Source organism: Nylanderia fulva, unplaced genomic scaffold, assembly GCF_048542155.1.
Source record: "Nylanderia fulva isolate GAGA-0341 unplaced genomic scaffold, ASM4854215v1 Scaffold2, whole genome shotgun sequence".
Taxonomy (NCBI): Eukaryota; Metazoa; Arthropoda; class Insecta; order Hymenoptera; family Formicidae; genus Nylanderia; species Nylanderia fulva.
In genome coordinates this window covers 5539897-5684075 of record NW_028190263.1, presented here as the reverse complement: position 1 = coordinate 5684075, position 144179 = coordinate 5539897, and the positions used below count along the sequence as shown (strand labels likewise).

The 144179-nt window shown below is 35.4% G+C and overlaps 8 protein-coding genes and 1 non-coding gene across 28 annotated transcripts in view; 3 read left to right on the top strand and 6 right to left on the bottom strand.

The window, feature by feature from the left end:
• LOC114942826 (cyclic nucleotide-gated channel alpha-3) overlaps positions 1-24677 on the bottom strand; it is a 171219-nt gene extending 146542 nt beyond the window's left edge. For all 10 annotated transcript variants that reach the window (XM_085482040.1, XM_085482042.1, XM_085482044.1 and 7 more), the window contains exon 1: positions 22337-24677. The gene's annotated coding sequence lies outside the window, so the exon portion shown is untranslated. The remainder of the gene's footprint in view (positions 1-22336) is intronic.
• A 22004-nt stretch (positions 24678-46681) lies between these two features.
• On the bottom strand, positions 46682-62615 carry pbl (epithelial cell transforming 2 pebble). 8 transcript variants are annotated; one of them, XM_085482025.1, is made up of 17 exons: positions 62221-62615; positions 61795-62120; positions 59766-59976; positions 59522-59660; positions 59212-59421; positions 58962-59108; positions 57621-58835; positions 56981-57115; positions 56711-56912; positions 56383-56510; positions 55896-56295; positions 55356-55796; positions 55133-55287; positions 54923-55008; positions 53282-53374; positions 51764-51938; positions 46682-50798 (listed from the first exon to the last, which is right to left on the bottom strand). In XM_085482025.1, the coding sequence occupies exons 2-17, from the start codon at positions 61853-61855 to the stop codon at positions 50685-50687; spliced, it is 3912 nt and encodes a 1303-aa protein (XP_085338151.1). In that variant the 5' UTR covers positions 61856-62120; positions 62221-62615; the 3' UTR covers positions 46682-50684. The 8 variants fall into 8 exon arrangements, with proteins under 8 accessions (XP_085338151.1, XP_085338150.1, XP_085338152.1 ...); XM_085482024.1 differs by having other exon boundaries at positions 56383-56519; positions 62221-62614; XM_085482026.1 differs by having other exon boundaries at positions 53336-53374; positions 56383-56519; positions 62221-62614.
• A 1041-nt stretch (positions 62616-63656) lies between these two features.
• Positions 63657-70199, bottom strand: LOC114943012 (choline-phosphate cytidylyltransferase A). Of its 4 annotated transcripts, XM_029318549.2 has the most exons (10): positions 68115-68634; positions 67869-68036; positions 67417-67570; positions 66439-66547; positions 66239-66355; positions 66002-66153; positions 65675-65896; positions 65256-65423; positions 64962-65083; positions 63657-64885 (listed from the first exon to the last, which is right to left on the bottom strand). In XM_029318549.2, exons 3-10 carry the CDS (start codon positions 67525-67527, stop codon positions 64780-64782), a joined length of 1107 nt encoding a protein of 368 aa, XP_029174382.2. In that variant the 5' UTR covers positions 67528-67570; positions 67869-68036; positions 68115-68634; the 3' UTR covers positions 63657-64779. The 4 variants fall into 4 exon arrangements, with proteins under 4 accessions (XP_029174382.2, XP_085338159.1, XP_085338158.1 ...); XM_085482033.1 differs by lacking the exons at positions 67869-68036; positions 68115-68634 and adding an exon at positions 69853-70199; XM_085482032.1 differs by lacking the exon at positions 67869-68036.
• A 1592-nt stretch (positions 70200-71791) lies between these two features.
• Positions 71792-79985, bottom strand: Karybeta3 (karyopherin beta 3). The gene is made up of 14 exons (XM_029318387.2): positions 79837-79985; positions 78540-78689; positions 78212-78438; positions 78031-78127; positions 77163-77728; positions 76652-76760; positions 75974-76273; positions 75660-75842; positions 75458-75584; positions 74967-75332; positions 74628-74881; positions 74016-74536; positions 73705-73924; positions 71792-73613 (listed from the first exon to the last, which is right to left on the bottom strand). The coding sequence occupies exons 1-14, from the start codon at positions 79915-79917 to the stop codon at positions 73524-73526; spliced, it is 3291 nt and encodes a 1096-aa protein (XP_029174220.1). The 5' UTR covers positions 79918-79985; the 3' UTR covers positions 71792-73523.
• Positions 77866-77996, bottom strand: LOC114943042 (small Cajal body-specific RNA 8). Its single transcript, XR_003821942.1, has one exon.
• A 4485-nt stretch (positions 79986-84470) lies between the features above and the next one.
• LOC114942994 (uncharacterized) lies at positions 84471-88835 on the bottom strand. The gene is given in 2 exon segments (XM_029318530.2): positions 84471-84568; positions 84800-88835. Coding segments are annotated over 2 exon segments (4134 nt in total).
• A 1588-nt stretch (positions 88836-90423) lies between these two features.
• Positions 90424-98489, top strand: LOC114942879 (uncharacterized). Its single transcript, XM_085481957.1, has 9 exons — positions 90424-90688; positions 91150-91372; positions 91675-92221; positions 92402-94273; positions 94347-96177; positions 96499-96585; positions 96941-97197; positions 97315-97398; positions 97598-98489. Exons 1-9 carry the CDS (start codon positions 90424-90426, stop codon positions 97937-97939), a joined length of 5508 nt encoding a protein of 1835 aa, XP_085338083.1. The 3' UTR covers positions 97940-98489.
• Positions 98490-102917: 4428 nt separating this feature from the next.
• Positions 102918-132445, top strand: LOC114942880 (neural cell adhesion molecule 2). Its single transcript, XM_029318354.2, has 9 exons — positions 102918-104437; positions 122709-123056; positions 124405-124719; positions 125065-125216; positions 125312-125456; positions 125739-126032; positions 126297-126686; positions 127404-127721; positions 131285-132445. The coding sequence occupies exons 1-9, from the start codon at positions 104356-104358 to the stop codon at positions 131890-131892; spliced, it is 2652 nt and encodes an 883-aa protein (XP_029174187.1). The 5' UTR covers positions 102918-104355; the 3' UTR covers positions 131893-132445.
• A 6230-nt stretch (positions 132446-138675) lies between these two features.
• Positions 138676-141385, top strand: LOC146723423 (uncharacterized). The gene is made up of 3 exons (XM_085482148.1): positions 138676-138752; positions 138809-138810; positions 141156-141385. Exons 1-3 carry the CDS (start codon positions 138676-138678, stop codon positions 141383-141385), a joined length of 309 nt encoding a protein of 102 aa, XP_085338274.1.
• Positions 141386-144179: the final 2794 nt, after the last annotated feature.

Genomic DNA, 144179 nt, shown 5'->3' with positions numbered 1-144179 from the left:
ATCCGTTGTTGTACGAAAACAAGCAAATGTAGAGTAGATATGTGTAGATCTCGGGAAAATTGAATTTCGAAGTAGGTTACGCGAGACAAGTTTTCCAAGAGAGGCGAATATGCACATACTCGTGCAGGGAATAAACAAAAACAAACAATCGTGTAGAAAATGAAGAATTTTGTCTTCTCAAGTTTTTGAACTCGCAATTGAAAGTTTCACATTTTATAAATAAAATACAAATCAGTCTCGCGTTCTTTACTTTCACATTTTAATACATTTAATTTAAATAGTAAACACGAGTTTTATTTTCAACCCCGTTTAATAGTTTAGTTCTACTTTAATCTAAGTCGAGTTTAAGAATTTAAATTTCTAAAGATTGAGGGTATCTCCATACGAAATTCGGCTGTATCTAATATCGTTCCTCTCTTAACGTTAGCATTAATACATATGTAACTTCTACAATAGTAATGTAATTTTGCCTAACAGAAAGAAAAATCTTGCTCCGGTAAAACATTTGCCTTCAGCAAAAGAGACAATAACCGTGCTTGTGCCAAATATGTAAAATTGTCGAGAGAGCAAGTCACATGTTTCAAAATGCATCGCGTATATAGGTATATACTTCCATAAGCTACCATTTATCTACGTTTGTTAGAAGCGCACTTGGCAGTATTCATTTCTCTACACGATTTACAAGCTAAATGATTTTAGCTTTTGTACAAAACAACAAAAAAATATATTTTTTAATTTAATAATCTCAAACGTATATAAAAAAAATACATACATGTCTTTTGTACACGTATAATATCAATAAACATTTTAATGTTACTGTTTTTTTTGCACCGAGATGCAATTGTATTAAAATTCATTATGAATTATTTTCTCGTAAACCCCAGATTCTTTTAATATGTATATTTTGATATAAATTTTTTTTATAATCTCTCGCTTGTAAATCTCTCGATTTAGTTATATATAATATTTTAAATGTTATTTCCTTGTTACTCGATGCGAGAGAAAAGAAGCAATGAATCAAAATAATATTGCTCAGCGTATTGAAAAGTATTTTCAAATTAATAGCACTTTGTCGGGGAAGAAGCGAATAAAAAAAAACATTTCTGTGTGTCTGCCAGGAATTATTTTTCAAGTTTGATATTATCGCGCGGAGAGATAAATTATTTCTTATTTACGTCCGATGTTCCGAAAGCGCGGAGGCCCAGACCGAAGATAGTATTTCTGTATCGATCGGCGCTACGCAGTGTTATGCAAATGCGAACACTTTCTCGTGAAATACTGTCGCAGGGACGATAAATCACTAAATTTAATCAGGGCGAGGAGCGGAGCCCACGGGCACGAAATCTCGCTGATCATACTGTACGCATTATGTGCGCGCATGAAACGCGCGGATCGATTAGCACGAAAATTTCCCACGCGCGCTCACGAATTTCGCGATTTTAAAATGCAAGCGTAATCGTGCTTTTAACGTTTCATGATTGAAGCCCTCGCCGAAAACGCCCGCGGCCGTGATTGCAAATCCACGTGAAAATGAATTAATTTCTTTCTCCACGTTTTTTTATAAATAGCATTTGTTGTGTGTGCGCGCACGCTCCGAATTTTTTTTCTGTTTTTTTTTTGCCATTTATTTTCAGCAATTCAATGTACGCGCTGAGTGATGTATCATTTCGGTCTGGGGGAGGCTTTTTTTTATCAACGAGAAGAAAATAAAGAATATTTCGTAAATCAGTTAATAAATTGCAAACTCGTGATCTTTCACCAGCTGAAATAATTTACTCGGACCAATGTCTATAAATTTTTGTAATTTCTTTTCAAGAAAGATATAAAGGCAAAATCTATTCGGTTCTTTATTTACTAAGTAGTAAATATTAGGACAATGATTTTTAATTTATTATTTCTACAATTTCATTTATTTCAAAGACTAACAAACTTTCGTAACATTGTTCAATGTTCTCAGTATTAAGGGACATCTGTACATAATTTACCAGCTTAATAATTTTAACAGTATAACAAGAGTTAACAATCCAATCAAAAGCAATCGAAATCTAACAATAACTATGTTCAATAATATAACTGAAACTCGGTGGTACTGAAACTTCCTGACAATATAATTGATGTTTGCCCTTCGCAAATCTTCATATCGATTTTGCCGACTCAATACATAGAGAGTACACTAGAAAATTATATTTGATCCTTCAAGCTACAAAATCATCGATCAAATGTAGAGCTAATCTTTCTTTCCAACGAAAAGCGTCAAAACAGATATTTCGCATCAATACTAACGAAATAAGTCGTAAAAATGCGTTGGTTCTCGTTTTTTTTTCCTCGCTTCTTTTTTTGTCGGCCAATAATCCGCCTTTGATATAGAGTGCGATACACGAATATCACTATATGCGAGTCGATACCTTCACATACGGCTTTGTATGCAGGCGTATGTTGTGCGGTACGCGAACGATTGGTTTATCCGCATGCGGAAGCCGGCGCGATAGGTAAACCCCGAAAGTTCATTTTGCAACGAGGGCGCAAATGAATGAAAACGCGCGTGTATAGATAGACCTATACGTCGCACCGCACGCGAATTAAATGCTCGAGAGAAGTGACACGGGCAGAGGTCGCCGACGCGTTTAACCATATCGGGAACGAATCGAATCGTTATTGGGCTCCGGCGGAGGAGAATCCGCCTTTCTTCTCGTCACTGTCGATATATGCGAGAATTCAATTTCTGATGATGCGCAACGTGGGCCGGTTTTATCGCCGTTTCATGTATGACGATATACGTACGAGCGGATGTATTTCTTGTGTAAATACGTCTTGTGTAGAACGTGTAGAAAAATAACACGAATGATCGCTGTTGTGGGAAATCGGACCATCGTTGCGCGAATGTAATCTTTCTACCTTCGAAATGAATCGAGGAGAAAATATGAGTAAGAAATATTCAATACATAAAGAAAAGAATTTTTCTAGGTAAAATTTCATTTTCAATGAAAATCTAAATAATTACTTTTTGAAATGTACAAAATTCAAAATTAATTTTGTCATTATTTTGGAACAATATACTTTCACATAAGAGTTTTATATATCTGAAGCAATAATGATCAAATATATTACGAGCTGATCTTTGGTTCCGGATATATAGCTTCTATAATCGCAAAGTATGTATTTTTTTTTTTTTTTTTTTTTTTTTTTTCAAAGGCAGTGACCGAGCGTTATAAAATAGCGATACTTTCTCGTAATAATAAAAAAGTTATTGGAAACGTAGAATGGCTAGCTTGATACTATTCGCGCAGAAACGAGTATTGGTCTCGCCATATCTAGAATTCTCATGGATGTCATTACTGCGGTCACCCCGTGCTGGGATACACGAGCTTGAAGATGTTCCCAGGTCTAATATGACACCGACGAGTATTCCTGCGAATGTAATCATGTCTAACAAAAAGATGTTGCTCCGTAGAAGTCTCATCTTTCCTGTACCAGTGCGTGTCGCATCCCCTGGGACGACACAGAACCAATGTGCCCGACATTGTTCCGAGCTGGTTTATAACCCTGGTGTTATGCCCCATTTGCGTCATTGAATTAAGTAGAAACGGAAATCGAATATCAAAATGAAATGATGCTCTATATACTTTCGCGCACAACAAATCTATTATTTAAAGCTAAAATGCCGGATTACGTTGATATACAAATTTAATCAGAATCAGCAGAATATGTAGGATGTTTATTAATTATTATTTATCATACTAATTTCCTCTGGAATAATATATTTGCGATTATTCGGATCTCAATAATTTTTGTCGCAACAATTTCGTTTTGAAAAAGCCTCCGCGTTTTTATGAGATAAGGAGAAAAGTTTTTCCCGTTGATTAAATTCTTAATGCCTTTGATGTTTTTATACCGCTTGTTAATCTCTATAAAATTGAGCCGTTATGGCGCTTAAAAGCTATTGCAACAAATAAGAATAATGGTTGGGCGCGGTAAGCCAGATTTTCTTAATTTTTATTTAACTTTCCTAGAATATTAATATAGGCATAAAAAGAAGAAATAGCTCCGCGTTCTATCAAACTTTATAAGATCGTGACTTTAAATTGTTACTAGTTAGAGCGGCGCGAAAAAAATCGCTATCCTCTCCACTGGAAATATCTCTCCTCAATTTCAGATTCATTTTACCATTAGCAAAATCGATCGGCCGCTTATAACAGACTGTCGCAGCCCGTTTTTACAATCCGCTTTTATCATTAACGATTTTCATATAGGAATATTATAACTTTACTCTCGTCTTGTTCGTATTCTCTCGTTCGAACAAAAAGAGAGGGAGGAAATATCATCGAGAACGGATGAAAAACGAATTATTTATACAAAATCCGAAATGCGATATTCACAGTCTGTCCCAGTTATACGACATGTTCGACGTAATTCCGCTCGTCGCTCGGATATTCTTGATCGGATCTCGAGCTCAGCATCCGATAAGTCGCTGAATCAAAAATACGAGGCGCGTAACATCGCGATGTCGGTCGTCGTGAGACATCGTGGATGGCGAGCAGGAGGTAATACACATATAGTATCCGGTATATGATATATAGTGAGTGAGAAGGGAAAGGCTGTCGCAACGCATTGCGACAAACTCCATCACGCCGATTTGCGATAGCTCGGGCTAGACGCTAGTCGCGACTTGCATTCGCTATTTTGCAGTGAATCCTATTTACCCCGACGTAGCGCACGTATATAACTTTGATTTTGTCCCGGTTCCGTTGTCACAAATGCGCGCCACCGTGCGACAAATCTAATACCGATATATCCGTCGTATTTTACAATCACCCTCTATATGATGTAAGATCGAACGCGTGTAAAACCCACCCTCTCTCGCGCGTAAAGCTCGGCTTTTAAAAAGTTACGAGTGTGATAAATATCGATGCGATATCAATATTTTATACATGATTTCGCAGGTACGTTTTATATACATATCCTCTCCTTTTAAATAAATATATATATGTATATGTATGGAGCAGTAGTGTGGGAAAAAAAATTCGTCGAGTTATGGAGCGCAAACCACGTCTCGCAAACCAATGTTAAAACGGCTGACTACGGCTGCACCCTGTGCGTTTACATTAATTTTCGCTGAAACACTTTTTTCGGTGTACAGTAGTGTAACGGATGCACAAATCACTTTGAAATTTACATACAGAGTACCTCTTCGCGAGAGTACATCTTCCAGAAAAATGTGTAATTCAAGAAAATATGAAAATATACATCATCAACGTTTTTTTAGTTATTGAATGAAATATTTATATATACATATCTCGCGCGGTAAAAGACAAAAATGTAAAGGTAGGTACGTCTCGTTTTATAAAGAACGTGAGACAATTTTTATTTATTCGCGCACATACATAAAGGACGGTAAAAAAGCGCGGCGTCGATGCATTTATTATTCTTTATTCCCGCGGGGAAAATGACATTTCTTCCAGCCCGAAAGTTGTCTTTCACGAGGAACGATTCGTATTCATGTATGCGTCGAATATGCTCTCGAGCGGGCGCTTCGTCTTGCGAGGATCTCTCCTGCGCGTCCGCATCTAATCGAAAGACAATCCATCATGTCGATCCAAGTGGATTATTCGCGAAACTTGAACGAGAGAGAAACCCTCTTGCTATTGTGCGTAAGCACGTTCACCTCCGATCATGTCATACGCACACGCGAAATCGGCACAATGGGAGAAGAGTCTTATTGAGCAGAAATGTCTGAAAGTCAGGCAAAAGTGTCGGATCAGCGAGATACATTATCGGATTTGCAGTGTATATCAATTAGAAGTGGCGCGTGTCCATAGAGCGGAGAAAGAATTGCAAGAATCACGACGTCTCTTTTCTCTTCTACACGTTCTCTGACGAGACCGACGATAAAACGCTGCTGGGACGTTTCTTACTTGCAAGTGGACGTTGCAATAGGATCTCGTTTCTCAGAAAACCAATTAAAGTTAGCGGTAGCTCTCGTGAGAAACTCTACCGTGTATGCTACAAGTTCTCGTTATTCCCATCCTCGCTCGAGCACTCAGGCCGGCCTAACTCTGCTTTAATACGTAACCGCTGCGCGGTCGAAATTCTGTATCCACGTCATCGTGAAATAACATTTTACGTGACGAATGCATTTAGAGTACAATTTCGAGTGTTCACATTTTTTGCAATTATTCGCGGAACAAATTATTAGCTATGGTAACTAATTTTGTCAATTTCAGGTGTAAGGAACAGCTAAAATTTAGCTATGAGGGTTAATATGTTGATAATAATAATAATTAATCGCAATTCTCTTCTCGTCCAACGTACAATAGTAAAGTATGAATGTACGAATCTTGGGTACATTGAAAAACATTATTAAATTAATAAATATTTATCTGTTTTAACAAGGATTTTCTTATATCAAATAAATAGTTTTCACATCAAATCAATATCATTAATTTCAAATACAAGAAATGATCTATTAGGCAGTATTGAAATAAATATACTTATTTGAATTCAGTACATTTTTTTCAGCGTATAAATACGAAAAATCGCATGATTAGATCTTCGTTTTACAAGCGTCGTAACACGAGGTAGGAATTTAGCTAGATAAAGTTTCATTCGCATGAAACTGTCGTTATACGTACGATTTTCTCGTATCACTCCGTCCTTCGTCGCATATAAGTGGACATTCACCGACACTGACAGACTTCGATCTTCTCGAAATTCGATGGACAGACGCTGCGGGCGGCAGAAAGTGAATTTTTCTCTTCCGGTCTCGGTAAATATTCATGTATCTCGAGGGAAGCTCTCAGTGAGCGCGTTTCGCGGAGACGCATTTCCTTTTTGCTTTCTTCCTGGCTACAACCACCTACCGTGTACCACTCGCCATTCTCGTTCAAATTCTTATTTCGATGTATTTTGACATCGTTTCGATATATATTGGAGCGACACACACGCGCACACATTATTATTATGTAACATGTTGAATTTACATTTTGTTATATTGCAATATATATTACATTACGAACGCGGATAAAATGCGGATACTATAGGAACGACGGATCGAATCAATTCAATTTATTCAATTAATATAAAAAAAGAACCAAATTAAACGCGAGCATGTAAAATGTTATGTCGGTAATTTAAATTTTTCGACGGAACTTTAGTATTTTTTATTGAAAAAATTGTGATATTATATAATATTACGATCTTTATTTCTTCCGCTAATCTACACATATTTCCAAAGTTCGAAAATCTTGGATTATATTAGATAAGTGACATAAATAATTTACGTAATATTTTTCAAACTTTTATTTCCCTCATCGAATAATAAATATATAATTTTAAAATTGTTAATAATGGTATTTTAATACTTATATAATAAATTATTTTAAAAAATTTTAAGTCACACTAAACTATCCTGAGATATCCAGAATTTTATTAGCTATATTTATTTAGCATCGGAGAAAATTGTTGAAAGTTGTACGAGAAAACCTCGCCATTATTTTTCTGAAAAAAAGTCTTCATGGGATTTAATACTTATATAATAAATTATTTAAAAAAATTTTAAGTCACACTAAACTATCCTAGAGATATCTAGAATTTTATTAGCTATATTTATTTAGCATCAGAGAAAATTGTTGAAAGTTGTACGAGAAAACCTCGCCATTATTTTTCTGAAAAAAAGTCTTCATGGGATGTAGGATCATTGTGTGTTGCACCGAGCGTTCTATATAATCACGCGATGAAGAGGATAAGCTAAAGCCTCGGCAAGGGAAAGAGCGGCGAGGAAATGAAAAATGTCCGGAATTATCGCGGAATTTGCATAACAGCGGGATTGTAGACCCGCGGTTAAAGTGGTTCTTGCGGGAGTGAGCAAACTCGAGTCGATTTCTCGCGTTCTCGTCAATCGCGCATTGCACTTTGCGAGTGTCCCTTCGCACTTAAATGATAAAGACATTTGGCGCTATCGATGACGAAAGGGGAAACGATAGTTTGAAGAGCTGCTCCTCTTTAATCAGCTCTGATGAATATATAGTATATATTCCAGATAGCACCATGTTCAAAATGCACCCATAAGACATCTTTAAGATGTTTTTCAGATGTCTTTTGGGATATCACATCATGAGATTTTTTAATGATGTCTTATGCGTGCATTTGAAATATAGTACTCATACCATTTATACAAATTGATTTATATTTCTTTTCGAATATAAACAAGGAAATAATGTTCGTTCATAGCTTAATACAAATTGTCTTGGAAACTTGACAATTTGCTCTAACTTAACACAAGCAAACTTTTACGCATTCGCAGATTAACATTCATGCATTGTATATAAACTCTCTGCAGAACGCGATATAACTTTCTTCATGAATTAATCGACAAAAAACTGAATTATTAAAAGGATAGCTATTTAAATTCCATCATGTGGGCAGATATCAGATTTTTCATAGGTCGCGCATGAAAGGTTAAACTGTATAAGTTTTCCGTCGATAATCGGTTCTTAAAATTCCAACCAATCAGAAATACTGGTTCTTGATAATCTAAAAATCTATAGAGCCAAGATTCGAGACATTTGAAGTGTGATTAACGTAAAAATTAATTTCTAACGCAATCGTGTGAAGAATGAGCGAACAATTGAAAAATTAAGATACATACACGTAATATATCGCAAATTAATTATATAATTATTTGATAATGTATGCATATACAACAATATTTTTATCAAATTCGTGTGCTATATTTTATCAACAAAATTATTTTCAAGATTAATCAACATATATAAATTATAATCGGACATTTTTTTCAATTTTTAGGAGATATGTTACTTTGGAAACTTTGATATTCATTGATATTCATGAAATATTAGATTATTTGAGAATTTGATATTTTTTAAAAGATAATTTTTTTACGTTATCTGTGTGTATTTTTAATGGGCGGAATAGTTCGTATGATTTCTAGTCTAATTCAACTGTTATAATTTATATTCACCCATTTCACATATGCGTTAAATTAAAACGATTTTATACCTCGATTAATAATTTGGAAATAATTATCTCCATTTATATAATACATTTGAACAACTTTGCAAGCTATATAGATGAAAGCAGTTTTTAGTAAAAAAAGGAGCATGTGTTTGCCAAGTTTTATTAAACCGTAATAACTTATCTGTTTTGCAATATAGGTCGTTTAATGATCTAATTTATTTATATATTGAATAATACAAATACTTTATAGCGAAAATAATAAAAAAGATATTAAAATATTTCAATCAAAATGTCGATATATTCATATGATTGTATGTTGTCTTCCAAATATAATTAACATGAAAGCCTTTTAATATCTCGTCACAAACGAAATTGCGTTATAAAGTTTTCATTATCTTGTCTAAAATGCGAACCGGCAGTATATTACATATATATTATTTTGCTCGAGACAAGCTTGCTTTTTCCCGAAAATAAATAAATAAATGAAACTAAAAGAAAGAATCGGCTAAAAAAATTGACTTTAAGTATTACACTTGTGTACATCTTGTTTTTTCTTTTTTATACAATATTACATTTTATATTACAAAATCTAAAGAATGTAGCATGGAATTAAAGATAAAGAGAATAAGAAGATATAATTTATTTTTTCAAGTGCTTTTTCTATGTATAACTAAGAATATACTTTGTGTGTAGTTTTGAAAAAGAATGATTGCTACAATTCAGTCTTCTGCTTTGATCCTTTTGCGTAAAAAATGTTGAAGTTTAATGAAGAAGCACAGGAAGAGGAAAGACTGATGGGAGGAAACATCGTGATATTGGTTTTATAAGAACTCGTAAGATATTTGCTTAAATTATGCGACGATGCTTCCGCGGTTGCGCGCTTTTAAATATTACTTTAACAACACTTTTCACCATCGTCTCTCAAAATCTTGCATAGCGGAAATTACGTTCGTAATAAAATTGTATCTCATTTGTTCAGACAGTTTTTTAATTGGATACCTGGAGCAAGAGAGAAAGAAAGAGCAGTTTTCACTGACGACTAGTACTTCAATTAATAAAAGAATAAAAGAATCGTAGGAATAGAGAAAACAGAGAGATAAACGCGTTATAAATTATCAAAGCAGATAATTCAGCAAACATGAGAAACCTCAGATTGAGCAGAGTCAATTTAAGAGTTCATATATTTTAAACCACAAATAAAAAGAAATTGTTATGTGTATTGCATTTTTTTATATATTATAAATTCCGCTTTTATCAATTATTTATAGGATATCTACGTATTCGTATCACGGTCGATTTTTCATAATTGCCCAATTATTTGCATCGACAAATTTGATGCGTCATATAAAATTAATATATTATTCATGCTGATACAATTTACCTTATTCTCAACAATATTATTTAAAAGAGAAAATTTTTAATTAATTTTTATAATAAATTAATAGAATTACAGATTAATTAAAATAAGTTGTATAAATTAAAATACCGATACTTTCAAAATGATTTTTTATCTCCGGCTGTACGTACTATTGTAGTGAAAAACTAAACTTTATTATAGAGTAATTGTATTCTAAAACTTTAATAGAGAAACGCTAAACTAAATTTAACATTTTTTGATTCAGACTCGTTTAATAAGTTTTCTGCAAAATATTCCATATGCGATTCTTTAATGACATTTAGACAAATAAAATACAGATTGCTGGTACAAAGAGAAATAAATTACATATTCTTTGATATATGCAAGCGAGCAAAGAACCAAAGAACGTCAACCAAAGAAATCAATGGAACGAAATGAGTTTTTAAAATTTGAAAATTGTGCATACATACACATACACAAGAATATATATACGTATATTTTCTACATAGATTATATATATTATTTTCTAAATATTTGATACGTGTAATAATATTTTGACATTTCAATTTATCTAGATATACATATATATGTATATACATGTTATGCTATACTACATCAGCACAACTGCTAAATATATTTAAAATTTTTTAGAAATATATCAGGAATATTTCGGTACGTCAAGTAAGGCAAACACTTACTTCTATTGCTACTACTTGGCGGATTTATAATTTACAGCATCGTTTATTGCTTCCCCGCTGCCACGTGCAAAACGTAGATAGGGCTCGCTTCGTTACTTTTTACCTAGCTGGGTAATAAACAACGGTATTATCCGCAAAACAGAGCAACGGCTTATCCTGCCTTCCCTAGATAATGAGAAAGGATAAAACACTCTGTCGTTTGCGTATCTTTTACTTGAGAAATTTGTTCTCTTTTTTTTTTTAGCAAACTCATTATAATTATGTTCTCTACATTTGCTCTATTGATTTGCACATTACTGACTCTCTTGATCATATTTATCTAAAATTGTCTCAATTTTTTTTGTAATATTCAACAGAAATTATGGGAAAGAATGAATAAATTTGTCCGCCAAGGTTCTTTCTCTTGAGTCGAAGGTATGTGAATTATTTCTTAACGATAATTGTTGGATAATGAAATCTTATTTAATCAAAAAGAGTCACAACATATATTCCTATAACTATACAACATTTTTACTTCCCTTTCGACGAAATAATAATAACAACGACGCGAATTAGAATTTGTTGATGGCAAAGATAAAATCACTTGGTGTATTAAATCGAATATCGCGCGCCCACGTGCACATATATAGACCATGTGATTCCGCTAAATTCCGTTTGTTCCTGACACACATGATTTACTAGGTTCGCGCGCTGTACTAATATTAACTCGATACGGAGTATTTAGCGCAAGTGCCGGTTCGCAAAGCGGCAATAATTTTGAACAACAGTGCAATTTTATGATATTATTCTTTGACACGAGCTTTTATCCGTCGAAGTGCGCTGAAAAAGGAAAAAAACTTGCTGACACAAGACATACTCGCGGCATCAGTTCGATAAGAACTGATCGATGAAAGCGGCGCTTCCGATTTCCAGTTCAAGGTTGAACGGTCCTTTTATCCCGCATTTTTTCTTACTTTTTCCTTCTTACGGAAATCGGAGATATATTTCAACATGGTGACGCCTGTTTTATATAAAAGCTATCTATAGGTCCTTCTATATAAATATAGTATGTCAGGTATAATAATTTGAGTGAAATCTCTCTTTTATATTATAGAGAGAGAGAGAGAGAGAGAATGGAAAATTCGATATATAATATATACCTAATAACAAGTGAGCGTATAGAATAAAGCGTTAGCAATTTTTTTCGCCAACTTTTTCGGATGAATTAAACACACGATGTAGCAATATTTGACGTGCATCGTCGTACGATGCATACGGGATTTTTTTCTTTAGCAAGTGGAAGCAATGGTTTCAAGTGCTCGACACGTCGGATACCATTTTCCAGAGTTCATCGTCGACCAGGGTGAAAACTTTATCGGGCGAGAGAGGAGAAAAGTTTGGTCCGGCGAGCGAAATAATTTCTCCGACTGAAAATTAGCGTCGATGGAAAAGAGTTCCGAGAGACGATTCGATAAGTTATAATACCGCGGGGAGATGGCCGTTGAAATTAACTCGCCTGTTAAGTTTGACAGGACATTTAAATTACTGTAGCGATGGAATTAAGTCGTCTAAAAAGCAATTGCTGCTTTATGAAATCTGATGGGGAGAACTCGCTCGAAGAGACAGACATTCTATCTTTAAGCGTTGACTGAAAGAATTATCTTTTCCGAGTATTACGCGATTGTTTTCTTTTATCTCGTCCCTCTCTTTTAAAGATTTCCATTTTCCTATACAATTTCTTTAGTTAAATTATAAATTATATATATATTTCAATTTCATTTCCTCAACTCCTTTTATATAATTTAATCTATTATAATATTTTATCTAAAAATGAAATATTGAAATATTTTTAATTATAATTTTTAATAAGTCTACTGCCTCGGCTTTTGCAGAAAAAAACTGTATATTCTGATAATCCTTTATATTCTTTATAAAGAAAAAATATCATTCTTGATAATATCCAATATCTGTCGTTTCTCGATATCGGCAGAAAAGTAGAAAAATCGAAGTAGAAATACAGAGGAAAGTTGCTCGCTATTTTCAATTAAATATCGTTTTTCCACAAATCGTTATAGGACTCTGCAATAAGTCGACTAGCAAAGTTATTTTATCCCTCCAGCGTTTTTAAACAGAGCTGAAAAAAGAAAATCATTTGTCGCTTGGAACGTGTCGAGTGGTTTTATATCTCGAAACTTGCAATAGTTTATCTTATGATATTACAAACTTTATTTGCTTTCCCGACCCAGAACGACTAAAACTTTGATACGTTGCATTTGTATATGCTCTCTTTGGGAGATATAAAATATTTAATCGAAAGTAACTCTACCTTTTCAACGCTTCCCTTCAATTAAATCCCATCAATGAGTATCATATTCCATCAAATAAAATCCGAAGCGGTTTTTTTGTTCATCGTGTTACCCTGTAATTACAAATTAATCCGCCACACACACGTTTTTCACTCGAATTCTCCGATTTAAAACGCAAACTAGAAACACATTTCCAAATTTCTCGAGGCGTAATCGCCGATCACCTGCAACGCATTTTATTTTTCCGATATAACGATGCTGGAAAAAAGATATATAACACGTCGCGAAAATAGCTTCGATCATTTTTATCCTGCGGTTCGAGATTGACGGTATTGTCCGAGCTCAAGTATGCGGCAAAGATGCACGCTAGGTGCATTCACGATGAGGGGATGGGGATCAGCACCTAGAGCAGTGGAAGATAGAATAGCGGTTAGATAAGTTTATAAGCCGATCACAGAGAGCTGGCCTCGTTAACGATCCGACGGGATCGTTAACGTTCAAGTTTCGCCTCTCGTCGCGTCGCGTCGGATGAAGTCGCCGCGCGTAAGGAGTGCCTGCCTGCGGATAATTAAAATAACCAAGGTCGGATTAATTAAACGCGCCATTAGGTACGGTTTTCACCTAGCTGCCGTCTATAGCCGACAAACCCGCTAAAGCGGGAACGCGCTCTCCTCTAGTGTGAGACACGCCACGATATTTTACCGCTTCATTTCCACTTGACCGTTTTACGTTAATTGTCTTTACCTGGCCAGTGAAATAAAGAAAACACAGCAAAAAGGTAAAGGCCGCGTCCTAAACCAGGGAAGTATTAAATATATATATATATATACTGCAACTAGAGAATTAAAGAATATAACCAGTGACACTATAGATCTCATGTGGCCTGTAATGAAGTTTGCGGGATCTAAAGAGATAAAGAAAATAACAAGAAAAAGAGAGAGAAAGAAGAAGCACAATTACAATTTCATTATCTGTAAATGATTATATATTTCTCTTTATTTTTTTAGCGTACGTATATATATATATATATATATATATATATATATATATATATTTTTTATGAGTTAAATTTTCTCTGTAATAGTAAATATGATACATCTAAATGTTAGTTACAGTTAGTCTGTAGGAACGAAGGTGTTTGAGAATTATTAATTCTGTTAACGTTTAAATAATTAAACGAACTCGAGAACATATATACGGATATAAGGACAAATAAGTTTTAAAGTTTTAAGAAATTTCCAGCCATTAATTATGCATAAAACCGGTGGTCTGACGGATACAGCAAACGTCTCTAGATTCATATAAATCGCATAAATATAAAGCTGCTTAAACCCTGCTCCACGTCTTCATTAGTGTTACACTTAATTAACCAAAAGCATTCTCCGCGTATTTCACTGGCATTATATATAGCCACAAGCCGGACGTAGTTATTCGCTCGACAATTTTGCGCCGAGGACTCAGATCAGGGAACTGTTTGATTTTTCATTAATTACCTAAGTGGTCTTTCCGCGACCGATAATTATTCCGGATGCGGTGGAAAAAAAAAAGATCCGGCGAGAAAGATAAGAGCGGACGAGAAATCGATTATCTGTCGACGGAAGCAGGTGATGAGGAAATAAAAGAAAGAGATGAAAGGTACGCTTTTATTTTCTGGTGCGAATAAAGGCGATGTAAAGGACCTTATATATACGGTGCGATCGAACTTTTCGCATTGGTCTCTCGTACATATACGAGAGCGAGTCTGACAAGCAAGTTGCGCCTGAGTTTATGCTTTATAGTTGGTTGGGCGACCTCAAATTTACCGTCATCCTACATTCAAGTGCGCGCGAATATTCAGGTACGACAGTTTCGAACATTAAGTACAAGAACTGTCGCGCACGCAAATGCAGTGTACATGATGTTACCGAGTTTTATTCAATCAACCGTCTGTGTGTGCGTAGCTTTCGTTGTGTCCCAAGTGATGAACGCAGATTAGAACTTTCAATTACACCGTATAGATTTATAGGTATAATATATATATATATATATATATATATATATATATATATATATATTATATAGGTTTATATATTATATTATATTTTATCAAATTGAATACTTAAAACGTCGCTAGTGATATTTAAAATAGGAACGATATATTAAATTTGACCCAAACTAGCCAAAGAAAATTTTTTATTTTATTTCCACAAATATAAAATGTGGAAATAATATAAAAAATTTTCTTTGGCTAGTTTGAGTCGAATTTAATACATCGTTTCTCTTATATTTTATATTTTTATATATTATATAGATATTTTCAGACATTTAGATTCTGTTTTATAAAAATGTATAATATATTTTATTCTAATAATCGTGATTTATTTAATTCCAATTTTTAATTTCCATTTTCATAAATAGCTTTATTGCTAATTAAATATCGAAGAGACATTTTTTCCAATCGTATAAAAAATATAAAAAATACTGTTATTAACATTCGTACTAAAAATTAAATAAATTCCCATCACTTTTTTTATTACATTTTACATCTATACGTGCGACTGCGTATTGTCACTAATGAACACGCGGCTATACGATTGCATCGGTCTCAATTAAGGTACTAAATGCATGGGCTGCTCTGAATCAGCCACCTCTGATACTATATTGTTCGACCATAATACGCAGTAGATGCGGTGATATTACAGTTAACCAAGCAACAATAAGTTTATTTGTTTATCCCGCCAAACAAACCGTGAAAGATAGATATCAAAATATGTACAAGCAATTTGGGAAGGGAATGATAAATATTTCGTTTCATTACGTTTACTGGCTTATTATTGTGCAGTTTTGGATATTAAATTTTGTTGCGAGAAAGGTCAACGACCATTTTATCCATAATTTACAAATGTTTTAGAGGCACTAGAATAGGTAATGGAAAAACATTAAAAAGGGTGTTATGCGGAAGAGAATGCTCGGAACTTTGCCTCATAAGTTTTAGCAAAATGAGGAAAAGTTAGGATGTAAAAATGTAATACGCTGCACGCGTTTCTAGAAAAATAATCGCATACATGGCTGTAGAAACTTTTATTTGTAATTATGGGTACTTGCACACTTGATTTTCATTCTTGCTAACTGAGAATTAAATCTCTTCAAAAAAAAAAAAAATACTATTTTTTTACAATTATATGCACCTTGAAGAAAAATGATAAATGGCTACTATCGCACCATATATTATAATGACGATGATCAAACGTGTTAGAACGATAAACGTAAAAAGATTGGAACGAAGCCGAGTATAATCAAGTGTTTGCGCAAAAACCGGTAATTTCTCCTTATGCGATTCTCCTTACGCTCCTTTAATTACCTTTTTAATTTCGGGACGCTGGAACAGCTCTTATCGCGGGTGTCGAAAAAAAGCTCGGCTCTCTCAGAGGAAAATTTTGCTCCATTATGGGCTGGTTTCATTACTCCTTACTCTCCTCTCTCGCGGTGCTAATGAGAAAATTCAGATAATGCGACATGTCCGGAGATAATTAAGTTTTAAGAATCGCTGTAAAAGCGAAGAACACGCGCTCGTAATCGTGTATGCTCGTTTAATAGTCGTAGTTGTAAAGCACGTAGAAGTAAAGCTGTGAAATTAATAAAACAATTGCTGTCGAGAATTACGAACGCGAGAATTTATCTCGGGCCCTATTTCCCACCGTATAATCCTTCGCCAAAAAGTCACTTCAATTAATTCACACGTGCATATGAAATTATTCGTTATACATCGTAAGGAAATAATGACGGTTCTAATTCTATTAATAATAATTTTAATACAAAGTATTATACAAAAAATACAATTATGACGATATTTATTGATTCCAAATAATACCATTCGTTTTTAATAAACGGGATAACAGATCATCTGGAGTACTTTCATTCATAATTTTTTTTATCTGTAACTTTTAATCATTTACAACTGTTTCTGCTTAAAAAACGCGAGCGATTCGCTTATTCGTTTATCCACGTCATCTAATCTGCGTTCTACGTCGAGCATTATATCGTATCGTTATTTTATACAGGTATTCTCCATGATAACCTAGTTGTGCGCGCTATGACGTCATAAAGCCAGCCGATAAACGATACCGGCAGCGAGAATACGAACGGGCATAGCGACGCTCTGAATAAAACGAGATAATGCTCTCAATATGAAGCATCGACCGGAAAGTTGCAGCGCGCGTGTCGGTTCAGTCATAGAAACCGTTATAATTCCATGGGGGGAATGGTACTTTGTTGCACTCTTGTGAATCCTCTCAAATAATTTGTTTGAGAACCCTTTGCGTTTACGCGCGAGCAAAATCGCCATCGTTTTTTAAATTTAATTAGATTAATCTCGTTTCGCGAAGTGTTTCATCGAAAGTTCGCGCACGGCTGTAAAAATCGTGCGTTCGCATTTATATGCTGCCCTAAATCTTTAAAAGAGATAGAGAGGGAAAGATGTATGTGCGGTTGTAAATTTCGAGTCGGGCTGCGATTCGGCGTTAAAATTGAACGATTTGCCCTCGAACGGAAAAAGCGCGTTGGAGATCAATAAGGATGATGTCGCGATATTTATTGGGGCAAAGTCCGCCCCAAACCGGATGATGCACCAATTCACCGGATATATTGAAAAATCGAACGCGCGCGGAGGCATGGATGTTAATTGCGTATATGTGCGTATAAAAAAAAATATGACCGACTAAAGAGGATCGATACTTGAAGGTGAGACTTTGTAGTTGGATACTATATATATATAGTTTTTTTTTTTTTTTTTAATTTATATCGGCATATAAATTTATAAATCGACGCCACAAAATGCTTCTCTGCCATTTTCTTTTGCCTTTCGACTTGTTATATCTGGATTTTCGCGTCAGAACACCCTCCCAGCGATTCATCTTCTTCCTAGCTTTATAAGCGGCAATTTTGACCGCGGATGGTAGGTATATGTGCGGTTTCTCTCATCCGACAAAGTGACGAGATATACATATTTCAAAAATAATTGGTCAGTCTGTTCAATTTGGCTTGTTCTGCGCTATAAGGATTTGTCGTATATATTTATAAATTGTAACGTTCACGTTACATAATTATATTATTTATCTATAAAATTAAATTAATTTACAAAATATAATTAATTTACAAAATTAAATGTATTTGGATAAATGAGCGAAACAAAAATGGTTAGGCATTAATTCGAACGACTAAATCGTATTAACTTCTAATTTGAAATTGTGACTATCGTGAATAGTATTATTAAAATAATATCTTGAAAATAAATTTAATCCTTTTATAATTTAAAGATATAATTAAATAAATTTCAACTTTGACTAGTTGTTGCTTTCAATGAATATGGCAACAACATCATTTGTCGCTGACAATAATATGGCGACAATGATAATTCAGTTGAAATTAAATTTTTAAATATGCTTAAAAAGAGTGGCCGACGTACACAAATTAATAGGATTACATTTCAAATTAAACAAGTATTAATTTTAATGACCAAGATCCTCTTTTTTCTCTACATCAAACTCCATATAATCTTAAATCCAAACAAAATTCTGAAAAATATAAATTATAAATTAATCCCAATTGATTTTGAAATAAATTATGCAAAATATAAAATCATAAATAAAACCGAACCTCGGCGGAAAATCAAAATTCGAGAATTATTTAGACTGGGATGAATCTTTTAATTAATTAAACGAGGTCTAACCCCGGATTAAATTTTTTAATGATTTAACCCCAAACCGGATCAAATAACTTTAATTATTAAAACGTGGCAAAATATATAAAATGTGAATGATAAATTCGAATTGTCATCGAAATGGCTATGAAATCTGTAGATCTATTTGAAATGCGCACAATGTATTATATACGATATACATAAGTATATTTTTGATATATAAACTTTTTTTATTCCGCTGGCGAATTACTGATATCTCCACATCTGTCAATTCAAATAAATGCATATTGTGTGAAATTATCACGTTCGACTTTGACGAAACGTTAATTCGTGAAGAGTGGCGATATTGATTTGTTTAATAACTTTACACACACATATATATATAGCCTCACCATGCGTTGCAACCGATGACGCGTTGATTAAAACTGTTGCGTAATTATTTTGCTATCTGGTGTTTGGTGTTCACGCTCCACGGAAGACGCGTGACGAATTTAATATCATACGTTCGTGTACACGCATACAATAAAATCGCCGTCAATCCTCGTCATCTTTCACAGCGTTCACAGCCTGGAATACAATTTCAATTCCAATGAGCGAACGGAAAATTAATTTACATGTATAATCAAGTAATGCTGAAATGATACAGTGATGACATGTGGAAAATAAATGCATTATAAATGCTTAATAATAAACTTGAGGGTGCGCGATGTCCTTTTAAAGTCAATCGTCAACTTAACTTAATTGCAGATAAACTACCAAGAACAAAAATTTGTTGTAAATTATTTTAATAATATAATAACAGTATTTGATATTATTAAGCAGTAATAGTGAATAATGCGTAACATAAATTGCTAAATATAATTAATATTAAATTACTAAAGAGAGGACAAATAGCAACTTCATATCAAATTATAAAGTATAAAACATCTTTTTATAACGAGCAATTAAAATAATTTAATGAATGAACTGTAGCTCGAGAGATTGATGACATTGTTTGGATGGCATCAGTGTGTGTATTCATTAAGGGCCCCTTTTAATTAATATCTATTAATTGTTCGATTTTGTACTCTACAATTCCCAGTTATCAATAAAATGTTTTTGCAATTGCATAGGATTGCCCGCGCTTAATCTTCGGTGAAGTGCGAGCATTGCTTCTAATTGTCGGAAGCGTTAACACCAATCCATTTCGATCTACAAGCACGTACATCGCAAGCATGAGAGAAGGGCAAATGTCGAAGTATCGGCTATCGGCCATTAAGTGACACTTAATGCCTTCGAGAATGTCGCAACATCGTAAAGGTGTTTAACTTTTCTTGTGATCGCTAACGATTAGTCTGTCTCATCGTCGCGCTTTGTCTTGAAATAGTTCTGTAAACAATTATCTGTTTCTCTTTTTTAATCAAATTAAACGATTAAAATAAGTCATTAAAGAAAAAGAACAAGACAAGTCGGAAAACAAAATTGTCGCAAACTATAGCTGATAATTGTTGTTTGATCAACACTCTAATCACATTTCGCAGCTATCATCGTCGAATTTACGCACGATATGATCGTCTCGATCATGTTTATTATTCATTGGACTGATTATTGTGTTTTGCATTATTTTACCATTCATAATAGAGATTCGTGGGAAATTTTAGCAGAATAATTATGTGCATCAAATGGAACTGATCTACATACAAAGCTGTAAAATAATTTATCATTGACAGCAAACATAGCAATGTGATTGACACGATAAGCATAGAAAACGATACGCGTTTAAATATTTTATCGCATCGAGAAGGTATAATAGGATTGAGATCTCGGGATAAAAAATCTGATAACGAAAGGTGGGAAAAGCGCGAGTATTTGCGAGAAGTAGTACGAGAAGATCCTTTGTCAATAAAGGGCGTCTGATGAAACGGCGATCCGTGGTTGCTGCCGCGAGTTGCTTTCAATCGAGTTTCGTTCCGCCTGAATCGTCGATTTGCATCCCGCGCCACTTCTGCTTCTTTGAACGCAAAGTTAATAAGCAGCACTTCGATTTTGCTTTGCCAATCCGAATATCTTCGCATTTTAAGAGAACAATACCGCCGATATTGAAATTAGGTTTTACCGTCACCATTTACACGTAATTTATGAGAAAATTTCTTCCGATAGTTTGCGGATCTCGACTGGCGAGAACCAAATTGCGATACATTTATACGGTCTCTATGGGAGAATAACAATTTTCCGTTGTTGATTAAATTTCCAAAGATCGTTAAAATAAGTGTCAGGTGACTTATAAATCAGGAAAACAAATTTCTGACGATTTTCTGTTAACGAGCGTATTTATGATTCAGTTGAAATAACTTTGAAAGTTATATCGGTGTGAATTGTTGCGAGATATCTGCAACCTAAATCATGATCATATTTTCAAGTAGACGCAGTTTACTGTGAATGATAAATATATCCCAGATCAAAACAACGCAAGCGTAACGCTTTTGCAAACTTTGCCTGATTTACAGAATATTTAACTAAAATTTTGAATCAAAATATATTTAATATTTATATTAATTTATACATAAAAAAATAAAAAAGATACGCTTATATATTTACAAGAAAACAAGTTACTATGTCAGATAAAATTAATTTTCTACTTGCGCGTAACGTTTATAACAATCGATTAAAAAAATTTAAGAGGACATTATTTGTTATCATTAATTTTTGATAAGAGAATGCAGTAAGTATATTATATAATTATATTTAACTAAAATTTTGAATCGATATATTAAATATTTACAGTAAGTTATATATTCCTAAAAGAATAAAGAAAGATACGCTTATACATTGTAACTAGTCGAACCATATATTTGCAGCCTATGTAAATGCTTAAATGTCCGGCCCAGAAAGAGGGAGAGAAAGAAAAGGAGAGGGAGCTAATTGCATTAGATCATTTTCGTTCTGCAAACGCAAACATCGAAGGCAAGCGCGAGGCGGGCGAGCCGGGCATGAAACGAGGGTTAATTCCATCCCCTTCGGCTTCGATTAAACGAATTGCGAGAGTCGGATGTTTCGAGTGCACGAGATCGATCTTTCCGCGTGTTAAAGGGCATAGCTCCCTTCGTACACCGCTTAATTCGGCAACAATGGCAAACAGCGCTATCTCGCTCCAACCCTCGAAAAGGCAGCATCCTCTTGACCCCAAAATGACCGCTTCTCATTCTATATCCACCCTCTCTCTCTCCCGTCACGTTCGGAACTGAGAGGAAGAGAAAGAGCGAAACAAAGCGCGCGAGAGAGAGAGAGAGAGAGAGATTAACTTAATGTAACTATGTATATATATATATAATATATATATATATATATACACGTGCGCAACACATACCTATTCTTGCTTCCGCACATCGTCCGCCTTCATCACATCGTTGGGACTCCACGGACGCATCGCGAGATCGAGATCGCTAGATGCGTTCGAGTTCGTCGAGGAAAACGCGATAAACGGCACTACGGTTTCGTCACAGTATGACACTTTCGCGGCAAATCTACATATAATAATAATAATAATAATAATAATATGCAATGGCTAGACTCGCGGCGAAATTCCGTTTCGCGTTCGATTCGCGAAAGACGTCTTATCCACAAGCTGAGAGATTAAATCGGCAAAATCGCGATTTTTTTCCGGCGTATCGGCTCGTTCGTAAAGAATTGTCAGGGCCACCACGTGTCTCTCCCTCTCGTAGAGGTGCCGCCACGTCGTTACATCGTCCGTGAACAAAGCGGCGCGATGAAATGGTCGACTGTTCGTGCTCGTAACGTTTAATGAGCCGCGATTATGCACGCCCCGTATATACGATATATCGGACAGGCGAAAGCCGGAACTTGAGGCGTCAGATGCACCGGCAATCGAATTATCGCGATCAATTGTTTGCTTGCGGTTCGCTTAATGCCATGCACGTGCCAGCGGTCCTCCTATGATTTTCCCCCGATTTCGCTGCATATGACGCATATGACGATTAATGTTGCACCTTCGAGTTCGATCGCATCGAGATGGCAGAAATCGCTCCCTTCTTTCTTGTAAGACAAAAAATGAGAAACGTTTTTTTCTCTTTCGCAAAATTTTATATATATAAATGTTCAAGGTTTTTCTGTCTCCTCGCTCCTTTTTTTCCCCCTTTTAACTTTCGAGTTATGCGATCCACTCGTGACGTTCGCGCGATGACGTCTGACCATACAGTCGACTTTACTACTGGGACGAGAATTTTTGCGGTCGGCTCGTAGGTATTCCGGGTGTTTGGCTCGCTTAATTAAATTCTCCGGCGAATATCGTGCGTACTTCCGTCTGTGGACACTCGACGGTATATACGTTATTGACTACGAACCCTTCTTCCGACCAGAGCCCACTTTCTAAGATGCCTCGTGAGACGCATAGTTTTATTATGCAACGTATCTCGATCGGGCAATCGCACAATTATGATCATCGCGCGATTCGCGAGGGACATTTTTTCTTACATAGGAAACGCACACAAATTCGATCTAGTCTAAAGTGACCTTGATTACGTATTTTTTTCTCGCTCTCGAATTTTTTCGTTCGCGCAAACGTCAGCGTAAAGGTGATAGCGCTTTAAGAATCATCGTCAGCCTCTCGGGTAAACGTAAGATTGACGTGCGTTTAACGATGACATTTGTTCGTGTTAATGTTTCGATTAAAGAGCCTCACGGATAAACTGTATCTGTCACCCTGGTATTTGCATTTACGTCATCATCGGGTCGAAATTCAGTTAGGTCGCACGTCGCGACCGACTACGTAACCATATTCGTCGTTGCATTCGCGAATTTGCATGCCAGACGGTCTCTTTTAATCGCTCTTGGTTCAGGATTTTAACGATAATCGCTCGACCAACAGCGTCGTTGATGTAGATATGACGAATCATACGTGAATCGCGTTTGTGCGATGACATTCGCGATGACAGGCAGCGAATATACTCTCACTGATATGGCGCACAAAATTTCTAGCATCCCTCAAGTTCACGGCTCGCCGTTCATCGTCATCACACTATATGCCAGACTCTTGGCCGAACGCCGATAATTCCACTAGGCTCGCACGAATTTTTCAAAAATTCATCACCATATACCCTACTCAGGTCGAGTATCCGCGTTATTTCGATCTCACGCGAATTATTGCGTCGAGAGACGCAAATTTCCAGAAAGTCCCACCAAGCTCTTTCGTCCGCTCTAACCGTCCGGATTCTTGGAGCAACTTCGTCCCGACAAGTCCGGCCTTATCCGGCACTCCTGAACCGTCCACTTTAATAGAACCCGACGAAGTGTCCCGAACGTTGTTATCGTTGTTGCCGACGAGAGAACTCGGACATGCCGCGTTCACCACGTTGCTCCCGCACGCTCTCTCATCGTCATCATCATCGTCATCGTCGACGATCTCGTCACGATCAAGGCACGCTGGAAACGGCGTGTCTAGGTTCCCTATCACACGTCACCAAAGCACGTCGGAGAAGCACCGGGTGGCTCGCCCGGTTCGCGCGCGTGCGAGACGACGAGTCACGCTGGTGAAATTCCAGCCCGGAATATATAGGTTAAAACGTCGCCGCCGCAACGCGGACACTTGGGAAGCGTCGGACAGAGAGAAACAGTGGGGGAAGAGAGAGAGAGAGAGAGTGCTTCGCCGGTTTCTCCTCCTTCGTTGCCCGGGGAGCGGCTATGGCGGCGGCCTGGCTCTCACTGCTACTTCCCTCGACGCGGGGGTGACTCGCGGGGGTTGGTTAGGACGAGGGGCGAGGGGACGCGATTATCTCGCAGCATCCCCTAGCGCGCAGGACCAATCCGTACGGAACCGACGATGGTGGAGGGTGCGCGTGGGTTGGTGGGAGATAGCTGTACAGAAGAGAGAAAGAGAGAGAGAGTGAGTGAGTAAGAGAGGGAGAGACTCTCTAGGGGGTTGAAACGAGAAGAAAAAGGACAATGACGGAAGAGAACGGTTGGAGAGACAGAAATGGAAGGCGAAAAAGTGCGTGCGATGGAACGAGAGAGAGAGAGAATGTTGATGGGATAGAGACGGAAGTCTACGTCGGAACGAGAAGAAATGATTTCTTCTGGAGAGACCGAGATCGAGCGTAAACGGAAGAAGGAAAGTGTGCAGCGGCGGAAGACGGGTCGCTGGAAAAATGCGTCGATCAAACAGACGAGCGTGAAGAAAATCGACGCCACGAATCGGAAGAAAGAGTTTATCTTCCCGGAAGATGTAGCTTGTCGCGCGTGGATTCCGGATGATAGCACGCAGATGGAGAGAAGTTGGTGTATGTCGAGGTAAAGGCAAGGATGTTGATACTCGGGATCCCTAAACAGAAAACGATGACTTCGTGTATCAAACAGACTACACACGTCATGGAGTTTTAGAGATTCGAGGGAAAATATAAAGCAAATAAATACACAAGAGCGCGAGATGGAGTAAAGGGATGAACGAGTGGAAACGATGAAGTTCAAGTCGGCATTCGGCGGCAGAGAGAGAGAAGTTGTGCGACGACGTGAAAAAGCTTGACAGCCGGCTACTGTAAGAGGAATGCGACTAGATGGAAAAACTAAAAGAGTTGATGTAGTATGACACGATCGCACACATTCGAATATCAGGCATCGTTTTGGGGAAAAAATGGGGAGTGTCATCTTGTATTATTCATATGGCGTGTCCTACACGCGCGATATGGTTATCAATCAATCAAAAATACGGACACATGTGTGTTTTTCGCGACGATCTTCGGAATTAAAAAAGAAAAATTATTTTATTTTTTTTTTATTACACTACTATCATTTGATTTTATACATTTTTCACGGTTTTATTTTTTTCTCCTCTTTTTATAACTGAATAGAAGATGGAATTTTATCTTTGCATGCGGTGTGTTTTATATATTTTATGTATATAATATTACAGATACATTTAGAAACACACATTAATTAAATATGTGACATTATCAAGCCAAGACTCCACTTTTTGAATTAATTACATAAATGTATTCTTAGAAATAGACCTGGCTCTCTGCGATAGACTCGGAGCAAACGATGGATTAAGGGTGTAAAATATGCACGATCGTTTATCAGAAACCTTTACCTCGAAGAAGAAATGAGCAATATCACAGAGCCGTTGTCAAAGTAACTGCATTTCTCTCTCTCTCTCTCTCTCGTGACTGTTTATACCTGTATATAACCATACATCGCTTAAATATGCATTTATAATCGGGTTTAAGTGCTCTTAACAGTATACACGCTAATCTATACACGCAAAATATCGAACACACGAAGGGTCGTGTATATACATATATATATATATATATCTGAACCTACGTATAAGGATAGCGCCATCCTGTCGCGGACTCCTGCCGGGACGGATCAAGGATAGGGAAGGGATCGAGTCGTCCTCGATCAAGAGTATCCGTGGAAAAGCGCCGGCGATGATGCATCGTTGGCCAAGGGTTGTATCACTTGGATCGGTTTATAAAATATTCATGAGGAAAGTTTTATCGGTGGAATCGCGCGCGAGAGAAGCTGACTCGAGTATGAAAGTGTCGTTAGAAACGTTCACCTGTCTCCTTTTTTTCCTCCCTTTTACATTTCGTTTCCTCCTTCTTCCTTCCGCTCTGATGCCTTGTCAACGTAAAATTTCCGCGCGACTTTAAGATTGGTGTGTCACGCGGGGTGTGTGTTTTATATTTAAATTTATTTATTAATATCCTTTTTTTTTGTTTTAATCGAAATTGATTATTTTCTTTACAGAAATCTCAATTGTAAGAATATTAATTATAAATTAATTATTTTTAAATTACGCGAAGGATCAAAAAATTGTTTTCGAGATTATCACTTCAGAGTGACAAATAAATATGAAATTTTGTTTTGATAGAAATTTGTATAATTATTAAAATATTAAAATTTTCGGAAGATGCAGAGTCTAAACAAAAGAAACATTATTAGCTACCGAATTGCGATGTAATTCTTCGCGCGACGCTTGTTTAATAACAAAGTACGAGATGAAATAGAGTGAAATTAAAAGGAAATAAACGCAGCAGCGTTTGTATAGCCGGGCCCTTGTAAATTTATTTCGGAATACGAGATAAAAAGTGTGCGTGAAGCGTTTTCTTCTCTTTCTCTATCTAGCTCTCCGCGTGAAACGCAACTCTCGAGAAGACAATATTATTGTTAGCGCCGAGTGACGGTGGAAAACAATTATTTCCCAACACCCTCGCGAGTTTGCGAAACGGAAAACTCGCGTTCGCGTATATACATATATGCACAGATGCTCAGAGAGATACATACAATACAATACATCGATTGCATGCACAAAACGCGATGCAACGGGCGTAAAAAAACAATCGGTGAATTCAAGCCGACCGATTTTCAACTTATATACATATATCGTTTGCGTAAGGTGTCGTCGCACTTGCAACGCTACGTCTCTATATATGTATATATGTGTATGTACATACGCGATCGCATATGTAATTGCATTCTATCGAAGGCGTTGTTTACATACGACACGATGTAACCGCTCGCGATCGCCTGATGCTGCAACGAGCGAAGAATTCCGCAAACAAACGCAACGTTTTCTCATCTTTACACGAGGAACACGGACACTTAACTGCGTCCTCCTATCTTGGCGTGGGGTGATCCATCAAGCCCTATGGTAATTAACAAGCGACCGGCGAAGCTTGTCTCCGATTCGTCCGAGACGACTCCGGTCCGAGTTCGATCGATTAATCATACACCATTCCAATTATACCCTCGTGCTACGCGTGATATCGAGTGGATTCATTTTTCAACGGCATCAGGAGAACCGGTGCGGATCTATATATCGATCGCACTTCGCAATTAGGGACCACTCGCAAAGTACATAGAGACGACTGATGATGAGGGATGGGAAGAGCTCACGGACGGGTGCTTGGCTTTATGTGCACGTACGATCGTTTCTAACGTTCGATCTCTCTCTCTCTAGCTTTCTCCTTCACGTTGCTCGTTTTTCAGAACGTGAATCGAGACTGCGATGCGTTTTGCTACAAAGCGCGCTCCCCAGTTGCTGCTAAAGAATTATCATTTTATATTTATTTAAAATATGCAAAAGCAGCATTAAACTGTATTTTTATGCATAATGCATACGTGATTGCTGTTTACTTTAAATGTGCTTTAAAGTGTATTTTAATTTTTCTTATTTATTTTTATGACTTTCAATACACGCATAGATGGTCGACGTATAAAAGCGCACATATCTATGTAGGAATAATTTTTATCAATAGGACGTAATATCTGAATAATGTCGAGTTGTGGAGATACAATTCAACTAAATATTATTTTGTTATGGTCTCCAATAACTCGTCTAAGAGTCTTGACGTGTTGTCAAACCGACACTACGTTCGTTCTTGACATCTTAAAATTATAATTTTATTTTTATTTTTACAAATCACTTGATAAGGACTCGAAGAAGGGTCGTGAAACGTTGTGATTGAATAAATAATATTTGCCAGTACGGTCGAGAGAAGATTCTTACCTTTTTTATTATTTTGTTAATTGAACATATAAAAATATTTAAATTAAATATATTCAATCCAACAAAACGTATATAACAAAATAATGATGTAGTTGAAAGGTTTATAGTCAAGTTAACAAATATTTTTCAGAGTATAATAAAGTACATTAAAAGTGCAAAAAACTCAATCAAATAAAAATATAAAATTACGCGCAGCTAATGCACATTATCATATAATTTGATAAATCACTGATGAACGAGCATAGGTATACACACATGTTACATTTGTTATCGAGCAATTGGCTTTCCGAATAAAATATTGAATTTCTTGACTAATTAACATTTCACGTGTCTATTCCATAAAATATCGGTGATTTCTCGCCAAACAGTTTGCGTTAATCACTTAACAATTTTTGGCGATTTCCATCTTTATCTGAAATACGTTCTCCGGTCTCATTGTACGCTTCGCTCCGTTGTTTAGAAGCAAGGCTACGTGGAAAAGCTTCTTTCCCGGAGGCTATCCATTAGGGGGAGTTACAGGTAGTTAGAGGCAGTTCCTATTGTAACCGCCGCACATCAATAATTCCCGGCAAAGACTCCACGAGCAAGAGACAACCACCTCTCGGTGTTCTAAGAATACCCCGTTATCCCTCTTTCTAAAGAGACGCGTGCTCTTGATTAAAACCATCCTTCTCTGTTGTTTTTCTTCACCGGCATTGTAAACAGTACCTTAACAAACATCTTGTGTATCCTAGAAATATCGAGGGGATATCCTAGAAATATCGATGAGATTGATCTCGTGTCGTATCGCTCGAAAGGTTGATCGAGAGCAGCGCCCAAAAATAGGAAGAAAATGTACGTGTCGCAGTTGAATCGGAATTTAATTAATTCAAGTGACAAATCACTTTGTGCCTCTTTAAAACAAAAGCTTCTTCTATCTCAATCTAAGAACATTTGTACTTCTCTTTTATCTCAAATCATTATTTTCATATCCTTATATTTATCTTATCTCGACATAAATTGCAGTGAAGTACAAATTTTTACAACTCTATAATTTATAATTAGCTTTAATATTTAGACAGATAAACATTTTTATATAAATTAAAAAATAAATCTATGCAGTTTAACTTTGGATCTCTATAAATTCGACAGTAATTATAGAGTAAAAAAATAAGAATTTTCTAAAAATTGAGGAAATTTGTTAGCATATCATGTTCTACGCGATATTCTTAGACGATCATTTCGCGGCCTCTCCCACATACTCGGAATTTTGTGAAGATATGTCGAGGCGTTTGCACACATAAATGGAAATCAACAAAGCGTAGCGTCTCGGCGCCGTCGATTCATTTGATTCATCGATCAGCTCCTTGGTGAGTAATGGGCGATAAAGGTGGTGCGTGTATATAGGGAAGTTAAAAAAGATTCTAGTCGTTCAAGCAAATTCGTCGCAAACGTCGTCGTCTGGCTAAGAAACCACTTCACCGAGTTCGATTTCTTCTCAAAACGTATAAGAAGATACATTTTTCCCGTTTTACTTACGCTACAATTCAACTATGTGAAATCAATTTATTACATTGTTAGGATAACGCAGCTTTGAGGATCGCTGGCTTAGCCTGAATTTACATCCGGCTCTCTTCAAACTTTGAAATGCTTCAAATTTAAACTTGCGCATACGTCCAAATTATATGCAATTTTACGCTGCGACAGAGTTACATATAAATTTAATATAAACATATATAATTATAGTTATATATTATATTTATTATATTAAATAAATACAGATTTAATATAATATATATTTATATTTATTATATATTTTTTATATATACATATATATTATATATATTTATTATAATAAATAAATACAGATTTAATATAATATTTACAAACATTTTCATATTAACTAAATACACATTTTAATATAATATAGTATACGAACATTTTTATATTCTCATTTTCTCTATCTTTTTTTATCTACATTGAAACTCTTATTCTCTCCGAAAAGATTTTCAATTCATATACCATACATTAAAAGAAGTTTTAGCCAACGGAACAGCACAAGAGCTGGGCGGAATAAAGATCCATACATTTTTTCTGTTCACTCATCAAAGTATGCATACACATACGCTCCGAAAAATATATAAGCCATTTTCCTCTACCCACATAAAATCGCGTATTGTTATTACAAAAAAAATATACATTATTAGAACAAGTAGAAATTATAGTAATCTATTTTTTCTAAAAAATAATAAAATATATTGTTTCTTCATACCTTATCAGCGATCACGTATCGCTTGATTTTTGATATCTAATATTATCCTCGTTTCTGTCTGTTTTCGCTGCATGCGCCAAAGCAATGTTTGTTCTCTTCCCTTTCAGTTCTTCTCCATTTGCAGACCGCTCCTTGTGAAACGAGTATTTATCCTGCCCTCGCTCTAGCGATGGATATAATACGCTCGCATATAAAATCGATATTTATGAATAAGGCATTCAACTCTCGCTCGGACGGTGATGAGAGACCAATATAGAAGTCCTCACAGTGGTTGATAGCAGCTCAAGGCTTGCTCACATACCTTGGTGCTTTCCCTCTCGTCCGAGAAAGAACGTTCGCGCACACATCGATTGATTAGCGAGTCGATTAATTCGCTCGCGATAATTAGCTGCCCAACTTTATTTCTTTCTATGTATCAAACGTAGCGATTATCCGCAGCTTAAACAAAAATCTATAAAGACACACAAAATTTGACCTTTTAAAATAGAGAGAAAATGTAAAATTTTTATATATATATAATCAATACTCGATAGAATATTAAAGAGAAAATACTGAGAACATTAAATTTATCTTTGCAAAATTTTAACTCCAGATTATTTTTAATTGATATAATATTATATATAATATGCGAATGAAAAGTATAAAAGATTTCTTTATAAAATATTCCAGAAAAGTATTTTATAATATCGATCATTATAATTGTTCTACTTTAATTATATTTATTATAATTTATAATAAATATTTAAATAATTATTGAAAAGAATTCACCTAAATTGCAATATTTGATCATATTTTCTCCCCTCTATATCGATAAGCGATGTTTATGTTCTCTCGTTTTCCATTACGCAAAACTCTCCTGGGATATGTAGCATCAGTCAAATCGATAGTACAAGCAAATCGAGCAGGTACTTTTCCATGGAAAACAAACCAACATAGAATCTATATCTCTATATTCGACTAAATGCATTCTCAGTCATTCAACATTTCATTATTTCTTTAAAAATCTATTTTTTTTCTCGTAAATAATTAGCGACTATTGGCTTCGTTTTTTGCTAACGTAACGGTTCATTTTTTCAGCATTTTCAATTATAAATAAAATGCTAACAATTTAAAAACGGAAAGAGGGACTATATATTTTATCTTTCAGTATATTACACTTCCATGTAATATATTATTTAATTATTTTATAAAAATATACTATATAAATATGATATAGTGTTACAATATATTAATTTTTAATATCATATGTAGCAGAAAAAAATATTTTGAAAAGGATAATAATATATATATTTTCCGAAATAGTAAATTTCAACAAGAGAGCATTCATTAAAAGATATAAATATAAAATATCGCGTGAAATTTAAAAAATTATAAGAAATTTAAAAAGATATTTATCGGGGTGCACGTTATTTTTCCTCGCATTATAAACGAACATCCTCTAATAACGGAAGTTAATATTTCCAAGTTACGTTGAACTTTTTCTCGTCACTAATAACTCCAATTTTGACAGAGTTTTGTTGCCCCGAGGCATGGGACCCATCACAAGTTCCTATTCCGTTGTTCACTGTAATTGGAACTTTGCAGAAAATCTTCCTTTGACAGACGAACTGATCCGGAGTGGATTTTCTAGGGACGGATGACGCAATTCCCAACTGAATCTCGTTCTGGACAGACAAAAAGAGTTGGTCCTGCGGTTGCTGCGGTGGCAAGAAAAAGCGACAGACGTGAAACGCAAAGGGGAGTGGATTAATGTCGACCACAAAGCTCGAGTGCCTCTTTAAACTTCAACGATGTCTATGTTGATTCAAAGAAGAATTTCCCCAAGTGCATTCGCACGGACAATTATTCGTTATTGAGACTTTGCTACTTTGTGAAATTTGCGAAAAAGAAGCGCGGTTGAAAAATTGCCGTCGTCGGGAAAAGACAGTTTTGTAAGGTCAGAGTGAAATGCGAATAAAGGGACAGCACAATCTTTTTCATAATGCTTGCAAAAAAAAAAGAATAAAGATCTTGACAATGAAATTCTTCCTTGAATTGAACTATCGCGCCGCAAAGTTTTTCAGAACGATGAATTATTCGAAAAGTTAGTTGAAAAATCCTTAAATATTTTATTTCTAATCTAAAGTTAGCACATATTTACAGCGTTAACTTGTGAATATTTGTGCAAATTTTTGATGAAAATTTATTTTCTTAGAAATATAAGTATATTAGATAGTTAAATAATCCTATTTTTTTGTTATATAAGTCAGTATACATTTTCATCAGTGTATATTATTATTATCTAGAAATACTTGCTAAGTTTGCTTTAATTAAAAGATATACATATGCATATTAAAAGCATCACATATTTAAGCATTATGCAATTTCTCACGTTATACTCAGTTTCCTAATATGCAAGGAAGAGACTTTTAATTACGACGCGGAATGAAACGTTTCTCGTTGGAACAAAGGAAAAGTCCTCTCGTTGATCGTCTCATCTTTAGGAGAAATAACAGTGAAGGAGACTACACACGATAGTAAAGAACCAAGTGAGAACTAGAGAGAGACAGCCGAATCAGAAGTTATGACGGAGAGAAAGGGATGAAAAATGCGAAACAAAGAACAGTTTAGGTTAAAAGGAAAATACAAGAATCACCGAGGAACGTAAAAGAAAAGCGGATGAAGAGATAGAAGAGAGAAAATATTAAAGAGCTAGGGTGTCCGACAGAATTTTTAATGATTGACCGGAATGACAAATTGTAATTATCTCATGTATCAGCTCGTCGCATGCTGATTAAACCGTTGAGGGATTCCATCAATCCATTTCAATGATAGGTATTAACGAAATTCGACGCGACGAAGTGATTGAATCGCTCGACATGAGAGCTGTTTAAACACGTACGTTTCACTATCATCGTGTGTCAGTCGCGCGATATAATTCCGAAAATTTTTAATCATCAGTGCAACGTGATAAAACGAAGAGGACGTCACTCTCTAATTTCATGCTTCGCTGATAATTACGTGAAACTAGCGCTAGGATGAACTTTGACATACGTCAAGAAGCGGCACTCGCTTTGAAAATTAGCGAGTTTTTTTCGAAACAATTCGGCCGCGAAATAAGTATCGCACAATATGTTGGAGAAGCTGGAGGAACTCTGCGAGAGAGAAGAGAACCAAAAATAATATTCTAAATTTTATATTGAATACGGGCCTCTCAAGATTGTATTTTCCCATTACTTTAGTCGTCTCCCATAAATGCTTATCGCAATGCAATTAAAAGTAATCTGTATAAATCTATACTTCATATAGATAAAGAACAAAGGATTTAAAGAGCGAGAGAAAGAAGATTAAGAAAGCTTTTCCTTTTTCATAAAAGTCAAGAGGATTGTTCCCTACTATTATACTATTCCAGTTGCGCCAGCAGAAAATAAATGTTACTATCGTAACATGGAAATATTCTCAACTTTCATTAAAGAAAAGTACATTAACTAAACTTTTTCTTATCATTGCATTAAGTAAAGAAATACATTTTTAATATACATTCAAAAATTCTTAAAGAAACATATTTATAATAGATAGAATTATAAATAAATTTTAATTATGCATAGATGCGCATGCTATTCTAGTCGTAAAGTTAAATTAAACGATGAATGTACAGCAGTTTTTCATGATTAATGATATCGCGTAACTATTGTGTGTGTGTGTATAACAAATCTAAATTTAAATTTATCAGGATTATACATCACGCGTTTAATCTTTAGATTATACAAAATCTGTCGCTTTACGAAGCTGCTCCTGCGATTTACCTATCTCTCATTAAAATATCGACGAGAAAATATTGATCCAATATATTCCAAAAATATCGCAAGCTTTCTGCGTCTGGAAGCTACTTTACGTGCTTGAGACGAGCCGAGCGATATTCTTGAACATTTGATGAACCCCTCGGAGAAGGAGGAATCTCATAATCCTAAAACAGAAGGAACGGAATTTCTCGGGCCTCCTTTCTCTACCAATTTCGTGGCTCAAACACTTTACACTGCTAATCTCGTACTAAATAGTTTGCGTACGTGCCAAATCTGCTCTCGAAATTTATTTTATCCGCGAATTTATATCATTTCTGCCATTCATTACTCGCGCATTGTTCCACGAAAAATAATAATAATAAATAAAAATATATAATAATAAATAAGAATAAATTTCAACACTTCTCTTGTTCGTTTGTCACTCAATTTTCGGTTGTCGTATTAATAATACGATTAATTGTTGCAGACATTCGTTGACCGATAACCGTGCAATATTCAGTGAAGCATCGTCGAAACTCGCCCTCGATGTGTCGTTATTACTTTCTGATGAATTTCGCGTTGAAAACTCTCGAGGAAAAAAAACACACGTCCACTCTTTTATTTCATTTATTATTAATTTTTCATCTTGCTTTCCTGAATTCATCACCATCGCTTTCCTTTTTTTTCGAGGGTCGCACATACCAATAAAGATTGTAACCCCTAGTCGGAGACTTTACGTCATGAGCCTACCGAGGATCATCTTAAAATTTTCATCATCATATCGGCAGAATACAGTCGTACGTTTGATGCGTACCAAATAACGACTTAAAACTAAGGGGAAAGGCGATTTGACAAGCGGGTTCTCACGTCTGTTCGCACCCGGGATAAGCTCTGAGTGGTCGGAGGAGATATGTCACGTAACGGATTTGACGTTATCGCGCGAATCCCCGCGATTGAAAATTTTACGACGATACAAGGGATTGTATCCCAGAGACGATAATAAACGCGATTGTATCTCTTAGAAGATTTGGCTCGAGCATATTTGCGCAACATCATGCGCTTTCTTTTAATTCGAAAAATATAATTGCCCCGATTATGGGCGTCCGCAGGCTTTTTTCCAGGGGAGCATACTTAATGTTTTTGTTCTTTCTTAATCTTTTTAAATTAATTTTTTTGTTATTTTCATTTTTTTAATATTAAATATACAAATAAATTCCAATATTACTTAATTTTTTTCCTGATTCCAAGAGGGCAAATGCTCCCTTAATATAAATAAATGTGGCAGCTTACACATTTAATTAAAAAGCTTATTCTGTAATTTTGTTATTATATCTACCTTTAACAATATTTTGGTTTAAATGTTATGTGATATGTTAAATGTCTCAATCTGCAGAAGTGCGCAGGATATTTCGATGTTTTAGAGCTTTTGATCTCGAAGAAAAGACGGTAAGGGATTTCTTAAATAAAAGTTGTAAAGGTTACAATGAGATCGACACTTTTCCGACAGCTTGCCGACTATCCAATTACGTCGGATGAAAACGGAACACAATCGTGCTAGTAGGAAGCAAGAATTCCATCAGCTTACATTCCCGTACGATATAACGAAATCCCACTTTCGAATAGCGAAGCTCGTATAGTAAAGAGAAAAGAGAGGAGAGTGACAAGAAAGATTAGATGGATTCTCATAGAGAGTTTTACGGGAAAGGAATAAGTATAAAAAAAGAATTGTGAAACTCACACGCCATAGAGAGTTATGTAAGTGACTATCAAGTAGAAGTGAATTCAAGTGAATTGAAGCGAAGCACTACTGGACCCCATATCTTTATCGGCCGTTCGAGTTTATGGATCTTCTAATTCGGTCGTTTCTGCGTTTATGTTGAATTTTGTCGCGAATAGCGCAGCACATCCCATCCCCCTTTAATCAAGGCACACTCTCTTAAGCGGACAATACAGCTGCAGCTATATAGATTTAGCTCGAGTTTAACAGAACACGCGAGTAATCCAAACAGGTTACTTCCCGGCAGTATACTCCCGTAATGGAGTGATCATATAAACGGCGCTAGGCGATGTATGATTAATTCATTTCTGGCCGTCGTTCATCCGTTTGGAGACATGATTAATTGCGATTGCACATCCGACAGTCCAACTGCGCGATTCCGCGCAGTTTAGCACCGGTAGACGTTGAATAAGTAAGGTTTTATTATAGGCCCGGTTTGCGCTCAGTCTTTTCTTCCCCTGCGAAAGGGGACGAGGTTGGCAATTTCGGGGTGGAGATAAACGGTCGGAATAGTAATCAGATAAGCGTTTCTCGCGCGCCGTTTCGCTCGACGATCGGATTCTCCGGGATAAAACTGCTCGGATAAAGCTGTTCGAAAGTCTTACGATTTCGTTCTCGCGGCCGATCCGTTCTTTTCTGACGGGAACCGACTCGTCTCATCTTTATCGAGATCGATCCGGCTATAGGAGAGGAACATATTAGGGACCGTCCGAATACTTAAATATGCGATTATATATATCCTTTAATTATCGTCCCCCAGGTTGTTCCGCAACTTTTTCCATCCCGTTTTTCGAGGAGGAAAATTTTGCGTCAGTCCGAGAGAGAGAGAGAGACCGCGAGATAAAGCTTTCTATTCCCAATGGCACAAAGACTCCCGCTTTGCGGCTTGCAGGGATAAGTAAAAGTTTCGTTTAATCCAATCGAGGGGTTAGACGCTGCAGGCGATAGTGCTCTCCGTGGAGTTGGTTTCTTTGAAACGTTTTCTTTTACTGATTAATGCATTACAGGTCGAGTTTGCGGCAAGGATGATGTTCTCATGATCTCGTATATACATATTTAATGCACGATTCATTTGCCCTCTGATCCGCAGAGTTTCAGTATTAATCTTGATTTATTAATCTTGGTTTGTTAATCTTGGATGAGACGTGCTTTTTATTCTCCCATTTTTTGAAAACCTTTTTCTGCAGATTTTTTTCTTAATAATTCACCTAAATATCCGCTATTTGCGATTGCAGTATCTCACAAAGACTTATAATGAAGCAACTTGAACCCCTGAATGTAGCATTGTTCTGATCTTCTTTAAACAAGGCAATTGTTCTTCTAGTCAATAATAAATTTTTTAAATGCAATGTATATATTTCTTTCTTGCAAAGAAAATAACAAAAAATACTGTTATAAGGAATAAAAAAAAAAAAGATTTAAAAAATTGGTGTATATTTTACAACATATGCATATACGTATACAATCGTAAAGATTGCAAACTGATAAATGAAATTTCGCTCATTTTCGAATTTATTAATTAAATTTACGTCAAAGCTATAATTAATATGTGACGTATGCTCGCGATCTTATCAACAGATTGAAAGTGTTCTCGCGTCTCTCTCGTGAGAACAATTGATTTTCCACTGTGATGCGATGCTGATGGGATCACCCGCGCGTTCCTCGGGTGGCGACCAAATTTGAATTACAAATACGTCGACGATAATGGAATAAATGTTATTCGGTCGAAAGCCCGATTAATCTGAAAGTTCGAGAATGCAGCGTCGCTGCACTGAATTGTTCGCTGCAAACTCATTTGGCACTTTATAAATAGACCTCGTACAACATAAACGGCATAAACTTACTTGCGCTTGGACTACCGTCAAAATTTTGTCTCGCATTTCTAATCAATCATGTATATACGAATGATCGATCCAAAAATGCTCGGAATAATTGTCATATTTCCGCTGAAACATTAAATCCAACAAAGAGACAGACGAAAAGTATATTTCAACTATTTGCCGCTCCATAAATTTAAAATAACCAAATACATATATATTATATAGCATATCCGAGTATATCCAGCTTATACAGGATGTTTGACATAAGATGTCACATTGAAAATATACAAATAGATCTTGTTATTTGGGGACAATTTTTCCTCAGTAAATATTGAGACATCTCAATAATTTCTGAGTTATAAGCGATTGAAAAAAAAGTTTTTCGCTAACTAAGCCTTGTGGAAATAAAATATTAACAAAACCACATTCTCCAATTAATTTCAAGTAAAGTACTTTAATAAAATTTTAATTTAAGGTTTAATTATAAAGATACATAATGGCAAAACTTGGAAACATGCAAAAAGTAATGACCTCTCCCGACATTTTTGCTGAGGAAAAATCGTCTCCAAATAACGAGATGTACTTGTATATTTTCAATGTAACACTTTATGTCAGACACCCCGACGCGGTTTATAGTTTTAAAGCAGATATTTGCAGTGATTAAGATACACACTGGGAAACATGACGCGAGCTTATAAATGCACCCTATTCACCCCCGCGTTGCAGCAGCCACGATAAGAATTTAACCACGATCTTCTTAATTCAAATTCCCAGCCTTCCACCTCGCTTATCCCGCGTGCTATATGTGTCGCAAGTTTTATATTTTCCCTCCCTCATCACTCACAACAGAAGGGCGCAATATGCGCGCGACGTCGCATCGTTCTGCCGAAGTCTGGGAAATATTCAACGAATATAAGTAAGCACGCTGTTGTCGTCGTGCGAGAGTGCGGCGTAAGAAGGTCGCGACGAGATGCGAATGGAAACGAGGGCACTGTGACATTAAAACGTAATGCGCTGTAATTTTTATGTGACTTGTGACATATAAGCTTGGTAGGAAAATCTTTTTTCAACAGCGAGACATCAATCTCTTGGGCGGCGCGCTTCAACATATATTCAGAACAACGTTGTCAACGATATTCAATTCACCGATAAATCATTCAATGCACACATATATGTATTTCAATTTTTTTAAAAGCACGCACTCTACTTTTTAAAATAATTTCCAAATTATTCATGTACGTGTATAGTAGATATTATGCATTTTTTCTTTTTATACAGAGAAATTATTATCTAATTCACTCTCTAGTTGGACTTATAATATTTTATATTTTTAATCAAAAATATCTGTGTGTAGAGAAATTAGTCTTGCGTGCGGAGAAAATGGTCTAAAGTACAATTTATCCGGATCTAAATAAAATGGAAGTTATTACCGGGTTTAGCCGCACGACTGCAATTCGACATTCGGCGCATTGAAACGTGACTTTGTGACACGGTTGGTCGTAAGGCAGGAAGGAAGCGCAATATGTATCACATGTGGTGGAACGAACAACTGTTACCGCCGGTTGACCATGAGACCCGATTCGCTTGGATATTGTCTGACGCGAACGACTTTTCTACTAAGTGTAGGTACGCCTGACGCAGTGTCCGTCTACTTGTTCTACTCGGCCGACCATCAATGCGCCTCTTCCACTGCCGCATTGACTCTCTTCGTCGAGCGTTTACAGTTTAAATACTTCATTGTGCAGTTATGCACATTGCATTTATGCGCGTTTGTTTTTTAGTTGACAATTAAAAAACATACTATTTTGATACGATTTTTTTTATAAATTAAATAAAAATTTCTTATTTTTTTAAATTAAATAAAAATTTCTAGCGGAAATTTGATTTGCATAAAAAGCGAAATATTGTTACAAATATGTTTTTAATTTATTTTTGAGCAGGAAAATTGTAATTTGTCATAATGAATAAAATTATAAAATGTGCATAATGTGTTGCTTTTAAGTGACAATGAGTTTATTAATTTTGCCATTTGCACGAGGTCTGTGTCACGCTGTCTTGCAAAGAACAAAATAATATTATTGTGGTATTAAATATATAAAGTAATTTTTATATGAATTAATATTGAAAAGTATTTATAAACTGCGAAATGTATTTCGTTATCATTTGAATTAATTTACTTCACTTTATCATAAGCATTTCAATGCAAATCCTTAAATACCGGTGTGCATTTTTTTATTAATCCGACGAAAAATAAATTAGCATGCGTGGAGGAGTGTAAAAGTGGACGGTAAAAAGCGCCAAGTAATTTGCAGTCACGCTCAACACATCATATTGACGTCCTCGTACGGAGGAAGTGCCGTAAATAAATACCTAGCATTTTATGCAGGTGCATCTCGAATTAACACCGGTGTGCCAATTTTCTGCGAGAGAATTAAAAATAAATTAAAACCTTAATTAAAGCCCCGCTGTTTTAACGCCACTCGTCGCCTACGTGTAACATCGACAGCACGCATGCATGTATGGGTGCGTCGGTACATTTTACAATTTGGGACATTGTATAATCGATATTTAACGAGAACAAAAATTAATAGCATAGAAAAATTTATCAGGGAATATAATTAATATTTTACAAATATTATTAAATAATTATATACACATGTACATACACACATTATATCGAGAAAATTACGATCGAAGACCATCGGAGGTGTTGGAAAATTAAATCTTGAAAAAATAACAGGGAGGTGGAAGCTGGTGGGTTTTGTTTATGACCGAGATGTGCGATCCGATGCAGGCGTCTGGAATTAACAGCGCACCTCCGATTCCTGTTGACGCTTAAACAGAAGCGGACCGGATGGAAGTGCGCGATCCGATTTTAACCCTCCGCGATAAATGCCCTGGTAAACTTTATTAAAAGTCAGATGACTGTCTTTGTATCTCGATCCGTTGCGCCGGGGGAGGAACATTATTATCTGTTGCTGTAGACTCTCTGTTAATTCGGTGAAAATATAAAGGACCATTCCTGATATCGTCAAATTTCGTTTGCTGATGCCATTGTTTCGCATTGCAGTTCTTTTTGGATTTCTCTCTCTTTTTTTTTTTTTTTTTTTCTAATCCGTTCTTTCATGGTTTCGCCGACATTGTCCGCGTCGTCGTTAGCCGCTAATTAGGAACTGTACGTTACGTGAAATTGGTCTGGTGGAAAACATAAGCGAACTTTAATTAGCGTTCTACTGTGGAGAAATCGATAAAACGGCAATTTCCGCAAGTTTTATGCGCAAAGATTTTAGCGCTATTTAATATTATTCATCTTTGGCGAGAGTCTCTCGTCAAAATAACAAAGAAAAAGGAGCAAAGTAAATTGGTCGTCTGTAATTAAAATATTAATGCACTACGTACAGACTAATATTTCGCAATTATTGTCGCGCTTTTCATTTACATTCTTTGAACATTTTTCTCTCGAATAAGAATTTGACACGGCACACTTTAATTTTAAATATTAAATAGTTTAAATAGTTAAGCCAAATTAAAAATTATATTAAAATAGTATTCGAAAAAAACGAGAAAAAATCAAATTTTGTTATCTATTTACAATAAGCATATATAATTTATGAAAGGGACGCGTTTCTTTTTTCATGGTATACTTATGCGTGATACTTTTTTATAAATATTCGCATCTAATTCATTAAAGAATAATGACAATATTTCACTTTATGAAAACAAACAGTTTCAAATAATTGGAAACCGATATATATTTAGTTAATATATATGAAATATATAGAACTGTGGCATAACACAATATAACAGTCTGTGGTGTAACATTTCGTGACAATTGCTATGTTATTGCATATATGAATTCAATAAATCAAACCGCGCTGGCGCGTCCACTCTCAAAACGTATCGTGTGTATTAATTAAAATGTCAATTTACATGCGTACTCGTATGTAAATAAGAGCACATAATTGAGCAAACCAACGAATCGGGGAAGGGGGAGGAAAAACTCGATCGATGAAGCCATCAAGAAATGTAAAGAATTTTTCATTTTATAGAAAATTCAAAAAGAAAAGCTCGAGTTATCATTACTTTCGGTTTATTCAAAAAATTTGCAAAATGAATACAATTACGTTAAAAAGAAAACTACGACACGAATAAATGGGATTTTAAGTTGACGTGTCCGGATACGCGGAAGAAAGGAGAAAAAACGGATAAAAAATGAATAAAAAAAAAAAAAGAAAAGAGCGAAACACGAGGGTGGAAAGGAGAGGCGGTGGCTGGGTGGAGAAAGAGTCGGAAAATATAAAGTCTCAAAGCGACGTGAAGCGCGAAGGGAAAGAATCAGATAGAGTGAATGAGTGAGAATTGAAGGCCGCAGCTTCCATTCCAGCTGTGCCCTTCAAGAACCCCAACCCCTGTGAAAATCAATGTGAACCTCGCTGTGTGGTCTCGCTACTAACCGTTCTGATAACGTAACTCCTCTTTACCCTCTTGTCCCATCGTGGATCTAAAAATACGTGTGTATCTTTTTACACGACGCAATGTTCCACCGAACGGCCGTGATCTTATATATATATATATATATATATATTGATATATATATATATATATGTGGAAAAAGTTGAAGCATTTCTGGACCATTTCGGGACGCTGAGCGCGAGGATGCTGAAGATCTTGGTTCTCGGAATAGAATATCGATCAAAATGCTCGCAAAGTATTTGTCAACATCAGAAGTAAATTAAAAAATTAAAAATAAAAATTAATTGAGAAATATAGAGGGAATAATATAAAACACGTTTAAGTCGTGATAATTCTTTTTTTGCAAGAGACTTTAAATGAAAAATAAATTACAATCAAGATAACAAAAATGTATTATATCGAGAAATAAATTTTAATACATATTATTCAATTCGATGAATTTATATATAAGAATTATATAATTTAGCAAATTTTTATTTGTTCTTTTATTTTTCTTCCAAATAGATTTTATTTTTAAATAAATGTAAATGTTTTATATAAATTAATATTAAAGACGCGATGCTAATAAAAGAATTATGTCAACATTGTGACAATCTGGAACCGTTACACAATGTAAATAAACGTAATTATGTGTATCATCGAGATTGAGATGCCGGAGAATATTTTTCCTTATAAGAATACAGTTTGAAAATTTCCGCATTTCGCAAAATGTGTACGCAACAATTCCGTATTAGCAGAGGAGTAACTATAGTGCAAATTGATCGCATTGTATGTTCATTATCCGCCTGACGATTATGCACAGTTACCGCACTTTGCGGCCTATGTAGATGCAATTGCGATCTGTCGTATTTCGCTAATACGATGGCATAATTGATGGATTGAATGTAGTTAATTATTGCCGGCCTCCGTTACCGAAGCATAATGCTACACCTTCGCTATAGCAATTAGTTAATTTTGACAATGCGCTATAAATTGACGCGCGCGCATGCACGCGTCTCGAGATTATTAAAGGTATTTAAATCCAGAGAAATCGATCAATTCATATATATATATATATATATATATATATAATTACGATTCATATATATATATATATAATTACGATTCATATATATATATATATATATATATATATAATACGCATCTTAATCATACGCAGACGTTCATTAGACGTTCATTAATTCGCTCATTTCCTTTGACGTCGAACAAAAGCTTTAGCTTTCGCCGATCAACCGGAGGGGGCTAAATTTGCTTCGCCGTGATGCAATTATTATACGCAATCTCGTGCAAACTATATAATAATTCGAAAAGTCTCTCTCCTCGTTCAATCGTCAATTACCGGTAATTTTTGTTTAATCTATGGCTCGCAAAAATTAACGCTAACGTCATTTTCCCGCGCTTATATAATACGTTACGCTCGCGATAAAATGCTGCATAAAATATTCGCGCTGTTCAATTTCCCTTTCCTCGCGCGAGGCATTCACAAGAGCACGTCAAATATCTGAATATTATGCACCACGTAACTTCGTCATAATCCCGATGTAACGAAGCGACCGTTTTATATAGGCGGGTGAACGCGGCTGGAAAAAAAACGCACGCACGTACCGATATATATTCCGGCAAAGTTGACGCAGTCGCGGGATCAGCGTATATGTATAAGCACGATACGAGTTGTTTACATGCATCGTTGCGAATATTTGTCTACGCACATATACGCAAACAGCTGTTCGTACATAATAAAAAAACACGTTTGCCTTCCTAGAGCGTTAAAAAAAAAATGGTTAACGACAAGTCGTAACGTTTCGCTATGCAAACGTTTTTGTTCTTGCCGAAATAAAGGAAGGATGAAAAAAAGCGAGAGAGATAAAGCGTTGGCTCTGCTCCCGAAACATTTTTAATCAGGAGCTGGATTATATTCCGGAGAATTTCGCGAATTTACCTTATATCACGGAGACGTTTAATTAAGAGGTGGCGAATCATGGTCGGTAAATGTGCATCGTCTAAAAATATTTTCAAGAAAATTAACGACAATGTCAACGTATGCAATTTATTCTTATTTAAATTTAATATATCGTGGTATCGTTGATGAGAAGGAATTGCGTTTTCTGATGTCGTTGCATAAATGCAATCAATTAATAAGGGAACAATTGCATACTTTGTGTGGAAGTAGTTTTATACATAAATTCCTGAAATTCGAAGTTCGAAACTAAATTTCTCTGCGAAGAGAGTTATGGGAGTTTATTATTTAATAATTATTTAATAATTATTTAGCGCGATCGCGCAAGCTCCGCTGGAAAAACTCAATTTAAAACTTCGTGCTTTCATCGAAATCTATCAAGTTTCTTCGGACAAGCATACGGCAATTTACGTAGCGCGGAAATTACAGGATAGAAGTTTTTTAGCGGATTTATTTCGAGGAATCAAATATAAGCGAAGTGCAGAAATAATTTATGTAATTATTTAATTGTTTTTGCCGTACAGCAGAGTTAAAAATATTTCAAAAATCTAGCCTTTTCTTGGAAATACACCACATACATCAAAAATAGAGAATCTTCTTCTTTTAGTGATATTTAAATTTTTTGTTAATGATATGTTAATGTGTGTATGCAATCAAAAATTGAAGAATTACCAGTTTTAGTTTACTATTTTTTAGTTAATTTCTACAAAAGAAATATCGTGTCGATGATTTCGATCTCCTTTGTCAAGTTAAATATTCGAATTCAACTTCGATTGCTGTTTTCGATAGTCAATAATCGAACTTGTTTCCACGCTTATTCAAACGTGAATAGAACTGTAAAGAGCTATCAACTTATATACGATTTAAAATGTTGTCACTATGTGATTTCAGAAATTTTTGTTATTTATGATGTGGATAATCGTTAACGAAGAATTAATTAGTTAATAAAAAATCAATCATAATTGCTTATAGTAAAAATTTTAAATGTATATATAAGAGAGATGCTTGATATGTACATATCTTTCATTTAAATGTGTTTTTCTTTCCTTCTCCATTATTGACAATTTGACATATTTGATTATTTTCAATAAAAAAATATTGAGAAAAAATTTTTAATTTCATAAATGTTTAAAATATAAAAGGCATTTTCTCTATTTTCTCTACATCAATTCGGAGAACTGAAATATATAAATAGAGAAAATATGACGCTCATTGTTATTCATAAACATTTTAAAAGTCTCATTAATATTTAAATGATGCGTATGGATTCATAAATATTATTTGTATAATTGTATCTCATGAATAATATTAGTAGAAGTAATGGAAACATTATTAGCAATGTAATTATCTAATAACTAACTACTATATGGAATGCGTATTGCATTTGCATGCTAATATTTATGCAACACGCTCAAGTCTAAACAATTCGCTATAGAATTCAGAAAGGAAAATCTATGAAAGATAATATTTTTAAAATTACAATAGAAAAATTATTTTTTCAGCAAGTTTGTAAAGCACTTTATTTACACGTAAAACATTTATGCAGTCCGATTTCAAAATTTTTAAACATAGAATACTTGTTTTCCTTAGCTCAGAGCAGAGTTTGTTTCGTAAGAAAACGAGATGCGAACAAGTAACAGTTTTTTTGTATATTTATTCTAAACATTTATGCAGTCCGATTTCGAAATTTTTAAACATACAATATTTGTTTTCCTTAGCTCAGAGCAGAGTTTGTTTCGTAAGAAAGCGAGATGCGAACAAGTAACAGTTTTTTTGTATATTTATTCTATATCGAGCGATAAGCAAAGTGTATTTTAAATATTCATATGCTTTTTATTATAAAACCGGTGAATCCTATCGTTTTAAATGTACGAGATGCTTAATAAAATTACCTATATTCTTATGGACTTCTCCAATTTATTGCAAATTATATATCACACTCGGACTGTTTGATAGATGTCATTTTATAAAAAATTAAAATAGAAATATATCTTCACAATTAATAAAATTGCTGTTTTTTAGCAAAATTAAACTTCCAATATCAATCAGAGAATGAAATATTAATCACTACCGTATATCTAAAAGGTTTCGGAAAATTAAGCTAGATGAATGAGGAAACAGAAAAGGTTCTTCACGAATAAACAACATCCTTTAGATTTGCATAATAAAGACTAAATTTTTACATTGAATAATAGTATCATATAAATAACTGCGCGAGAATTATACGATGATATTACGATAATCTTACACGTGTAGTAAAAAATGTTTTTCTACATTACGATATAGTAGTTTCTGAAATACTTAATCATACTATTTACAATGCATTTAATTCAAGGACACTTGTTTCGCTTATCATTACACGCGACTCATTCTCTCTCTCTCTCTCTCTCTTCTCTCATACTTTACACCTCATCAAATATCTCTTCGAAATAAAAAAAATTGAAATTTGGTAATTAATCACAATCACGCTTAAAGCGCGATGTCGATTGATGCGTTTTGACGCGATTGGCCTGCCAATTAACTTTTTTAAATTGAAAATAACATCAAAATCTGCGCACAAAAGATAGGTGTCCAACTAAATATTCATAATTTTTTATGAGTCACAGAATTGATTCAAGATTAACGCTCGAATTTTTATAGAATAATTCGAGTCGATTAGTGGAATAGTAATACAGATCATATTTTTATTAAGAAAAATTATAGCAGTTATGTAAACACTTAACGCAAAATGTTATGCTAAATTTTATTAATTCTACGTAGAAACCAATTGTATGTAAAAATTCTATTATTTCTCACGATTTATATTACTATTCCATTTTTTATATATAATAGCTTATAATAATAATATTAATATTATAAATAGATAATTTCGTATATGCAACGCAAATGGCAATCTGCAAAAGTATTTTTGTTGTTGTTTAGAATACATTACAAGAGAGTGTAAAGTCACTGGTTTGGTCACCATGTCACTGGTTTGAAATAAAATGTAGCAATCAGTATAGAGTCAAAATCTTAATAATATTTAACACAAGTTGTATATTAGGAGGCATTATGAAATATCATCAAAGACCTCGATAAATCAAGAGAAAAATTACATGACTAATCTCTTTTAAATCATGCACATATGCAAAGTACATTTTATCATGTAATACAAATTTTATTCGTATTTTATCATACTCAAGGCACTAATCATATTTATTATGACAAGAGGACATCATCGGTTGTATAAAATTGTATTGATGTTTGTATAATATAAACTTTTATAAACTCATGCAAGAGCAGTATCACCGAAATCCTTTTACATTTTCTCTGCAGTCGTACATTTTTTCTTTAATCAATCAATACATACAATGATCCAAAAAACACATATCAAGATATTATATTGATATTATACGATATTGTACGATTTTCTTTTTATCATATATTTATGATAAGATATAAAATATTAATCGTTACTTATATAAAGCTATGAAAATATTACGCTTTCATTTCCTCAGCGCTTCATTGAATTATTGTAGAAAAACGATGCTGTTATCATTCTAAGAAGATAAATAGGAAGCATAGAATGTATTGATCGAGTAAAAATAATTACTGCAGATAGAAAATCATGTTATGCCTACAAGATTTTTCGCTAACAATAAGTGCACTTAATAGTCAGTTATTCTACAGCTAAACTAAATATTTAATCTTTTTTCAACTTCGTGCTAACGACTCAAAAATAAATTTTAGTTGGTCTTCGAATAACGGACTATCAAAAAAATGCTAATATGTAAAGTATGTAAGGAACATAAGAATATGTATATAATCAAGGCAAAATAAAGGCACTTAAGAATATTACAGCACAATAGCAAATATATGCATATGAATTCGTACAACAATCGATCTTATGCATAACATTATTTGTATGAAAGTTTACATACAAAGCACTTATAAATAAAGCATATTATATGATAGCAAGAAATTGCAATATTAGACAGTGCAAATTTTGCGATGGTAATAATTAATGTTGCACAAAATCGATGTCTAACGAAATAACAATAAAAGAACAATTCAGAAATGAAATATTCGTTTACAGTGCTACGAAAGCTTTGAGAATTACAGTAATATATGTCTGTAATCCTTGAATTAATATTTATCAACTATTGAATTTGTATTAAAAAGGAACTTATCAATCGTGATAATTTTGTGGCTCTATGATATATCTATTATATATCATAAACATCCTTCATATATGATAATTTTATTCGGAATATATTTCTTAATTGCTTGATTAGGTGGATTAATTGATAATCAATAATATTCTTAAAATTGACATGTGACAATTAGACAAATCTCACAAGCCGAGCATCAAAATGAATTAATGATGTAAAGCACGTTTTATTGGCAACACAATCTTATGTTTATAAATTACAAGAGTTTATGCAAAATTTTGAGATAAATAAAAAAATAGTGGATAGTTTTTGTCTAAACGGATGAATTATAATGAAAGTAAGTGATTATTTAAAGTACACAGCAAACTGAAGCATATAGTTTGCATGTTATTTAAAAAATATTAGTTGTAATTAATTTATATTATCCTTTTCGCATCATGACTTTTATATCACAATGTTATGTAATGAACTATTCGAAAAAAAAAAACATTTATTTCTTATTTAATTCTTTAATAATATTTTTAACATTGGCAACTGTTTATTTCCTTAATATAAGATGTAAATCGTGCAAAATTATATAAAACTATACAAATATTTTAAAGAAATAATATAAATTTTACATGAATCTATTCTTGTTTTTATGTTATCAAATTATTTCAAAGTTTTGCTGATCTCTTGATATATGTATATAAACTTTTTATAAATTCTTTTAATAATTTTTTTTTAAATTCAAATTGTAAACTACATTGAATACAATTAAACAGTCTATTGAATTTCTTAAACAGTTGACAATATGCATTTTTATTGTTAGGTATACATAACTATATTGGCACATGGAGGATTTTGGACTATTAAGAGTTTGGTGTTTCGATTATTAAAAGTAATATTTTAAATTCCAGACTTTTAAGTATTTGGCATATACCAGACTGGCTTTTTTAAATTTAATTTTGTTTGAAAAATGTAGATAACATTTAGAAGTTTCGTAAAAAAAGTCTACATCAATGTGGTATTCGTGTTGTAAATAATCGATGTAAAACAAAGCCGCGCATTAATTTTTTTTATCATTCAATGATCAGATCTCTGTATGACTCCTGCTGAACAAATTCTAATGAATAGAAAATAGAAATAAAAAGCTGAGTGAAATATTGAAATTGCACAAGTTCTAATGCTTGAAACACATAAAAGAGAAAATTTATTATTTCAAAGATGCTAAAATATCTTATTTCTCAATCTGTGGTTAAATGTTTTAATACATTTGTCTAATCCATTGTTAAACAAACAATACTCAAATTTTCGGCATCAAAATTACGCGAGTGCCACGAGATATATTAATTAACAAGATTAATGCTATTTTTGATATTTTTATTACGAAGTTTTTGCACATGTCTGCAGTCTATTGATAAGTCTGGCTATTTTTCGTTAAAATAATGAAATTCGTTCAGAAATTCATACACAAATATTCGTGAATAGATATCCCTGAATCAACTGCAATTTGATGTCTTCTAGAATAATTGAACTGGCTCGGCAAAAAAGTGAACTATATTTATATAAAGAGAAATGATAGTCCGTTATCTTATAGGCAAGTAAGTGCGGAAGAAAAAGAGCATATACAATAATTACAAAGTAATATATAAAATAAATAAAGTTGTTAATTATAGTAATATAACAATAATAACTAGGCATTATTGGCACTAATAACAATATCATTTTTGTATTAATGATGTATTCGAAGATAAAGCATTATTTTCAGGAAATCGTACTAAACTTTGCTGTAAAAACGACCATTATAATTATTTTTGTGAACGGAACACTGTGTAAGATACAAATGTTATGGTATGTTCTCGGGCTTTTCTCGTTAACTATAATTAATGTCTTAATGTCAATACAGACGATCTATATTAGTTTAACATACCACAGTAGTTTGTTAAAAATGCACGTCTCTTTGTTCAGAATACTAAAAAGTATTGTAGCAAAAGGAAGTACGACTTCTTGTGCATACTAATTACAACCTTCGCAGCGAAGCCATACTGAGAGCCTTTCGAGTCGGTTGATCCGACATTGGTGCTACTAGAACATCATCTTTATTTGGAGAGCTTGAACCACCACTATCCAACTCCTGAAAAAATATAAAACTTCAAATTTAATTTCTTTATTCATCTAGTCCCCTTCTATTTCCTTTAAACTGAAATAGAATTAATGTAGATCTAAAAAGAAAAAAAAGGCCAGCCTTATTTAATATAATATATATAATTACAATATATTTATTAATTGCATATGTTTTTAAAATTTTATTTTTTTAATGAAAATAGTTTAATTTATAATTGTTTCTCTTTTTAAATCTTATTATTTTACAAGATTAAATAAATATCTCAAGTTAATAACTTTTTATTCGTAGATAAACAAAGAAACAAATGATTAAACATTAGCAAATAAAATAATTTTTAACTTTTTATCAAGAAATAAATATATAAAACTGGTTTCGTTCTCTTCCTCCATTCATTTTTTAATGTACTTACATGATCCCTATTATAATTTATCCATTGATTTTGAGTTAGCATGAAAATTTATTATAATTATTAATATAATTATTTTTCATAAAAAATGTAATAAAAATAAATATATTGCATATAAGTATTGGAAAACAAAAAACAGCAGTATATCAAATAAAGATACAAAATAAAAAATAAATTAATTTAAATAATATTGTGTCAATATATAATATTCCGTCATAAAAATATTATGCAAATGGCATAAAATTTAAATCTCTTATGTATTTTTCATATTTTAAATGTAAATATAATCTTATAAAAAAACAAACGTTTTCAAATACATTTTAAAATATATTTTAAAAATTAATTTAATAGCAAAAAGCAAGTATAGATAGAAAGGCCTTGTAGAGTAGATTATAAACTAAATTTAGCTTTTTTTCACAGCCTGCTTAATATATAAGATATGTTAGTATAAAAAAAACTAGTGGAAAAAATAACTTTCCGTTATAAAATGAAGGTAAGCAAGCAGAAAAAAAAAGAAAAAGAAATAAGCGCGAGAAAAGAAATACATGCCAAAAAATTATTAACTAACGTTGATATTGCTGCAGCTGCCTAGCCGCATCTGAGTTATTTGTTGGTTTGTCGGAGGAAGACTTTGTGTTGATCCAAATGGTGACATAATTGTAGACATCGCTCTATTTATTTTGCTTGGCGTTTTATTGAAACTAAACGCTCGGCCGACTCGCGCTCTTGTACGAGATGCAAACCTGAAGGGAAATATACTTTGAAAATTTTTTAATCTATATAATATATAAAATGTAACATTAAAAAAATTTTTTTCCCCTCTTAATTAATATTTTTTGTGTACATGTATAACATTTCATTTTTTAATTATATATATATATATATATATATATATATATATATATATATATATATATGTAGTCAAAATTACTAGGAGGAAAAAAATTTTATAAGCGAACAGAGGAACCTATGCAACCTGTGCAAATACACAAAAAACGTTATAATATCCAGGAAACCAATTCGAGTAGTTAAAATATCACCTAGTGTGGTATAGAGAATATAACATATGCATGCATAAATTTTATATTTTATATCTAATCATACGTGCGGAAATTAGAGATAACGAAAACTGCACCATGGCTGTATATTAAAAGAGATAACATCTATTAGAAAAAGTTATGTATAAAATTTTCTTCTCCGCCCCCTTATAATAAAGTAAAATCTTTTGTAGGTGCTATATTATAGGCCAAAGATATAAAAGCAATCAATTTATAAAGTAAGTTATAATGCACATAATATTTCTCTGTGTGAGTTAAAATAAATTAGAATCACATAACGAATTAAGAAATTGCATATGTATAATACGTCACAAATTATGTATATATGTACATAATTTGGATATTCTTATACATATTTTTTTCCAAGTTAGTCCTTATTCCTTAGTTAATAAAGTAAAAGATAGAAAGCTTCTAAAAAATAAAAAGCTTACAATTATATTATACTTGAATTAGTTAAAGACAGCTGGAATTATTACTGGATAATTATATCTGTTCACAGCACAAAACATAATCTTACAAGCGAAGATTTTCAAAGGCGTAATTAGAAATAAGAAAAATAGAAAATGATAGAAAAGCCAATCTTTTTCCTTCATTTACAAAATCAAAAATAAGAATGTATACCTTTTTTAACTTTTATATATTTACTTATTCGATGTAAAAAAATAGAAAAATTTTACTTTTATCCAAACCTTTACTTTTTAAATTCTCTTTAAATTCATTAATATTGTAGGCTCTTAAAAGCGTTAATCTCTCATTACAAGTCATATAACATCAAAATCGAGATGCATATATTTTTTCTTGTATTACACATCGAAATAAATTAATAGTTTCGTATGTCATCATTTACAATAATATAAATTAGTAAGTTATAGGTCTTCTTGATGTCACATATAATTTAATATGGTTGCAGCAAGAGAATAAAAGTTTTAAATATCGTTTGTTCGCTCTTAATAATAATTACGCCATTGAGTAAAAAGGTAAAGGAATAAAAAGTAAAAAAATATAATCAGCCTGGTGCGGAAACTGACGGTAGTGGGATATGTAACGTGGTTTCACACATGCTATTGAGTAGGAACACATACGGGTCCATATACTCCAGGTAAAAATTATGAAATAGGCTCCTGCAACCAAACGGGTTGTTCCATTATTTTTTACATCATGCAATGTAATAGAATATATACAATAATAAATTTCTCAACCATGAAACTCGATAAAAATATATTATATATACCAGTAACCCATTTAAATATATAGATATTAAAATATAAATGATACTTGTAAATTTTTCGCTCAACAAATTGCCACTGCAATATTAACTTAAATTTTTTAACTATAATAAAGATTTGCGGTTGCATGTTGAATCTGTTTTAATCTAAAATAATGTTATCTTCATTGAGCAACACTTGTGCATGGTGTTATAAATTGTATTGATTTAGCAATGAGTGACGAAAAAAATTTGCCAATAATCTATTATGCTATACTTGTCGCTTATTTAATTTTATTATTTATTTTAATTGCTATCATCTTTTCATCCAAAATATTTTTGAGCGAAAAATTTAAAGTTTATGTTTCAACTAATATTTTATAGATATCTATAAACACAAACTCTCCTCTATCTCCATGTAGTCTCATAAATCATCTAATTAGACGAAAAATTGTAAAAGAGGAAAAGAGAAATATCAGTCTTCACACTTCTTATGATATTTGACAAATATTTTTCATAAGAAACAAAATTTTATGTAAAAAAATAAATTTTAGTTAATTCGATATTTAGGTATAAATTTTAGCACACACGAGCGAATTTTTTTCACATTATTGTTTTATCATATTAATTTCATATTTTAAGTAAATGTTTTTTCAGACATCTTTCAATATCTTTTCAATATATAATATCTTTAAAGTCTAATCAAATATAATATTTGTTGATTTAAAATAAATAATAAAACAAATAATTTTATTATATACATATATTATTATATTTGTTTTATTAATATAAATCAACAATTAAATATTACTGTACTTGAAACCAAATATATTCTTACTACAATTTAGATTAATATTTTTAAAAAATCCAAGTATGCGTATGTGTGTGTGTGTGTGTTTGCGCGCGCGTGTGTGCGTGCGTGCGTGCGTGTGTGTGTGTGTGTGTGTGTGTGTGAGAGAGAGAGTAAAAAAGGGAATACAAATTGTCTATTATAGTATATGTACTACAAAATAACCCGCAATATATTTTGTGTTCTTTTCATAATAATTATTTTTAATAGTATATAAAAAAATAACACAAAAATAATTCAAACAAAAAATGATCAATTTTTTTTCAATATTTTTGTTATTCGTTTATACATATATTCAATCACTCTGATCAATTTTGAGTAGCCCAATTCCTCTAAATTTTGAATTATTCCGATTCCTCCGCTCATGTGCACTTTAAATATACGCTATGTGTGTTTCATAGGCTAAAGTGGCTATTTTGCTGTTAAAATAGACTATATTGTTTTCTTAAAAATGTTATAAAATCATTCCTACATATTTCTTCATACATATTAATAAGCTCTTTTGAATGGACACTTTATGCAGCCAAATAACCGCGCGCTGCAAAATCACTTGTGTGCATTACATCTAAGAAACATTTGTAAATGGTATTAAGATCAAAATATAGGTATACTCACTTAATTGTTTTCTTTAATGTTCCTGAAGCTACATCACCAGTGCCAACATCAAGTTGATGTGAATCGTATTTAAGAAGTAATGTATCCTGAAAAATAAGAAATACTTTATATTATAATAGAAACATAATATAAATAAAATAATAAATTGAATAAATAAAAATTATATATAATGTTTTCTCATATCGAATATATCACAAATTTTATACATACAGCATCAGCTACACGGACGGCGAGAGCCATTTGTCTACATAAAGTTTGTAAATAATTTGCTTTATTTATTTCTTCGTCATTAATTATAAACGAATAGAATTTTTCCTTCAATTCCTGAGTACCACGCACTACGAGTGCAAATATTTTATGGTATCCTAGAAAAATCAAATAGTTATAATATAATTTTTTATATGCTTATATAAATATATAAATTTATTTTTACCTTCACTTTCTCGTATGTCCACAACTTTTCGTATAGCACTGAGCGATAACATCTTAATATGTTTATACGGCTTTCCTTGACTTAGTTTACTCGATTGAAAACCATTTATAGTGTTAGGACTTTTTAACGAGTTAAAAGCTTTCGATCTTTTCTTACATATTTCGAGAGTATCGGTAAATAGAAACAATACCAAATGATCGCCCCGTCCACTGAGGCCTTCTGTAACTTCCATTACATCACATTTATTGATAAATGATCTATGCGAAGAAACTAAATGCGGTGGGCAATTATCGATCTCATTGAAAATATCGAAAATTGCTAACTGACGTTCTGTTTTCCTTTTATCTTCGTTTATGTATGTCATAACTTGCTTAGTACAGTTAATAGAAGCTTCCAAAGCACTATAGTCTGGATTACTTATGTCAGTATATTTAAGAATATCTGTAAAAAATAATAGCATTTTAATGACACATTACATCTGAAAAATTTTCTTTAAACTATAAGAAAAGTTTAAAAATTAATATTATTTAAATATTTTACCGGTTAATAATAATTTAATACTGGGTAATCTTTGTACTGGCTTAATTAACAGCTCTTTTAAGCTTTGTCGACCACATTCTGGTACTGTCTGGCAATTTTTCAAGAAAGCATGAAATCGTGGTTTGTTTTGATCACATTCTTCCAACATTTGTTTTGTATTTTCAAAAAAGTTGACGTATGGAGGATATGCTTTAACTAAATCTGGTTCAAATTTAAGAAATATTTTGCCAATACTAATATCTTCTGTCCAATTAGCGGCACTGCAACGTAGTGCTTCCAATAACTGCCTATGAACATCATAGATGGGTGGAAAATTGCCAAATATAATCTTTACTTCTGTGCTATTTAACAATTCTTTTCCACTTTTTCCTACGAGATTTTCCAATGGTAATTTGAATAGCTGTAAAGTACATAAATACAGATTGTTAAAAATGGTTAAAATATGTAAATCAGTTTCCTTTTTTTATAATTTGAGCATAATATTTACCGTCATAATTGTATTGAGAATACCAACATAATTAGCTTCAGTCTCTACTAATTCAAGAAATACTTGATGACGTTTCGACAAATTTTCCCGAACTTTCGGTAAATTTTCCGTATCAACAGTTTCGACCTCTGGAATACCTAATAGTTAATAATAAATAATAATTATATATAATTCTTTTGTTTATAATAGTTTGCTTCATGAGTTTAATAATTAAATATATTTTATGCTAACTAATAATTTTTATTTTTTATTTTTATTATGTTAAAATATTTAATCAAGAAGTAAATATATATTAAAATACATATTATCCTAGGTAATAGGTACATACCATCCAACTGTTTATCTGGACTCGCTGTGCAGTCGAGAAAACTTCCACTAACACTGGCTGGTGAATCTGCTCCGTTTTGTAGTATATTAGATAATGGACCACCCAACCAATAAGGGTGTTTTGGTAATGTTATATTTGATGCCACAATCTGTTGACTGTTTCGTCTACTAGATGTGGTAGGGGACAAGACTTTTTCTAGGTACTAAACAATAATAAGATATATTATTAGAACAAAAATTGTTATTATCATTATTACTATTATTAACTTACATGTTCAAATAAATATTCTTTCTCATCTGCTGCTGCTTCATTCTGTACAGATGTCCAAAACCATCCAGTTTTGACTATGAAAGCTGATACTGAGACCAGATTTGGTAGTACATTTACATTAGACTCATCTATGACCTATAATAAAAAGTAGCTTTAATATTATATCATTTTAGTATATCTTACTTATTTATTACAGAAATGGACAATAGACAGAGTTAATAACATTGGCACAATTTATAGTAATATACAATAATAAATTTTCAGAAGACACTAAACATGACATCTTCCTCGAATACTTAATACTCTGATTTGCAAATATTAATATTGCATATGCAATTACTTTTAAGTAACAAATCAGAATATTTTACCATAAACAAAAACAAGAATTATATATCCAAAATTAAAAATTTTTGCTAACTTTAACAAAATCAATTTTACATGTGTTAAATATTTCCACCTAGGTGGAAAATTAATAAATATACTACATTTAACTACTGTTAAATCCTGAATCTTTTTCTCAACATTTTATATAACTATACTATTACGTAACATATTGTTACAATTAAATAAAATTAAAAAATTAAGGGACTACTACGCTTTATATTTTAGACGAGACAAAAAAAAATTTAAATGAAAGTACCACAAGTGCTTTATCCTTCTCGCTCTTCAAATCTGTGTAATTGGTTTTTATGTCATGTGATGCAGATTGTACACCGCAATTTTTTCCATTAAAGTTAAAAATGTTTCTTGAGCTATGTTTAGTGTTTGAAAGCTTAGAAGGTGTTGGAAATGATTTAGATAAGGATGTATATTTTTTTTTAAAGAGATTTTTTTCAGGAGGAGGAGAACATGTGTGTAAATTAGCAAGAGTGTCTTGTTCATTATCAAAAAATTTTGGACAGAAAGAGAAATTACTAATTTTTGAGAAAATTGATATGCGTGATTTAAATAAATGCTTATTTCTGTCACCTGATATATTAGATAAAAATGTATCACTATACTGTTCTTGATCATATTTCAATATATTTGGATACGAATAAGTTTTTATAAATTTATATTTTTCATGCGTTGCCATTTTATGAACAGATGTACAAGAATTAGTTTTCCTCCACTTTACATATCGTTTGGGAGTTATTTTAGTTCTTGATGTATTATTCCGTATGTAATGAATATTCTTATGATATCTCAAAGATAGTGCATTATTACTTATTGATGATGTGCAATCTATGTTTTCATTATTCTTTTCATAAGGTGCAGACAAATTTAAATCATTTGATCTTGTGGGAAGATTTGACACGATTTCACATGGAGAATGTTCGTCATTTAGTAAAGAATCTTCAGAAATATTGAATTTAACGTTTTTATTACTCATCATTGTTGATGTTGCTGGAATGGAATATTTATTTGCTATCGAAAATATAGCAAATAAATTAGATGATTTAATTATGTCTACTCCAGAATCATTTAGCTCAAAGGGATGAAATATATTACTAGATTTAATATTTGAGTTTTGTAAATCAGAAGAATGATCACCCATACTAATAGCAGAATCTTGACTGACATTACTAGAAATCAGATCGTTTAATATATTATGTTCTATATCATGTGCAACAGACGAACTATTCTTTGATGAAGAATAGCTATCCTGAGTTTTTACAGAATTTGCATTGTCATTGTTTGATACATTACTGTAATCACAATTACTAGTTTTTGTATTAGAAACCGTGTTTAAATAAGGATTATGAATAGAAGAGGAAGTTGATTTATGGTATATTAAGGAGAGTGAATTGGATGAATTTTGAAGATTTAACTTGTTGCTAGATTTCTTGCAGAAAGAGCCAGGTACATCTATCACCTAGAGTATGCCATTTACATAGTGAATAAATATTAATTAAGTGAAATAATATTTATATATAAAAGAATGATAGAATTATATATAAATCATAAAAAATAATGTAAATTATTAAAATAATTAACTTACAACATGAGTACATTTCGGGTCATTAATCTCGGTACATTCACCACCCTGCTGCTCCAGAACTTCACACATATGTTTCTTTTCTTCTTCGGGAAAACCAGAGAAACAGACTTTTGCCCCATAAAATGGTTTCAGCTTATAAGTTGCGATCTGCATTTAAAGTTAAGTGCGTTTTTTAACAAAAAATATATTATTATATATTATTACAATAGACTTTATTTCAAGATTTCCTAATGTTTAGAAATACACTTACTAATTCCTCATTATCCGCATAACTTGAGACATCATCTTTGGCATTCCATAATGCTATTACCCATTCTACTGACATAATAGGCAATCCAAATGTGTCAGCATATCTATACTTCTCTCCACTGCAATGATTTGCAATAAGATGCGTCACTTTAATGCCCATCTCTTTTCGAATGCTACCTCCCATAATAAGAACCATATTAGCTAACTTGCGCTGTTAAAAAAGATTAATTATTATAAGAATATAAAATATACATATTATGTATCAAGATTAATAATATTATAAAAACTATAATTATAGATAATGTACTGACCAATTCATCCTCTCTGGCTCGAAAACCGCTAAATACTACTACTGTGCCTATCATAGCTTGTGTGAACATTGGTCTTTTAATACTAGGCAAAGATTCTTTTTTCTCTGCCAGTTGCAGCAAAGCTGTAGATCCCAAAATTCTAAAAAAAAGAGAAAACAAATAACTTCAAATTTTTCTTTCTATATTAAAATTATAAATTATGTTCCAAATCATCATAAGAATATATGTTATTATGTACACTAACCTATGAGGAGTTTTGCATAAATTATAATATTCAGATCCTTCGAATTGTTTGAGTACGAAGTAAGTATAGTAGCTAGTGTCTTCGACATATTCTGTGCCAGTTTCAGACTTAAGTACAGAGACTCTGAACTGCTGAGCAGCAATATTAAGTGCAGGATCATTGCAAGTTGAACCAACTAAACATATTCTCTTCTTACGTGGTATTATATAGTCTGGTAAACAAAAAATTTTTTCATTAATCTTTTTTTTCATCATTTATGTTATGATAATGAATGTAAATATTATAGTATCAATAGTTAATAAAATTATAGAATACTTATGATAAAACAAAAGATTAAATAACTTTATTTTTAAATAAAATTGAATTAATAATGGAAAATAAACATTATTTATATGTATAGATTAATAAGGTGATTAATAAGATTAATGAGAAGGGAAAATAAGATAAAGAAAATAAAGAAGCTTTATTTTTGATAGATTACTTATTTGAGATAATTTATCAATAAACCAAAAAAAAGAATATATATATATATATATATATATATATATATAAATATTGATATATATTTGATAAATATTATTTTTTTTCAAATTAATAATAAGGGGATGTGCCGATTACAGTTAAATTTGTTTCTTATCATAAATATATAAATATATATATTTATAACTTTTCGGATACCTAATAGTAGCAAATATGTGCTGATGATTCGGATCGAGACAAATTTCGAGAATAACTTGCCACATAAATACGTATAAATGTATGTATGTATAAATATGTATTCGAAATTATAAATACCCGAATATATGACAAGAAACTTGATTAAAGATCTTGGTTTGATTTCAAAGAAAATATTTCTACTATCTATTAATATATTTTCGAATATTTTACTGTCCTTGCGAACTTCTAATTAATATATATATATATACTGTAGCTATATGTAATAAATAATAATGTAGCTATATATATATATATATATACATTATTTCGGGATAATAAAGGAGAAAAATAATAAATATTTTCTAAAATACACTGAGAAACCTGACCATACAATAATTAATATTGTATATAAATTGTGTATATTATTATTATTAATTATATAAATACATATTTAAAAAAAAATGTATATATTTATATTGATATATTATAATAGATATATTAATTGCAAAACAATTATAATAGATGAAACAAATAAATTATTATTATTATTATATAAATATTTTCTCTTCCTAATAGAATATTATATTTTGTCAGTGGTATGTACTATTTATAACCATTTCAACGTTATGCTATGTAAAATTTAAACGTTCGTACACAAAGTAGGCTCTATCTCTGATTGACTCTATCATAGACAACGGGAAGTCGCGTATATGTATATGTATACATCTGGTACACGCGATTCACGTGCTCGGCGTAAGATAATTAACTTGCGAAAAGCACGAAAGAGAGAGAGAGAAAGACATAAAAAGAGAATGAAAGAAAAGGAAAGCGAACGGAGTTATAAACGAACGTTGCATGCGATTACAAATGAATTGCTGTAAAAACATTTGTCATTTTCTACGAGTATTCACCGTAAAGAGACGGTTTGTTTTTAATGCCATTTTGAAGAAATCAAGGCCGAGTTTACGAGACACAGGTATATTTTTCTTCTTTTTTTCGCTCTTTGGCTGGTCGTTTCTGATGCACGTGATTCAAAAGAAAGAAAAAAAAACAAAGAATATTGTCATGTCGAATAGTTTTCGAAAGTTCGGGGCAATAAAAATCTAAAGAGAAACCTTGTAAAATAGTCTTCGTATTGAAAATAATTTAAAAGAAATTGACAAGGGTCTAATGGACCTCGGCAAACAATACCTGCAGGTGCTTTTACCTGCAAATATATATGCAACGGCTATTTTTTTAATGAAAATTCAAAACAATTTAAGGGACGAAGGGTCCTTCGTCGACCCCAGGAGACATCGCGTAGCGACGTCATTTCCGAGTCTAGAAGACGATTTTCGGGAATATAATCGAACGTTGACAGATTCGCACTTACTTCTGGTTGTCTCCGCACTATTTATATCGCCGATACTACCGTGAATGCTTGGCTCTTCCATTTTGGCACGTACGTTACAACATTGGTGTCCGCACCCCTTTCTCCCCTATCCTTACTCTTCCCCGAGCGTGGTCCGTCTTCGACGCGCAACAACGCTCCCGTCCGTCCCGTCGTCGCGAAGGCACAGTGTATACAGGACAAGCGCGACTCTTTTGATTTTATGTTGGCCAAAATGGAGCGCGCATGCGCGAGATCAGCAAGTCGCTCGGCAGCGCCATCTACGCTTCCCTCTCGCTCCCTCCACTCGTTCCCTCTCTTTCGGTATCCTTTACATGTCATTTATACGGTTAGAAACGTTACATTATACACATCGATTGAAGGAGAAACGAAAAATTGAAGAGAAAAATTCAGATGACATTTACTTACTTATTTCGCGCGCACGTGCTCCGTTTTCACGACAATGACAGCTGAGATGCCTGTCGGCATCTATCGCGGATATATTATGGCGGAGGTTGACAGTCACGCGGTTTTCCACACTCACTCTCTTCTGAATTTCAAATTCGACAGATAAACCTCAACGAATTCGCACACTCACTTCTGTTTAATGATCAGCATCAACGGCGACGTACGATCAACAAAGACCGAACGAAAACGGAACTGCACTAGCACGATTTATCTTTGTCACTTTATTCCTGCCCCACCACGCACCAGTTTTCGTTAATCGCCAAAAATTCGGATTGTCCCCTTCTTTCTCGCTCTCTCGTGCTTTTTCTGCGAACGCGCGGGATTCGTAACGGATATTGACACTTTACTAATACAATTGCATTCGTACGACAAAATGTTTATCGGACGTTACCAATTGGCTGTCAGATCGGTTTCTATGGAGATTCCGAGAATTCTTTGTCCAATAGGCACTCTGTAATGCTAGAGAATTTTATGTTTCACGTATACAAACCTGCGTATCTGAAGTCAGCCATTTTTAAAACGAATAATTATTGGTCGAGAAAATTCAAACTCACTTTCTTCTTTAATTTATTGTAAAAAAATCAAATTTACAAAAGATCTCAGCCTAAGAGACTCGCATTGTGATCACGGATTTAGCAAACACGAGGTACCCGAACTATTAATTATACTAAAAGATATATTAAAAAAGGTATAAACAAAAATAAAAAATAAGATACAAATAAAAACAACTCCAAGAACTTTTATAATTTCAAAAATTCCAACTTTATTTATATGTCCTTTCTTTCACTTATATAAATAAGATTATTTATATGTGACTTAATTAATACACGTACACAAAACATCGACCAAAATATATTTTCAAAACTACAAAATTAATTTTGTACAAGTTCTCTGCAATTTCATAATTCATATATTTAAAAAATATATAAGAATGTACATGGTTATTATAAAATGTGTATTATATATTGTGCTCTTTTTTACTAAATAAAAGAGAAAGCATTTATTATCATAAATATTTTAGATTTGAATTGATATTACACAAAAACAAATATATTAAATGCAAGCTATATCAAATTGCGGCAGCATGATATATCACAAACAATTATTGTAAGTATACATCAGATTCATATACAAATGTGGCGTTCTTTTTTCAGTTCATTAATCTGATCTTAATTAGCTAATTTTATTTGCAGTCATTAACATTAAAACTCTACTTCGTAAAGAGGAAGTATATTTCATAATAATTAACAATTTCAATTTTGTAATTTGATTATTAAGAAATATTACATGTTATTTTTTGATTAATTATGTTGCAATGCAATTAAAGATTTTTTAAAATGCTTATTATTTTAAGTTATCATATAAAAACGCAAAATAATAATATATAATTACAAAAGTAATTGTTTCATAAATTTTTATTAAATGTCTAACATGTTAAAACAAATTCTCTCTGATCTTTATAAGTATCTGATTTTCTAAATGTTTGTTTACTTTTTGTATATTCACAATATGGAGTACGACACAATTTTGTAATCTAGGAGCTTAAAAGTATTATACACATTTTGTTACTTATAAACAATATTATATATCAAGTTGCGCTATTTAAAATAAAAATTAATTTGAAATATAACTGTTTTCTTCTTTGAACAAAATTAGAGTTGAATTTACATGTATAAAGATGAAAAAAAAAAAAAAAAATTATTTATGATACTAATATAATAAGACTATTTTATAAAAATTTCTGAACACAAAAAGTTATAAAACAATTTATAGCACCTTAATTATTAATCAGTATTTCATATGACATAAATACAATTATATTTACTCTTACTCTTGAAAATAAACATACAGTGATTCCCATTTATAAATGCATTAGGATTATCTCGCGATTCTATCTTGAAACACAAATCTGTGTATCCTATTTATTCAATCAGTATCTATAGATATAAATCTTTTCGATAATTTATTGGAAATAAAACATTTTGAAATATTAGCTTTAGATAACAGATGTGACTTTAAATTAATTCACTTGATAAGAATAAGCACTTGTGTGCTTACAATCAGATCAGAAATTATGCTTATAACTAGGAATCATTGTATATGTTAATCAAGGTTTATAATCAAGATCAAGTACAAAATTAAAGGTATAAATAACGATTGCATTTGCATTAAAGAATATAGGAACTGAGTGTAATAGTGTCTTCGAAAGTAACAATAAAAAACATTGAATATTACATTACTTTAAACAGTCTACATATATCACCTAAGCCATCATGTATATTATGATGTAAATAATAAAATCTGCAAAATCACATTAAACTTTCACATCACAACAGGCAATATGTTTAATATATAGTATCAGCTCATATCATACAAAATCCATCAAGCATAGCACTACACTCTGTATCAGCAATTCATATAATTGTATGAAAATACATCTAAACTTTCAAGGTAATAAATAAAAATTGCACGATTATTTGGTCAAAAAGAATATATATGCCTCTTTAATGTGATCAGTTATCATTTGGAGTGTAAATTTTCCTCTTCATCATCACTATAATCATCGCTTAAATAATGATTGTTTTGATGTGAAAACTCATAGCGTCCTGTCTTGTTTGGTGGTGGACTATATAAGATGTATAAAAGTTTAATACCACAAAAATATATATGAATATTTTTAATAATAATTTAAAAATGTGTACCTTGTTTGATCTTCATCATTGTGACTGCTGTTACTGCTATTTGGACTGCCATCTCTTTTTGGGCTTGCTGGTGGAGACAATGCTTGCATCAAACGGCCTTTACTTTCGTTCCAAATTGTTGACTGCAAATAAAAATGTTTTAAATATCTCTTTATATAATATATATTATATAATATATATATACATATATAATATTATATAATATATATATATATATATATATATGTATATATATATATATATTTCAATATTATATGTATAATACATATAATAATATGTACAACATATACATACCAATCTGCCTTCTCTTCCAAATAGCAAAAGAAAAGCATCGATAAAGTCCCGAGATTTCTCTTCCCATTTACTTATCATGTCCATTCGTTTTTCACCAATATTTTCCATTACTCGTTTTCCTTTGTCTTTCAAATCATCAAATTTATTTTGTAGACGAAATTTTTTTTCCTGTAAAATTTTTCTTGTGTGTTATAATTATATAGTAATTATATATATTACATATATAAAAATTAAATAGTAATATAATAATTACTATATTTATATAATAAATAATATATTTATATAACTATTTTGTATCTTTCTATCAATATATTATTGTGATATCTCTTTGCATTTAACAATTTAAATGTGATATATATATATATATATATATATATATATATATATATATATATATCATTATGTAACAATTAACTTACATTAAGAAAAGAAACATTGAGTTCCTTTGCACTATAACCTCGTGCAAGATTTCTTCTAACATATATGTCATAATCTTTGACTATTCTTGCAACTATATCCGAAGTGGAAACGCCTTCTGTTCTCTGTGTGGCTACAAACATGCCTTTAGCTTTTAATTTAGCATACACATCTGATACATCATCTGTCATGTAGGGTATATCATCATGAGCAACAAAATCAATCTGTAACATAATATTTAATTTTTTTAGGAAATAATTATAAAATGTATACCATTTTATTGAATTAATTTAAAAATATAGACATAAATCATGTTATCATGACTATACCTTGTGTTTTTTAATAAATTCGTCATCAAGTTCCCAGGGTGCATCTCGGACAACTTCATCTACATATCTGCAATGCCTAACAGCATCATATCTTTCTAAATCTGTCATTACAGTTCTTCCTTTTTTGCTATGTGTCAATTCATCATTACACACTGTAAATTATAATTATATTGCAATAAGTGATTTATAATGTGTAAATAGTAAATAATCTTTTAAAAAATAATTTTGCATAGTTACCTCCAACAATGAGATAAACATTTGTAAAAATATTTTTTGCTTGTAAAAGTTGCCGTGCATGTCCTTGATGGAAAAGATCATAAATGCCATCGGCATAAACTCTAATTTTTCTAGGAGCTAAAAAATAATTTAAAATACATATATTAGAAATGAAAAAAATCGATATTTCATATTATTAAAACACCATCTTTGAAATATACCTTTACCACTCCGTGCTTGTTTCAATGTGATTCTTGTATTGTAATCACATGCATTTTTTTCTATAATAGCCTCTGAATCATCGCTGAAAGGTGCTTCCTTACAGATAGACTAGAATAAATATGAAAGAGATTGTTAATATTTTAAGATAAATATAAGCTAAATGGAAAAAATTTTCTCTTGAGTTTTGTGTGTGTGGGTATTTAAATATAAATTGTGTTCAACATTATTATTTTAATCTAGTAAATTATATAATAATGTATCACATTCTTATATTTTAGTACTTTATATAAAAAAAAGCAGTAAAATTAATAAAACTCACTTGAGATTTTTCATGATAAATAGAAACTTGATTACTATAATTTTTTAGAAGCAGTAAATTTGCACTGTTATTTTCATTGCAATTCTCTTTAGAACCCCAAGTCATTGCTCTTAATATAATTTGGTAATTTGATTAATCAATAATTATAATGAAAGATAAAACTTTATATCTTGAAATTAGTTTTGTGTTAAGTACATTTAACTATTATATATTAAAAACACATGAAATACTTGATGTTTAATAAAAAACAGAAATTATACACTTGCAGTTAATGTTTTAAATATAATTTTAAAATGTAAGTTTTTAAATTAAATGTTATATTATATTCAATATGTCAGTATGACTTCACTTTTATAGACTGTGGGAGTGCTAAAGTATTTCCAAGCTTTTATTACATTAGATATGCCAATCTGGAATCACGCCAGGCTGTTATCAGTTTAAATGCAATATCAGTTATCTTTGCAGTAGACAATTTTAGGTGATTGTATGTCTTAAGAATAACATTGATAACAAACTTAATATTGAAAATTTATAAACATATACATATAATGTAGAGTCCAATTATTTTGTAGTTTTATAATATGATATATTTTTATTGTAATGGTACTGTGACTCTATTGTTTATATAATTATGCCAATGACATATATAAATACTTACAGCATGAACTGGAGAATCCTCCCTTGAGCAGGATGCACTTTCTCCATTAACGTTGTTCTGATGCGATACAGTAGTCAGCATAGTTTCTTCTCTAGGACGCTTCCTGGACATTTTCTTACTTTTGCAATGCTGTTCCCATACAGCTTTCGCTTAACTGTAAATGTTACCATAAAATTATGCAATATAATTCTGAGATAATAAAAAGAAAAAGATATTTATATATCATAATATCTATAACTATCAATACATAAAATCACCATTGACACATAATTACATAAAATACAAAGAGGCAAGACATAATTATAATTGAGAAATATTGCTGCTATTATTAATCTGAGGTATATAATTGTCACATTCTCATTCACAGAAAGTAACAAAATAACTACATATACATATGTATATATATATATATATTTTAACATCCACATATTTTTTGAGGAAGAAATAATTACACTATCGCGGATGGGTAGAGAACGCATAACCCAGGACGGCATAATATTCCTTTTGCGTCGGTGGATACGAAAGATCGAAATTCGTGATCGTGTACCAGTCGACGTCACACGACGCCGCGCCTGCGAGTCGCGTGCCACGCACGTCCGGCGACGTGCGTACGTGCGTGTCTGCGAAAGAAATGCAATTCGCACACGACAAATGAGATTCGAGAATCGGCATTGGTGGAATTATTCGTTAGCACTTACGGTTAGCACTGGCGGTCGGAGTTTGCGGTCGCGAGATTCGCGACGTTTCTTGACGTTTTTCTTCGTGCGGAAAAAAAACCCGGAACAGCTAGTTACGCTTCTCTCGGCGACGTGGAATTTTTTTCTTCTAATTTTTCGTGAACACACACACGCGCAATAATTATTTCCACGATTGTAGAGTATCGCTAGAGGCCTGAGGAAAACTTGGAGATCGCGATGACTTTTTTTGCGATGTCCTGACTTGATAGAAAAACTAGGCGTATCGAATAAGGTAATATATATGGTGTGTCGTGCGAAAGGAATTTTCTTCTGAAAGCGTTTCAAGTTTAATGAACAACCCACGTTACGCCAACAGCTGACCTAGCAGACGCCCGCCACGATAGGTCAGTTCTTTGTTAGCTGCGCTTTCTCTATTACGATATATTTCTCCTCCTTTTCTCTCTAATGTCTAATGCTATCTATCTGTTTCAATTTGAGTGCAGAGAGTGTAATTCTCACCGCACAGCCACGAAGAATATACATCTAAAACCTGTTCGAACGTTGGGACTGTTCGGGCAGATTTGCATACAACCGCATAAAACATGTATGTAAATCTAGAGAAGCCGACCAATCACATTTTTTGTACAAGAGAAACGTCACGTTGCATCTTGTGCATTAAATTCCTGATTGGTCGAGCTCGCTCTTTCTAAATTTGAAACGTGTATGTACACGTGTACATTTGGCCCATATTACATTATATATATATATATATATATATATATATATATATATGTGTGTGTGTGTGTGTGTGTGTGTATAATATACCTGGCCTGGCAAGGGTGAGAAAGAAACAAAACAAAAGAGAAAATTTTACTCCGAAAAATATTTTTAGGGTCCTAACTGCGGGAGATTTCTTTTCTCTCGTTCATTCAAATTCTCGATATTTATATGACACTTTTGACAATTCGAGAAAAAAAGAAATATTTTTTGAAAAATATATAGAAGATAAAACTGAAATTTAAGAGCTCGTAAAACCTAAAGAAATTTTATTTTCCCTTGCATATAAATAAATGTAAATTATGAAACAGGTTTTCAAAAATTTCACCCCTGGAAGTTTCTCCGAGAAAATTATGTAATGCATGATTTCATGCACGGATGAGTGGTTTACGATTGCTTAATAGTTAATCACCATATAATCACTTCTTCCTTCCGCTTTCTCCCCACATATTTTCTCATTTACAATACGTTTACCGTTACGAATTTATGCTATCAAGATTCGATTGCTGCTGTTAATGATATAATTCGAATGTTCCGTATAATTAATGTCAAATCATTTATTACTTTCCGAGCAAAAATATATTGTTTCAGTGAAACATAATTTATGTTCTATACAAATGTCTATATGTTAATTTTATTTTTTCGAGAAGAATAATAATTTCTCACATATTAATCTTTGTATACCATATTACATTTATTATCATTTTGTGTCATTTATTTTGACTGTGACACACGAGTGATAAATTATTGATAACAATACAAAAGGAATGAAAGCGAATTCTTTTCAAGGTATACATATATATATATATATATATATATATATATATATATAGAGAGAGAGAGAGAGAGAGAGAGATTTATAAGATATAGATATAAGATATATAGATATAAAGAATATATATATAGATTTATCTCTTATTCTAATTCGACCGCACAGTAAAGTAAAATTCAGAATAAAACATAATCAAAATTAAATTCTTACCGTATTAAATAAAATATATCGCAGGTATTTGCACAAACACACACAAGCACAGGGCACTCTTCAAAATTTGCCGGTCGTTCACCAACGTGGACTCTCTATAGAGGGGTGTGTCGATTTTCAAGACACGTGTAAGATTAGAGATAACGCGGAATTCCCAACTTATCACTCGCATATGGATCAACAAATCCTGTATATGCAGATCGACTCGAAGACGCGGTGTTTTTTCTCAATGCACTTTCCGTTTGACGTTTGCGTCCACGCGACACAGTGCGCGCGTGTTAATGCGCGGACGCAACCGAGCGCGCGATAGAGCGAGGGACCGCCGCGATGACGTAATGTCGGATGATCACCGGCGTCATATGCGCGACGGCTGCGTTCCGCATACCGGCGCGTACACTCATACACAACGCACGCGTACATATAGTGACGCGTATACGGAGTGATCTGCAAAAAAAGAAATGAATATATGTGTATTATTACAATACGGTCGCATTTCTTTCTATTTATTGCTCTTCGAGACGTGGATTATTTGCGATTCCCGATATTGACCTAGTCCGATAATCTCGGATATGTTTATAATAAAATGATAGAATATAGATACACGATGATTATTTTATGCAAATCATATACATATGTGTCGATAGTCGCAATTGGACATTTTTTTATTATATTGAAATTTTTAAGATCGCCATTCGTGATGTCTGCTAATAATACTTTACATTTCCTTTTTAGTCTAATCTGCGTGCATATAATGGAATTAAAAATTTACACAAAAATATAGCGAGCTATATACGATTATATATATATTATATACAGCAAAAAATTCATAAGATATAAATGTGTATTTCGCTTTATATTAATGCGAAAAATGCATAGTACCGTTGCTTAAATGACGCTCTCACATCAGGTTTACTCCGTTACTCTGTAGCATGTTTTCACTTTACAACAGGTAGCCATTAAACGCATCATTTTAGGCACATATGAGTTCGTATTTTTTAAAAGGCATTTTTATATCATAATTTTTGAGGATACCAACATATTTCTGTGCTCTATTTAAAATTTAAAAAAGAGAAAAAATCTCTCTCTCTCTCTCTCTCTCTCTCTCTATATATATATATATATATATATATATATACTGAAATTTAACATTGATGTTTTACGCATTCGTAGATGAAATTGATGTTGCTGATAATTATTTCTAAACTGTTTTGATTAATTCTGCTTAATTTTAAATATACAGGTAAAATTAATAAATATTAAAATGCTTGATCAGACGATTAAATGGCCAATATATTCGTGCTCTTTCAATATTGACCTATCACCTTTGATGCAATATATTATTGTAATATGAATTAGTCATATGAATGAAACAGCAGAATACTAAATATAAATAATCACATTTACAATATACCGACATATAAGACTTTGCAACCATTATATAGTTTTCGTTTAAAAATTTTCTTTTGAAAATATTATGTAGGATATTTTAACTTTTGTGACACTGATAAATATAATAATAATCGATAAACTGGTACACAATATTTTTAACTATTTCATTTTCAGTTACTTATATGCTTAAATTACGTTTCGAATAAATAATAGATATTTTTTCGCTCTCTTTTACGATACACATCAATTGTTATAAATCACAGAAGCTATTTATAGAATAATTATTATGCCTTTATCGCTTTTTGTATTAAATTTTACTAAATGTTACTATGTAAAATAAAATCGTGACAAATAAAATTTAATCTATGATTATTTATGACTCAATAATTTTTGCAAAAATTTGATCAATTATTATATATATACATATTTTTTAACGTAAATATAACTAGAGAGAAAATATAATTTTCTAAAATTATTTAATTTTATAGGGGTGATTATATAATTTACTGAAATTATATTAACACATGTAGGTGAAGAGCAAAACGATTAATTACAAAGCTGAAATTTATTTTAATTAATAATAACTTTAAAATAATCTCTATATAAGAATTATAATTTTTCTTTCGTATTGATTTTACGCTTCCTTTTTCACAGATACGTATCGCGTAAATAGTCCAACATTTATTTTTATATTTGCTATCATATGCAATAAGTATATGTGCATCTTACAAGATTGTAGTGTTGATTTTTCGTGAAATTGTCAAGGTGCCTATCATATATCAAGGATACTTACAATCGAATAATTCAATTTTTTATACTTGTTTGATATTTATCTACTTTGATGTATGTACAAATAAATGTTTATTCTTCATTATTTCTCTAAATATCATAATAAAAAGAAAGTCTATTTGGGACTTTTACTATATCAAAAGTAACCGCGAAAAAGTTCACTGCAGTTAAATTTTTCATCAGTGCGATTTTAATATAATTGTAAGTGTATCAAAGTACACAAAAAATAAATAGCAACGAGTTATTTAAACGAATTATTTCACTCAGTTCTCTTCGTATAATATTAAAATTCTTGATTCTCTCTCATTGTATTGTATCAATCGAAGGAAACGTAATGTAATAGAATTAGTCAATTTTATATAAATTTGATCAACTTTGCATAGTATGTTTCATTATTCTTTTTTATTCTCAAATAACATTAGATATATGACAAACATATTGTAAAATTACAGCTAAGTATAACATAATAAAAATTAGCTGTAAAATTACAAGAAAAATTGTAATTTATAATGTTTAAGTATGCATTTTTATATAATCCTATTTAATGAGATGTATTCATTATGTCGTAGATTTATGACTGTGAATCTAAAATTTCTAAAATGTTTCATTACGTTTCATTCAAAGGCATTCGTATACAGACCTCAACATTGTAATATTGATATTATTAAATAACAGTTACTGCATCTAAATTTAATAATAAAAATACCTAAATCACAATGTCACGCATTTGCTTCATGGCTACAATGAGGTTTTCCAGTCTATTTTATATTAGCTTTACATTATTTTGCCAAACAAGAAACAAATTGAGAATATCGACAGTTTGAAAAAGATCATAAGATCAAAATTATAATCTCTTAATATTAAGTTCACATAACAAAGCTATGGTGTATATGCTGCACTATGCAATTTTTTACAAAGCCATTTTTTCTGTTTTTGTAATTTAGCATCATTTGGCTCTCAATGGCGGAGAACGTTATCGCTTGAAAATTCGGTCTAAGTCGACGTCATCATTCATAAATTTTTCAATTAATGTTAACCAATGTAATGCAAAAAAAAAAATGAAAAAAGTGTATATATATATACATTTACGTAATTAAGTTTAAAATCTTTTAGGAATATATAAACTACATTTCTCCCAATTCCGTCAATATAAATTCATCCGGATTAATAAAAAAATTTCTTGACTTATATCTTCATTTACAGAAGCACTATAAATGAAACATTAAACACAAATTTCACTTCAAATGTTTTGCAACAATCCTTGACAATAGAAAACTGATAATGTTAAATTTGATGATTCAGAATTATATGTTCAACAAGTTATGTGGATAATCATATAAACACTTAAATATATTTGTATGTATATATAGCTAGGCTGGAGCGAACGATTTATAGGTATAATCTAATTACCTAAAATCTGATTTTTTCCCCGGGAGAGTAATTAACGCGGGCATTTAATAATTATCTTTTTACTTTGTTATGGTGTTAAAAATTCAACTTAATGTGCTAAGTGCCTCGTGAAGCGCTTGTTGCTGATCTGTTGTTAATTGCATTATAGTTGCTTGGAACATTGTCTCGTTATTCTGGAAAAAATAAGTTTTAAAATAAATTTATTTTTAAAAATAAATAGAAATGTGAACTGAAAATGTGAAATAAATATGAATGTATACCCACCTGTATTTCTCTAACAATACTAAGAATTCTTGACATAACAGGATGATCAGTAGGCACAGCTTCTCTGAACAATGCTTCAGCGAAGAAACTTATAAGTCGAGGCAAATGCGCATTATTTGTTCCTAAAACTACTGTATGGTTTGCTTCAATCAAATCACACAAGTATCCATAAACATGAGGTGCTTCATCATCATCTTCAACAACTGGCAGCCAAGTTAGCCTATTATAGAAAGAAATGTTTGATTGAAAGTTGACTTGTATTTATCAAATGTAACAAATTCTGAAATTGTGGTTGAAATATGAAAGCTCACCAGTGTGGAAGAATTTCATCGACGTTGATTGCTTTATTGTTATATTTAAGAATTTTAGTCACTGCTGAAATAGCATTCTCAGTAGGGTTTACATTCTCTGGTGACCTAGATTCAGGATCACTGATAACTTCCATTAGTTTTGGTAAAGCTTCAGCACATGCTTGTGCAAATCCCTCTCCACCAAATTGGCCTAAGACTCCACAACCATAAGCTGCCGCTTGTCTAACTTCTGCAGATTTATCGGAGACGTATTGAATCATAGGTCGCAAAAAGAGATCTTGATATTTTACGCACTCGGGTCCTCCAAATTCTATTATATCATCAAAGACACATAAAGCCCATTGATGATCCGACCATGATCTTTCAGGGCTCAGTAATTTTACGAAATGTCCGCATATTTGATCAAAGTACGGGAAAAATGAAGACTTATAAGTTGTAAATAAGGCATGCAAAATATCAGCGATTTTGCTGAGAGTGTATATGTCTTCATTGTCTTCATCAGCAAGTTGTTCTTCAACGACCTAATAAATAAACAGATTATTAATATATACAAAGAAAGATTTCTAAAAAAATCTTAAATTTTATATACATATAATTGAGTCTTATTAATACCTCATCATAATCTTCATCTTTTCGTTTTTCTAATCTAGCAACTGCTCTTTCAAAATGTTCATTAAGTAATTTATCTATAAGCCGTAAAAGTTCAGTCATATGCGCTCCGCTCAAACAACCTGCACCCAATGTCTCGATACATTTTGCTAAGGAGGACAATAGTTCCAACAATACTTCTGATTCCGGTTCTGTGTCGATAGATTTCAACAAATCTGGGCAGATATATGCCCACATGCCTTCCAAATATTGTGAACCTGTAAACACAATATATGTATATTATTGTTACTTTATATACGTATAATTAATATACATAATTATTTTTTTAGTAAGAATACCTACCTTTTATTTTAGCACAATCAAGGAGATATGGCAAACTTGCCGCAGCTGCAATTCGGACACCGTCGTGGAAATAAAACTTCAACATCGGTACCATTAATCTCACTACTTCTTCGGCATAATCCGCAAATCCATCTTTCAATTCTCGTGCATAACAAACCAACATTTCACATGCAGAGGCCTTATCTTCTAAACCAGCTGTTTTAATTCCAAAGTTTTGTTGCTCCCCTAATTGAACAAATTGCCAATCGAGATCGCTTTCAATGCCTTCCATGTCTTCATTATCCAACAATGCAACCTCAGGTTTCATAGCAGCAGTTCGTAGCACAGGACCCATTACTAATGGTAGGTACTGTTCGAATTGCTTTCCTAAGAAAAACAGTTTTAAAAAATTTGTATAACAGTAATGCAATTAATAATGATATGAATCAGTTAAAGGTCCTTGTAATATATAAAGAAACTTGTCATATTTAAAATTACATATAATGTCTTACCAAGAATTTTACAAATCCTAGCCCAAGCAGATATAAGATAACTAGTTTGTGGATCATCATCTGGAAGATCACCTTCTGAATGCGTTTTTAGTAACATATCCATAACTTCACTAGCGTCCGCAATAAACTATTAAAATCGAACAATATAATTAATGAGTTTCTCTTTTGTCTAGAAAATTAAATAAGAAATCAAAATAATTACCTTTTCTGGACCAACAGCTAAACCTATTAGGCTAACACATTCAATTGTCTTGCCCCGTAACATTTTATGTTCCTGTTGATTCGCATTTTGAATGATAAACTTTAAACAAGGCATTAGCCTGTCATAATATGTTACAAACTGCTCTTCACAAGTATCAGCAACAGAAGCAATTGTTGTAACGACCTACATAAAAAACGGCAAAAATATAAAATTTGCAAAAAAATTTTACTTAAAAATTTTAAATATTTATCACAACATCTATATTTTACGAAAATTTCAAACATTATATATCTATATTTTACGATTTAACTTACTTGTTCGAGGACGAGTTTAGTTCCCTTTGCAACTAATTCATGGAACTTTGTAGTCAAAATTGATTCAAGTTTAGCCATTATGGCATCCAGGTAGGGTGTTAAAATATTTTTTGGGCAATCTTCACTAAAGTTTACTAGAGCAGCACCAGCGTGAGCTTGAACCCTGGGGTTTGCATTATCGTCTAACACCATCAATAATCCAGGAATAACTTTGTCGTGAAATTTCTTTTCAAATATAGGCGAAAAATCTGTAGACATTTGTCCTACTGCGTTGCAGGCAGCGTATCTTACACGAGGATGCTAAAAAATAATATTATTCAATATATTTCCAAAGATTTTGCATTTATATAAAAAAAATTCCAATAGAAGTTATGTATGTTTCAAAACTATGATTGCTTAATAGTAAACAATCAACTCTCAGAAACTACAAAGAATGTATCTTGTGATCTATATTACCAAAACGATAATACAGCAAGAATTTCTTCTTTGTTTAATTTGCCACAAATATAACACTATCATATTCAAACAATAAATATGACTGCTGACTCTATTTATGGCTTATTCTAATAAATTATATAATTATGATATAAAATGGAAAACAGATAATTTTTTTCAAATTGATAATTTATGAATGGATATTACCAGATATAATCAAGAAATACATTTGTTATTACTTACTGGATCCTGCAGATATTGTATGACACCTTCCATTATTTGTGGTAAAAGACCCTCCATTTGCTTATGACATCCTTCGCCAATAGCCGAAATAGCCATAAGTGCTGCATGTCTAGATAATTAAAAATACAAAGTTTTTTTATTTTCTTTAAACTTCATATAATTTATATGTGCAATAGAAGTAAAACAATTAAAAAATATTATAAAATTTAATTTTAAAAAATATTGAAGGATGAAATAAAAAGTATTGTATGTTTCTTAAGTTATAACAGTCATAGAAATACATATAACTGCCATTACTTTTTTTAAACATCCACGAGAATCTCAATTATCAACTGTCAAAACGACAGCTGGAAAAGAGAATTATCTCGTTGGTTATTCTGTCACAGATGTAACGCAATTACTTACATAAATATATGCAATTGCTGACTTTTCTGTGACTTTTATAAATTTATTCATGTTTCATACATAAATAAAAAAAAAAATAATAAAGATTTGATGATATAATATTTACCTGTATTTCCAGTTACTATTATTTAACATGGTAGGGATGTTTTGCACGATCAGTGGTAGTATTGTTTTTCCTCCCAAACCACATGCCAATCTATCTAATGCACTTTCAGCAACTACGTTATTACTATCGTTATCTTCTTCGATAATCTCATCAGAGAAACTCCACTTTTCATCTTCATCTAAATCAGTCATCATCTCCAGTATCAATGTTACCAAGGATGCAATATATTTTCCACCAACTTTCCGTACCATAGCTGGTGCAGTTTCTGTTAAAGTTATCAAGACTTCTAATGCCATGTGTCTCCAACTGTCAGGCATCTCTTCATTGGAGAATACATTCATGCATAATTGCATAATATTATCCAATTGTCCCCTGAGGAATTTTGGCGTGGTTTCAGCAAGATCTATTAACACTTTCAAAAGAGCATCATCATCTTGCTTTTCTATAGATTGAGCAGTTACTTGTACTAGTGCTGGAACTAGTTCTGAAAAATGCTTGTGTATATGCTCTTCTTTGTCATGCAATATTATAAACGCTCCAATTGCTCTTACTGCTTGAAATCTGACCTGTGTGATAAAAACAATGCAACCATTATAATTACTCTCTTTATAATAAAAATTTTTATAAAAAAAACTTTTTTTAATTAAAGAAAAGATTTTTATTTCTTTTTAGACCATTACTATATAAAAATTTGCTTCATACAAAATGTATGCCCCGTATCTGTCTGTAAATTAATACTTCACAAATTACAGTCATCAGAAGGCAATTTTTTTTTGGAAGGATTAAGTGACGAATTATATGACACGTAGTAAAAACTCGTGTATCTACCTTCCATTAAAAGAAATAAAACATGTTAATTGTATGTTACCTCATAATTTGCAGCATCTAGGACAGACTGTTGTAACATTTGTTTAATAAGATCAAGGTAATTTGCTTGTTGGTTTCCAAATACACTTGGGACGGATCTGTAATATATAATATATTCTTTATTTTTCTTTTCTTAATAAATATTTTATTTATTCTATACAATGAATTTAAAGGAAACTTACGTAAACATTCGGAGAGCACTTTCTTTTAATGATGGCGATGGACTGTTTGCACATTGAAATAGGAACTGAAGAAATTCTGGCCATTGATTCTGGCCATCTTCATCAATTAAATTTCTGGCAATTTCGGCCGCAACTTCACAAACTTTTCGTCGTATAGTATCTGTCTGTTCATTTTGAACTGATAATAAAATTTGTTCCTTTAACTGAACTTGTGCCTCTGGTGAAATCTGAAATAATTGTACATTAATTAATACAAGATTGGAAAAAGTGTACTCTAGCAAAAAGGTTATTTTAATGAAAATTAGAAAAAGAAAAAATTACAATCTACCTTAGAGTAGAAATCCATGAATTCTGAGGTAAATAGTCGACGCAACAATACTGCGGCCATAGCCCGCATTTCTTCAGCAAGTGTGTTATTGCATATTGTAGTTAAAAGAAATGTCACCTTGCTTTCCACAGGAAGATTGCCGTACGCATCCTAAATAATTTTTTAAAAATGTTAGTTATTCAAAACTCTATAGTTAAAAATATATAGTATTTATTTCTTGATGAAATAAAAGCATTAACAAAATTATATATTTTTTATTGAGCAAATTTTAAAGAAATATATTATAAGAAATTTAAACTAGTCCATAATATTAATATCAAAAATTATAATGTAAGAATGTTATATCAAAAAGAGGTATCTTTATCCTATTGTTTTATATATATATATATAAAGAATATATGCAATGTGTGTATTTATAAATACTAAAGAAAGTATGCAATATGTTTGTGTATATGCATTTATAGATACTAAAATCAAAGCTCGCTCCAAAATTAAATTTACCAAGCGCAATCTGACTCATTTCACGCCAAGTGCATACTATATAAGCGTGCATATATGAATATTCGGTTAATGCTTGACACGTGATCGGGCCGTGAGTCAAGGTAAAACGTGCATGTATATAGAAAGATATGCGCGCGAGCAACAATCAAGCGAGCAAATTAAACTTTGCGATCATCCGTATACATGATATCCGACAGACCGCGACGACAGGACATGCGGTTCGCCCTGCGGAAACGAAACCGCCGGAAATCGCGGGAATCCTGCGTAGGCGGGAAAGCGAAGTGAGACACGCGGAATCGCGTGCAACCCGCGTACGGAGACGTAAGGCGATACTTTGGACGTGCGCGAGGACGCTCCAGGTTGATCGAGTTCGCGGAGAAATTCATATGGCGCGCGACGTCGTCCGTCATCGGGGAGGCATCCTTAGGCCGGAACACGCGGAACCCCGATGACACACACGCGCGCGCGCTACCCGCATGCAAGACACCATTTTGGATTCCCCGAGCGATCGCGCGCGCGGATACACCTGTCAGCGCGTCGAGATCCCTCTTCCTCGAGGGCTCCGCCTCCTGGACGACGGCATCGCGGTCCGGCGAAACGAAGGGTCGAACACGCGGATGCGCTGAGCCTCGGCATCGAAGACATCCCACACGCGAGAGCTCTGACACAACACATCGGCAACGTGCTCGGCACCGTGAACGCACCGCGGAGCACGTTGCACGTTGTATTCGCGTTCCTGGCGACGCGAGCGACGTCCGCGTCGCGCGGCCGCGAGGCTCTCCGCTGTCGTACGTACCTCCGCCTGCGTCCGGGCATCGTTATCTGTGCTGAGGAGTGTATTCAAAAGCTGTTGAAACTGATCGAGGTCTGCCGCCATTGTCGCCGAACGAATGAAGTCAAGCGCACACTTGCTCAAGTCGAGATCGTCATTTTCGTGCTGCCAATGTCGACGCGAGGCGCCAAAACAAGTCCCTGCTCGCGACGCACTGCTGCCAACTGTCATCGTTTGAAAATGGGGCTTTATGAGAAATAGACACTAGACGCGCGGCGTCAAGATTGCATTCGATAATCGATACTCGGCGCGTACAGTAGCGTTTGATTGATCGATTAGGGCAGAGTTTATTTTTTGATATCGAGGTTGCCGCTTGCCGCTTCGAATCATTTATTTTCGGTAGTATACATGTGTAATAATGTGTAGAGTTTATTCGTATACGCATGTGCTGTTGAAAGAGAATCGAGATTTCAAAATAGATGTAAGCAGATCTAATATATAATTAATATAAGTCTAATATATATATATATATATTCTTGATTTTATCAATTTCAGTTTTGATTTAAGTTCATATTTAAATTTTAAATGAAAATATGCATATCAATCATAGTTAATAAAATTTAATAGATATAAAAGTATATATAGGTATATATTAATACTTTATAAAACATTTTTTAAATTTATTGGTATCAAAAGATCACACTCAAAAATAATTCATGAATTTTATTAAATTTAATTAAATGAAATATAGTAATAATATATATATATATATATATAATCTTGTGTTTTATTTATTTTTCTATATTTTTGTGTGTGTGCTTTTCTCGCGTGTGCGCGTGTAAATAATTTTATTTCACCGTTTTTAAATAAAATATTAATTTTAAATATTATCCTTTTAAATTAATTTAAAATTTAAAAAGATAATTTTTCTTATTTATTTTGTGTATACATGTATTTTTGTATTTTATATGTCCATTTTGCGTACCATTATTTTACATATTTTATTATACGATAATAATGTATTTTTATGAAATTTTATTTAATTTACATAAAGTATATTTTTCTTATTATGTTTTTTTATTACTAAAAATATTTTTTAAATTTCTGTTAATTTGTATTTAGTTTGATATAAGTAGGCGTGAAATATATTTTTATTTATAAAATTCAATATATAACGAATAGTTACCTCATATTTTCGGATGGTTTGTCAAAGGCAATTCAACATTACATCACCGCATTGAATTTACCTTTGCTCATAAATTACGGTCAAAATTATGCGTTCCATATGTAAATTACGTCTAATATAAAAATTCATTTTCACAACATTGATATTTGAGTCTGTGTATATATGTATAGTCTTTTATTATAAATATTACGCGCGTAATTGATATATAGGTATATAATTATATTTTTTGTAAAATTTCTCTCTTTCAACCTTCATTTACTAGTTGTTCTCGTTGACATCGGGGATGATACTAAGGTGGGGGAAAAAAACGAGTTACGCCAGCGTGTTTCGTGATTACGGTGATTTTCCACAATTAAAGTCTGTTTAATCGTGGGCCAGCACACGTGGACGGCGTTTGCGAAACGCAATCTGACTGTGCAACTCGATGCATCGTGTGCTTTATTTACAACGACCTGCGTATTTATTGTCTCTGTGTTACAATAGCATGGTTATAATGAAAATAATTTTAGAAACGTCAATTTAGAAGCAATAAAAAAAAGAAATGCAAAATTTATATTTTGTGATAAATTTCTGAAATAATCTCTTATTTTTAGATGTACAGATTTGAATGAATTGTCTATATAGATATGTCTTTTTTATTTCAAAATTAAATTAAAGATATTAAAGTATCAATTTAATCTTGAAATATTTTTAGCAGGAAATTACAATGCGCATCGCACATGATGGAGAAAGATATCGTTTTTTCAATTCCAAAGTATTATTATTATATTATTATGAAGTTTATATTTTTGAGTTATATATTTTATTGAGTTATATATTTTTGAAGTTATATATTATTCCAATTTCCTGTTAAAGATATTTTAAGATAAACTGACACCTTAATATCTCTAATTTAATTTTGAAATAAAGAAAAACATATGTCGAGACTACATAAAGATAAAATCCTATATAAGTCCTATATCCCTTATAGAAATTTATCACTAGTAACGCTAATTAATCATTTATTTCGAGTACTTAAAGTATTGATATACAGTAGGACTCTAGTCTAGATAAGTCATGCATTCATAACGGGGAATATACAGGATAAAATAAATGTTTGAAATCATGTTTAGGTATATTAATTTCGCGTTGACCGAATAGAGGACTCAAACAACATCACGTCCAAAAACGAGACATAAGACGTCTTAAAGCTATCTTATTGACGTCTTAAATATATATTTTATTATGATGTTTAAAATACATCTTAATGATGTTCTCCTTTAAGACGTCTTATGTCCCGATTTTAGACGTTTTGTTGTCTGGGGAGATATCTTATTCATTTGAAATATCATTTATATAATGTATAATTGTATGCATACATAATATATACATATATAATACATATATATAGGTGTGTATAAATAATATTTTTCCGGATATATTTGATCTGCCGTAACGTGGAGTCGCGAGCAGAAAAATTCTCATCGATGTGTATCTCGCGTGCAGAGTCGCAAAACAAAGAAGTACCCGTTGTAACATCTGTCGTTACGACAATTCAATGGTTTTATGCGCGTTCACTGTTACACGCGATCAGTTGATTTATCAACGAAAGTTATTACAAAATATATTTCCGAATACGTTTTTTCATATCGCATACGAGTGCGCTTTTATTTCGTGCGTATTCCACGTGCGTATTGCAAAAATAAAAAAATTACACGCAGAGCATAAAAACTCTATCACGATTGCGTATACACGATTACCATATTTTTTTATATAACAATTTCGAGACTGTGTTGGTCTGGTTAAATAAACTATATAATATTCGGTTTTATTCTGTCAGATATGATTATTCTCTTTCACAAATTCTATCTATAAATTCTATCTATAAATTATAAATTTCAAAACAAAAATTTGTGTAATAGATGAAAATAAAAATAGAAAGTATATATTATTATATTTCCACCAAATTTCATATAAAATACTTAAAAAAAATAATAATAACAAATAATAAATTTTAGTTCAAAATAACTCATGCAATATTTGATTTCTGTGATTCTCTTTTAATTGAGATGATATCAAGATAATAAAATAAACAGAAATAGTTTGATAAGAATTTTATATGATTTTTCACGTTAAAAATATTTTGATTGTTTTGATGTAAAATTATTTTAAAATAAAAAGTTCGATTGCTTGGTGTCGCATCCGATAACATTTTAATCTGTCTTTTCACAAATATCTCGTATATTTATTAATTATTACACATACAATAAAGCGCAGTCATCTCGAGCTTTGTTAATTAGTGAATGTTTGCCTCTTCGCCCAGATAAATAGTATATATGTTGATTTTAACTTTTAATAGTATATATGTTGATATATGTTGCTGACTAATTGCGATAAGATGATCGTGTGCTTATTAGGCAAAGGGAAAATTAAAATTAGTAGAAGGAGAAGAAAATGATAAAGAAAGAACAGGCTATTGTAATTATGCACATAAAATATTTAATCAATTTGATCAATATAATTTGACAAAAATTTAAGAGCCATATATTATAAACGCAATATACTGAAATTTACTATTTTATTTCTTGTATCGTTCAAGCGAATATGCGACGTGAAATTTTTATTACACACGAAAGGAGAAATTTAACGAAAGAAGCAATGATATTTTACGAGCGAGACCACTTTTAAGTAACCGCAGTACGACACCAGAGATGCTTCAAAAAACGCAAATAGAATATTCAACTCTCGCGATAAAATTTTAGCATTTGAATTCAAGTAAAAATCATATGCATATAATTTACAAAACATACATAGCGGCATTTAATAAATTTATTAACAGAGAATACAAACAAGGATAATTGTAGCGAAATAAGTTTGAATATTGTGATTAAAACAAGCGTCGCAATTAAAATAAGTAAATAAGTGAAGATAATCATTTATTGATTTTTATAATATATTCGAAAATTGATTACATTACATAAATTATTATTTATTTCTGTTGGCGTTTAAAAACGATATGCTTCGCAAAGTCACATGAATAAAAGAGGAGCATCGTTTTCTCTTCGCGAATATCTAATTGTAATCTAATTATGGCGCACTTTATAGTGATAAAAATTAAAAGTTAAAGACCGAGAGATATAAAAGAGATGGATACGGTTGCAGGAATGCTCGAGGACTATCCGCGTTTATTTGCAACGTGCCACGTTGCACTCTGGCAGTCTAGGGGAATGATAGATGAGCAGAGCAACTATGCCGCAGAACGAGCTTCGGCTTTTTGCTGAAATAATCTCAGATGAGAATTTTCGACGTGATGCCGTGGTCGTAGAGTATGCGATAATGGCTCGACATGCGCACGCGATTAAAATGCATTATTACGCGCTCCACCGACACCGCACTTCGTCCTTATCGTCGTCACGCCGCTGTTGTCATTGTCCTGTTTGGCTTTAACTACTCGTCGTTCTAAAAGCGCTGAAGATTAAGTAGCTGCGCGCTTTCAGGAGGTTTTGTCAGTTGCTCTTAAAATGATTCTTTGGCGCTTGCTAAGAGAACACGAGTTACCTTTATGAATTTTAGAAGAACTTTACGTGAAACCTTTATCAAGTAAAGAAGGTAAATAAAGTATACGAAGGTATTCAAAGCTGCGACAAGTTATCAGAGCGTAATAAAATTATACTTGCACAAATTTTTAATTTTTAACATTTTACAAGCTATAATTTGCAGCTATACAAATCAATTTCAATATACAAATCATAATTTCATGATGTGAATTAGATAATGATGCGGATAAAATATATTTTGTATCTGTCAATATCAGGATTTAACTCATAGCTTTTTGTCCTTCTATATGTTGTAGGTCTTCTTCGATGAATTGAAGCCCACGATTTTTAGAGAAAGCATAATCAAGTCGATTGACCGTACGTAAATTTCTTTTGGGAAAATTGCACCTCTTTGAATCGTCATTTAATGTGCTTTCAAAATAATTTCTCGAGCTTTTCTCCGATGTTACAAATACTGCGGCGTGTTCATTCATCTCTCTCAATGTGTCCCGCAAATGACCTTCTAATCCCACATTTGTCTCCTTTAACTTTTCGTTAACACTTAGTAAGCCGTTCACTTTGAGTCTAAGATCGAAGTTCGACTTCCTCGAAGCGGCGAGCTCATCCTTTAAAGCCATCTTTTCGGATTTTAATGCGTTTAATTCTTTCTTAAACATCTCGAGTCGTGACCTCAACGCCGCTTTCTCGTCCCTTAGATTTATCAGCTCGAGTTTCAAAGCCTGAATCTCCTCCGTTGCTCTACCGAAGTCGGTCTTCGTTTTCTCGCCGTTCATCAGACCGAAGTTGAGACTATCACGCAGAATATCTACTTTCATCTTCAGGGCTCTATTCTCGACTCGGAGCTGATCGATAGTGACCGTAGACCTTTCTTTATCGTCGAGCATCTTCGGTAGCTCGTGGAAATAACGGAAATAATTGCTTATCTCTTTTCTATACCAGATATTTACGATGTCAAATTTCCTCAAGATAGAGCCGATAATTTCTTTGTCGTTAGATCCTTTCGTCCACGTTACCGGACTCTCGAATTCGTCTTTTGTGCAAGCCAGTTCCATCGTAATCTCGGAGTTTTTGGATCTCAAATTTGCCCGTTCCAATTTCAAAGCCTTATTCCCCGTTCTCGACCTCTTTATTTCGTCATTGGGCTTGTCTTTGATCTTTACTTTGTCATCGTGGCACGTGTATGTATCAGATTTTACTTTGAGTTCTGTGTCGCCTTGCCTCCGCTCGCCAATTTCGACCTTTACGCTACGCGTGGCATCCGAGTAATCCTGCCTGTGTTTAACCTTGTTATGAGCGTTCGCGAGTTCCCGCTCGTAGTCTATTACAAACGGATACACCATGTCAACTTTATTTAGGTGACTCTTGCTCTCGTTATTTTCGTGGCGTAACGCGGCTGCGACATATCGCAACGTCTCGTACTTGGTTCGCTGGATTTGCAATCGATTACCGATTTCATTAAGTCTCTCCCTCGCGGAGTCTCTCTCTTTCCTCAACTGAACGTTATCCCTTTCTTTTTCGTCGCAGGTGACCCGCAGAAGAACATTTCTCGCCTCCGCTTTGTCATTTTCGACTCTTGATTTATTCAATTCCGCGGAAAAATATTCATTCTCCGCTTTCGCTTTATTCAAGCGCTCTCGCAGAGCTACGTTCTCATCATCGAGCTCGTTAATACGCGTCACCAGCTCGTTCTTTTCTGTCAACAGCACTCGTACGCGATCCTCGGCCTCGCTGGTTCGGAGAGACAGTGCGTCGAAATCCTCGACGATCCTCGAGTTCTCCGATCGCAGTCGCGTCGATTGAGCGGCCGCGTTTTCGAGATCCTCTCGTGCCTTCTTCAACTCGAACTTTAAATTCTCCGCTGCAGTTTCCTGCTCGCTTATCTTCTCCCGCAGGTCGTTACGCTCGGACTTCAATTTGTTAATTTGATCATGCAACGCGGCGCACTTGTTATTGGCATCGGCCATCGACTTATCCAGTAATCCTTTTTCGGATCTCAACTTCGACAGCTCCGCCTCCAGTTGTTCTTTCTCGTTCTGAAGCTGTTTGACTTTACTCCCGAACGCTTTGTTCCCCGTCGTCGCTCTACTTCGTTTGAATTCCCTCGATGTTTCCTTGTTGACGCTCGTCTGGACGTTCAATCGATACGTCAACGATTGTTCATTAGACTTTAGATTAGAAATTTCATCTTCCAATCTCGCCCTGTCGCCGATTGCTTTATCCAACGGGCATTTCTGGTAGTCGATTCGCTCGTTCGCTTCGTTCAGGCTTACTTCAAACTCATTTGACTCGGCTTTCAAGCGCTCTAATTCATCCCTGAGGTTTCGCGCATATTCGCCATTGTTTCGGTTGTTCTCATCGTCGCTCTCCTCCACGGAACTTTTCAATTTGTCCAGACACTCGCTTTCCTCCTGTTTCCGAAGTCCCTCAATTATACTTCTCAATTTTACATTTTCGTCGGAAGCGATCCCAAGTTTCATCTTCAGGTCCTCCACCTCGGCCCCGAGGTCCCCTTTCAGCGCATTACGCTGAATAATAATATCCTCAATTTCCTTGTCTCTCTCGCGCAGAGTATTACGCATCTCTTCTGTTTTCCCTAATAGCGTCTCTTTGTCATCGCGAAGGTCCCGCAATTTTTTCCTTACCGCGTCAATTTCAACCTTCATCAGTTGCATTTCCGCGACACGTTGCTCGGAATATTCGCGTTCACGCGATAATTCTAATATTTCTTGTTTCCTTCTCTTTATATCTTCTCGAAGACTCTTTTTTTCCTCGCATATGTCATCGATGATCCTCTCGTATTTCTTACAATTTCCTTCTAATGTTAATTTAACGCTTACATAGTCATCGTTCAGCGCATTTATACGCTCGTTTTTCTCCATCAGTTCTAATTTCAGATCCATGATCAAAGTTTCCAGGTGTACGATTCTTTCGCATAAATTTGCGCGATCGTCGAAAATTTCGAGGTCCTTGATTTTGCAACACAATCGATCGATCAAGTCTTCCAGCTCTTGCATTATTTTCCCATTAGCGTTTATAATTTTGAACGGGCTCTGTTTTATGATCGCGGTTACCGCGGTTGATTTTCTAACAATATTTTCAAGCTCTATGACTTTTGTCATAAATTGCGAGCCGCTGATGCCACCGATTCTGCAATACTTGTCCATCGGTTGAATTTTTATTTTCTCAATTTCCATGTCGATTTCTTTTAAAAAATTATTCAACGATAAAGCTGTTTCTAAATACTTTTTGCATTGGACATTCTCGCACGATCGTTTATGTATCGGCACGTTCGATCGTCTAAGTTCTACGGACAACATTCTCAGGTTTACTTTCAGATTAACTACTTTCTTCATGTATTTCAAACAGTCTGGATCGCCGGCGGCGATAATCGCTTGGTGATCGTTCTTCAGATTGTTCCTCAAGTCGTTCATCAAGCTTTCCACGTGTCTAACAACATCTGAAATATCCGTAGCGTCTGAACTTTCGCCGCAATTCGCGTTCTCGCGAATAACTTTCAATCGGCCCATCTCTCCCATCAGTTGTTCCGCAAGATTGTTCAGTTCGCCGATCCTCTTGCAATATTCCGTGCTGCTACCGCATCTCAACCTTAGCATAGCTCTGAATTTGTTCACCTTGAGACGCAAGTTTTTATTTTTTGCCTTAAATCGATACATGCTTTCGCTAACATTCACGAGTTCCTCCGAAAGACCGACGACCGTCTCGACGATTTTGCCGATCGCGTTCGCAAATAATGCTTCTAATGTTCGATCGCCTCTCTCGAACTCGTTCAGCTTCTCCCTGAGTTGTTTGAGTACGCTCGTCTCGCCTTTCTCAGCTTCCCTCAGTTGCCTCCTCAGGTGCAGAATTTCGTCGTTCAGACGTTCCCTCTCGTACGAGAACGCGTCTTCGATTCTGGCGATCTTATCGCTCATCTCGGAAACGGCGACACGTGCGATATCCTCTTCGGCTTTCGTCAGGGCATCTTTCAGACTCGTTACCTCGTTCCCCAAAGTGTCGTTCGCCTGTTCCAACCGGATAATTTCTGCCCTCTGATGCACGATCAAAGGGTCGATCTGCTGGTTATCGTTCTCGTTCTTGTCATCCGCCCGCAGAGCCATTTTCATTCGCCAGATATTGCTCTTCAATTTCGCGCTATCCTCCCGCCAATCCTTCATCTGCCGCATCATGTTGTGCAGTTTATGCAAAGTTGCAACAGCCATCTCGGCGATTCTCGTCTTCTCTTCGATGGCGACGTCAATCGCGATCACTGGCAAGTAACCGTCGAGATATCCGTCGCTCATTGTGTCGCTTCTTCAATTTTCCCGGGGTTATGTAACATATGTAACATATGTTATGGGCGACAATTTTGCTAAATTAATTAATGACAGATGAAAAAATGTTGTAAAACTGTTGAAAATGTTTAACAAAAGATTATTATATACCTTTTATATTAATTAATTTTGTTGTGGTTAACGTTAGTGTTGTTTATACATTAAATACAAGCATCGTGACTGGCACAAATATATCGATGAATATTCCTTTTCTTATTATGACGTGTATCCGAACTTTATTACAGGAACTTTGAAATTTTCCATAAACATTTTGTCAATATTTGAAAAACTAACACTTGAAAATTTGTATAGGTATATATTGGAACATCTTGGAGAGAAGGAGCGAATGTATCCAAAAGTAAGAAAAATCGATTTTTACATAGACATGACAGAAAAATACAAATAGAGATATCTTCAATTCGTTTCGAAATTTGTCAGCGTGCGATCAACGTGACACAGCAGATCATATTTCTTTACAACATATTTACATTAATAATACATCTTGTAAGAGTCGGTTCCCGTTGTTTCGTTACGTGAATTCGCTTAACGAAATGATGATTTTGCACGAGTAACAGCGGCAAAAGCAAAAGGGTGAGCAAAAACGTGGCGCAAAGTTTCGTGAAGTTCGGGATCCCAGTACCGCCGCTGTTTTCCTCTTTCCTTTGCAATTACCGCGCAGATTTAATTGATGACGGGACCTCTCGATAAGTTCTTGAACAGAACCGAACCGTGGTTCAAGTGCTCTCGAAACTCTCGAAACTTAAGAAGCGTTCAGTATCGCTGCGCCGGCCCCTCAATATCGGAACACCTAATAAGACTGTTCTAACGAGGACTCGCCGGGCATACTGTGCGCGCAATTCAATTATAGCGACCGCTTAATTATGTGGGTCGTACATAACCGGTACTTCCGGTTTCCCGGTGCGCGAACTTCGCGAGAGGAAACTTGGTGAATAATGCGCGTGTCCTCTAATGTCTCCATCCAAAAGCTGCCATAAGCCACCCCTGAGATGGGATCTCTAACGTGAGATTCTCGAGATGCGACCGAAATTCTCAATGTATAATCTTAGAATTAGAATTCTCAATGTAATCATCCGAAGTTTAATTCGCGGTATTAATAAGTCGAGTTATATCGATCTCGTGTGTGTGTCAGTGTTGAACTCGTCGAGAATAATTTCAACCTAGTCCAAAAATATGACCGATGTCGTCCGAATTTTCTCGCGCAAAACTTATGTAAAAAAAATCGGCAAAAAATTTGTTAAATCAACAGTTTTAGATCACTCGACAGACGTGAATTCTCCATGAATCGATCCGAATTAGTTCATCTTAATTTCCAATAATGTTTGTCGACTCAATGTGTTGGAAGAAGTATAATACAAAATTAGATTTTAGATTATTAGATTAGTTAATAGATGTAAAAGTAATCAAGTTAAATTTTTATACGCTTTTAAAATCGTTATCGGAATTGTTACAGAGACGCGGATATTTTAGGAAATAAATTCGTTGTGTCACATGACGCTGAGAGGTTAAGCATGGTCTCCTCAAAATTATAACAGAGGCCATGGAGGATCGATATACACCACCGTTTTGTTCATGCGGATGCCATGCACCGAGAACGCCGAAATCGATCGAACCTCCGCACGAGCCTTGCTGCTGCTGCGATTACAATCCTTTCAGCGACAACTCGAAAGAATCGGAGATCTACGATCTGTCGTTTGCTCTGCGAAAGCTGACGGTAATGAAGTGCCAGATGAAGAAGTGGCGCATGGAACGATTGCAACTTGAGAGCGAAAATAGGTCTCTGAAACAAGCCCTACAATCATTCGGTATCGATGTTCCACTCCATAGCCGAATATTTCTCTCTTTTTGTTTGCTTCTTTATTATTACGTCTCTTATATATACCTACCGTATCATACGAGGAATAAGGTCGGTCATGTTCCACTCATGAAATACTTCTAGCATAAAAATTTCTACAATAAAAACTTCGTTTTGTATTGCTCGGTTTTGCATAAAAGTTTACCCGGATGAAATAATTTTTCAATTTAATTATATAATTCAATGTGGAGATGTGCCTTCTTATTACTATATATTATATATTTTATATATGTTATTTATTACATATTATGATATATATATATATACTACATAATAAATTTTATTCTTGTTCTTCCCGTTTAATTCTGCGGAATCGGTATGCATAGCGCACCGCAAGAGACCCGCGTTCTTTTTAGCTGTATAAAAGAGGATTACGAATATATTTCGAGCGGTCAAATAATTTTCATGTAGGTGCGAAGTCCGACAGAATATTTCGTCCCGATCCCTTGCTCGTGCATTATCGCGAGGAAAACGAAAGGCTGCAGAATGCAAATGAGGAACTGGCAGAAAAAATTTGCAACCTCGAGGAGAGCCTCGCCGAACGAGATTGCTGCGACGATCCTTGCGAGAAAGTTAAATACATGAGGAAAAAAATAGCAGCGCAGAGAGATCGCTTCGTTGCCGAAAAGAAACAGTACTAATGCTAATTGAAATTTCGCCAACACGGCGAATGCCTCTTTTCACGTATTCGTTTTGAAAAATAGGAATAATAATAAGTAGAAAAAAATAACATCGTATTCTATGAATTTAATATTCACTTAATCGTTTAGAAATTAATGGTTAAAAGTGCTTTTTGTCTTATACTTTGCAAAGTTATAGCTTTGAAGGAAGATTAATCACACTTTATTTACTCGCAATCTTTCCTTGAAAACCATCCATCTTCATTAAACGCGGAGCATCAATATAATTACGTATAAACTGTTAATATTTCGACAGAATGCGAGACACGATATCGCATTTTAAGCTGAAACTGGCGGAAGCCGAGGAGGATACTTCCTGCGCGGCATTAAACCGTTTGAGGGCAAAGCTTCGCGAGTTAATGAAAGATGGTCAGAAAGCCGATCAACAGGTGTCCGTGGTTGTCGAGAGATCAATGCAGACGTCGGTGGATCTCTCAGAGAGCTACGAAAATCTACGAATAGAGAACGAGCGTTTGCAAGCAGAGTTGATGCAAATTCGTCGTTCAATCAAGGAGGTTGCTGTACCGATCTTAAAAGACAGTGTCGCTCCACCGTCTATAGACGAGGAAGAAATAGATACGTCGACGTTACTAAACCGGCTTCAGAACTGCGAAGTGCTTCTGACTGAATTGAAAACGCATTTGGACGAGAAAACGGCTTACGCGGAGGCTCTAAAGAGCGAACTTGAAGAGCAGAAAGCGGTTTCCGCTGCATTGGCATTAGATATGGATCAGGTGACCGTCAGCCGAAAAGACACGGTGGACCAAGTGGTTGAGATCGAAAAAGAGGAATCTGACGCTAAGGTATTTCGCTTTTTTTGTCTGCGTTCGCAGAGATATTTGCAATCAATCGCATGTGAAAGTTATGTAAATGTGCTACATGTAGATAATTTTATTTTATCGAACAATAAGACGAATATTGGGAGATGTTTAGACTTGTTCAACTCGCAACTCGGTATTCATGACAATTGGACTTGTTTGCAGATTACGGAGCTTCTTGGCAGCCTGCGGCAATCCGAACTAGCAATGTTAGGCGTGAGCAAGTTGCAGAGCAAGATCGAAGATATGAAGTCTGAACTGTATAATCTCGAAACGGAGAAAAAGGAACTTCTCGATGAATTAGGAAGGATACAGAACGTTATGTCGGAGAGAGATGATGAAATAAATAAACTAAACAACGAAAGCGAATCCCTGAGGCGGCATATTGAAACAATGAAATCCGAGTGCAATGAATTAAGTATTAAGAATGCGTCATTAGATAAAGAAATACGAGAAACACAAGAGGAATTGAAGAGAATGAAAGACGAAAATAACGAGTTAAGGAACGAGATCGATAAGTTGAATGTTAACCTGCGTCTCCAGGAAGAAAAATTTCAAGTGGCGCAAAAGGAGCTGGGGGATGCGGGAGACAATTTGCATAGTCTTGGGACTGAGAATGAATTCTTGAAGAAGGCATTGGAAAATGCTAAATTGGAGACTAATGAACTTAAAGAAGAAAATGTTGCCCTGAAAAACAATCTTGATAATATGATTAAGGAATTGGAATCTGCGAAAGACGAAAATAATAATGTTAAAGCGGAGGTTGATCAATTATTATCTGAGAATAAGCATTTACGGGATGAGTTAGAGAAGCGAGTGGCGGAGACGGATCAGTTAAAATCCGAAAGAACTGCATTAAAGAACGGTCTCGATAGATTACTGCAAGAAATGGATAGATTGAATATTGAGAACAATGAACTAAAAAATGAAAATGTTGTCGTTAAAGTGGAACGAGATAATTTGACAGTTGAGAGAGACAACTTTAAATCTGAGAATATTCTTCTTAAAGATGATTTGTCTAAGACAGATTCAGCGTTAGATGACGCAGAGAAACAACTGGATGGGTTTAAAATCAAGAATGTAATTCTTACGGAAGAATTGGAGAAGGCTAATATAAATAATAATAAGTTATTCTCAGATTTCAATGCTCTACAAAGCGAAATGGCAAAGTTAAAGTTGGAGAACAGAGAATTATTACAAGAGGCGGATGATGGAAAGATAGAAATAACAAAATTGTTATCCGAAATAGAAAATCTGAGGAAGGAGATAGATGATAGAAGTAACGAATTAATAAGAATAAATAACGAAGTTATAGATTTGCGGAAAGAAACGGCTGGGTTAAATAATGAATTGAAAGAGGCGAAAGTTATAAATGAACAACTAAAAACAGATACTCACCGAATGGCAGTAGACAACGAAGCTATCAAAGCTGAAACAGACAACTACAGAAATGAAAATGATAAGTTAAAAACAAAGGTAGGCGAAATGGAAGAACAAGCGAAGTTATTGACGGATGAAGTAAATAAATTAAGAAACCAACTTGAGGACGCCGAGAAGCGAGTTAAATTGCTCGAGCCTCAGATCATTAGTTTACAGACTGATAAGGACGAGGTACAAAACGAGATCAACGTTTTGCAAGATGAGATCAGCAAACTAAAACTGGACGTGAGTGCAGAAATTGCTGCTAAACGAGACATTCAGGAAGAGTTAACGGCATTGAAAAACGAAATGAAAAATTTGATCTCGAAGATCGATGAGATAAAAGTGCAAAATCTTGCTCTGCAAGACGAGAGAGATGCCCTCAAGAAAGAACTGTTGAATCTGGACGAGGAATTGTCGAATTTAAAAGGTGCAAATGCTGAGATGACGAACAAAATTAATAATTTGAGGTCGGAAATATCTAATCTTCAATCGCAGTTATCTAAGTCGGAAGAAGATATAGAATATTGGAAAATAGAGAATTGCAAACTGAAGATGGAAATGGATAAGTTATCTCTTGAGAATGAAAAGACAAAGGAAGATTTAAACGTCTGTAAGGTAGAGATAATTAATTTATATTCCTCGCGTTTAACTTTTTGTTTTTGATAATAATCACCTTGATGATTCATAGGTTCAACGACAGTCATTAGAGAGGGAGATAACAACTTATAAGAATGAAAAGATTAAGCTTGAAGAAGAAATTACAGAGCTTAAAAATCAACTGGAAAAATTAAATCTGATTTTATTCGCCGAAAAATCTGCTAAAGAAGAGGCTGTAGAAGAATCGGTGAAAGTCAGCGACGAGATCATTGCACTGAAAGAAGAACTTGAAGCATTGAAAACTGAATTGATTAAATTAAGAACGGAGAATGATAAGATGAGAGGCAAAGAGGAAAATCTGTTGCGTCAAATATCAATATCAAAAATAGAGCTTGAAAACATAAAAAATGAGATATTAGCTTTCAGAACTGATAATGACGCATTAAAATCGAAAACAAATACATTAATAGTTGAGAACAGCGAATTAAAAAATGAATCAACAAAATTAATATCTGAGCTTGATGATTTGAAATTAAAGAACACGAATTTAATGCAAGAACGGCAGAAATTTGAGGAAGAATTTAGCAAACTAAAAGGCGAGGATGATAGACAGAAAGCTGAAATTAGAACTTTAACATCCAATCTGATGGCTGAGCAGATATTATTGGAACAAATTAGGTCAGACTTATCTAATAAAGAATCGGAAAACAATAAATTGAGAGCAGATTTAGAAAAGCTGCAGAATAATTTGGATTCAGTTACATTAATGTATAACAAACTGAATGATGAAGTAAAAAATTTAAGAGAAATATCGATTAATACGCAGAATAAAATGGATAAATTACAATATGACATGGCTGCATGTCTAGAAGAGAAGAAAGCGCTTCTGAACGAGTTAGACGTTTTACGAATGGAAGTCGGCAGATTAGGTAAAGAAGTTGTATTAAATAAAGCTGCCAAGGAAGTTACTGAGAAGGAAATGATCGTTCTAGGCGGCGAATTAATAGCGCTGAAGACAGAACTGGATAAAACTCGCGCGGAAAACGAGAGCTTAAAGAAGGAATTGAATGATGCGAATAAACAATATATTGAATTAAAGAACGAAAATGCCGTTTTGAGAAACGAAAATAGTAAAATAGAGACAGAACTCGATTCCTTTAAGTTCGATTTAACAATAGCGAAGACCGATTTCGATAAGTCCAAGAGTCAGAACAACGAGTTAAAGGAAGAGATCGATGAGTTGAAGAAAATACTCGGCGATGCCGAAACGGAGATTAAATTTCTGAAAGGACAGCTTGTTGACTTATCGAGTGAAAAAGAGAGAGAGAGAGAGAGGCTCGAAAAGGAGATGAACGACGCGAAAGTTCAGGCCGCGATTTCAAAGGCTAGTGCTGATGACGCACAAGCGCAGATCGATGACTTAGTTAAGGATCTGAATGCAGTGAGAGCGGACAGGAGCGCCGCCTTGAAGGAATTGGATGTCTTAAAAGACGCTTTGGCTCATTTGCAGGACGATTTAAATAGATGTCGAGCGGACAACGAGCGGCTAACGATCGAATCGACTGCTTTGAAAGATCAAGAGTTGATATTACGGGCGGATTTGAGAAAATCCGAGATTGAAAACAACAAACTGACGGAGGAATGTAGCAGATTAGAGAACGAAAATAGGGACGTGAATATCAAGTTAAATAACGCTTGGCTCGAGTTGGATAAAGTCAAAGATGACCTTACGAAATTATTGCTAGAGTATGATAAGGCGCAGCAAGATTTAAAAAAGTTAATGATGGAAAATGAAGAGTTGCGAGATGATCTGAGAAGAAAGCACATCGATATCGATAAACTAAAAGAAGATTTGAATCAACAACTTGACAATTTGCGGCATGAAAATAGACTACTGAAATCTTCTCTTTCTCCTGCTGCAGGTTTGTGTATATGAATTTTTTTTGATATATTAAAATATTATAAAATATTAATATACATATAATATACATGCAATAATAAAATATTATTAGTATGCTTATATATATATATATATATATATGTGTGTGTGTGTGTGTGTGTGTACATAGCACGCTAGAAAATTAAATAATCATCATTTTTATCGCATAACTATTTAAATCGATGGGCATAATTTAGTCGCGTAATGCGTTTCATTCATTCGTGGTTTTCGACGAGCCTTTTTCTCGCCATTGAATTCGTCGGCCGCGCTCGCATTTAAAAAGAAGACATCTTTATAATTCCAGAGGCTGGCGTGATTAAACCGGATGAATGCGGCGACTTCGTTAAGGCGAATGAATTACTAAAGAAGCAGATTGAAAAGCAATATGACGGTAAAACTTGCATAAAAACTTTCTAACTGTTTTTTCACCTCGACAGTTTTTATCGCATCGTGAGAGAAATGCGTATTTGCTTATTCATAGTTCTTAATTAAAGAGTCGGACTAATATCTTAATAAACTAAACATTTCCATAAACTTGTGATATTTGAAAATAACATTTTGCAAATATTGAATTAATCTTTTCTATTAATTACGTGATGTTGATAAAGATTTTATAGTAATTTAATAGTAAGTGGTATTTTAAATAAATTTTTTATGAAGTAGAAAGTGTGAAATAAAAATGAAACTTTATTACATAATCTCTACAAGGTGACTCTACAAGGTGATATTTGTTTTTGCGATAATAGCCGTGCAACGTGTGCGTGATTACATACGCTATATAGATGGTAACATTCCTACGAAACCCGCAATGGCGATGACTCCGGTCGATGACTTAAAGATCAAGGAGTGGACGGTGCCATCCATCGTAGAGTTATTGAAAGAATCGCAAAAACTGTCCGAGAATATTTATCTGGCGGAAATCGAAGTGCAAAATATTAATAAACTATTGGAACTTTTTAATCAATGCAAGAGTGATAACGAGAAATATATAAAACAACTGTCGGTGAGAATAATGAAGACATTAGTTTTAATACGCGGCTTTTTATTTGATAATTTATCAAGAGGGTAATTCGAAATTTCCGACTTGTGCATATTAACGCGGGAAATGAATCGTTTCTAGGAGCTTGGTGTAGAAGTTACCAAGGTTGCAGGTGCGGATAATGGCGATGAGCTTGCAGCTTTTGACCCTGAATCTTGGTTGAAGGTACGTGCGTGTAGTGATAAGAGTTCATTTTGCTAATCTCGTCTCGCGGTTCCTTTCTTTATCTATTAAATCTCATGGCGATTTTTTCTCTCTCTATGTATATACGAATTCCGCAATCGTATAACAGATACAAAAGAGTATTCTTATAGGATTCTATAATTTTCTAAAACGCGAACGATTCGTTTCGCGTTTCTTTCAGTCTTTGACGTTGACGCAACTGGCCGAGCTGCACGACAAGATTTGTCTATTGACTTCAGGCATGGTGCAACAAGACTGCGCTTCTGCGACCTACGATCGATCGGCGATTAATTGGAACTACAGCGGCGATCCTCTGCAAGCGGATTACGATGCTTTAAACCGGCGGATCGCCGCCTTGCAGAGGCAAATAGTTGAGAAGCAGATTGAGGCGGGCTGGAAACTGCAGGAATTAAGACGGTCTCTTCGCCTCGAGCAGGCTAACCTGATTCGAATCTCCGATCGGATGAATCTCGAAAGAAGACGCAATTTGGCTCTCCATCTCACCATGGATGATTCGACGTGAAGCTCTCTGCTCGATTATATACGTTGATACAACCGCGCTTGCAATCGAGCAAATTAAGCAGCTTTATATTCATTTTTGCATCGATTCCAGTGTACGAAATAAAAAAAAGACAATGCAGGAATTGGATTTCAAAAATGTTTAAATGCTTCAATGTGATACAGAATAATTTAATAATTCGGAGAGTATATTTCGATTCATTTTGACACGCTGTAATTTCGTAATTGAAGCAACGCGTGCCGAGAAATGAAAGGAGGGTCGTATCAAATGAGGCTTTTCAACAGAGACCACCATTTGCTCCCGTACTCTCCTCTTCATGCGATCCAAATGATTACGATAATCTTGTAGGCAATATAATTGCGATAACGCCCCATATTCAGCAGCAACGGTTTTGTTGCTAATCACGATCGAACAATAACAACTAATGAGAGCCGCTTGTTTCGCAACACATGGTTGTACGCGCCGCCACGTGCGATAACGTGATTTCCTGTTTCATTTCGGAGGTCGCGTTGTTCGATCGGGATTAATTCAATTGTATCGCGCACCGCATCCGTTCCCCACGACTTTACCGGGTTCGTCGAATGCGCGCGCGTGGTTCAATAGAAAGGCGAATGCCATCGACAAAGAGTAAACATATAATTGAAATGCGCGGCTAGATCAAACGGTAAGTGAATTTTCGAAATCCATTTAATATGTGTATTCCACCGCGCGAAATTGAAATAAACTCGTAAAATGCCGATGAATAGCTCCGTCGCTAGAAAGAATAAAGAACAAGAGACAAAGAGAGAACGCGGTTGGGCAATATTTTTATTTTAATCGATAACACTCGGGTGAAGATGAGCGACAATGGGAAAATTATGAAACAGCCTTCATTTTGCAATTAGTAGAATCTTATAATAAATAAATGTATGATATCTAATTAATTGTACGATTAAAATGTTGTTTTTCCTCACAAAACGCGGTTATCAACATATGTATGCACATTTATTTCGAAATAATTTTTGTTTATTTAAATTATTTAATTGCAAAAGCATTAATAAAATGAAGTAAAATGAGATAATAATAATCAGAATAAATGTAACTTAAAAAATTAAGAAAAAAAAATGCTTCTCTCTCTTTCTTCTTTTCTTTATCTACTATTTCTTCTTCTTCTTCTTCTTTTCTAGCATGAAGTTGGATTGGCGTATAAGTTTCCGGGCAGGCGTTGATCACACGGAAACTTTGAGAAGAAACTTTCTAACGTAATTCCCGTTTTCTGATACACTGATGCATAATTTATAGGCCGAACCCCTGTCCGTTGCACCTCTTCAAGATCGACTCTGTTAGATGGCGACCATTAAGAACGCGGTTCTCGCCCATCTTCACGTCCGGGAAGTTGAAGGACATGTTTCACTTGTTGCTGAACTGTTCTGAGCACTTCGACAGGTATCTGAACGAGATAGTGCCCAAAGACGGAATCGTCGAGTACCGAGATCTGACGTATAAATTTACCATCAACGTGATCGAATTGTACGCTTCCAGCATCGAGATAAATGCCTTGTAGAGAAGAATAATCAATTTTACAAATTAAGTCGTAAGCTTTTTCGTTTTGATTTCAAAACCATGATCAGAAACATAAAGGTCAGAGAAATTCTTCAAGGTACCATGGTTTTTCAAGCATTTAGATACCTGATAAATAATCATGCGTTTAAGTTCATGCACATTATTATTCTTTTATGGGATTTTATATAATACAGAAAGAATATAGAACAATAGGAGGAGGGGCGATACGATTTTGTTGATGTATATATATATCTCATTTTAAAAATGTTATATGTTATAGCAGTAAGAGAATATAACTTGTGCAGAAATATCATACAAACACACATACACAATCTACAAAGATTATACATGTGTATAATTATTAATTATATAGATTAATTTTTCAAAAATATTTATTTTTTTTATTAATACTTTATGTGTAATTGCGTGCTTGTGTAGAATAAAAGAGAAAAAACGAAAGTATATTTAAAGTTACATTTTGAGGGAACAGAAAATACATATATATCGATGAGCTTAATTCATCTTAAACATTTATATCTTGACCTGAGCGATGTCAGAATGAACGACATTAAATCAGTGAACCTGATGCACTATTTGCTATTCGGAGACAACTCTAGAAATTGCATAGATAAATATATTCCAAAGTTCTCCATTTTGTTCGTAAAATATTTTTCGCTCAATACACAATTATATCCTTTTCATATATATATATATATATAAATTAGAGGAAACTCTTTTCAGACTTTCGAATAATTTAATATTTACAAATATTATAAGTTATATATTAGTGAAAGAGAAAATGAATACATAAATATTATATAAATAAGCATGATAACGATCACAGCAGCGCTGTGTTAAAACACTGTTAAAACTCAATATTAAAAAGATGAAATGTTTTTGATATTTGTTTTAAAATATTTCAGATTAAGACTGGTATCGTGGAAATATTGAAAACTAGATATGTACAAGAAAATTAACTCCATATGTCAATCAATTTTATTTCTGGTTATCTCATCTATAATAGCACATGTTTCTAGACTTTACCGAAATAATATATATTATATATATATATATATATATATATATATATATATATCTTTATTTGAATTAAAGAGCATTTAATTGGTATATTGTATATCTTTATATTATTGGATCTTAAGTAATTTCGATAAAGTCTAGAAATATGTACTATTATAGATGAGATAATCAGAAATAAAATTGATTGACATATGAAGTTAATTTTCTTGAACATATCTATTTTTCGATATTTCCACGACCAGTCTTAATCTGAAATATTTCAAAACAAATATAAAAAACATTTCATCTTTTTAATATTGAGTTTTATTCTAGGTAGAACATGCACGATTAAAAGTATATATATATATATATATATATATATATATATATATATATAACATTTTAAAAATTGTACCTATAATACTCGTATATTTTTGTTACTATACTATATAGTGTTTATATGCATATATTTTATAGACTTTTTTTACAACACTGTTTTGTTCACTAAAATAATTTAAAAATACAATACTTTTAATCGTGCATGTTCTGCTTAGAATTATATATATATATATATATATATATATGTGTGTGTGTGATATAAATGACAATATTTTACATTAAGATGGCATTCAGGTATTTCTAATTCAGGTGTAATATCTCCAACATCATCTCTCTCTACAATATGATCTTCTAGAAACTTGTTGCGGAAGCAATAAACTTTCGTCTAGAGTACCTTATTGTACACCTGCGCTTTTAGTAAATACATCATAATTGTAATAAACGCGATGCTGGCACATTTATTCGTACATGTGTCCTATGTAGGTAATGTACGAGATTGATTATAAATATTAATCATATGTCGAGTTACAAAATTGCAAGAGTAAGAAAGATATATATTTTGAGAAACCTCCTTGTGATATGTGTAAAACATGTTTCAGACTCATCTCGAGTTAAAATCTTTTAGAATTGTTTTCAATGTGATGCAGAGATTTTGTACAAAATTTTTAAATGAAGCTGCAGGAGAGGCAACTGACGAGGAGTTAACATTTTATATTTTTCCAGTTATATTCTCGAATTTGAAATGTCTATGCCGATGCAATGTGTTTCCGGCGTGTATGTACACATGTGTGATTTTTTTGGTTAGCCAACGTACACGTAAATCACTTTCACTGCCCGCGGGGTGCACGAATTAAATCCGGCTTGTTCTGTAATTCAATTTTTAGCTTTTAATACTCGCGCTTTTATGCATTGGCAGTTGTCATTTTTCTTAAATTGTTGTATTTCGTTGCAACACAAAGCGCATGTAAAAAACTGCGTGCGGTATATCAGGATGCGTGGATATGAAGGATTAATTGCTAAAAAAATTGAAAAACAAGAAGTTGTGTGTGTATATGTATATATGTATATTATATATTATATATGTACAAAATATATATTCTGATTTTTTAATTTTGTTCATAAAATACATATGTATATAAAATATATATGTATATGTTTTATAATATGTATATTGATTCGCTGCTGTCAATTCAATATTTCGTTATAAATATTTGGACGCATCTTTTTAGTACTTTTGTTTGATATTTTTTTGAAATTTGCATAGTTTAATTTCAATCGCTTGAGGAAAAAAAGAAAAAAAGAAGGAAAATAATGCAGAACAAAAGAAAGAAATAGAGACGCTGAGTCGCCAAGTAGTAACGAGTACGATTGGTCAGACGCTGAAGAACCGCATTATTTTAACGATAACAATCGTCACTTTATGTGAAATTAGAAGAATTTTTGCAAAATGCTTTCTTTGTATTTCATGTGATATATATATATATATATATATATCTATATCTACAATGTATTTTACAATAAATTCATTTAACATTAAGTGACAAAAATTGCTCATATGGTGTCTTTAAATTTAAAAATTAACCATGTCACTTTAAGAAATGACATCAATTCTGAATATTGAATAAAAAAAAGAACATATTAAAATATTCTTTAAAAATGAATATTATAGTTTACCTCGCGTAATCATCACAGATTTTCATTCGCTGATCGCGCCAGCAGACGAGGGGGTACACCACCGAAATAATCTTTATTTCTCACATCTCGAGCTACGCAAGCTAAAACGTCTCGCGTTTCTTTGTCCTGTATTGTTCGCGGTCTCAGCGTTTTCAGTGACAAAGAGAGAGAGAGAGAAAGAGAGAGCGCGGTCGTTTTCTAACGTTCACCGATTCCGCGGAACGTCGCGTCGGGGCTATAGCGCGCGATATAGTAGTATAGAGTAGGACATGGTCGGGCGGGCGGGAATGACGGGGACGAAAAGTGATCGGCGGGCGCTTTAAGCGGCCGCCGCGCCGCGCCGGAGGGTGACGGACTCGCACGAGTCGCGCCGAGGCGAGCCGAAAGCTCCGTCGCCTTCGTCAGTAGGCCTGCCGCAACGCAGCAGTGAGCGCGCCTTCTACCTCTAATAGGGGTGTTCGCGTATCCCCGGAAGATCGGTTGGACATTACCGACAGCCATGACTCCGATTCGATCCGATCGTTGATCTCCTAGCGCGCGCGGGTGATCGATTATATCGCGATCTACAGTGACAAGTGTATTCGTGTGAGTGATTCCACAGCGGAAAGACATATACTACCCCTCATGGGGTGCTGTGCGCATCCTGGAGAAAACTTGCCACCGTCGGCACTGATTCAAAGTGCGATCTGGTGAATGGAATCACGCGGCAGAGAAATACTTTTTCCTAAAGAAAGATACGAAACGTAATTGCGAATGAATAAACGTTACGTGTATAGCAAATGATAGATGATTCTTTTTCTCTGACAATCGATATAATCTTCATCTGTACCTGAAATCTCGGATTAATAAATTTGCCGGATAAGAGTCGAGAGGAATCGGAGATGCGAACGCTTTGGCGGTTTTTTTATAAAATTACCTTTTTATTCTCGGAACACACTCGCGTGATTATAATCGGTTAAGAACGGTGTGAATTTTTTGCGGAGGTTGAAGGATGCATAACAGGAAGTGTAAAACCGGTAACACCGATATATCAAAGTGCAACGTAAAATGTTTCCGTGCGTAAAGTACGATGGCGATAACTCTTAACCTCGAGGGTACCCTTTAACACCCGATGTTATCGCCCGATACAGCAAACGCGAAGTCCATCTAACGCTTATCGATTTTTCCGTCCCACGTTTCTCGAAAACATCATTACGTCATTATTGTTGGGCGATGACGGAGGAGCAGAACACGGGCCGTTCGCGCGTATGAGACTTAGTGGTGTATGAAGTAAACGCCAATAGACTGTGTATATATATGTGCGGAGTATGTACAATTACCCGATCGAATAACCCCATTAGAGACGTTGAAGTCTGCGTACATAAATAACGCGCGTAATTGCACGGAGCGCTTAAGGAGTTACACGACTTACTTATAATCCTCAGTTTTACGCCGAGAGTCTGCCTCGGCGTAGGCAGCTAGGTAGATACCTTACGTGCTCCGTGAACTGCACTTAAGCCTTCTCTCAAAGCGCAGCCGGGTCGTACTCTCTCATCGTCTTCGTCGCTAGTTATCGTTAAAAGTCTTATCGAACGTTTTTATCGGAGGAATCGAATTTTGCCGGGATCAGATCGATCATGTATTCATGTCTTCCACGTCTCGCGACGAGATGCGTCTGTTGAAACCGAGATTTCGCGCGACCTGACGAATCTCTCTCCTTCTCACTCCCTCTCTCTTTCTCTCCGCGGATTCGTCTTATTGAAACTTATCAAGCCACGTCGGGGCATCCACTTAAGGACCGGGATTCAAGGAGGACGGGATATCTGCACGAGGGATTGGAGGAGAGCTAAGGATTCATTTCGCTTACAATGAAGAGGATGCTTTTGCTGATGAGCTTGCTGGCCCGGTTCGTCGTAGCGGAAGTTCTGCTCGGCGACGTCGACGAGCCACGTAAGTGAATGAAAAACTTGAGAGTTTTCTCGCAAGAGAAAGGAATAAAGAATAATATGTAATTGCGAAAGGAGAGAGAGAGAGAGAGAGAGAAAGTGGGTTAAAAACGGGGAAGTTTGCGCTTCGCCCGTTCGTTTGCGTTTACTAATGGGTTTGGGGAAACAAATAATTGGTTCGGGATATCGGGAAAGATACTTTTATTCTTGTTACAAGGTTTCTTCTTTCAGTTTATGTTTCTTCAAAGTTCCGTTATCGGTTATATACGCCGGCACGTTTAAGGCTAAGTATCTACGTTGCTCTTCGGAGAGGCAATGGAGAGAAAATGTTTACGCTTGCAATATTTCCCTGCTTTCAACATAGTGAAAATATTTATGCGCTTGCATTAGGATCATTTATATTGATGCTTGTATCGATGTTTTATATCGCAACGTAGAGTAATGAACCAGTAGACATGCCAGGTGTTATAATAGTGCAGTTACATGAATGATAGACGATTAATCTCTTCCAGTAAAATGTTAATGTCGGCTTCTATTTGTAAGAGCTGATTTTCGATTTTACACCGTTCTCTCAAAGTTTTATAATCAAAAATAGTGTTTAGTTTCTAATTGAAGCATTTTTAATATTTATCGAATATTTAATAAAAAATATAATTTTTTTTTATTCATTGTTATTTAAAGAACATTTATCGAGGAATAAATTCATTTGATCACTAATTGAATTCTTATTGAGAAAATGTGAAACATTTTAATATCATAAGTATTTATAAAAAATATACAATACAATATAAATTTATATATATTACTTTTGTTTGATATTTAAATGTTTCATATAATGCCAGATAGCACGAGAAAATATTGAAATAAATGTTGCTATTAGTACGCACACAATTAGATGACAGATAAAATACCTCCTCTTTATCATTTCGACTATATCCAGTAGTCGAGTACATAGAACATTGACAAGTACCATAAGCGCTTGAACAAATGGTAATAATTAAATTAATTAACAGAGTTAGTTTCAGCGATTGTTTTGCGACCGCGTTTCGAAAAAAGAATTGCAGTGATATTTTGTATTAAATGAGAAATAGTCAAAACACATAGCAGTTACTTAATTAGTTAACTAAAGAAGAAAAGAAAATAAATTACTATTGCTATTTTATTGACTTTTTGCAGCACTCAAGCAATGGAAAAATTTTAAATTATTAAACTTTTGAAAATTTCGAATTGAAGAAAAATATTGTCTCTATATATTCGACATGGAAAAAATAGCGCTTCATTATTGCTGCAGATTGTAGATTTCTCCAAACATATATATAAAAAGACCGTGCGTACATGCCAATAAAACGAACCAACAATAATTGTACGATTTGCGACGGTTTGCCAATGTCGTCTGGAATTATTGCATCGTCGGAACATGTCGCCGGGTCGTGCCGCAATTATCATGCAACAGCGGCTTGGACAAATAGCGCATTAAACACGAAACTAAATCGAGCAAGACGAGAAATTTATTCGGCGCAATCCATGGGTGGTATATTTCGGCGTTATATACCCCTCGAACCGATGCGCGATGCGCGAAATGGCCGACAAATGACGCGATGATTCTGATTTATAGCGCGCGTGCATATATATAAAAGGGCGCAACGAAATTTCAGGTCGCCCCGACGCGATTACGTCGCTAATTATTAATCGCGAAGGGCAAGAGTCGGCGCGACACCGTCACACCGTATATACAATGACATCGATGACAACCTCATAATCGGTTACGGTGGGAATATAAGGGCGAAAAGGGAGTAGTAGGTGGGGGAGCGCGCATTAATTTTGACGTACGCACGGAACGTGAACGGCGTCGCGAATTCGCCGACCTGTCAATAGTTGTTTTGCGGACGGCGGCGCGGACGCGACCCTCTGCCACGCCACTCTCTGCTCTACGACATCGGACAGGACCGCGCAACCCGTTTATTTAATCGATGCATTATGCAAATTGACATAACGGCTCCACTTCGGATGCAGTAATCGACCGCCGTCTCTCGACAGATTCACAATGGGCCAGCGTGTATGCCGAATAATTGGCAGTAGCGTATCGCGGGCTGAAAATCAAAGCCGCTGTATGCACCCTATTGCCTATTCCCCTCTTCTCTACCCTCTCCCACCGTCACTGCACACGAATTTCCGTGTATATCAGGAACCAGCGCGATGGACATATCCTCCCCAATCCTCCCTTCGCGTTCTGCAACGTGCGCACACAGACGTGTAATGCCGTGTACATTGAAAATTTGGGCGTTCTGTTCGGAAATTCGTTGTCCCGTTTGGAATTGAATGCAAAGAGGAGAGAGAGAGAGGCTTGAAAGAAAAGTATATGTGACGAGAAATAAAATTATTTCATACATTATTATTTTTCCGTGTCAAAAGATTTTGAAAACAAAAGACTTTGAAATAAAAAAAAATATCTATAGCACAACTCATATAGCATCAAAACGAATACCTCGTGGAGAGTTGTAAAATTCACGGTTTCGATTGTTTTCTGTGAATCGAGTCTCGGCAATTTATTTTTACTAGGGTATATACTGCGCCAGCTTTTTCGCGTTTACTTTTTAAATTTTTTAAAATCCTCTTGCCTCTCTCTGTCGTCTAGTAAGATAATATTTTATTAGCATACATCTTTGAAAATTTTACTCATCTTTCAAAGTGTCATTAAAATTGATCAAATAACTGGAAAATTTCTCAAATTCTTCATCTTTAAATAGAGATGGAAACGAAAAAAATTATATATGATCAAATAAGATATCGATAATGAGTTACATTTGTTATCTCGATGTGTTTCATCTCTATTTTATAGTCATTGTAAATACTATATCTAGAATCTCGTCATGAGATTTAAAACCGTCCTTGGCGATTATATTATAAAGTAGGACGATTGTAAATGTATAACTAATATAGAACATTTGCAAACTAATGTCGTTTTATCTACTTATAATTGTGGTAGGTAAGCATTAAATTTTTCTTTGCAAACGGAATAGATTATAGTCGGATGCATCAATCGTATCCACGTATATCGTACAATCGTTTACCACATCAGTAGGTGACTTTACACTTTGTATGGCTGACAGTAAAACAAATTATGAAAGTACGCAAACTCGAAATTGCACGTGTAACTTTACGTGTGCATATTGCGTTGTTAAATGAGTGGCAAAAGTTTAGATTAATAGTTGAAAGTACTCTCTCTCTCTCAGTGTGTATAAATATCAAGATAGATATATTTATAAAGCGTTCTTACATCGAAGATACTTAAAAATTTTAGGAAAAAATATTGCCTAAATTATCTTTGTCAATTTGTTTTCGTTCTAGACGAAATATTTTATAAAAGAAAAATATTAAAATATAGATATAAAATATAATGAATCGTTAAGCATAATTATTCCTGCTATAAAATACTTATGATATTCTCCATAGTCCATCCTATAATTATATAAAAGCTAAATTCTCGAAATAACGTAAACATTATATATTTTTGTTACGTGCGAGAAAATCTAATACTTGATTCAGTCAATTGTCAATCTTTGGCTGAAAAGGAGGTCGAAAGGGAAGAAAGTCTAGTATTATTCTAAAGAACAATCTGCTATGGAGAGAAACTACTACAAGATATGTACTATAAGCACTTTATAGCACGAACATCTGTCTGTATCTAAAGGCTCGTATTGTGAACTCGATGCCGTTACTCGGAGAAAAGTTATTAATTTTTTGCTTGTTTCATATGTTACGGTAAGTTATAAACGCGACAGTATCGTATTCGTAAATATGTGTTAAAAATCGACTTTATACTTCGACACGCAAATGTTTACATTCGCTACCATGTGCACATCGAACGAAGCGAAACGAATTTTTCGTGAGATCCCTTTATGAGAAATTTTATCATGAATTACAAATGGTTGAGTCATTAATTTAATGGACGTTAATAAATTTTGCATTCGACGGTTAAAAATTAAAAATTATGTCGTCCACGCGATTTTTACACACACTTCGATTCTTCTCTCTTTATTTATTTTTTTTTTCCAGATATACGCTTCGTGAAAAATTCAAAATTGATTTTTCATGTCGTTGAAAAACGCTTTCGAGATAATTCATTTTTCAGATATAAGAGTATATTCGGTATATTTGCAAAAATCGTAGCAAAATTGACTCTTAAAAGCCGTCGATATCCGCATCCAGCATTCGCTGAACGCGCCTAAACGCGGCTACAGATCTTCCCATGGAAAACCGCGTGCTCGTAATGGAGCGTAATGTGCGTGTAGTAACGGTCCATTACGGGCACGAAGATATTGAAATTCCGCGAAAGTGCAACTTGGATGGATGGATGGAAACTTAAAATTCTTTCGCCGGGGTTCGCGGTGCTGCGCCGGCTTCATATCGAAAGTTTATATAAAGCACAGGGTAAAAAGCGGTAGTATTCCGCGGATGTTGCGCGCGCGGACTCGAAATAAAAGGAAACTGCAATTACTGCCGCAGGCGGCAGCGTGGAAGGAACGGGGCCGCCTTGGGAATCGAGAAAGCGCAGTCGGTCGTCTCTCCGTCGGGATGTCATCCACGTTTATGTCGCCGCGGGTTACGAGAGATAGAGAGAGAGAGATAGGAAGAGAGATAAAGATAGAGGGAGAATGAGACCAGGGGGTGTAAAGAGGCGGAGAAAATAAGTGAGAGGGATGGAAAAAAATGAGCTTCAACGTCCGCTATGCGAAATACATGGTAACGATCGGTGACTCCAGATAACCGGAAGCTTCGCGCTGCTAGTGCATCCGGGTGCAACGACAACGCCTTGCCCGGGTTTACATGTACACCCGGCAGCGCACACGTTCGCCCTATTCGGGGAAACCGTGACGCGATTGCAGTTAGAACGTGACGCCGGTCGAGAGAGAGGCGTATTTTTGCTATGCCGTATTGTTCTCCCTCTCATCTCCCTCTGTTTTTTCACTTTTTGTTTTCAAGCGCGATTTTACTGCCTGTGATTTTACCGTGCGAATTGTGTGTACCGCACAGGGTAAAATATAATGGCGTTACACGCCAAAATTGCGCGTTTTATCTCGAGTATATTGATACAAGCTGAAGGGGGGATGCCGGAATTATTTAAAACGTTGTCACTGATTCATTTGTCATACCTGGACAAAGTTGCTCTGCAACGTATCCGACAAAATTTCAATTACGAATTCTTTGTACAATTTAGAGTCAATTTTCTCCGAGAGAAAATATGTGTATTGTAATAGGGGTAGTTTCTGAACTATATGCGATTGAAAGCATAAGTTGAATTACTTGAATATCAAAGAAGCATAATAAAAATTATGCGCCCTTTAATTAAATAAAAATATTACGAATAAATTAATTTTTTAGCTTAAGCTTTCGTAGAAAAAAAATAACTGATTATTTCCAGTTTAAATCTACAGTATTAAACGTTTAACATTTAAAGAATAATTTCAAATTAAATGTATTTAATTAATCCCTTTCATTGTAGAATTATAGTGCAACGTGAAATTGTTTTTACTGCAATAAACATTTTTATCGTGATCGGAGAGAGAAAAGCACGCGAGCATAGCTTGTAAAAAAATTCAATAGCTCTAGGCCTGCGAAAATAGCACGCTTGTATGAGAGATTATATCCCGATATCGATATTATGTGGAAGCGTTGCGCGAAATGTGTAGTGGCAATTTTTAATAAAAGTTTTGGCTATCGAAAGTTTCATCGTTCAACGAATTTCTTTGCATCAAAGCTTCGCGCGCGTCGCGTTGTTGCAGCTTCTCGTTTCCGTGCCATTGCACTTATGTCTCTTGCGCACCAATGTCGGAACGGCTTCTATTTGTAATGCAGGATCATGTCATCCTCCTTGATATCACGATTTTCTCGCATCCGGCTCGTAAAGGCCAGACGACGTCATTTTCCGCCTCGCATATTACTACTTGCATTTCGTAACGACGTTTAACAAAAAGCACATGCATGATAATCCTTTCCGTTGCTTCTCTTTTCACCCATACGATGTGATCCGAATATGTTTAACGTCAAGTCGTGTCGTATTTTGCGCTTGATAAGTAATAGTCTCTTTGTTCGCTCTCTCTTTGTTCGTAGAAAGTTTGTTTTCGCTCCTTGAATTTTAGTCTTGCATTTTGCATCTAACGTATTCTCTTAAAAAATGTCTTTTCCTTTCAGATTAATGATGTATTATAATATTATGATTAATTATCAAAATTATAATTTCCATAAAGAAATGATTGATATCGTATTATGCTAATTATTAATTAAATACCTGTCAATAATTCACAAAATCAATATATGTCAGTCTAAAATGTACAATGGTCCTCTTGGCTGCAAAATGTTTGGAAAATTCAGAAGAGATAGGAAAACGAGCGGTTCGTGAGTAGACGTGTTAAAATAATCGACGCGCTGTTGACTATATATATATATATATATCGCTGAAATAGCGACATTTAATTTCGCAATCGCGGGATCATAAAAGCCTCGTTAAAGCGCCTATCTCGCTGTCAGCGTTATTAATTTTCAAACTGTACGGGAGGCTACGCGTCCTGAAGACGGCTCGCGGGTACTCGCGGGAGAGAGATGAGGGAAATACTTCGTAAATCACTCGACGGGATTTATTATCGAGGATGTTCGCGTAAATGGCGGCTCCACGGCGGCTTCGGTCGGTAGCGCCGGAAAAGAAAGGAAAAGCCAGCGGCGATGGAAAAACGAGAGAGAGAGAGAACGAGCTCGAGGCTGTTGGATGACTCGGTCGTAAGAGAAGGATATCCGGCCTTGAAAAGCGAGAGGCGAAAACCACGTGGGATGGGGAGAGAGGGTGTTGCGCTGGGTGGAAAAAGTAAATAAAAAAAGAAATAATAAAAACGAGAGAAAAGGGAAAAGAGAGAGAGAGAGAGAGAGAGAGAGAGAGAGCAGGAGAAACATCGCGGAAACTATTCCCACAATGGTGCAATGTACAATGTTCGGTAGGTACGCGAAATAAGTCGGCGCGGCTGTAGCGCGATATGTAGTGCGAGAAAAACAGGAAACCGCGGTATTTCAAAGTCCTGGCGGGCTAACGAACGACCACCGTAGCCGGTTGGTTGGCTGGCTCTGGCTGGCTGATCGGTCAAACTTCCCGTTAGCGGCGAGGAACCTGCCGACGAAAATTTTTCGCGAGCTTCAACGAGCAGTGACTAATGTGCTACTTCGCTCTTTTCTGGCGATAGGACTATTCGAAATAAGAAAAAAAAAGACGTAAAGAACCTTAATTTTTAGAGTATACTTGTTTTCCACTGGTTCTTTCAATGAAAAGATAAAATAAACGTTTGTTTTTTCTAATTATTTTTATTATATATATATATATATATATATATATATAGATGTGAATCTTCTTTAAAATAAAATTGCCGCTTTACATGAGAAATAAGGTTCCACGTCAAGTCAAGTATTTACGATATCGATTGGGAGAGCGATATCATATATATAGGTGCATTAATGCGTTTATCCGAGAGTATCTTACGATTAGCAATTAAGCTAAGCAGACACATTTGCATATAGATACATAGCAATATTGCTTTTCGTTACACATACGCGACGGGTTGCGTCGATGTTTGTTGCTCAGCCGGCTTCGATTTCAATAATAAATCAAACTGCGCGCGTCCGATGCAAACACGGTGTCCTGACATTGTTACGGATGCAACCTCCCGAGGTTTTTTTCCCCGATGCGTTGATTACCTATTCCTCCGATGAGAATTCGTTGCGCGAGCCGATATTTCATTGCGCCACCACGTGAAACGCGAGACACACGGAAAAACCCGCGCAATATAACCCGCGGACTCGACTGACTTTCCCATCGAGCGACGTTTCCGCTCCGACTATTGATTGTCCGACGTATCATACGCCGTATTTATATTTGCCCGTCTATAATATCGCTCGCCAACAACGCGGTGAACGGAGCGCCGAGATTTGCATGCACAACAAGCGATTTGTCGCGCGCCGCAACCCTCTCGTTGTTTTAAACGGGGATCCTCTCCGAGGTAATAATAACGAGAGGATCCCAAAGGGAGAGAAGCGACGAATAATAATCGCTTCATTTATTTACGCACTCTCTCGACCGTGTATGTATGCGCGTGTGCGCGAGAGACAGCGAGAGAGTTTACCTTCTTTGCGCTGCGACGATTTTCGACATTATTGATATTAAATATTACATGGCGACGCGTATTTGCAGACTACGTTAATCGTCGAAAATAATCGCGCGAGCTCGTCCCGTATCTGCATAAAACGCCTCGTTCTCTCCGCGTTTTCAATTATTTACGCTACGTTATGCACGTACCGAGTATACATTCTATAGCTAATTAGAATAATGCAGAGAACGACGGCGCGACGTTACAATGCCATCGCGGCGCAGTCGCTGAAATTTATTCAATACTAACAGCGCTAATTTTGCGCACAGAAATCTTGATGAATTATTAAAGTCTCGCCCCTTCTCCCTTTTCCACCCCCGGGAGAAGCACAGTCGAGGGTTACGTTGGCATTTCATGCCTTTTCTATTTGGCCGCGCGCCAAGTAGCGGCCTTTTTGATTAAATGAATTCGATCCTCGCGAGTGTCTAGCCTTCGTATTATAGCCTTTACCTACCTAACGGCTTTACGAAACTCTTGCAACTTTTTTTCTCCAACATCGTAATCATAATTTTCGTCTGGCTTAACGATAGAATACGGTTTCGGATTTAATAAATAGAATTTGCAAGCCGCGATAAAGTATCCACGCTCCATTGCTCTGCCAACTAATTAAAACTTAAACCGTACACTATGCGTGCGTGCGCAAATACAATTTCTTTTCATTGCGGAATATCTTTAATATGCAGAGAATTAATAGAAAAAAAAAAAAGTCTCTAACAAAAATATGTTCGCTCGAGATTCGTGAAGGAGACAGAAGAGGAACGAAAAACGAGGAGAAGCAATAGAGGAAGAACTCTCTTGACCTTATGAACTCTCTCACCTTGTGACGTCGTTATTGCTTTGCATTTTTCGGCAAGGAGGAGACGTCTCTTCCGCCGATTTGCCTCGTACAATTGGGACGATATCGTACACGTGCGAATTCGTCGGGAGCAGCTGCGAAACCTGAAGTTCTTACGCGAACGTTGGCGGCAAATTACATTTCCGCGATTCCCGTCCTCTCGACCTCCGAGGGGGCCGTTACTTACTTACAAAGCGCGCTAAGTCGTAATTCCCGTAAAACTCCTCTGCCGAGCCGAGCCCGAAAGTTCTTTAAACGATCTCGGGCAAGGGGAGAAAGAACCTCTTTGATCATAATCTCGCCCCGAGTTATTTGGGAGCTCCTGAAATTCAACGCGCGCGGCTCGCTCGAACGAGAAATCTTTTTTTCTATCTCTTTCCGGGTAAAAACGATAGAGCGAAGGAGGAAAGATGTGGATGAATCCGCATCCGAGAGCGCGGACTCCCCGATTATCTCTGCTGATCGTCGGGAAAGAAGCGCGCGTAAAGTCGCAACCCCGTTGATTTTCCCCTAAACCGACCATATTTGTGCATGTTCTCTTTTTCCCTTCGCTCGTTTCGACGTGGCGAATAATAATCATCGACCGTTCATCTAATTAAGTTGTCATCTATATAGATCGGCGAACAGGTGTTTGAATAAAATTGCCGGCAAAAAGGCTAATAGGCAATCAGGATTGCTGCACGAAAGAGAGAAGATACCAGCTTCGCTGGGGCGACCCGTTTCATATGGAGATATAGAGCAATTTCATTTGAATCGCGTATAATCCATAGATTACAGATCGTGTTCCCCCACATTTTCTCGTCCGTGGCAAATGTCGCAACTCGGCTAATGGGTTTCTCACGAGCGAAATATCGCTCTACGTAGATCGCCACCCAATACAATCGCATGATTGCAATGAAAAATCTACAAAGGAACGTTAAGACTCTCTTTCTCTCTCTCTCTCTTGTGTGCGCTACCGGCCTCGATAATTCTCTGTCGGACTAATGCGATCGCCTTTCTCCTAATGCGATCATCGTCACGCGAAATTGCGGCCAAAAAAACGTTATTCAGCGACGATCGCGTCCTTCGTACGTCGTTACTCGCAGTCCCACGCGAGATCTCGGTTGTCTTCTTATTAATTCTCGTATCTCGTTCTCCCATCTCCCCGTTTCTTTCACGATCCGTTCAGCTTCGCAAAACGCCAAGCGTGACTCGGAAAAAAGCCGCTTTCCGGTCCGATTCGAAAGAATCCCGTCGGGGGATTTCTTTATTTTCTTCTCTTCGTCGTGTCTTCTTTTCACATATCCGAGGGTGCGACCCGGAAGGAGAAAGTCCCAGAACTCAATGCGGGACTGATTGGCTCGCGCGATTGTCCGTGGTCCGTCGATTGTCTTGGAAGCGTTGCCTGGAGAAGAAATCCAACCGGGAGTAACGTCGAAGTCTCGAAGGAAACGGAAGAGAAAGAATATAAGCGGACGTAGCAAACAGTTAGAGAGCGAAGGAAGAAAACAGAGAGAGAGAGGGAGTGGAGGATGGTAAAGGAAAGTGATGGGGCGATTCCGCGAACGCGAGGGATGGCGACGAACTGGCAGAAGCGAGACACAGAAAGCTCCTTGCTTTCTTCCATTTTATCCCGCGGATCTGGATTCATTCGGACGGACGGCCAGCCAACCATCGGGTCGTCCTCTAATACCTAGATCTTTATACGCTTCTTGGCCTACCAACACAGTCTTTCGGACGGAAGGAACACGCCGCGTCGCCGGTGATCGATTTTACGAAAATAGCACGATTCCTCTCCTCTCCTGGCCGACCCAAATCGCTAAGATTCCGAGGGGGTATCCTCGAAACAATTGTACACCCGCTACGTCTCTTCGCGACAGGCTCCTTTGTTCACGAGAGAGGAAGGAGAAGCTCGCTTCTATCTGATTTTCTCCCCATTATATGCAACGAAGTGGCGTCTGGGTTTTGTTGGATTTTCTTTATCTCTTTCTTTGACCCCGATGACAGATGCAACCTACATCATCTAGTTACAGCATCTTGTACGAAATAATACCTCTAATTTTGAGACTAGATATCGAGTAGAGGCGTTTCGAGCAAGATATATACTTAGGTCTTAGGTCGCTGATGGCCTCTCTTCGTCGGTTAACTTTAATTCTAATTTAATTAAGGACGAGACGGTGAAACTACGATCAACATTAACGTTAAGAGTCGTTAAGAGTCGGTGATTAGTAGGTCGAAAGTTGAATGTACGTTTGTGTAAACGAGATATTTATTTTTCCCCGCCTTCGCACGACGATCGTGCGAATTTTCGTTGCGGTTAGCAACATACTTCCCTTTCAGTTTATTTCCAACGATACGCCCGATACTCAGCGGGAATTTCTTTTTCGTCGCCTCGCTTCCGTAAAGAGATACCTATGTGCTCGATGAAACTCGAATACCTGGTAAACGGAAAGGTTACCCGCCTATCTAAAGGCGAGTAAATACAGCACAACTCGCGAAGATGCGACCGGTTTTGTCACACCTGCTCCGAGGAGTTATTTCTCTCTTTCCTCTCTCTCTCTCTCTCTCCTTCTATTTCTCTCATACATATGTTATTCCGCATAATAATCCGCTCTTTTTCTTCTTCCTTTCTATGTCTTTGCATATTTCCACTTGTATTTCTCGCGATATTTTGCCCTTCCATTTATTCTTGCTCCTATTTCCTCTGCCCTCTTACATTATGATTTGTTTTTTTTTTTTTTTTTTTTTGTTTCGATTCCTGCATTATACAACGTGTTGGTGCATCACGCGAGATACGTTAGAGGGTAAACAGCGTGGGTAAAAAGATGCGTGAATGTAAGCATCGAGTTTTTTTTTTTGCGACTATTGCTACAAAAAGATGACATTGATACAACGTTATTATTACAAATGCAAATATATTATACGTTCAATAGTTTCCAGAAAAATGTGAGACCAAAGTTTATACTCGCGAATTTATATTTATACGTACGCATGCTGTGGACAGGTGAAAAATATTTATCAATGGAAAGTTCGAAATTGTTTTTTTGTATTCGTTTCGCACGAAGCTTCCGTTCTTAAATAAATTGCAACTTTTTCATCGAGATAAATAAAAAGGCGATACGTATCCAAGTGTGTATAAAACATATATGTTTTGTTCCAACGATTCCGTGGCTATCACATTGGACAAACATAGCTTCAGTGTATGCAACAGCTGTGTATAATGTCGAATGTAAAGGCAACGTGCATGACTGGAATTGACAATTCGAGTCTTGTACATCGTATCAGCCTTTCACGTGCAACACGATGGATTATTTCTAACGAAAGCAACGTCGCTACTGTTTCATGCCATGTAATTTCGGGGATTATGCCGGCGCACCAAATTTTCAGAAGCGAGCAAAACGTAATTGCCTCCCTGGTGGAGACGTCACGTTACCGGTTCACGTGTATGTGCTGAAGTGTGTATTAGTTACTATAATTTGATTTGTGTAAAAACGTCAAAATGTATCGCTATGTCTTATCTCGCAACAAGTGATTTCGTCACGCGGAATAATTTATCGTAATTACTCGACGAGCTCTGAAACACGAAATAAGTCCCAGCTAAATTCAGGATCATTCAGCTGACACATTAGATAAACGTATATGCATAATTAGAACACTTTCTTTTTTAGTATTGTTAAAGAAAATGTAGATCACATTACTGTCTCAGACTTTAAATGTCGTTTTCAAGACAGATCTGATCGAATTATTTAGAATCATGACATAAATTCTACAAGATATATTTACGTCGTTAAGATTAATTTAAATTTTAATTTGATATGTAGCCGACAAATCTTGGCACAGTTATTTAATCAATTATCATAATCGATTCAACTATTTGCGTGCTTCGATTAAGTGAGCGTAAATGAAGAGTAACAACTTTACTGTGAAGAATTATGACAAAGTTACAAACTTTTTCCTTTTGCCTGGAGAAACATATTCTTTAGAGGATAATAAAATGTGCGCCTTCATTCTTTTCAGCAAGTAGCATGAATCTCTATAACGCGATGTTTCCTGTTACTTTAGCGACAGAATTGCGGTGCTCGCAATACGAAACATTACTAGCCGTATATTAAAGTATAAAGAGACATATATGTCCTTTGGACTAAAGTTGGAAACGTGATGCGCACCGCTGCAGTTACACGTTATATAACCTGGTGAGGCGAGGAAAAAAAGTTGCGCACTTGATTCACCGTAAAATTCAATATTATGTCATAACGAGGCAACTTTGAACACAAACGGCGTGCGAAGCATTAAACATCGAGGTCGAAGCGGGGAAGAATAATGGAATACATTATATCATCTCGTTATATTTTTACAAACGTGAATTAATTCCTGCCATAAAATTAAACTTTGAATTAAAGAGAACCGTCTGGTTCTCCTCTCGATAAAAGAAAATATACAAGATGCAAATTTTCATTTCCTTTTCAATTTCAGATCGTATTCTTGGAACTTACAAAACGGTGGCATAATCAAGCTAAGGTATTCCGGAATACCTTACGTTCGGATTTTGCGTTCTCCGGATGCAATTTGATTTTATTGGCCGACAAACGTGGGCTCGTGCGGCCGGGGACTTTATTGAAGTGTTGCGCAAAATGCTAGGAATTCTGATAGGACCAAATTACGCAACGTGTGCCCCAATTTCAAGAATTTCTCGTTCTTGCGAACACAGTTTGAGCTATCGAAATGCAGTATCGCTTTTCCTCCTCTCGATTAAATCCGACTGGATTTGAACGTGCGTTTTTCTCTAAGAACATGGATGTCTGCAGAATTTTGTACAGGAAGAGAAGGGCATAATTAAAATTTTTTAATTTCTTTTTTTTGTTCTCCTTTAATTTTTTCATTTTTATTATTTTATATTAAATATGCAAATAAATTCCAGTGTTTATTAAGAAAGAGAACAAATGATTACAAGAGGAGTCCTAAGAGTCTACTTTCTTTATCATTTTTTGTATCCCGATAACGTGCAACAATCATATAACAAATTTTGTCGTTCACACATTTACACCTTATGTTTGTTGCGTTTTCCCGTTACCGTAATCATCATTGTAACAAGCACACGATAAACATCGAGGCTAGTGGCTAAAGGTACACAAACCGCTGTTGGTTTCCGCGTTCGCCATATCCGCGTGCGCGCGTCGGACTTGTTACATAATTTACCACAAATTGGTTCTCTCGCATCACTGATACGCGCCTATTCGTCCTACTTTCATATGCCCGCTACCTTTCTATCGCTTCATTTACTTCCGTCTAATTTTCCCACCCCAGACCTGATTCTGGTTTACCTACTCTGTTTTCCCTGTATGTACATCCGCCTATGCCTCTCTCTCTCTCTCTCATCTTCGTAGCTTGGTTTGCCTTCTTCGTCATACCGGCGCGTGTTTGTTCAGTCGGCGGTTTTGGAGGCGGCGTGACGCCGTTTTCCCGGACGCGGCGGTAAAGGAGCCGGTACCACGTTTGCACATCGCCGGTGTTTACACGCGCAGCTTCGAACGAGTTACTGCCGTTACGAAGTTAAACAGGCTGGCGGGGATAATAATCACTACGGACAAGCGAAATTTATATTCTTCCTAATGAGATCAATTATTATTGTTCATTGGAACGACGTGAATTCGTCTTTCCGATTCGAGGTTGCGAATAAAGAAGTGTACATGAAATTATTTATATCCTCGGGGAGACATTTAATTGCCACGACAAATGAGATTATCGCTCGGGAAATCTATTTGTGAGAGCTCAAAACTCTGACAGTTTGATCATTTGTTCTGTCAGAAAAGAAAATCGAGATTATTTCGCGAAAATGAGATAAATGTCATCTTGACAGCCTGACACGTTCGATTAGTTTTATATAATCAGGATTCGCGTAATATACTGTCCAGAAATAGACTGAAACGCTTACATATTTTGCTCTTTGTATTAAAGTTTGCATGTCGTACTTGCACACTGTTTATACTACTGAAACTAGGTCAAGTTGATGGTATACTCGGGAAAAAGAAAGGTGGTAACCGACGATTCTTGCAATCGAAAAAGAGAATATTCGTTCAATGTCCTGTTTCCGATCTTTTCCCCTTCTCGCCGGCGGTTGAGAAAGTACCTAAAGAGCATTTTGTCAAAGTTTTCCCAACGCATTCTTTATCTTGGCAAGAAAGTTGCACTTTGTGTTTGCACGACGACGCGATATTCGTGCGCGAAAGAAACCGATCATCTGTCCTTTATGGATACGCAAAGGATACGCGATTGTTGGTTGAAGATTAATGGTCTTAGCCTTCTGGCGATTCTCGAAACTCTTATCGAATGTAAGACGTTCGTCCTCCTTTTATCCTATTTTTATCGACGCTCCGAAATACGACGCTCGAAATTTTACGTATTGTACGTAGGAAATTCTATTCTATTCGGTTGCTCTACATTCTCTCATATTCAGCGCGAATGTATGAAAATATGCGAAATACAATTTCCGGGACACGTGCCGGTACATCCTCGAATCGCTATCCACCTACTTTCTTGTTGTCGCTTCCCGGGGTGCTGGATTCTAGATTCTACTTTCTGTATGTTTGCGAAATCGTCGGTTTGCCAGTGACGCTTGAATCTACAGGGAAGAAGTCGCTTTTACATTTGCGCACCCGCAATGTTTACAGGCTTTGATCAAATTACAAGGCTCGCACTTCCAAATTGGTGAGTGGCTACGGTAGAAATTGAATTTGCATGTTAGAAAACAGTCGGCAAAACGAAAAAAAACATTATTCCATCATAATACCTTTCAAACTCATAAAATGAAAAATAAAAATGATTTGATATATCATGTAAACAATACCTGATCGCTATCTTTTCTTTCATACGTCATTTTGTATGTAAGAAATTACATTTTTTTCTCGCAACGACGTGCGCCAAAGACAATAACGCGCGAGAGGATCGTATAATTTATTGAGTTATGGAGCCGTGTTATCGAGAAGGAATTACCAACAATGTCGATCCGTTCGCCAATCCGGGAGTTCGCTACTTCGCATCCGCTCCTCAGCAGCATGTTTAAATCCGTATGCACCCGGTTTCCGTGTATACACGGTACGGGTAATGCGATGTATTACCGATCCACGACGGTGCTCGTGTTTGCTTTGAATAATTACTCCGGGATCGGCGGATACGTATGTGTTTCGCGTTACCCGAGAAACGGATATTTGCCACGCTCTCTCAAGTAAACGTGATTCGACGCGCGTGCAAGAGCACGACTACAACCCCCATGACGTATATGTATATACGGGCACGCATACGGAATACGTAAGCGTCGTCCATATGTCCGTATATACATGCCGAGTCTATCGATGGTTCATTGTCTAAGTCATCAATTTGCGGGATTCACGAGAGGATTTAACGAGATAATAGGACTCGCCGGGACGATTAACGTTTTAATTACGTTATTAACGCGACTCTCTCCCTCTCTTCCGTGACGCTTAATTGGCGCGTTCGCGACTGATTATGTTCGCGCGGCCATTAACGTCGGCGAAATACGATTTCTAAATATTGAACGTGCCACTTTACTGACACAATAATTTTTGTAAATCCGACGCTCGGTCGCAGTTGCAGTTGAAAATTTCGGGTTAGCTGGAAAATTATGATATCACGTGTAATAATACCGAGTTGCGTTGCGTGAGACTTATCCTAGTTTATTTTTGCCGCAAATGTTTACGTAAAACATATTTTTTTTCACTCATGATAACGTAATAATTGTTTCGCACACTTTGAGCTCGTTGTGTAATAACTTTAGTCGCGTTGCACGCGTTGATACGCTCGCGCTTCCGTCATGTGAATATTCAGAGTCACGTATTAGAGGAGGGCAAAGGTGCGAAAGCGGAGCCACGTGCTCGTTGTGTCTCGTTGTTAACGAGTTGCTCCATGCGTACGTCCATTCATCACCTGGCATTAATTACACCGTATCATTAACACTGCCATCGTCCGTGATGAATCTCAGAGCTTGTGCCATCTAGCTGCATCCGGAATTTGGATGCGCTCGGAATTCGGGTCACTATTACATGAGAGAATAATCGATTGCGCTCTAATGCCTCTAATAATTTTTTAGAAATCCGTTCCAGATTTTATTCTGGAGGAATATATCAAGAATAATCTCGGAGAAAGAATATCTATGCTCCGATCCGACACATCTTTGAATACTGTATCGAGAAATAATCGCGCAAGAGTTGCTAATGACACTTGAATCATATAACCGTATATCGATTAGTGATTAATTAAAATATTTTTGTATAATAAAATTTTTTTACTGATCTGTTTTATACGCGATCGTCGGATGAAATTTAAACCTCCCTCGATAAACTTCAAATTATGCGGCAGCTAAGCCAAGTGGACGTTTTTCCTCGCTCGTCGCGCCCGACGTTGACTCTGACAGTAGAAAAAGCCGATACATGTCGGCCGCGCTCGCGCTCGCGCTCAATTAATCTCCGGCGGCCGACGATGCTCGCCGTTTCGAGGCTAATTCTCCCGGCACTCGTTATGTCTAAGGTCAAAGAGGATGAGGATAACGAGATCGTCGCGGTCGGCCAGGCGGATGTTAGGCGCCGACACGATTGATGAGACGACTATGAGAGCCAATAAAATCGCGCCCGACGATTGACGGCGTCGACCGCACAGAGAGCGCCGGTATAAATCGACCGATTAATTGGGTTTACCCGGTACTGTATGCGGTCCGTTCGCGTATCGCGCGCCAACTTTTGTCTCTCTATGCGCTCGACCACGCGTATGCACGCGTGCAGCCGGCGCACGTTTTTGTACGTGCGCGTGTGTATGTGTCTACATATACGCTCTGCTCTGCACCAGGTTCGGTCAGCTCGGACAGTTCGAGCAATTTGCAGTAACTCGATCGGCGCCATTGGCGACTACTAAAACTCCAAATTTGCGGTCTCGCCGAGAAAACATACGATCGTGTTGTTATCAGACGGAGGTCCTGCCTGGGCTACCGCAGAGACGCGGCGGGATCACGTTGCTGTTTTAAAAATACGCGCATTCCGTTGGAGGATTATCGTGTAGGGTGTCTGCGATGCATTGCGATTGCTTTTAACCACTGTTGGGAATTTACATCATTGAACAATTCATTCATGGGGGAATTATTATATAGAGTGTAAAAAATTTCTAGAGACAACTTTATCGCCAAAATATAGAGCGCGAATCTCAAGGTCATTCTAAGAAAATCTTAATCTTTTATAAGGATAACTCTGTCGTTTTCCTGTATTTTGCAGTGCCGATATTAAACGTTATCGCGGTGGCCGGTCACAAAGTTCAGATACCTTGTAACATCGATCCACCGATTAAAGGCGAGACGGTCATCATGGTATTTTGGTACAAAGATGAAAGGGACGACGGGCCGATATACATAATGGACGCTCGAGCCAAACAACAGATAGCTCAGCCGAAGCTTTGGTCGGATCCGTATGTGCTCGGTGCAAGGGCAGTTATGAAGATGGATATAAAGCTCGCTAAACTGCAAATAAATCCATTGGAGTCCACGGATGGTGGAGTGTATAGATGCAGAGTGGATTTCAAGGATAGTCCGACGAAGAATCAAAAGATTAATCTTACAGTCATAGGTGAGTTTCAGCTGCGGAAATCTATATTTGTACGCCTGTTAATCCTAACGCTGAATGATTTTTGAAATTATTTTACACTTTCAATAAATATTTAGATTATTTGAATTAAATTTATATCTATAATAAAAAAAAATAAATGATTTTTTTTGTAAAAAAATTTATAATTTTTTGTTTGCAGTAGACAAAAATATATAAATAAAATTAAATAAAATGTATTTTAATATTATTTTATAATATTAAAATTTGATAAGATAAATAATTAAATGTAAAAATTAAATACGATGATTATAATTTATTGAAAGATAGATTGCGATATAATATGTATTTTTTATGCAATATTTATTATTTACTTGTTTTTAAAAATTTTTGCCGAGTAGAGAATAATTAATAATTAAAGTAGCAAAATAAATTATAAGCACAAAATATAGGAATACATATGAATCGAGATCTCAAAAGCTCTCATGGGATTAATTAGTCATTACTTTTCCAATTATTTGTTATTGTGGCAGAATGTCGCATTTTGCGATGCGAAATCGCAGCTTATCGAGCGACGTTGGCGGACAGATTGCTTTATGAGATTTTAATTGAGCGGCGCATATGGACGAGCTACTTTTCCATTTCCACTCGTGATTTATTCATTTGATATTATATTCTTTTTCTAGATTATATATATTTCCTTATAATATTTACGCGAGTGCATAACCGCGAAGAACGCGGTAATAAATCGGAGAGATAGTTTGATTTGTCAATCTCAAGCTATCGCGTTGCGGATACGGGAAAGTCACATGGAAATAAAACTATGAGATGAAACAAAGTTACGAAGTCGAAAGATGCGGTTGGATCGGTTCCAGCGAACTGCACAAACAAACAGTATCATGCGTTTAATCATAAGATCATAACGTGTTTCACACAGTCGGCAATCTAATACGATTTCGAATCAATTAATTGAATGTCATAGTACTGATTCAACAGGTGTTAATCTCATCTACCGGCGCGCTCGTGGAAAAAAAGAAATCAAAGAATTGGCTATTATGTATTAAATCTCTTAATTTTATTGAGAATCGCTATTTGCCGCAACGATTTTGCGATGTACTGAAGCTTCAATATCGCTCGGATACATAGAATATCAGATATAGTTTTAAATCAGTTCGAATAATAATACGAGTGTGCGTTTATATATAAAATATATATAATTATTGTATTATTTTACCATAGTATAAATTTATATAACGAATGTAATCAATCTCATGATAAAGCGGACGGGAGATAGCGCGTATAAAGCGATATCGCGCACGGCGATATCATAGAAACGAATTTCTATGATCGAAATTCAATTTTGCTGACGCAGTGCCACCGGACAAGCCGATGATATTTACCGACGACAGGAGGACTCTGCCTAAAGTACCGCAGCCATTTAATGAAGGAAGCGAGATATCTTTATTGTGCGAAGTGATCGGAGGGTCGCCTCCGCCAAAGGTTACGTGGCATTTTGAAGGCAAAGTTCTAGACGACTCATATATACAGAAACACGAGGACATAACGATAAATCAACTGAATATACGAAAGGTTACCAGGAATTTTCTGAGATCGAGGCTAATTTGCAAGGCGAGCAATACTCAACTTATACCGCCTGTGACTTCTGAGATCATTTTGGATGTAAATCGTGAGTATTTGTATTAATTGGAAATCGTCTAGAATAATTGCAAAAGAACTATTAATTTTTATTTTTGAGCTCCTCTTATATATATATATATATATATATCTTTTTTATATTAAATTAATCCTGTCAGAGAAAAATATTGGAAAAAATCTGTAATCGATTGCTATTATTCCGATCGCAGTTAATTAATTTTTGCAATGCTAATTTTATCATTTACCTTTATTATACAACAAAATTAATGACTCGATAATGTATTTATAAATTTAACAGGATTAAGAAAATAGACTATAGTGATGAATATTTTATATCAAATTGTGCACTATAAAATGATTCGTTTTTTTTTTTTAGTGAAACCGCTGATAGTCAATATTACGAATAAGCGATCGCATTTGTCGGCTTTAAGAACCTACGAGATCGAATGTGTCAGTTGGGGTTCTAGACCGGAGGCGGTGATCACTTGGTGGAAAGGGGCCCATCAAGTCAAACACATGGCTAGAAATGTGAGTATATCTTTCGCAAACGGACGACTATTGCGTTTGACGTACAGAAAGCGATGACATTTGCCGCGACGGCGTGGATTCTGAGTTCTTCGTAGTTCGCAGATAATCCGAACATCACGAGAAGTGTGCTGAGCTACGTGCCGACCATCGAGGACGATGGAAAGTTTCTGACGTGCAGAGCGGAAAATCCCGTGGTACCTAACAGTGCCTTGGAGGATAAGTGGCTTCTGATAGTGTATTGTAAGTAATAATCTCTCGAATACTTATTTCAAGCGCTTTCACCGTAAATTATAATTAGAAAGACTTTTTATTAAAGTTTTAAAGTGAAATTGAAAGTTTACGTTAAAATAGAAAGTTTAACTCAATTACTATTTTCAATCTTGTTATCTTGTATCTTTTATTAATTAATAATTTTCATTTGATTAATGAATATAATTATGAATATAATGAATATATTAATAATCGTATGTATGAAGTTGAAAGAAATGAGAGATGAAAGATGCCACTTTCGGATGCTTTTAGACGTGCCGGTGGTGAGCATTAAGTTGGGTTCTAGTTTGAAAGCAAACGATATAAACGAGGGTGACGACGTCTACTTTGAGTGCGACGTACGAGCCAATCCGAAGGCTTACAAGCTACTTTGGTTCAAAGATAACAAGGAGTTGCATCAGAACACTACCGCGGGGATTATTCTTCCCGGCGAACAATCTTTAGTATTGCAGAACGTGAAGAGAGCCTCCGCCGGAGAATATTCTTGCATGGCAGTCAACGTCGAAGGAAAGTCCATCAGCAGATCGGTGACCCTCGAGGTGATGTGTGAGTATATTCCGCTCGTATTCGTCAAAGTGTCTTTAATTCTAATTTTATTAATAAATTCACCTTCATATATCGCGCGACATTGTCGTTATTCGATGGCGCTGATAAATGGCGTTTTTATATAGAGAAAGCGCATCGATAATCGATGTTCGCCGCGTGAGGAATGAAAATCGCGAATTTACCCGCCCTTATTTTTGCCACGACGACGCCCGCGTGTGCCCCAAGGTGAATTGAATCTACCAGCCGGCGCCCTCGTATTTTCAGACGCACCGATCTGCAAGGACGGCTCTTCCACCCAAGTGGTCGGCGCCCTGAAGCACGAAACGATCTCGCTAGTCTGCGGCGTACAGTCGAAACCGCCGCCCACGACCTTCCACTGGACGTTCAACAACTCCGGGGAGCTGATGAGCGTACCGGCCACCAGATTCGCCCAGGTCAAACCGCTCAGTCTGATCACGAACTCCTGGCACGGCTCCAGACTGAATTACACACCGCAGAACGACATGGACTACGGCACGGTCGCCTGCTGGGCGAAAAATCGGATAGGGGAGCAGAGAACGCCCTGTCTCTTTCAGATCATCGTCGCCGGGAAGCCTTACCCCTTGCAAAACTGCACGGCTCTACAGTCGACCGGACCCTACGCGCATCGAATGGGTAAGTGAGCCTGGGAGGGTCCCGGAACCCTCGCAACGACCTGCTAACTGCGCCATTACGCTCGGCTATCATCGTGGATGATGCCTTATACCCTTGTTGCGTTCAACAGCTTGTTCCCTTGTCTCCCTTCGAAGGACGCAATCGCCGTGAAAACGCTCGTGAAATTGGTCTCTCGGTATCGATTATCGGTGTTAATATAAACATTTCCTTCTAAATTATTTTGAATAATCGACGCGGTATTCTATAAGGAAATTATGATCATTAAAGATTTTTCAAAAAATGATACTTTTTTTCCTTCTAATATAGTAAAAATTATTTTATTTATTTTTTGAGTTTGATTATAGTTTGATTGTTTTTTAACAAACAAAATGCGCGACTCGAATAAAACTCATTTTAAAAGTCGCCTCTGAGATTCGTTCAGATTTACGATCGTATTAGCGAACTGGAGAATTTATAGCTAGTTAGAAATGCAATTCCTTTGATCGGCATTAATTACGATTTGCCGGTATGCATTATATATTCGGTTTGACGCAAGTCTAACTGAGATTATTATCCAATTAATTCTCGGGTTGACCGTCTTTAATCGACGCCATCGAGCGTGCTTTGGCGCGACGATGTTCGCGTCGGGAAGCAATTAGGTCTAGTGATTCCGTGTGTTTTTCTTCCTTCGGGAAGCAGAGAGCTTAATCTCGAAATGTGTGCGTCCGTGTAAAACAGGTCACGAAGACTTTAAAGCCACCGACTCGAGGGACGCGGACTGGCTGATCGTCAGGTGTTCCGAGGGATTCGACGGTGGTTTGCCCTTGACTAATTACGAGCTGGAGGTCTACAGCGAGGAGAACGTTTATCCTGCCAATACCATCTACCTGAATCACACCGATAGATCCGGCTCATCCGGCCCAGTTTTCGAAGTTCCCGGTTTAGAACCGGGACGGAATTACAGGCTCAATCTTTATGCCGTCAATGCCAAGGGTCGGAGCGATGCCGTCGTCCTGGAACCGGTTACCCTCAAAGGAGTAGCGATGTACACCACTGGTGAGTTTTATCGCCTTTTAAAATTCCTCTTGAAATGATACAATTATAACCGGAGCGTAATTCGGAGTCGCGATCTCGCAGAGCAGTAAATTTTACATCAAATGTTATATACGTGTATCTTTACCAAAGAGAGAGAGAGAGAGAGAGAGAGAGAGAGAGAGAGAGAGAGAGAGAGAGAGAGAGAGAGAGAGAGAGAGAGAGAGAGAGAGAGAGAGAGAGAGAGAGAGAGAGAGAGACGTTCACCGAATGGTAGAGAAATAAACTTTTATCGACAAATTTTACTCTTTGAATTAGGTCGCTAGAGATTATGATTTGTCTCTCGAGTTTATTCTACGAATATCTTCCGAGCTATCTTTCTACCGGGTAATTTCGGGTTATTATTATTGGCCTTAATGTATGTATAGATTATATTACGTCGATAGAGAGTGTTTGCCCGCCGTGATTAACCTTCGTACTTTCATTACGTAATCTTAACATCAGAGGCGAAATAATAATGAGATGGGTTAATAACCGCTAACGACTATATATCATGAAAAGAATTTCGAAAGATGTTCGACTGAGTTTTAATTTGAATCGAATTGCACGATGGAGTTAATTATGCACATCGTTTGTGAGCACTCCTCTCTGTTTATTTTTGTCGCAATTATACGGATATTTCAAAACCAGTTTCGAAATGCTCGCGCAAGAAAAAAATTGCTTCTTACTTCAACATATCTTTCTCATATTTCTTATCCTCAGAGATTTTTCTTCAATTACCGCTGTTTTATTTTAAACGTTTTGCTTGCTCGCTTCTTCTCTTAATTTTTATTTTTAAAGAGTTGTCGCATGAGAACGGCATTAAAATTTGCTGATTATATTTTATTACAGTTTTTAAAATAATTTTCTCATTGTAACATTTATTTTATCATATACTATTCGGGATTATAACATATTAGCGATAATAATAATAATGCATGTCACTTTCGCGATTAATAACGCCGCTAAAACATTTGCAAAATTTTCGATAAACGTTACTTGAGTTATTTCCGATTCCAACGATAGACTTTCAGATTTTGCCGAGTAAATCCATTTCGGATTCCAGTCGTTGGAATCGAGGTTTGCTGCGACATTTCTGTCGTCGAGGACACACGTGTGTGACACAGCGAATCCCGATCAAATATTAATCCGTATAGCAACGGGAGATCGATGCCGGGTTACTCGTCGACGTTACTAATCAACAACTTCCGTCGAAGGTTCTCGATGCAATTACACGAATCTGTCGCCGTTCTCGAGAAAACGCAGCCAGCGTATTCCCCCTTTGCCTCCTCCTTCATCTCCATGTATCTCGTTTCTATCCGCAGACCTTGAATTAAAATCCCATAAAGCCCAAGTCCCTTTTCTCGGCGCTGCCTCATTCCAGCTGCATTTATCGTCTTTAAATTCCATCCTCATGGTTTATTCATACCGACTCGCGCACGAATCCGCTGGGTGGTAACACATGTGTGTGCACGACTACCTGTGTCTATCGTACGCACGCACGCATGCACGTGTAGATGAATGTTATCCCCGATCGTGGTGACAGCTCCCCAGGAATCCTGACTGTGCATGAGCCACTACCACTGTCGCGTATCGGGAATCGTTTGAACGAAGCCTGTCAAACGTTCTCGAAACCCTGCCAATCTCCTTCGAGCTGTTCCCACGAGGGGTGGCAAACATTCTCTCTTAACAGTGATGACAAAACGCTCGCGTCGGGAAGGAAAGGAGTGTTCTTCAGCATTTTCGGATGACGGACACAACTGTGTTTGTGCGCTCGTCTCTGTTCTTGGCTGTATACCGTCGTGTCTCACGAGGTTTACGTATATGTATGTGTGCGCGCACACACACACACATGCACATGCACGCGATCGTGAGAGAGAGAGACCTTTCGTTGGCTAACGAACCGAGGCGTTTTCTGAATTCCAAAGAGCCTGGCCATCTCCGTCCGCGAACCCGATCCTCTCTGCCTGCCTCTTAATCTTTGCTTCCGGAAGCTGCCTGCGTTTCCTCCGTGATCCAATAAGTACACGGAAAAAGCGAATCTCGTTTACCGGACACGTCGGGACGAATACCGCTACCGGACGCTGCTGTTGATGTCGTCATCAGTTCGAATGTCTATCCTGATGAGGACGAATGTTCTTTGCCGGCCAAGAATACACGAATATACACCCTAGGAAATTACACGTTCTACGCGCAACGGTCAGCTATTAATCTTGCGATGAGTATACTATGTACAATCAGTAGGAAATTAGATGTTGCCCCTCTAGCGATACCTTTTTTTTTTTTTTAAAGAGAAACTCTTTAAAACAGGAATATCGGTGTATTTCAACATTATACGGATATTGGCAGCAGAAAACGAAAGCGTAATCTGCGTGCAAAGTACATTTTTCCAATTCCACAAATTTTTCAATTTATTTTGCCATCCTTTTCGCAATTTTAAAGATTGAGCTTATCAGCATTATATCGATTTCATCTCTTGCACCGTGCGCGATTACTTTGCATTGTATGGATTTTCGCTGCACGTAACGTTAAAGGACCGTAATGCACCGTGCGCTAGGTAAAATACGTCTCTCGCGACGCAAATTGCCGATACGAAATTTGTCGTTTAATGGAAATCGATTCTTCGGAATACAGAAAAAGAAAACGTCGGCGCGGCGGTGCGTTCCCATCGTTACGCACTAATCCGATGTGGCTGATTGCCGCTTAATTATCGAATTGTGACGTGCGCACACTGTCGATGGTCTAAAACTAACTTGACGTTCACGCGATCAATAATACTCGCGAGCATCGGATAAATAAGTTCGCGAGTACTACAATAACTGCATTAAACTCGTGGAAATCGATAACAAGTTTTTTTTATTTTTATTTTGTGTTTACGTTCACGTTTGCTAATTGTGGAGCGCGTTAAATTATATATTATTTAATTATCCGCTATCGATCCTAATTTCACTTTGCTGAAAATAATTTTGCTGAATTTACGTTAATATATGTATAGATAAATTACATTTCATTACAATTAAATTACAAATTGATTCTTATTTTACCCGCAATAGCAAAGTGCACTCAGTAGGAATAGACCGTTTTGCTTTAGCAGCAAATTAAATTTGCTTTAGCAGCAAATCCATATTTCCGCGAACGAATTTGATTAGATAAAATTTTTTCTATTTTATCAACGAAGCAGATTTTATCACAATGTTGAATAATTGAATTGATGAACGAAATTGGTCACTTTCACAAGGAATATGCAGTAAACGGTTTTCGCTGCGTCAACCAAATTCTTTTTCTCCGAATATCGAGCACATCATCTGAATGGAGAATGGAAGAAATATATAGCAGAGAGGGAGAGAAAAATACATAAGAGATTACACCAATTTTTTCTCACATTTTAAATATACGAGAGAAATCTGTATATCTTTGTATAAATTCACCTATTTTATAGTAGCATTGTAAATACATTCAGCGGTGCTGCGAGATCGAAACATCCTATTCGAGAAACTCAGCTGGAGATGTTCCCACACGAATTACGAATTCACCCTTGTTGTCCCCAGGCCGCGGGATCTCGGAGGAGACGACCGATTACAGCCTGCTGGTCGCGTGTTTCGCCGGCGGTGTTACCGCCATTTTCATCCTGATCATCGGGATAACGTTGACCTTGTATCGCCGCAACCATACGTCCCAGGCGACCAAGAGCCAAACAATGACGGCGACGTCAACAGCGGCGGCGACGGCGGCGACTACGGAGGGATCGCAATACGAAGGTAAGGAAAACCGGCCGACGGCGCCGCCGGCGACGAACGCCCAGGCTCACCGGGATGGGCTGAAGGAGCGGATAAACGCGGCGGAATCCTTCCCGGACGACGATCCGGACGTGATACCGAGCAAGGCCGTCGAGAGACGGCCGGACATCTTCGAGCCGGGCTACGCGTCCGGTAAACTAAAGTCTGAGCGAGCGAAGGATGCCTTCAGGTGTCTGGAGGATCTCGATTATCCTTCGCCGGCGTCGGTCCTGCACGCCAAGGACACGTGGATCTACCCGAACGGCTACACGGTGAGGAACGAGAGCGGTTTGAGTCCGGTACGGCCGAGCACGCTGCCGGTGCATCGCGCCCATGACATCTACACGAGGAGTTTGCGTGTACAGGAGAGTTGTATATAAGGACGAAGAGAGAGAGAGAGAGAGAGACGGAGACGTCGTTGTATTTCCTGCCCGCATTTGGTCCGGGCCCTTCGATGCTCGCCAAATCGTCGTGAACGCGATTAACGACGCTTGTAAATAGACAATAAATATCGTTAAGGACCTTCCTCTTCCACCCTCATCGACATTCCTATTCTTGTTTTTCACCTAGGGATAAGATATGTAGCCGTTAGCCTTCGTTTTAAGGAAAAACGTGATACATAACTTGGAACGTCATCGATCGAGCGCGATCAACGTGTACAGAGAGAGAGAGAGAGACAATAATTTTCGTCGTTGAATGATTCTTCGTTACACCCTCTGTCTCTTGTTCTGAAGCCTTCCCCATAAGAAAAGTTAAAGATGAAGAAAAAAAAAAGAAAAGAAGAAGAAACTATCCGCGCGAATGTCTGGAAAAGCGTATATGTTTTGTCTACGGATGTTTCGTCGTGCTTTCGTGGTTAATTAAATGGTCAAATGGATATGTGTGTGTAAACGTTTGTATATACGGATAATAAATCTTGTTGTTTAATATGTATATCGTCCCTGGGTCGTCATTTATTAACGCGACACAATCAGAAGATTGCGAGGGTCGCATTGTCCATAGCGATAAGATCGACAGCGACGAATCAACGTCTGCGTCGTTGAAATTACGGTAAGTCTTAAAAAGAAATTAAATTATTCTTTCGGATGAGTTTGACATTTTATTTCTCATTTATCTCGAACTTATTTCAGTTAATGAGTCTCCTCGACATCGCTAAAAATAGTTCATCGTTGCTCGACGTTAAGCCATATGACACTTGTCCGGCATTTTCCGCATTGCTCGCGTGCTCGCCAGCCTGACAGTTTGACAGGTTGGTGAATTGGTTCGTCGGACGATGGTTAAATTGGCACTTGCTAACAACGTCATAGTACGGCCGCAATATTCGCACGCGATATGAATGGCCAAGTCGTCTGTAATAAAGAGAATCAACTCGAGTCTCGGTTTATAAATAGATTCGTCGAATATGTATGCATACGGGCGGGTTATTAAAAGTATAGCATCGCTGAGTATCCAAGTATAATATCGCCGAAATGATGATTTACCGAGACAATTTCTACCCTGAATATTCACGAACTCATATTATGGGGAGGATGGAATAAGGATTTCGCGGCATCCGATATCCGATCCAGAATCTCTATACACTCTCTACATATAGATCGCGTGTCTGATCGCGCTGAGTGACGCTGCAACCGCTACAAGCCGTTCTTAAGCCGCGCGCGACTTTCGTTGTTTGCGCTATTTCAGCAACACCCGCCGACGGGGTTTGCTCTCCAACAGACTTCCCGTAAGCCGCTTATCGCCGCCGGTTGCTGCCGCGATAAGCTAGAAATCGACGTAGACGTCCTGCTACAATGTCTGTGTACCGACGATGACGGTGACCTGTCAAGCGTCGTAGGTGACGATAAATCACATCGTTAGGACAGCGCAACCCTTCGGAGCCCACATCGGTCCTCGTTCCACGTCGAGCGGAAATAAATTGCCAGATATTCCGGGATTCACGGAAGTAGGTCCGCGAATCGATCGATCGATGAGGTCGAGTTCGATTGCCTCCCTCTACTCCGATTCTACCTTACCGGTCATTCTGGTCACCGTCGTTCGAGATACGTCGTGCGAAACAAGTTGTCGTTATCCTATACTTTTCCGTCCTCGAGTTTCCTTATTCCATCGTCTTCATCCAGGCGAACCGTTTTCTCTTCCCAAGTCCTTTGTACACGAAGTGACAGAGACAGATCCCCTGGCAACACGGTCTGCGACGGTAGTTTCGGGTAAACAAACCACGATATATCTCAAAGAGAGTTACATCGTCAGATGGACGCGCGTCGTCGACAAACATGTCCAGAATAATTTGGATTCTATATAGAGTGCCTCGTCAGTTCCTCGAGAATAATTCTTATATCACGATGCTGAAATTGACTGGAAAGAATTTGCAACGTCAGCAAAAGATCCCCGAGTGTCATTTTTAAGGTAATTACAATATATCTTATATGTGTGTAATCATTAAAATTTCTAAATATTAAAGATATCGATTAATCAAGTTCACATAAAAGACTTTTATTAGCTTTTAGAATAAATAAAATAAAACTTTAGATTAAATAAAATAACTTTAGATTAAATAAATTAACTTTCGATAAAATAAATAAATGAAATAACTAACTTTAAATTAAATAAAAAAGATCTGTATATAGTTTAACTATAAAAAAATCTATATAGATTAACTATATAGATTTAATTATATCAATAAACTATATGTTATATAGATTTGACAAAATAAAAAGTTAATATAATCAATCTTTTTTTAAAACTTGTACAGATTTTTATATTTGATAAAATTTTTTTATTGGATAAGATTAGAAATACAAACGATTAAATTAGGATTACTTCTGTTTTCTGCTTGTTTTTAATCTAATTGTATATTTCGAAATGATAGTTATTTATTGATCTGTTATAGACACTAATCAGTTGACTTTAAAATGTACAAGAGAATATGCGGGGTTATCAAATTACAAGTTGAGACGTTTATAGATATATAAACATTCCACCATGAAAGAAAGTACTAGCTGGGAATTCTGCTATTTAGACACAGATTTATGAAATTCCGCCGTTGAGATCTTCTTGTTATCTGAAGAACATCGCTTATTTCAAATGTCAAAGCGTCAAGGGGAAATTAATTATTCCCTCTGACATTAATAGACGTGATTCTTGCATAAGACTTAATTTCGTTTTTGTGAATGCGCGACTAAATGAAGATTGAGCACGATTGCATTAAATATTTCGTTAATCTTATTCCCGAATAAGACGCTGAACGGCGTCGTTAATTTGCACTCGGGCTATGTATTCGCTGAATTAGATTCTCCGTCTGTTTCGCGCGCGACTATTCGACAAATTAACATTTTAGATAGCACTGTCAGGAATATTACTTAGTCCCTGTTGTCGACAATTTGAGTGTTTATTTCAAGAATTCTGCTTAACTTGCGACACCACGCGATGTCTTTAGTCACTATTAGCTACTGTTATTTTATCGCGCATTAAAAAGCTTATAACGCTTACTAATATCATAATTTGTCGTTAAATTTATTCGTTATTATCTTTCATCTTTAAGATAAAAATGAACAAGATTCTTGGTTAAATTATTTCTTTTTTTTTTATCAGAAATTTCTTTAACAAAATATATTACTATAAAACTAAATGAAGAAATCTATCTATTACTGTCTATCCATTAAATCTATTTAAAAAATCTATCTATCTATTAAATTTACTTCATATATATATATATATATTATAAAACGCTTTAAAATATCACTGATTGAAATAGTTACTATTATTAATCGTAATTCAATAAGATTTTATTCAGTGCAATACTTATAATTGAAGTCATCAATCATTGTTTTTTTTCAATAATAATATATTAAATTCATGTGACATCTATTTTAGTAGTGTAAAGTGCTTCCAAATTTTGATTGAAAAGACATTTTTTATTTATGGCAGCGAAAATAGCAAGAGCAAACCAAGAATATACAATCTTCTATGATATTGTATCAGCAATTTTATATTTTACAAACTGTTACGTTTTTGGCTAACATTTCTGTTGTATAATAATTTCATAATATGGATTTCAGTAAAATATTCTAAAATCATCGACATTTCTAATCCGCTCAATTATTTTCAAATTGCAATTTTATTTTCAATTTACAATATCGTTCTCTCTTATATTTATTAATCAATCTTTCCATTTTTTGATTTAGTAATAATTTTCTGGAAAGAAAGACAAATTTACGAAAAAAAATGCATATTCAATATTAATTCATCTATTATATATTACCGTTTTATATGAGTAATTATTGCTTCCTCTCATATTAACGGAACTGTTGGATATAATTTTCGAGCGCGCATAATTTACACGTCTATTTTCCCCGTGCGTTTGCTTCGTTATATATTAATTGCATCGCGTTACATGTTATGCACTATATGTACATGTTGGGCGCTCATCGTATGCGTTATATATGTATGCGCGCGCGTTGACGTTTCGACTATATCGGAAAACGCGAACGACGAGGCATGACAAGCGAGAGAGAGAGAGAGAGAGAGGCGGAAAATTTGCCTGCGTATACCCAATACACTGTACCTACACCGGTCGTATCTGGAACAAAAGTAACCATGACGAAGGCCCCTTAGGGCATCGTATTCCGCGATGCCGCTTCGAAAACGGGAATATCCGGATATCGTTCGCGGTACGGTATCGTGAAATTTTACGGCGCCGTATCCGCCGTGGGAATAACCGTCGATCTCAGTAATCTTTCCGAAAAGATTTTCGATGCACCCTCTTCCATATCGGATGCCAAAAGTGATTAATTATGCCCGTCGATGGGGCTCTCTTTTTTTCTCGCGCGAATCACAAGAGAAAGACCCGGATTCGTTGTTCTCATCTTATCTGTCAATTGCCACGTGGTCATCAAACGTCAAATATGTTTGCCGTAATCCCAATTGCAGTCGGTGATGTCAAAATTACGCGAAAGAAGAGGGGAAATTTTTTCGCGCCGTTTCTTGTCCATTTTTACGGAGAAAATTACGTGAGTTTGTAAAGCCCGTGTATGGAATATAGTTTTTGCGCCTCACCGTAAAGCATAATCACGCTTATCGTAAAAACGCGGCATTTGAAATTTGACAGACGAATTTTAGGCAAAGAAAAAGAGTTAACGAGAGATAAAGAAACATTAGCGGATTTGATTATATAGTTGATAGCAGATTAATGCTAAAACGGATATCTCATCAAAATATACTTCTGTGTATATATTATATAATCCATGTTGGTTCTGATATGAATGGAGAAAATATTTTTATCGAAAAAGAGTATAATTGTATCATGTATAAGTATGATTATAATAAACTTCCCCATCGCTATAACAATAGCAGAGTTAAGCAGGAAACTATTGAAGGAAACACGATGCTCTTTCTATTCTATGCTGTGTATTGAAGTTTTGATAGTTTCCGTTTCTATCACCAGTAATGGTATAAATAGCAGTCGACGTTGAAAGGTTTAATATTTCACTAATCTCGTATCCTCCTTGCATAGGAGAATATATGAAGAACGTTGATCTAATAACACAGTCGTTAGACAAAGTTGAAATATATGATCGATCGAGATCGAATATACGCGGAAACCGGATATTTCATTTCGAAAATCAATGCCGCGATGCATCAACGTAGAGAGAGAGAGAGAGAAAATGAGCCTCGCCTGTCATATTGCCGAACTTCCGTTTACTTTTTCGCTTCACTTACGGATGAAGTAATTGGCTCCTCTCCCCGTGGACCTTCTGCTGACGTTATCCGAGTTAAGTATATCTCGCGGATCTGCCTTCTTTCTTTTTTAAGGAAAAAGAAAGTCCTGACGGCATTCGAGTTCATAAATTCCATCTCGCGCGTCGTCGAATTTCCCGATGAAAAAGATTTACGGAAAGGAGAGAGAGTAAAATTATACCGGCAGAGAACGGAAAAGAAAGACAGAACATGGAAGAGAACCCATTTTCGGATATACTCTTTTAATTTCCCGTTTTCCATAGCCTATACTTCTCGCCGGCTTTCCTTGTCAATGATACGATTAAAACAGCGTTCTCTTTGCCGACAACGGCGCCATCAACGATGCCGACACCTTATTTTTACAATGCCGCTAGCTATGTCTTAAACGCTCTCTTTTTCCCTTTATTTTTTCAATGGCCAAAGCAAAGAACTGTTGCGCGAGACGCGTCGTCCCGTGTCGGATGTCGATTAAATGTCATCTATTTGCATAGCCATGCATAATAATTAGCGGTTAAACTAGGACACGACAGATTGGGACGCGAGCAACCCAGCCTCTCCTGTCTATATCGCCTCGCATGCAACCGCAATCCTTCGTAATGCCGGAGCGTGCCTCGTCTCGCAGATGTTCCCTCTGCATAACTCGTATAAAGGGTGTAAATACGCCAGCCAAGCGTTCCACCTTGCACCTCGTGGTGCAAGAATTTTCCGTATAATCGCCGATCATGATCGAACAGATTGTTGCGATATTAGATTCAATCTTGTTTTATTACTATATCGCATCTTTTGCGATCCTTTATCGATTCATTTTTATTAGAGCACAGTTCGAGTATAAGAGTACTCCATGTTTTGGGATTTAATTAAATTTTTTATTTGAAGAAGTTGTATTGCATAATTAAGAGTTTCTAATTAAATGCTTTCTTGTTTAATAATGTTCTTGGATTAAAGAACATATCGAAATTAGATTGAAATTAAAATGCAATAATAATGCGATATTTGATAATCGTCATTTTAGCTTCTCTTTGGATTGAACAATTTATTTGCGCAGTTTTATAGTTTCCCAGGTTCAACAGTTTTGTTCTTCTTGCGCAGAAATATCCGGGGAAATATTGTACTGTCTTTTAGCCTCAACCAAGATGCCATGGCACGTCATCAAACAGGAAACTTTTATGTACCTCCGAGTTTGAGAAAAGAGAAGAAACGTTTAGTAAAAATATCGCAGTAAAAAATTTTTCGTAGGAAATTAATAAATAAGTATTGCAATAAAAAAAATCACTTTAAATAATCACAATTGAATAACCACAGCAACGTCCAACATTTGTTTCACACATAATTGATCTGACATTTTGATAAAGAGATCCGAGCTATCCAAATTATCTTTTATCGAATATACTTGAAATAAATAATCGGGAACCTATCCCAGATGTCACAGCATGCGTCGAAAAAATCAACCTGGCAAATGGCATCGGATTAGAAGACTGTATTTCGACATTAAGGCAGGTCAAAGTACGTAATACATTATTTGCAATAAGAGATAACCAAAAAATGTAAATTATTAATTTCGAGGGGTGTAAAATTCCTAAGCGAGAAAATTCATTTTCGCTTCAACCTTTGTCGCGCCCGTCGTAATAATTATTCGTTGACAGAAGATAATTTAACGCGCGTTATTAAACCTTCGTTGCGACGCGGAGAGTTTTGCTGTCGGCGTTTATTCCATCTCGCGATTCACTTTCCGCGAGCTACGAAAATCCATTACAATCTTTCTCGCCCGCGTCTCGTATCGTACAATATACGGGGCGGTTCCAGCTTCAAAGAACGCACACCCTCATCTCGTTTGCTCTTCTCTCTCCTCCTCTTTCTCCCTCTTATGTACCTTCGCGAAGTGAGTGCACAATATAATCTCGGTGCACACAAGAATGCTATCTCGAGGCCGCGGTTCGACCGAGCGAGTCGAGTGTTTGGTCGTTCTGAAAATTGCGGAAGATGAGCGCACACTTCATCGAGCTCGCATCGTTTCCGTTACGTTGTTCCGTCATCGAGTCGCGGGAACAATCGGCAGAAATGCGCGACAGATTATTTCGGGGAAAGCAGGGCAAGGCAGGAACGAGATCGACAGAGACGGGATTGGGAGGGTGAGACAGGCGGAAATCACGGCGTGGAAGAAGCCGGAGGGGATGAATGAGCAACGAACGGAGCGAGAGAGAGAGAGATAGCGGAGTGGTCGCGCACTTTACAAAATGAGATACACCCACGTTGATAAAACGCGACCACACCTATATGTAATACGGATATACGCTCCGGATATAGCGGCGGAATTAAGAACGCCCGTAAATTGACGGTGGACCGAAAGTAAGAATCCGCCAACGCGAGGTGTTGCGTTTAATCGCCTTCCCTCCATTTCGCCCTTGAGAGAGATGCAGTCCGCCATCGGCTTCAAGCACGAGTAATCGCAGGATCGTTTTATCGCCTGAGAGAGTCTGCACTCTATATACTATATATATATATATATATATATACCCAGAATTTATAAGCGCCCGCGGAAACTTTTTATCTTTCTTTGTTAAGAAAATGGATTGTCCGTATAGTCCGAGATATTTGAATATTTAAAGATATTTCAATGTTTTTCGCGTGTACCGTGTTCGCGAAGAAAATGTGCAAAATCACGAGAGTGTATGATATATAACAATCCTTTGTAAAATATTAATTTGATTTAATCCACTTTTCGACTCAACCATTTTTTTTTTGTAGAATAACTTGTATAACGATGTGGCTGCACGCGCCAAAAGTAAAATTCAGCTTTATCGCGTTCGCGTTTTTCTCCGGACCGTGAAGAATGTATGTCGCAACGTATTTTCTCTTTTCGCTAAATTTTTTTATCGATCGCCCTTACCACTTCGCGAAGCGACATCAAAGAGTTTCGCGCCAATTTCTTTCCTCCTTGAAATTTCTCGAAATCGTCGATCGATCGGGGAATGCAGAGTCGGCGCAGTTGTCTTTGGTATCGATTTATCCGACGATTAAATCCCGATCGTATATTTCGCCTCACCTGTGAAAGACCTCTCTCGCGACTCGCGCAGACGCCTCGATCCCAGAAACGCGCGGCGTACGTTTTACACGCAAGTTGTAACAAACGATCCATATTTCATCGCGCGCGGAAAGGACCATTTTCCCGCGGGGTTGCCTCCCCCTTTTTCCTTCCCCTCCCGTGAATTCGCGGACCGAATTCCGCCTTTTTTCTCCCCCATATCGCGATTTTCCGCCGGTGAACCCTGCGTTTGGGGGAAGATCGGTGGTGGAATAAAAACGCCATGTGAAAACAAAAAATATATATGTGCCAATGTGCGAAGCCGAAATCGTTCAATCGTCCGCGATATTCTCTCCCGCGGTTCGCGGAAAAATTCAGCGACGCGGATTTATTTCATCAAAATCTATCCCTGTCGTTGAATTAGAAATCGCGAATTGTTTTCAAGAAAGTGGTATATGTATTTTTATACTCGTGTTCTGTATCTCTAAATTTAATTTATATCGGAAGTATATTTTTTTTTCATCGAACATCGATTTTTATTTGCATCCAAGAGTCATGTTACTTTAATGTTCATTAAAATCAAGCTAAATGTATCTCACATTTTATATAAAAAAAAAAAAAAAAAAAAAAAAAATATGGAATGTATTAATCTTTTAACTCCGATGACATGATTTAATTGAAAGAACATATCGTGCAAAGCATAATTACATTATGACAAAAAACATTTTCGATAAATTGCAATTCGAGGTAGATATAATGACACGGAAACAATTCCTCAGTTTCCTTTCGATAAGATATTAATTTTTTAACGGAATTGTTTAAATCGGTTCGCGCGATTTGAAATGAAAGGTGCAATTTTAAATGAATCGTTTTAATTTTCGACGACAGATCAAATGTGTATCATATCGGGTCGAGCGCAGGCCGTTCTCTCGGCTGTCGTAGAAAGCATATTGGAGGAGTGTTTGCAAGACGCCGAGAACTCTGCTAGGGCGGCTGGTAAAAGCTGCGTTACCCCCGAAGAAACGGAGAAGGCATTAAGGAAGCTCTGCCTACGTTTAAACGTGCAGCCGAGCACGCCGGGCAAACAGAAAGTTAACACGCAGCACGAAGACGCTTGAACCGAGAGAGAAAGAGAGAGAGAGAGAGAGCTTGGCGAAATCTTCTCGAGAAGATATCTTCACGACTCCAGCCAATTCAGGCGTCGGTAGAGTTTCTCTCTCCTACTATCGTCTCTATCGCTAATAAGTGTACGAGTTGTACGAAAGTGCGGATTATTCGCGAACAGTGACTCGGCTTATTGTTACTCGTTCGTAATATTCACCATGACGTTTATTCGTACATCGCGACTTTCTAGACTCGGAAAAACTACGAAAATGTATCGTAGTTTTATATATCTGAAATTACGAGAGACGACGCGCATATGTATGTACGTATATGTATGAAGGGTGTAATAGGATAAAACGTGTTGCATGCATCCAATTAAATGAAAAGAATAAGCAGTATATCTCGGACTACACACTTAGAAAAACCTGCAATTTATTCCATAATTAAAAGCCACAAAAAAATATATTATATAATTATATGACACAATCAAAACAAAAAGTGTTAATATTTTTTTATGTATGTATTTTTTGTATAATGTAATTTTAATAATAATTTGAAGCTACAATATATTTTGAATATATATAAATTTTAATTTTATGCAAATGTGTAGACAAAAAATTATCAAGCGAAAAAGGATGAGAGAAGAGAGTGAGAGAAATACCTTTTGCGACACGTGTCGCGTGTATTTAATTCGTAACAACCGCGTACAAACACATCAATAATTATTTGTTTTTGCCTTTGATTTTAATTGAAATTCCTCTCATTTAATTTGATGAATCGCGTTACGAGAGCGATATGTTTCATGTTCATCAGGCTGAAGAGCAGTCATCGTGACAGTGCTCAAGTAGTTGTTGCGAGAGTTCGCTGACAATTCGTGCGACAAAGCGGCTTCTCGCGTGACTGGAAAATTCATTAAGCGGTGCGATAAACCAAAAATAATTTTATCCGGCGAAATTGTTGAGCGTTAATGAACGAGATACATACATATACCTATCTTTTTTTTTCGCGAACACGTATTTCTCACGCTTCATCAATCTTGCGATTATCTCGTCGACAATGAAAAATTCTTCGCAACGAAATACACATTTTTATTTTTCGGTAAAGTCTGCTCTGTTATAAGTGAACATAAAAAATACGAAAACAAAGGAATAATGATGTTATATTATATGATATTCATAATATTCATATTATAAACGCATTGTCTTGCGTTTTCATGAAAAACACATGTGCTTTAAAATCCAACAGCATTATGTAGCCTTTTATTTATTATGCAACAATTTACGAAGCTTGGTTTACAGAACGAATATTAAATTTAATATTTTTTTATATAGAGGCTATTGTGCACGTATAGTGTCAACAATTTTGCGATGTATTACACATTTCATCCGAAACAGTCGTATTTTCATCGACGTGTCGTCGCACAAACTCCAAGTATCCTTCTCATTATACAGATCAACGGTACAAAAGTCATTACGATCTGTCGAGCGTATAACGTAGATATTATTACAGCGCAGCCCAAAGCAGAGAGAAAGTAGACTCCGACTGGCATATCATCAAAGTTTTCCGTGCAACCTGACATCAAATAAAAGTCATTTGAAAAGCGTTCCCGGAGTGTGCGCTCTTTGAAATTATATTTCACTAATGATGTTGCGCGCGACCTCTCTCTCTCTTTTCTGACGGCGATATTCTTAGATTGAAGTTTTCTTTCGGCTGGATTCAGCCTCGAAAAGCGTTTTGTCCCGTGTCACTTTGGTTGGTTCTCTTTTTTCCACATGTCGCGAAGCGTGAGAGAATATCTCTGTTCGAGAGACGCGCGTCCATTGCAGACTCAATATTTACGGGCGGATCCACGGGAAATAATTGGAACGCGTTAACAATGGACCGGCCCGGTCCTTCCTTCTCTCTTTTTTTGATGGGGAGGGATTCGTTTGTCTTCTTTTTGTTTCCTCTCCCGCGCGCTATAGTTTTATTTTATTTTATTTTATTTTTCCATTTTTCGACGCGTCGCGATCGAAAAGTTAATAGATACGTCAAATGGCGCGCGATATTCGTTACTGTGTCGCGCCGATTTTATTTGTAACTCGAAAATTTGCTGTTTCATAAAACGAGATTCGCAGATACGTACGTACGTATGTACGTACCTGGAGTGCGTTTCGGCCGGAAAATATTTTTTTCCGTGACAGCTCCGCGGGAGCGGCAAAAAGAGAGAGAGAGAGAGAGAGGGCGAACGGGCAACCGGTGATAATCAATCGAAAAATGATTTCGAATAGCGTAACGGACCGGTTGTCGCACCATAAATCTTTAAACCTAGCGATTAAGCAGATACGTCCACCTGCCAAAACGAATATTCACGACTTTTGATATACGGGAATCCGGAATACATTACGCGCTCGCGTATCGAACCGTACGACCTGAAAAAATGTTGCATTTGATTTTTGCTATTGCGTCTAGGCGTGATGCGCAATTGGCGAATCAATATTTAAATGATAAACATTTCGATATAAAAATACGTAAATGGAGAGCAATTTTATTCATTTCTCTAGTGCTAGAACTGCAATTTTTATACGATGAAAATTTTTATGTTTATGTCATTTCTTAGAGAATATAGAAAGAAAGTGTAAAATTTATTTTTCTCTCCTATAGTAATTTTTATTAAGATTACAGATAAATTATTCAACGATTACCTTCTGTTTAGACCATAAAAAAAAAATACTATTTTCTCTGAGAGAAATTATTTCATGGAAAAAATAACACGCGAAACAATAACACATTCGTCGAGGGAAAGTAATTTTCCACGTAAAAAGGCGT

Coding starts and splice junctions, on each gene's coding strand:
- pbl (XM_085482024.1), bottom strand. CDS start 61,855: ATGGAAGAGCCAAGCATTCACGGTAGTATCGGCGATATAAATAGTGCG. Junction 58,836..58,961: donor ACCCGAAATGTACTCATGTT/GTAAGTTAATTA, acceptor GGCATACTCTAG/GTGATAGATGTACCTGGCTC. Junction 56,296..56,382: donor TTCTCAATACAATTATGACG/GTAAATATTATG, acceptor TGTACTTTACAG/CTATTCAAATTACCATTGGA.
- LOC114942879 (XM_085481957.1), top strand. CDS start 90,424: ATGGAGGATCGATATACACCACCGTTTTGTTCATGCGGATGCCATGCA. Junction 91,373..91,674: donor TTCGTTGCCGAAAAGAAACA/GTACTAATGCTA, acceptor ATATTTCGACAG/AATGCGAGACACGATATCGC. Junction 96,178..96,498: donor TTCTCTTTCTCCTGCTGCAG/GTTTGTGTATAT, acceptor TTATAATTCCAG/AGGCTGGCGTGATTAAACCG.
- Karybeta3 (XM_029318387.2), bottom strand. CDS start 79,917: ATGGCGGCAGACCTCGATCAGTTTCAACAGCTTTTGAATACACTCCTC. Junction 76,761..77,162: donor AATAGTAACTGGAAATACAG/GTAAATATTATA, acceptor TTAATTATCTAG/ACATGCAGCACTTATGGCTA. Junction 75,843..75,973: donor CTAAACTCGTCCTCGAACAA/GTAAGTTAAATC, acceptor TTTTTTATGTAG/GTCGTTACAACAATTGCTTC.
- LOC146723423 (XM_085482148.1), top strand. CDS start 138,676: ATGCGTCGAAAAAATCAACCTGGCAAATGGCATCGGATTAGAAGACTG.
- LOC114943012 (XM_085482033.1), bottom strand. CDS start 67,527: ATGTCCAGGAAGCGTCCTAGAGAAGAAACTATGCTGACTACTGTATCG. Junction 66,548..67,416: donor AGGATTCTCCAGTTCATGCT/GTAAGTATTTAT, acceptor TATTTATTCTAG/TCTATCTGTAAGGAAGCACC. Junction 65,897..66,001: donor AATTTATTAAAAAACACAAG/GTATAGTCATGA, acceptor ATTATGTTACAG/ATTGATTTTGTTGCTCATGA.
- LOC114942880 (XM_029318354.2), top strand. CDS start 104,356: ATGAAGAGGATGCTTTTGCTGATGAGCTTGCTGGCCCGGTTCGTCGTA. Junction 124,720..125,064: donor GATCATTTTGGATGTAAATC/GTGAGTATTTGT, acceptor TTTTTTTTTTAG/TGAAACCGCTGATAGTCAAT. Junction 125,217..125,311: donor TCAAACACATGGCTAGAAAT/GTGAGTATATCT, acceptor AGTTCTTCGTAG/TTCGCAGATAATCCGAACAT.